At 42.1% G+C, this 144,179-nt stretch overlaps 1 protein-coding gene and 1 pseudogene across 2 annotated transcripts; one reads left to right on the top strand and one right to left on the bottom strand.

Annotated features, from left to right (window-relative positions):
- Window positions 1–30,993: 30,993 nt before the first annotated feature.
- LOC121146755 lies at window positions 30,994–36,175 on the bottom strand (annotated as a pseudogene).
- On the top strand, window positions 36,172–125,996 carry RAB28 (RAB28, member RAS oncogene family). Of its 2 annotated transcripts, none has more exons than XM_040966507.1 (7): window positions 36,172–36,427; window positions 40,327–40,423; window positions 45,718–45,806; window positions 57,951–58,080; window positions 110,869–110,972; window positions 116,240–116,317; window positions 125,204–125,996. In XM_040966507.1, the coding sequence occupies exons 1-7, from the start codon at window positions 36,353–36,355 to the stop codon at window positions 125,294–125,296; spliced, it is 666 nt and encodes a 221-aa protein (XP_040822441.1). In that variant the 5' UTR covers window positions 36,172–36,352; the 3' UTR covers window positions 125,297–125,996. The 2 variants fall into 2 exon arrangements, with proteins under 2 accessions (XP_040822441.1, XP_040822442.1); XM_040966508.1 differs by lacking the exon at window positions 125,204–125,996 and adding an exon at window positions 123,874–124,228.
- The last annotated feature ends 18,183 nt before the right edge of the window (window positions 125,997–144,179 follow it).

Here is a 144,179-nt window from a genome sequence, read left to right as displayed (position 1 = left end):
AAGGAAGGAAGGAAGGAAGGAAGGAAGGAAGGAAGGAAGGAAGGAAGGAAGGAAGGAAGGAAGGAAAAAAAGTAAAGAAAAGAAAAACCACAAGAGCTTCTTGCCTGTGGTCCACCAGAAAGCCGCGTGGGCGGCGCTGTAAACAGAGCGCCAGAAAAGCCGCTCATTTTAATAAGCTTATTAACATTTTTGAATGGCTTCCCTTGTGCGGGCCAAGACCGCCCGGGAGTCGTGGAGTGTGCGGCTGCGATTCCCGCTCCCCGCCCCGCCCCGCACCCACGACGCCCAGGAGCGCAAGCTTGCCGGAGGCTTTCCGCTCTCTGAGGGCCTGGAGCTGCGGGGTCTACCTGCTTTTTGAGTTTTGGAGAAGGGAGTACATGCATGATCCAATTTAGGAATTTAAAAAGCAAATAGCAAATGCCTCCCCTCCTGCGTACACGATATTCCTCGCACCAAAAGTCAGGTGGCGATTGGGCTTCGCCAGAGTGCTTTCCAGGCCTGATGCAAAAGCTGTTGCCGAGGTGATGGAACTGGGGGAATTTCTTCCCTGTAAGACGTCCATCATTCTGCTCTTGTTTTGTCCCTGCCTCCCAGATGCGATGTGCTGGACCGAGGACAGGGAGCTGAAAGGAGGGACTTCAGTCGGCCCTTCTGGGGCGCTTCATGCCCCTATTGAACAGCCCCACAGTCCCGGCTCTTACCATGAGACTCAGAGATCAGTGATACGGGTGCGGTATTTGCAATCGCCGGGTCTGGCATCTGTGGGAAGACACAGCTAGGAACGCACACCCCAGCTGTGTCTCCGGTACTAGTCCCTGCCTTTCTCGGCCATCCTGTAGGTATCGGGAATAAGGGCAAGGGTTCTTGACCCCTGTGGGTGCCTGTTCATATCACATCCCTTCCCATCTGGGGCTCCCAACGCCCTCCACCCCCCAAGCTGCACCTAAATCGGATTCTTGCTTCTTCTTATGGGCAATGGTTCCAGGGCAAACGGTGAGCGAACCAGGCTCATTTTGCAATCAAGTTCTTGGGCCTCAGAACTCCTTCCTGGCATCTCCACAGCAGGCAAACTCCACAAAATATCCCACCATCATACTTGACCTATTAAAATGTACATTAATCTCTGACTAGCTAAGGGCTGGAAAAAAAAAAAAAAAACAGCTAAAGCCCTGGAAAAACATTCTCCGTTTCAGGCTCCTACAGCGAAACGGTCCAATTTCAAAATTGGATGGAGGCTGTGCTGTGGAGAGAGCCAGTTGGCGGGCAGTACAGGGGACCTGGGCCCCATGGGTAGAGTGCGTAGTGGTGGCATTCTTGGATGGAGAGGGACTGTGGCTGGGGTTGGGGGATGGGGTTGGGGGATGCGATTGAACGGAGGTGGGGTGGGGGCTCGGCTTCCATGGCCCCAAAAAGCCAATAGCCTGAGCTGAGATGCCTGGAGCAGTGTCTGCAGCTCCTGCCCCAGGGCTGGCCCACTAGACTACATCAAAGTAGCCTAGTAGTGCCTCTTGCTGGGATAGCTGCTTCCCAGCCACAGCTCTCCTTACTCAGCCATTCTAACTTTTTGCACAAAGACCCTTCTGGGAAGCAGCCTGCATTTCAACAAGGGATGTCTTATGCCACGTTCAGGGTGTTGGAAAAGCAGGTAACTTGTCCTAGATGGGTTAACTGCAACAGCCAAACCCCATCAACATCTGCTTACTAATCCGAGAGGAAGAGCATGGTGTCCGCCTGAATCCCCACGGAAAGAATGAGAATGCAGAGCCTGGATTTTGTGGAAACTACCCTGCTGGAAAAAAAACAGAAAAATTGTTTTCAGCAAAGGTGGGGTAGCGAAAATATTGCAGTCAGATCTGTTGAATGCTCTTGCTCGGATAAGTTTTTGCAGTCACACATGCACCATTCGAAGACAAATTCTCTGCAGAGGCGGCAAAGGGAAGGGAATGCTGAGTGATTAACAACCAAAAACAGTAAGAGCAGTCAGTCCCCACTGGAAACCTCGGAACCAACAGCATCCTTTGCAATTGCAATTGTGGTTTCAAAATAAATTCAGTAAATAGCTGTGTAACACTTAGGAAAGAAATACATGAAGGGGCCCATTCACACTCTAGTGCATTCTTTCAATTTCAAAGAATCTGTGGGAGAATGCCTTCAAAACAGGTCTTTCCTAAGATGTCTACCATTTATTTGGTTTATGATGGTGCTCCGTGCCATGCTGTCTCTGTGGAGGTACTTCCCGGCCAGCCACACAGCTTCTCCTGGGGAAGCTCTGCCTGCAGGATTCACTCCCAAGGAGACTGCAACACCAACCAGTGCTGGGAAGGCAGCCACAGGCTGCAGGACCAACAGGGAGCAGAAATCTGTTTCTCCAGTTGCTCAGCTAGAGGAAACTCTTCGGAGAGCCCAAAGGGAAACCTAAAACCAGAGGGTCTTTTGTTGTTGTTGTTGTTGTCTTTTTTTTGTTTTTGGTTTTTTTGGAGAAATTTTTTTGTTATAGAATGGCTATTCCTTTTTCCCTCTTCCTTTCTTTCTTTGTCCATCCACTTTTTTCTCCACCAGAGAAACAGAGGGGAGAGTCCCAACTCCCTCTTCAGCTTGTGGGGACAGGGATAGGAGAGCCAAAAGAAAATTAAAGCCCTTGCAGGTCAGTGTGTATGAGCATGGAGGACTGTTTCCAAATTGGTCAAGGTCATTGGAATGCATAGCTCTGTCTCAGGCAGGCAAGATCTCTATGCTGGGCTGTCTCTGAGTTCCTGAGGTCTTTCATTTGAGTCCTTCTCCACCCACTGTGTATTTGTGTGAGGGAGGGAAGGAAAGAGGGAGGGAGAGAGAGAGAGAGAGAGAGAGAGAGAGATGGGGTCCAGGCCCCAAGCTCCTGTATGACCTCGGGTTTTCATTTCTTGGAAGCTCGGGGAGCATCTAGGAGGTGCTGGAAGGACCACAGCCCCAGAACCCAGATGCCCTTGAGGCAACCCCAGGACCCGGTGCCCTTGAAGCCAGGCTCTGGGGTCTGAGTCACTGCAACTCATCAGGCTAAACAATGCTGAGATGCTGCAACTCAACAGGCTAAACAATGCTGAGATGCCTCCGGAAGAGCTTGGGAGCAACTCCTTGTGCCAGTCACACCCCTGGGAAGCAGTGTTTCATTTGGCATTTGATCTGCTGCCTGCCTGCAGAAGCTCTTACCTAGATGATCTGGTTCATTCCTCCCAGCAGCTTGAGTCGTACTGTTGTGGACTCAGCTTTATGCTGCAGCTAGTTCTGGCTGAGCTGGGGTTCAGATCTAGAGTCTGTGACTCCAGCCGACCCAGTGCTGCCCACATGTGCTTTAGGTTCCCTGTAGTCTAGCGGAGCAATGATTCAAGGACATTGTAAGTGACAAGCATTGATCCCCAGTGTTGGGCGAGGTGCTGAGCTGCATGCTCCATGTCCCTCAGTTCATTTTGTGCCCATGGGCTTTCTGAGAGGCAAGATTTGCAGGCAGAAAGAAACTGCAGAGGACAGAGAGAGCTGACTGGCTTTGGCATTGTAGGTCTAAAAGGCGTGTGGTATGGGAACCAGCATTTGGGTGAGGTCAGGTCTGGCTCTTTGCACCATTGCAGCTTCAGGCCTGTCACCTTGGGTTCTCAGCCTCTCCATAAGAACAAGGAGGCAATAGGAGCTGGAGTTGGTGCTTCGCACTGGGCAAGCCCTCAGAAGGCCATTAGTGTGTCCACGAGGAACTGGCCTTTCCAGACTCCTGCGAAGGGGCTCCTTTGCTGTCTGCAGAGAGGGAAACATCTCCCGAATATGCCTGGCTAGGGAGAACGCAGGGATGTCAGGAGGAGGTATGAGGAGTGCTGAAAGGGAAGGCTTCCAAGACCCAGGTTCCCTTCGATAAGCATTGCTCCTTGGTGACATCAGGGTTTCCGTGAACTGATGGCCAGGCTAGGCCCTTGGAGGAAGCCAGGTGAAGGGGTCAGTGTTCTTTCCTACTTGGAGCGAGTGACAGGGAAGCAGGGTCAAGGCCTGGCAAGGTAGGTCAGGTGCTTGGGATGCTCCCAAGGCTGCCTTTGTCAGGGCCTATTTGACAAACAGCTCACCTGCAGCCTCAGTTTCCCCCCAGCAAGGGCAAAGGCGTGGCCAGGGACCTGGGCCTCCGCAGATCTGCCTAAACCAAGGCTGATGTCATTGATCCCCAAGGAACCCTTGAAAGGGGCAGCCCAGAGATTCAAGCTCGGGGTGAGAGGTAGGAGGGGAGGGCCACAGGACTCCAGCAGGGTCACACAGCCTGGAAGTGATGAATTCAAGGGTGGGGTGGGGCTGGCGGTGAGGGCTCTGTCGTTTGCTTCACTGGTGGAGCCCTGCGATGGGGACAGGCCTGGAGGAGCAGCCCTTGGGGCAGGGGCAGGGCGCTAACTCTCTGGGCAGTGTCCGGGCAAGCAAACATCGACTCCGGCCACCTTCTCCCCTGGGCTGCTCCTGGCCTCCTGAAGGCGAGCCCTGTATATTTGTAGTTTGATTCCGCCCGTCAAGGCTAATTTCTCCCTACAACTTAATGGACTCAGCTTGACGGGTGTAATGATTCCTAATCACGAACATTATTTTTGCTAGCGCAGAGACATGTTCCAGTTGTTGTGACAGATCGCGTTTCAGCCATAATGACGGAAAATTACCATTTCTAATTCTCCGGTTTTTGACACCTAAATCCACAGACCATATGTGGCAGCGGGAACTCTGGCCCAGCAGTCCTCCCTCCGCGATGCCACCGCCTCAACACTGCGGGGTAGGGGCTCCAGCCCCCAGACGTGCCCCCAGAGGGATGGGCCCTCCGTCTCTAGTAGGTGCCGCTTTCAGCCACAGCAGAAAACAGAACTTGGAAAGGCTCAGGGACCCATTTTACAGATGACAGTATGGAAACAGAGATACTCTGGTGGATGCAGACCCCAGGCAAGTGCAGGGTCATTCCCCAGCGGTGACACCACCATAGGAGAGGGCCACTTAATTGATTCCCTGGCCACTGCATGGCTGGCAGGGGCTCTGGCAACTTGCGTGCGTGCGTGCACTCTGAGGCGCAGAGAGCTTGAATGAGTCGCTTAAGATCCGAGCGGGAGACGCATTGGCTCTGCACCTGTGATCCCAACCGCTTTCTAGACCATCTCTCGCTTTCTTCGCTGCTTCGGTGGGTAGAAACTGACTTGTCCCAGGAAAGCCAAAACCAAGACCTGCAGGTCTGAGCCTGGTCCCCTGGCCCCCCTTAAAACTCCTGGGAATCAATCCAGCGACCCTCACCATCTGTCAACATTACCCAGCTGGTTTCTCTGCACTTCCTCTATCACCCAGGCTTGAACCCAGTTCACTTGCTACAGGTGCTGCAGCATCCATACCTTTGCAGACACACTCAGCATGCCGCTGATCCTCAAAGTCTGTCTCCAGCAGAGTAAGAATGCCCACCTTCGGAAATAGTTGCCAGGTTCATGGATCCCCCTATCCAGACACCCTAGGGCATGGACTTTCATGGACTCCACCCACGTCTTAGGTGGGCGAAGGCTGGCGTGGCTGCTAAAGGGGTTGGCCACAGGCGTTCGGCTCCAGCCAGGAATCAGGGACCCGAACTTCTAAGAGAGTGCCTTGAATTTTCAGTGGCGGGTGTCCACGCTGGCCCCAGCTCTGAGCCCAGGGGGCGTGAGCACGCAGAGGCTGCAGGAGAGCAACCCTGGCTACGCCACCGCCTTGCCTTTACGGATGCTGTGTGGTGCTTAATGTGACTTGGGAGTTGACAGGGTCTGTGAGGTTAGGCACCTGCGGGAAAGCTGAGAGATGAAGAGAAATCAAAGGCCTAGGGCTGAAACGGCAGTCGCTGTCTCCGCAGCTTCCCATCCTGTTCTTTAGCGCCTGTAGCAGCGCCCAGGCGCGCTGCAATTCCCTCCCGCACCTGCACCGCCTCACCACCCACTTCCGCTATTGACTTTGAGCTGGGAGCCCCTTCCTTTTCCCCAAGACTGCTGGAGCCCACAGTCAACAAACTCTCCCTTAAGTTCACGGACAGACACCTAGAGAAAGGGTAGGGACTGAAAGTAGCCGAGGTGCGCCAGCCGCTGTAAATAGGGGGCGTCTGGCTTCTCTATAACACCTACCCGCTTCAAAAGAAATGTTAAAGGAATCCATTCCCAGACAAGAAGAAGTTGGTGGTTTCCAATCAGGGCGTCTGAAGACATTTAAGTATCAGGACTCAATAGTAGAGGGTCTGAAACAGAAAGGAATCTTATCACTGCAATTTTTGAGTTACAGGGTTTCCAGTCGCCGGCCGGAAAGGCTTTGTGAGGAGCAAAGACTATGCAGAGAACCCTGTGGCTGTAGCTGAGGCACTAGTGCTTCTAAGATCTTGCACAGAAGCAGCAGCCATGTGCCCTGGCCTTGCCGGTCCAGGTTGCTAGCATCAAGCCAGCAGGAGTTGCTGTTCATGTGACCGTTTGGAGCTGTGAGGCTCAGCCTGGTGGAGACCGTCCTTGGTAGGAAAGCTCCTTCCTACAGGAGGCAACGTGGTGCAGAGAGCAAGGGCGCCTTGGCATTCTCATTTCTGGTGCTGCCACCTGCACTCCCACAGCCTGCAGCAGCAACCTCATCTTGCTTTTACTGCCTATGTGGTTGTGGGTTTCAGGTTGCTCATCTGTAAGTTGAGAGTAGCAACGGAGAGCCCATCTCATGGTTTTGCTGTACATTCAATGAGTTAAAAGTTGTCATTGGATGGGAGTAGAACCAGACTTGTATGTAGCAAGCACTCAAATACTGGTATGTGGCCTTTGGCAAGCACTCAATATATTTGATTTTTTTTTTTAAGAGACACCACAGGTCACCCGGGAAGGGCTCTCAGGTCTGTTTCCTGGGTTTAGAGACCTATGGGGGCTACCACAGACCTCCGGGGAACTGCCGAGAAGGTCTCCACGTGCTGCTGGGAAAGGCAGTTTGGAGGGCAGACTCTGCGGTCACATTTGGTGCTGCTGACTTCACCTCTGTCATGGCCCAGCCAAGTAGCCTGGAACTAATGTCTCCTTCATTTCTTTGTGCTCCCACTTATTTTTAATTAAAAAAAAATTATGTGGCATGCAGAGTTACATAGAGAAGAGGAGAAACTGAAAGAGAGAGAGGGAGAGAGAGAGAGAGAGAGAGGATCTTCCATTCACTGGTTCACTCCCCAAATGACTGCAATGGCTGGGGCTGCAATCTGAAGCCAGGAGCCTAGGGCTTCTTCCAGGTCTCACATATGGGTGAGGGGGGCCCAGGGCTTAGGTCATCTGCTGCTTCCCTGGGCACATTACAAGGGAGCTGGATTGGAAGTGGAATGGCCAAGACCCATGTGGGATGCCAGCATCCCAGCCCATGGGTTAGCCAGCTATGCCACAATGCTGGGCCAGGTGATCCTATTCTGCCTGCTCCAAGAGGGAAGCAATAACATGCCTGTGTCCCCAGACTTACGAAGATGAAATAAGCACACACATAGCAGAAAATCAGCATCTGCCACACACTGAGTGGAATCTGCTTTAAAAGGAGGCACCTCCCTCCGTGCCGGGCATTCAGAGCTCAGAATTGTTGGTCTTCATTCGTCTTACCATTTAAACTGCTTTTGGCATACACTAAGCAGGAGAACGCTGCTGATAAATGCTGGTCTGAGTTCAGAATTGCTAAGATGCCCGGGTGCTGGGGCAGGACCGGTGGCCTTGGACCAGCCCACAGTCATGCTGAGCAGCTGGCATCCGTCCATGGAGAGAGTTCCAGAATGGCCCCATGGGAAGGGCTGCATCGGACAGGGGCTCTGAGCCAGAAAGCATGCTCTTCCACAGCATCGTGCGAGGGACTGCAGGACACGCTTCTGCCTCTGCTGCCCAATGCTGCCCAGACACTCAGAAGGGTCTGGTCTCCCTCTTGCTGCTGGAGTGGAGCAGAACCCACCTGCTGTTCAGTCTGATATGGTGGGGGAAGGGGGACTCAGTACTTAGTCCTTTGTAAGGTGCCAGTAGAGGGGCAGAATTCACTTCAGCTACACAAACCTTTCTGGGAAAGCGGACTTGGCTGTTTACTGCCTCTCAAAAGCCACAACCTACTGTGTGCCTGCCAGGCTGGGCACCTGTTCTGTAGATGTAGACTCAGATCGTGTAAAACGGTGGGCAGTATTCCTGGCATGCAGTAGTGGAAAAGCTAAGCCCTTATTAAGTCCTAACGCAGTCCAAGCAGAACCTTTAGCGGTTGCGCTCCCAAGAAGGCTTCCAGTGTCCTTTTACACCCCCCCCTCCAAAGCTTCAGAGCCCCTGCGGAGCACCTCCTGGCCATTTCGCGGAAGGACAGTCTGACACCGAGAGACCTTTCCTGCCAGAATTTCCATCTGGGGCGACCTTAGGAGCTGAATTCCGAAAGCGCGGCAAGAGGCCTTTGCCCTCTGCGCTGGTGTTCGGGAGAGCGGGCTAGAAGCTGGCGGCACCTGCCAGCTCGCTGTGTCCCTCTGTCCGCCTTGTGGTCAGTTCCGGGCATTTGGGGCTGCTACGCTGGTTACGGAGAACGCTGCGCCAGCGCAGCCACCGCCGGAATTCCGGAGCGCGAGGAGGGGCTAAGGACGCACCCGCCGAGCATCCAGCCCACCTGCTCCTCAGTCCCTCACCTCCGCAGCAATTCCCTTTTAGCGCAAGGTGGTTGACCAGACGGGAAGGCGGAGGCAGAGGCGGGGACATTGCACGCGGGCTGAAACAGCGCGTTTCAGCTAACGCCAGTCCAAAAGATAAGATCTCATATCCATGAGAGTACAAATGATTGACTCTCTCTGTGGTCCTTCAGCTCTGAACTTGAACTTGGTCTGGCTTGAGAGTCCGTGGCTCTGTTCAACCCTGTGTCCTGCTCGAGGGGGCCTAGGAGGTTCTTGCCTCCACTGTAGAAGTCCCTGCGTATTCGTGGCATCAGGAAGGTATTGTTACCCCAGTGTGGCCGACAGGGTAGCTGAGCTACTGCTGCAGCGCCGGGCCAAGGTGTGTGAAGCGGCAGTGCAGGGGTGCCGGGCGGCCTCGGCAGGAGCTGCGGGCGCAGGTGGAGTGTAACGCGGCCTGGGGCTGGAAGATCCACTAGAACCGAGTAGGGGCTGCCTGCGTGGAGGGTTTTGGGGTGGAGGAGCTCCGCGGGGTCTCCAGCGGAGGCCACCTGGTGCCATAACTCAGCTAGGAGCCAGGCCACGAACCCCAGCCCCGACCCCTGTTGGCAGGAGCCTCCGGAGTGGGCACAAGTTGCAAGTGGCCTCTGCGTTTCCTGGAAGCCTGCGTCCAGGGACCGAGGGTGGGGCGTGGGGCTGGCAGGTCTAGGACTGTGGCGAATCCCCCAATCCGCCCGATCTTTTAGCCCCAGTGGCTCAGAGCCACTCTCCATGTAGGGCTTTGGGTCGCGGATCCCTCTCTACGCCGGAGCCGGTTATTGTCCCGCTCCGGAGGGACAAAAATGCTTCCAAAAGAGACCGCTCCGGGTCCTTCAAGGCCTAGCAAGCCTCGAACGCCAACTCCCTGAAGAAGATTCAGAGGGCGTGATTGGGCGAGGGTGGGGTCCCGGGTCTGCCTCGTTTCGCCCTCCATCTGGTCCTGCTGCAGATCCTTCGTAGACCCCCTCACTGAGCCCCTGACTCTGCCGAGGAGGGTGAGAGGGGTCTTGTCTCGTTGAATCAGCAAATCCTGGAGGCTACCGGCCCAGGGAATGGAGTCCGGACTCTGAATTTGAGCCACAGAGCGGTGCGTGCGCCACAAGGTGCCCTCTCGGCCCGGGCTCCCCCCACGTCTCCGAGGGGCCTCGGTGAGATCGTGGCTCCCGGTGCTGTACGGCATCCTGGCGCCCTCCAGGCCTGTCGCAGGAGAGTGGAGTGCCGGGCCCGCAGTTTTGCCGAGGCTTTGAGCACTTGGGAGATGTTCTTGGAAGCCATTAACGGGGCGCAGCTCCGGAGGGCCCTGGAAAGTGAGTGCTTGTGTGTTGGGTGCCGGGCGCCGTGTTTTGCGCCCTTCGGCCGCGTGTACGAGCCCAGCTGCAGCGACAGCTGAGTTAACTTTTCTCCCCACGGAGAATAGGGGCGTCGATTGCTGTCCGGGACGGGGGTCACGTCAGGCTCCCCAGCCCGGGAGTTACAGCGGTCAGACGTGCTATCAAGAAGCACCTGCGGAGGCCTCCGGGGCTGAGCCGGAGGCACAGCTGGAACGGCCCCTCCTGCAGCTACTTCTCAAAGCAGCTCCTTGCCCGGGGAGACGGAGCGGGAGGTAGAGCCCCTCCTCTGGGCAGGAGGTATTGAGTTGTCAGGGACTCACAAGCGCACAGTGTTTGCTGGCATTTACCTATCCAGGTGAATTATTTGCGGTGACTTCTAATTTCCTTCCCCAAAGAAAACCATGTCCTTCCATTTTTCCATCTCCTCTCCTTCAGCCCCTTCCCTTTAGCTTGAATGCGAATGAAAAATTGACGGAAAAACATCTTCAGTGGCCTTTGGCTTCTCCTGGAAAAACAACCCAAACCCACTAGTAATAGTGAAAACTTTAAAATTTGACTCTCTGTCCGAGGCTTCCCTAGTTTTCAAACTGACAAACATGTTTGCACTACCAAATGTCAGAAGCATGACTGGCGATGTAAAATGTGACTGTCGGATTGGAGCTCGCGGGTCTTTTTGCTCAGTCATCTCTTGGCTTTGTGTCAGTACATCGGCAATTTCCAGGTGGGCACAAATACTGGGGATATTGAGTTCATCAAATTCAGTAAGAATACCTTAGACTTCTCCTGATTTGATGTCCCCCCCGTCTTGGTTTCTTTTACATGAAATTCCATATAAAATATAAACTATTTATATAAAAGTTTGCAGGCTGTTACACTAACCAAGGAATACAGAGAATGAAACAATTAGGGAACACATATTAGGCATATTAATTAGCCCACCTCGCACATTGAACTGCTTGTTCTGCATGGCATTTCTCATTACTACATGAGCTGTTAAATGTATAAAGTAGGTACATTTGTGGGCACATTAACACACTATGAGAACTTGAACTTGTTCATTTCCTGGCTTTTATGGGCCTGAGTGAGCTGTATGGGCCTGCTTTACAGAGGCACAAGTGCCCTGAACTCCGGTTGACTCCTGGAGCCCCACCTCCACTGATGGGTCGGGGCAGGGAGAAGAATGGCCCCATCAAGGGTGAGCTGGCCAAATCTGTGCTGTCTGCGAGTGAGTGCCTGCTCTCCAGTGCATCCCACAGCTGCCCTGGCCCCAGGTCAGAAGGGAGCTCTCCGATGCTCATGACATTGGGCAAGATGGTTTCTGCAATGAGAAGGCTTTTCCTAGGTCACCCAGCATGCTCGTGGCTGCACTGCACAGCTGTTCTTGCCATTGGCTTGCCTGGGCTGTCCTCCCACCTTTGTCACAACTGTGAAGTCTGCTCTTTTCCTTAGTGCAAACGAGTTTGAAATAATGCTCACCTCTCCACATACAATGAGCCACTGTGGCCTTCACCCGGGATTTCCATATGCCTTTATTTTCAACCACAAAGCAGAAAATAATTTAATAGTATAATTAGATCTGCAGAAATAGATAACCTGAGAGACATTAAACAGGTGGCTGGGTCCCGAAGGGTGTTACAATGCAATGGAATTGATTTTTATTACCTGCATTTAGAAAAAACAAAACAAAACAAAACTGTGCATTTGCCTAACTTCCATATTCGAGTTCTCTCTAAGAGGAATCTTGGAAAACATGGTTAATTTCATTTTAAATTAGAATATAGATCAAGGCTTTAGAATTGTCTTCAACAGTCAGTTATGTATGACAAAGTTAGAGTCAGCTCAGAAGGAGTCCCGAAATAAATGGTAAAAAAGCTCTGGTTCCCATGCAAATGCTGTCAGAAGAATTCTGAATTTTAACAAGTCAAAGGAATCTGAACAAAATTGAAAAATGGCCATTTTAATGTCTTGTTTAGGGATCAGATATTCAGATATTTTGGAGAGAAAAGTTTGGCTTGTATGTGTGTGAAAGCTCTTTATGAAAAGCTTTTTAAGTTTTTAAGTATTTTTTTATTATTATTTTTTATTGGAAAGGCAGATATACAGAGAGGAGAGACAGAGAGGAAGATCTTCCATCCGATGATTCACTCCCCAAGTGAGCGCAACGGCCGATGCTATGCCCATCCAAAGCCAGGAGCCTCTTCCGGGTCTCCCACACAGGTGCAGGGTCCCAAAGCTTTGGGCTGTCCTCGACTGCTTTCCCAGGCCACAGGCAGGGAGCTGGATGGGAAGCGGGGCCGCCGGGATTAGAACCGGCGCCCATATGGGATCCCGGGTGTACAAGGCGAGGACCTTAACCACTTGCGCCACCTCACCGGGCCCAAGTTTTTTTTTTTTTTTTAAGTTATTTTTATTTAACAGGCAGATTCACAGAGAGGAGAGCTAGAGAGAGATTTTCCCCAAACATCCCCAATGGCCTTAGCTAAGCGGATCTGAAGCCAGGATGCAGGAGCTTCTTCCAGGTCTCCCATGTGGGTGCAGGAGCCAAAGGACCCAAGCCCTTCTCTTGCTTTTCCAGGGCAGCTGGCTAGGAAATAGAGCAGCCAGGACATGAACTGGTGCCCACACAGGATGCTGCTGCCACAAGATGGGGGATTGGCCTGTAGAGCCACTGGTTTCAAGTTTTATCTGGTGAGTGTGGGAGCATGATGGGTCAGTTTACATCTGAAGAGAATATTGATAGTTTTTGAAAACATCAGTGGTTATTTTGGTCTAAAACTACTGCAATTAATTAAAAAATTATCATATAGAGCAAACAAATAAAAACCATCATTATTAAGGTTCCAGGCATTCAATACAGTTTCATGCTTTCCTTATGAAAGCATCTGATACTATCCCCACCTAATAGGGGAAGAAATCAAGCCTTAGGAAGAAATCAAGCTTGCTGTTACATAGAAGGCAAATTGTAAAGCTGGCATTGATTGGCTTTCAGACCTAAATTTCAGCTGCATCCTTCCATGAATCTGAGTAGCCCTGCTTCATGGAACAGAAGCATGAATTCACACAACTTTGTATTTTTTTTTTAAGTTTGCTAAATTAAAATGATTCAAGTTGAAATGGTAGACTTGGCGATGCACTTGGACTTTGAGAAAAATGAGCTGGCTTTCAAGAAGGTGGTCCTATTGGCTAGGCCTCACATGCTTTACTTTACTGTTCTGTTTTGAAATGTTATTTTTTGGAACAAAACCAGTGGTATGGTTAGAAGTGAAAATGCCAATAGAAAGGCCGAAAGGCTGGAACTCTTTCAGGCTGTAAACTGGAGGGAGCTCGGTTGGGGGACCTCGTGTGTGCCTCGCTTCTCTGAGAATCCATACGTTGCACAGGTTTGTGCAGCATCTGTGTTTGTGGAAGCTATATTTTTCAAACATTTGTTTGCTAAAAAGTGAAATTTCATGGGCCGAATTCCCTGGCCTGTGTACTGAAGGCATTCAGCATTTTGAGTGTTAGGAAGAGCGGTGAATTAATCCCTGAGAAAAATTCCTTCCACCTCCAAGCCTGCCAGGGCAGGACTTGCAGAAAGCAGAGCTGACCAAGGACATTAATTTGGTGCTTACTGTGCTGATGCTTAGGAGCAGGCGCCTCCTTCCAAGCAAAGCCATGAGCACAAGGATTTTTTTTTTTCTTCACTTACAAATATGTTTTCCTCTTGGTGTTGGTATCTAAGTTTCCTAAGAAAGGATTTCTTTCGTCTTTGTTGTTGGGTGGCTCTGATCATTTACAACCAGGGAATAACATGATGCAATCTTCAGTTCTCCACCACTGGAAAATAAAAAGGCAAACTGGAGCTAACATACATGCCACTGAAGGTTGGCTTTTAAATTTTGGCTAAACGATTCCAATATTAAGAAATTGCAGAATTATTTCACGGCTAAAGGTTCTTTCCCTAAGGGTATTTCTCGGAGGTGCTGAATGTTGGTGGAGCAGGTTAGCACGCTGTCTTTTTCCTAGGGAGCTGGCTGCTGCTGCTGGCGTGCTTTCCATAGGCACACACTTGGAGTTGTTTTTCAGTTCTGTGAGAACTAATGAAGGCCAATTTAAAGCAATTTTCTCAAAGACTGCCGCTCAGCCCTGTCTGACTTGTAATTTCAATGCTTAATGCCAGGCAGGAGGGAGTAGCAAGATTATATTAATATTGATGTTATTTTAGTTACTTAGGGTTTGGTTATCTTGAAGGCAACCAGTCAGATTAATAGAGACTGAGATATTCATTGCATACATTACAGTAATAAACCCAGCTCTGGGGCACACAGTGCAGCTGAGTGTTTGAGGGAGAAAGGCGGAGCTGAAAATGCTGAGCTTGAGCTGGTTGTGAGCCGGGAAGGGCAGAGGTCCTCTCTCTCAAACTGCGACCTGTGGCCGTGAGTCACTGGCATTTGCTAACAGCGGATGAATCACTTTTATTAACAGGAGAATGAAGTACTTCCAGTTGGACACGTGAACATAACGTCGGCCTGCACAGTGGATCTCTCCATTCCTGACGGGGGAAGCAGGCTCATTTTACACTTTCTCCCGTTATTCTGCAGCCTCCGGACCATTTTGAGGTTTTACTTTTCATTCTAAAAACAAAATTTCAGAGGCTTTTTTTCCCCCCTCCACATCATTTAATCTCCCTTGGCAACTAAAAATTAAAACTGAGGCCAAAAATTACTTTTGAAAACTGAAAGACATCTGTATATCTAAACTTATTAAATAGAACTTAATTGGGTATAATATATTTTATACCTTCTCTTTCCTTGAAACTAAATGGAAAAAATTTAGGGGCAAAAGATGAAAAAATGATTTCAAAGGCAATGACAGAAAGATAATTATATAAAACAGGGTGTGTGTGTATATATGTATATATGTATATATGTATATATATGTAGTTTCCTTTTAATTATGTCATTTTGTCTAACAGAGGATAAAAAAAATCCACGAGGAAAATTTAAATATATCTAATTTGCTTTCTTTGTTCCTTTTAAATGATAAGATGGAGATTATCAAATTCACCAAAGACATTCTGTGAGACTTAACATATCAGAAAATGAATGATAGATGCTTTATGAATTTGGTATTTAAAGAACATTACTTAAACTCTTAGAGTTTCAATTCACATCAACAATTGTGATTGGCCCTTTTGTGGCTATACTGAATCGTGGAGCTAATATAAATACATTTTTTATTGAAGCAGTTTAAATAGTACAGGCTGAATCAGTAATATATGTGCTGTGCAATAACTTAACTCTTCATATTAAAGTCATGGCAAGGTATAGCAGGTCAAATTATCTACTTGGGCTCATTTTTATTTCCCAGTTTGTCTTTTGGCAAAACAAACACATTAAATACTTACAACCTTGAGATTGGTATTCAAAGCTTTGAATATTAAGAAAAATTAGATATTCTACAAGTATGGTAAACTTTTTTCTGATGCTTTGGAAAAATATGAATAAACATTGATTGCAAGCAATATTAAGAGATTTTATTAAAGGCAGCCCTTATAAATGTGTGAGAACACATCCTCTCTATTAGCATTTCTTTTTGTCCTCCCATTTATGTGGAGAATAAGGAAGTGTGTATAATTTATTACTGGTAAGGAGCTGTACGAATGGGCTTTCTCATATTTCCCCCTTGGAAGCCATTAGATAATCTGTTTTTGTAATACTGAGTCAAACATTTAGTTTAATATTCTTTTTCAGAACAGACCACATAATCATAGGATTATTAGACATCTCATAATTTTTAGAGGTGTCTTAAATGCATGCACGTTTATTTCTGTGCTGAGTTTCCTAAAGTTACGATCTTTAATTCTTGTTCTCAAAAGCAAACAAACAAAAAAAATGTTACCCAAGATACACATAAAACATGCATTAAAGGAGTTCCTACTCTATGCTTTTTTTTATTATCCCTCTACCTTACCACCCACCAGTGTTGTGGATTTAAGAGAGGCGACATAATTGAGTAAGTAAATTACCAAAACCCAAGGCAGCTGCTGCAGACACCTAGCAACAGGCTGTAGCTTGGTTCTAATGTTCTCGTATTAGCACATGAAAACAGGCAGAGAGCGGGCTCTTCGTGACGCCTTGCTTTATGGGGGCACAATAAATTCCTTTTGTTGACCTTGCTGCAAACTCAATGGTGTTTTTGTGCAGTGTTGAATTAAGAGATATCAAAAGTCATGGATTGAAGGGTTATCCGGAGTATTTAAGGGACGTGTAAGTAGGTAGTAATGAACCCCCAGCACGGCCAACTCTGCTCCTCTGGATGCAAAAGTACCAGTTATCCAACATTTCAAACTGACAGCTTGTAAATGTAAATTTTATTAAATGCACAGCAATAAAAATTTGTAGGTTTCTGTCACTTTGAATTTTAGTGGCTCACAACGAGGCCTCCAGCCTTTTAAATCGCAGCAGGTAAAGGCAGAGCTCTCACACTGAGCATTGCTAACGGGGACCCTTAGGTTTCACTATGTGCATTGACTCGCATAATACTCTTTGCAGGACTAAAGAATGGATGTGTTATGTCACTAACAGGCCTGCATTTTCCATTGCTTTTACATTGCAGTTCACAAAATGTTTCTCGCACAACCTTAGGGAGAAACAGAGTGCAGGGGGCAGGGGAGAGAGATTGCAAAGAAAGTGAAGAGATGAAGAAATTCAGAGGGCAGCAAGAAATGGTAGCATACGGCATTTCACAATATAAATCAATTTGTACGTTAAAAAAATTAGTCAAGCTCTTTTTCATGCAGATCGTGGAAACTCGGAACACTCATAATAATAATAACACAAAATAAGCATAGTGAAAAAATATTAGGGGTGGGGGAGGAATAACAGTGATTAAGCATACCATAAAATATTTTTAACTATAAAAAAATCTAAATGTGCATATATAAAGTCTCAGTTTATTGGCTAGATGCTAATTGTTTTTCGTTAAAGGAAAGTTCAATGCTAAACTTACAGAGCAAGCATTTCAGATGTTCTAACCTGGCTCAGAACAGAAGCGTTTCATTTCTGTATTTACCTTTTAGAGAAGGAGTTTCAATGGATACCTGACAAATGTCCCAGTTGAGACATAGCAATTGAATATGTAGCTTGTCCAGTCCTATTACTTTACCTTGTTGAATATTATGGCTCTAAGTGACTTTTCTGATGAGACCTATGAGAAAGCATTTGGCCACCTGCACTTGTTAAATACCCTTCTGGCACTTTTTCTGAAGAGGTGAAGTATTACCCTGTGTTTTGGCCACATTCCAGTTCGGGCTAATGGCATTCGTCCTCTCCAAGTTGCCCTTACAGTTTTAATTGGATTTGACCCTTTTATTCACTTATAGGAGCCTTCTCCCTAAAACAGTCCCATTTCTGGCCACAAGAGAGAGAGGACGACCCTCCTTTCTTCGGTCACATTGCTGGAGGAGATTGCAATGTCCTGAGCATTACGGCGGGCCTGGCAGCACCGTGCAAGTTGTCACAGGACTTCAGACAGCATTGGATCATTACGGACAGTATTTGGTATGTTGCTTAGGATCTTCCTTTCTAAGACTTTGCATTTAGGGAACTTAGGGGATGGCATGAGACAACTATTCCAACTGCACACTTAACAGCTTGCTTTTAAAATGATGGAAATCAAAGCTGCCTTAGAGTAATTTATACATGGTTAAGGATTACAGCTACCAGGATGATAATCACAGTGAGGGGTACAACTTCCTCTCCACATTAAAGTCGCAGTCCTGGCTCAGAGACCTGGGAGGGCCACCTGACGTCTCTTTGGCGCTTTCTGTGATTGCTACATCTACTGAACTGAAACTCGAGCTAAGTGTGGAAGATGTATTTGTCAAACAGTTATTACATTTTACTCCATGGACGTGTTTAAGTGTGAGAGGCAGCCATTTTTGAGGCTATTTCTATTCCTGGTTACTTGCCTGTCACTTCAGGTTGAATCTGCTCCAAGATCACTTCCTGTCTTGTCATAGTTGCTGTGATCACCTGCCCCCTCCTTCCACAGGTGCTGTGTTTCAGACTCAACCAACCTGGCATCAGAAATAGTGAGAGGAGGGGTGGCAGGTGGCACAGGAAGTTGAGCTATCACTTGTGATGCTGGAATCCCATATTGTAGGGCCAGGTTCTCTGATTTCGATCCAGTTTCCTGATAATGCACCTCGGAAGGCAGCAGAAAATGAACCAAGTACTTGGGTCTTAACATCCACGTGCAAGAACAGCATGGAGTCTGGAGCCACTGGAGGAGCCACTGCAACGCCAAAGCGCCTTACACAATGGGCCAATCTAGACCTTGTAGAAATAGCGGAGGTCTCGTTAATAAAGCCTCTGAAAAGATCCTTGGGCTCAGTCTGTTTTCAGAGCAGGGGTAGGATACAACTCTTCCTTATTCAGGTTCCTAGCTAGGGCCTCCATAGCAGGAGTGAGATTAACAAGAGGAAATAATTAGAAATCTATTCAAGTGTATATCTCATACATACATGGTATACATTCATAGAGGAGAGGTGGCTAGAATTTGGGCTTAAATGTCCTCTTTAGGACAGACAAAGGGAAAAGAAGATGGAGGGCTAGGTTGCAGGACCTACCAGCATGAGCTGGAACTGGGCACAGACCAGGCCAAGCCAGGCCAGGCTACAGCACTCGCTGGCGAATGCTGAAGTGAGATGGACCATGCCAGATTGGGCCACAGCACCCACCAGCACAAGCAAGAACCTGGGTGGGGGTTGTAAGCCTAGTGGGGGAGTACTGGAGACTCCCCTGCTGGGCCATTGCTCTGCTGGTGACCATGAGGGCTGGGATTAGGGGCAGATCAAGTTGAACAGGGCTACAACACCTGTTGGCCTGCAAATGAACTGGGTTATGGGGAGAGCCAGGCTGGGCTAGCTGACTGTATCCATGGTACAGACATGAGTCAGAGTACGGGCAAGCTGGTTGGGCTTTGCTGCTGCAACAGCAGCTGGCAAGTACTGGGACTGGGGTAAGTCCTGCCAAGCTGGTCTGCAGAGCCACCTGGAGAGTGCAAGATCTAGAGCAGGGAGTGGGTCCAGTGGGGAGGCAGTGGGCACCTCTCTGATATGTTGCAACTCCCACTGGTGAGCTTGAGAACCAAGACCAGGGGTGGGCCTGGCTGGACAGGCAGTGGCACCTGCAGGCATGAATGTGGGCTGCAGGGTGGAGTAAGTTGGGTTGAGTTAAGCTTCAAAGCCCAATGATGTATACGAGATCTGAATGGGATGTGGGACAGACTGGACCAGTCTACTGTACATGCTGGCAGGCACAGGAAGCAGAGCTGGGGGCCAGTCCAATGGGAAGCACTGTGACTGTTCTGCAGCTCCCCCTGCTGTATGTGAGGGCTGAGCGTATGTGGGCAGGGCTGGGCTGGGTCGCAGCACCCATGGATTTGCATAGGAAGGAGAGCAAAACAAATTGATCAACTACCCCAGCGAAGCTTGACAGCAAACTTCTGGGTGAATAAGACTCTGAGGTGGACTATGTTGGCTAATTGACCTTGGAAGGATTTGCTCCTTGTAGCAGCAGTATCAAGAGCATCTCAGAAAGATCGAAACCACTTGACCAAGTCCTCAGAACATGTTCCACAATGGGAACCCTGGACTGACACTGGGTGGCTGCTCCCCATTCCTCTTGTAGCCCCCTTCCCCCACCCCCGGCCTCAGATACAGGAAGAAGAAAAAGAAAATGTGCAAACAATGGTCTCACCCACTTCCCCCCAATCCTCGACACTTCCCACCCTGATCAACTATGTAAACATCACCAAAAATAAAACTAAAAAGAAACAAACAAATGAACAGTAGAAGAAATTCCAAGTGTTTGGGTCTCTGCCACCTATGTGGGAGATCTGGCTCCTGGCTTCAGCCTGGTCCAGCCCTGGCAGCTGCCGCCATCTGGGGAACGGACCAGTGGATGGAAGATCTCTCTCCTTGTCCCTCTTCGTCTCTTCCTGTAACTCTTTTGACATAAAGAAATGTTAAAAATAAAAGCAAAAACAAAACAACAAGAAGAGACTATTGCTTATTTGTTCACTCATATATGTGTGGAATATCAACAGTCTTCTTAAAATGTGCTTATATATTTGTTTATTTAGTGGAGGGAGAGAGTTGTCCCCTACTTGCTAGCTCACTCCCTGGATGGCCACAGCCTCCTGGCTGGTTCAGGCTGAAGCCAGAAGCCAGGGCTTCACCCAGACTGCCCTGGGGGAGGCAGGCTTGAGACACCACCTGCTGTCTACCCGGGTATTGTACATCCGCAGGAAGCTGGACCTGGAGGATGAGCTGGGACTTAAGCCAGGTTCTGTGGCATCTGAGTGCTAAGCCAACATTTGCCCCTGTGTGAGTTTTTGGTAGTTCCTTGTGCACATGTAATACATTTATATACATTTATAGGCCCTGCAAATATCCTTTCCCATTTGTATTATCTTTCCACTCTCTTTAAGGTCTGTTTTGACAAACAGATATTCTTGGTATAATGCAGTTTCTTTTATCACATTACTTATTCACTTACAGTTCATGTTTTTTATATTCAGTTTATGAGATATTTAATTCTCCTGAGGTTGTGAAAATTTTTTTTTCTATATTAGGTCTTAAATTTTTATAGTTTTGCTATTCATGTTGAAGTCTTTATCTCATAGTTGATAATATATGGTGTGAGGCAGAAGCAGAATCCCCCTTTTTTGGTTGGAATTGCCAGGTGATTTTTTTGTCCCCCAAATCTAGTTTTCATCCTAGCGATTAACAATGTTTCCTTAGTGATTAGATTTCGATATATAAAAGAACTATATCAGACTTCTACGAGTTGTTCCACTGGATACTTTTCAACTATTTATCAATAAAACATCAACTTCCCCCTCTTAATAATATCTATTTGTTTTATCTTTAAAAAAAAATGTTTGCTTATTTTCAATCTACTTGAAAGGCACACATTCAGAGGTCATCTGTTTGTGGGTTTACTCCCCACGTGTCTGCAACAGCCAGAAGCCGGAACTCCACGGGGTCCGCTGCACAGGCGGCAGGGATCCAAGTATTTAGACCAATATCAATGGCCTCCCAGAGATCAAGCTAGAAGGAAGCTGGATTAGAAGCCAGGCACTCCAGGCAGCGGCTTCACCTGCAGCGCCTCAGTGCCAGCTCAGACTGCTTTCTTATTATTGTTTTAATTGGAAAGGCAGGTCTATAGAGAGAAGACAATATACAGAGAAAGATCTTCCATTTGCTGATCTACTCCCCAAGTGGCTGAGGTGGCTGGAGGTGAGCTCATCTAAAGCCAGGAGCCAGGAGTCCACACAGGTGCAGGGTCCCAAGGCTTTTGGGCCATCCTTGACTGTTTTCCCAGGCCACGAGTAGGGAACTGGAAGGGAAGTGGAGCAGTGAGGATATGACTGCTGCCCATATGGGATCCCAGTGGATGCAAGATGAGGATTTAGCCAGCAGGCTACCGTGATGGGCTCGCCTGCTCCGATTTTTATAGTGGAAAACAGTGACAGGTGCCGGCATGGGTTTCAGTTAGTGTCCCATTTGGTCCACTTGTGTTCCAGCTCCTTGTTGATGACCTGGGAAAAACCATGAAAGATAATGGCCCAAACACCTGGGTCCACACAGGAGCCCCAGATGAAGCTCTTGGCTGCTGCCTGACTCAGCCCTGGTCCTTACATCATTTGGAGAATGAACCTTCACATGCAAAATTTCACATTTCTCTCTCTTTCTTTTTAGCTCTGGTTTTCAAGTAAAGAAATAAACTGTGTATAAAAAAAATAGAGATGATTGTAAACAATCTTTTTTTTTAAAGATTTATTTGTTTTTATTGGAAAGTCATTTACATAGAGAAGGAGAGACAGAGAGAAAGAACTTCCATCTGTTGGTTCACTCCCCAAATGGCCACAAACATCTTGAGCTGAGCTGATCCGAAGCCAGGAGCCAGGAGCTTCTTCCAGGTCTCCCATGTGGGTGCAGGGCTCCAAGGGTTTTGGGCTGTCCTCCCAGGCCTCAAGCAGGGAGCAGGATTGGAAGTGGAGCAGCTGGAACACAAACCAGTGCCGATATGGGATTCTGGCACATGCAAGGTGAGAACTTCAGCCACCATGCTACCACGCTGGGCCCTGTAAACAGTCTTGCTGGTTTCTCCCTAATTTAGGAATGCTTGAGGTTTCAGTGTGGTGTTTACTGAGTTCTTTGAGAGGTGTCTTTTTTTTTTTTAATAGAACCAGATTAAGGAAGTTTCTTCCTCGATTCCTAAGAATTTTGTGTTTTTCTTCCTTCCTTAAATGTGAAATTTTGTTGAACGTAATTTTAGTCTCTATATCTCTTATTTTAATGACCAGGCTGATATTATTTCAGCAACAATTGATATAACATACTGTATGAATAACAGTAATGGGAAAGATCTTTAGTAAAAATGTTTGATCAAATTTACTTGTTGCCACCGCCCAGCAGCAGTGACACTAAAAGGACGAGGCTCGCTCTTGAGGGTCCGGGAAAAGCCAGAACCAGACCCCTCACTGCCAAAAGTGGCTGTGTTTCTCCGCTGCTCCTGTCCCCATTGGTCTAAGCTTTCCTTCCCCGCTTCTCCAGCCCTGTTTCCGCCACCCTCCTACCCGTTCTTCCTCCCGTACTTTATGCTGCACTTCTCCGTTCTTGTCCCTGTACTGCTCTTACTGCTTCTAGACCGCTTTTGTATCCCTCTGCCCGCTCTTGTCCATTCTCGTACGCCTTAGCTTTTCCACCCGAAGAGCTAAACCCTTCTTCCCTGCTCTGCTGCCCCGTTCTTCCCGTACTTTCTCATAGCTGTCGTTGTTTTTCGCCTAGCTTTTACTGGCTAGTTTTATGGCATTCTCCACCAATCACTTCTCCCCGTGGGTCCACTTGGTGCCATCTGATAGGCCAGTAGCAATGACATAATCACAGCGGGGGCATTCACCTATCCCCATGACTTCCTGTTTACCTGCTGGCGAGACCAACCCTGCCTCCTGGCCCTGGGCCAGCCGCCATCTTGCAACAGCCCTTCCCAATCCCAGGAGCGGCTTTAGCACCCCACTTATTTGATAAAATTTAGCATTTATTTAGAACTAGGAGGACTTTTTAATGTGTGTGTTTGTGTATTTTAAGGTACAATTATTTCCTTAAGGATGAGATAAAAGATATAATCTTTTCTAAATAGTCTGTACCTTAACTTCAATCTGACAAATAATTTTGCACTTACAATTACTTCCCTGAGGATGGTCTTATCTGCAAAATCTCTAATAATGTGGCTTCACTACTGACCTGCGACTGTTCACTAGCTAAGAGATTGGGGTAAGCCTGTTGTTGTCTCATAGAGGGTGAAGCCTCCATCGTGCCGCTGACAGCACATCTGAGTTTATCCCAGATGCTCCACTTCTGATCACTCCAGCTTCCTGCTAATGGCTTAGGAAAAACATTGGAAAATGGCCCAAGTCCTTAGGCCTCTGCCACCTGTATGAGGCCTGGATGAAGTTCTTGGCTCCTGGCTTAGTCTGAGGCATTATGGCCATTTGTGGAGTAAACCCATAGACAGAAGATTCTGCCTGTAGTTCTTTCAAACCAAGTAGTTAATTTTTATTTTGTTTTGTTCTAGAAAATTAAGTGGGTGCCCGTGGACGGTGACAGAGCAGGTGAATCTGCTGCCTGCATTGCCTTTGTCCCTCTGAGTGCCAGTCGAGTCCCTGCTGTTCATCTTCTGATGCAGCTCCCTGCTAAAGGTTGAGAAAGCAGTGAGAACAGGTCTTGGGTCCCCACTACCCATGTGGGAGACCTGAAGAAATGAAGCTCCTGGCTCCATGGCCATTTGTGGAGTGAACCTTCGTCTCTACCTTCCTCTCTGTGCTGCTGACTTCCAAATAAAGAAAGGAAACTAGGTGTATTGTGCAACAAATAGAATATAATTTTTGAGATTTCTAGACTGGGTTTTCAATTGCCTTCGCCCCCTGAGAGCATGAGTCCTCAGCAAGGCGTCTTCACACGCCCACACGGCCTCACGCACCCCTGGCATTTACTAACAAGAGCACTGAGCGTGGAGGGCTGGCCCTGGCCGGGAGAGGTCCCTTAGCTTAGCACGCCCTGCAGTGGAGCTCAGAGATGGCTGTTTTCCCTCAAGTCCTTCAGCTGTGACCTGAACTACTGGAGTTCAGTTTCAACATAATTGCTGCCCGGCAAGGAGTCCCTTCTGGAAACCAGCTGCTTGATCAGGGATCCATTTATCAGGGGCTTATGACTCCACACATTTTTCTAGACTGTTGTGGCCATTTAAAGAGGAGAGAAAGAGGAGTCTGGGGAACTAATTAGGAAGGAGTGGCTCCCCTCTGAGCCTTGACCTTCACCCCTTCTGTGGAGGTATGGATTGACTTTACTTAAGTAAGGAAAGAACATAAAGAGTTGGCAAAAATGCTTTGTGGTATGACTCTTAGCAAGTAATGAATTGGCCAGAGAGAGAGAGAGAGAAAGGGGAGAAACACACACAAGAAAAACACCAAATACTATAAAAATAGCAAATAACTGTATCATTACTACATATGTTCTTATTTTGTACTTTTCTGTTTGTGGTAAAAAATTTGCTTTGATTATACTCAGAAGTAACAAAATGTAAGGTGAAAAAATGTGTTTTAGTTTTTGGGAGGCTAGATGTTTTCACAATGAATGTAAACATCATTTTCTATTATTTTGCGTGGCATAGTGTGTGTGTGATCTGTATAACATCTTTTATTCTAGAAAATCCCAGGACGTCATTCTTTGGAGTATTGCCTCTCCTCTCTCCTGGTTTTGCCATCTCCAGCCATGTTACTCCTTCTATCCTAGTCTCCAGGTTTCCGAATTCCTCTTCTATTTTTTTAAAACATCCTGATTGTTTGGTTACATTTTATTAAGTAAACTCAGGGGAAAATACAACGGAAGTTCAAATGAACAAAAACAAGAAACGCTTGCAAATCCTTCTGTAGTTTAAAGAGTTTCTCTAAGTTGATCTTAGTATTCTCTTTTTAAAGAAAGATTTCTTTGTTTGTAAGGCAGAGTTACGAAGAGAGGGTAGGAGAGGTAGAAAGAGTCATTTTTCTATCTGCTGCAATTTCTACCGCAGCCAGGGCTGGTCATGCTGAAGCCAGGAGCCAGGAGCTTCTTCCAGGTCTCCTGTGTGGGTTCTGGGGCCCAAGCATGTGGGCCATCTCGGCTGCTCTCCCAAGTGCATTAGCAGCTGCGTGAACAGGGCACCCATATGGGATGCTAGCATCATGGGGGTGGCTTAACTCATTATGCCCAGATGCTGGCCTCAATGTTCTTGTGAGGTGCTTGCTCTTACTTCCGCTTTATGGGTAATATTACCAATGTCCACCCAAAAGGCATATAACTTACTATATAAGTAGATCAGAATTTAAATGTACATTTATGACTGTTATTATATTCATATGTTACTCTCACACACCTTTAAATAAATTTTTGTGAGCATGCCCTGAGGTGATTAAAATGAATGTGTTTTGTTCCACTTAACAGACATTGAATTTGGAAAAAAAATTTAATTAAGGCTCAGCCATTGATAATTTGTTGTAGTTCCTGAGTAGACAACAATGGGTATTCCAAAAAAAATTGCTTACTCAGTTTCATTTGCTTGAAAGACAGAGTCATAGAAAGAGAGAAACAAACAAACAATTAGGGACCATCCATCTGCTGGTTCACTTCCTGCACAGCCACAGCAGCTTGAAAGGGCTGGACCAGGCTGAAGCCAGGAGCCAGCAGCGGAGGCGGGGACCCAAGGAACTAGAAAAACACTTTATTTGTAAAAGAAGTGTATGTATTCATCAAATGAAACCATAATTCATCTCTCATGCCCTACACCACGAACCAGTAAGAATCTTTAGAGAAATAAAATCAGTGGGGTGTGCATTTGTGCTCACAGGCCCGTGAGTGTGTGCAAAGAAAGCCAGATTGAGTTTAAAGAAGGGGTCACGTGATGAGGGGTGCTGCCGGGTCGGGCACTTCAGGGCACTTCTACATCCTTGAGGAGGAATTTTTTCTTCTTCAGGTAATCTCAGTTTAAAAAAATTAACAATCACAACACATGCAGAATGAATCCTCAGCTTGGTGTAGACAGGGCTAGCATCAATGTTTTTGTTATACTTCTTTAATTTGTTTTTTTTAAAAAAAGATTCACTAACCTTACATTTATATATGTCTTATTAGGAAGTTTACTCTCTCTCCTTTCACAAAAGGTATGTGAAAAATATTGGCCCCCCCTGAGTTCACCACGTGGCTTGTCCCTGTGTTAACGTTTCACAGACAAGCTTATCCGGATGCATTCTACTGCGCTTAATGGAAAATCAATATGGATTTTGTGTTGCAGTAAGCAATATCTGTATTGTTAACCAGCTCTATTATAGAGACATGGAAATAAAATCCAGGGGATGTGTGACTCTTTTCAGGTCACACATAAACCTGGAGAGGAAGCAGAAGGCAGAGCTGTCCGCGGTGAGGCTGCTGCTCGAGCCACCAGGTTAGAGGAGTTTTCTTCTCGTGTTATTTCAGTAATTCTAATGATAGCATTGAGAAAGCTTCCCTTACCGGAATCCAAGCAGGTGGCAGTGAAGAGTCTGACCTCCACACAGACACGAAGAAATGGAGGCCTTTTGCATTCAAGCCATCCTGTAATCATGATTTATATTTGAAAATCAGTTTCTTAATGCCATCTTGAGACTTTTTCCGCTCTTGAATTTTTAAACTTATTAAAATATTTTTATTGCAAAGTCAGATATACAGAGAAGAGAAGAAACAGAGAGAAAGATCTTCCATCTGTTGATGCATTCCTCAAGTGGCTCCAACAGCTGGAGCTGCGCCGATCCAAAGCCAGGAGCCAGGAGCCAGGAGCCTCTTCTGGGTCTCCCATGTGGTTGCAGGAACCCAAGCACTTGGGCCATCCTCGGCTGCTTTCGCAGGCCGCAAGCAGGGAGCTGGATGGGAAACAGGGCTGCTGGGATTAAAACTGGTGCCCATATGAGTTCCCAGTGCAGTCACTAAACCATCATGTGGGGACCTTAAGTTTTAAAGAAATGTTTTGGAAATCGTATTTTATGTAACATCAGTTCTATAGGATATTAGTGTAAAGGGTTCTTGGTTTGAAAAATTCCAAACTTACTTCATTAAAAAAAAAATCCTCTTTTCTGAAATCGGTGAAGCTATGTCTGTTTTTGCATTTCGCATGAAAAGCAGTTCATGGATCCCAACACAATCATTGTTGAAAAATACCATACCAAGGTTAGGAGAAAATTTTGTTTAGTGTCTTATTTCTCTAATGTCTGAAATCCAAATTTAATCTGATAGACAAACTGCAAACCCAGAAGCTGCTGCTCTGCATCTTCACAGATACACGAGTTGGCAACACAGGAGAGCTGTCCAAAGTGTCCCAAGGGATCAAATCAAGGAGACCAACTTGGAATCTGGAAAGGCGGAGTTTGCCTAAGATCACCACATTCTCTTTGCTGGGTCTCCGACATTTGGAGGTAATTCACTCTCTAAAAGCTCCCGCTATTAAGCTTCTAATAATATTTTGCATCGGATCCACACCTCCTGCTTTCCCCAGCTCTTGCCCGCGTGTGCCTGGAGCTGCCCACGGCCGCCTCGCGGGCGCGCCGCACTAGCTCTGGTTTGCACAGCTGTAGGGGCGATGTGTGTGTGCACTCTCCCGCTCCACCATTTTTGGTTTTGTCTGGAGCAATGCTTTCGGAGTCAATGGAGCACATCCCCAGGCAATGAGGCACAACTGCCGACAGCTGGGAAACTGCGGCCCACAAACCAGCCTGGGTTCTGTTACAGGCAAGGGTGGTTTTTTTTTTTTTTCCTTTTCAAACAAAGGCTTTCAGATGATTAGAAGGTTAACAGGTTTTCTATGTATTAGCGAGCTATAGCAATCACCTGGCAAAGTTCTCCTCCGCTCACCGTGAAAAGGACTGTTGGTAAGTATTTGTCTTTTGTGATGGCTCACTTACTTCCCACCCTAGTTGTCTAATTTCAAATCAAATTTATGCTCTCTGTAAAAGAAGGTATGCAATATCAAGATGTGTAACATGGAAAGGGATCATTCTTTGTAATCTCATTGCTACTAATAGCTACCTACGCTCAATTCATATTTTCTCCTAGATTTAATATTGCAGTGCATTTCTTCAACATCTGTGTACATATGCATGACTCAAATATAAGTAAGACACTCTTAGAGAAAATTGCATATATTTGAACTCGGTGCTTTAGTGAATTTAAGATGGTAAATACATCTGTAGGAGCGCCACCCAAGTCAAAACCCAGGACGTGTCCAGACCTCCAGAAATAACAACTCTGTTGACCTCCAATAAATACAGCTGGCATTATGGCACACCCTGTTCAGCTACTGCTTGCAATGCCAGTGTCCCATATGGTCATTGGTTCAAGTCCCAGGTGCTTCCCTTGCAATTCAGTTCCCTGATGTTGAACCTGGAAAGGCAGCAGCAAAGGGCTCAGGTGCTTGGGCCCCTGATATTCATGTGGGGACCGAGCTGGAGTTCCTGGTTCCTGACAAATCGGGACGTGAACCAGTGGATGGAGATTCTTCTTCTGTCACTCCTCCCCATTCTCCACATCTGACTCTGCCTTACTAATAAATCAACCTCAGCAAAACGTCAGACAAATCGATTCATAAAGGATGCTTTCCTTCGTATGCAGCTTCTTTCATTCAACTTGATGAAATTCTTTTATATTGTGACATAACAATGAGTTCATTTTCTTTGTTGTATAATATTTCATTGTGTGGATATGCTACAACTCAACAATGACAGACATTAGGATAATCCTGCTGCGAACATTCTTGGGCATATCTTTGGATGTACTTCAGCTAGCTAGGTATTAAGAAATGAAATTCCTGGATTATATGATTATACAATATATACATTAAGCTTTGCAAGGTTATAACAAAAGTTTTCCAAAGTGATCACCGCAATTTATTTTCTTATCTTTAGCACAGTAGATGTTTAATAGCTCTACAGCTTCTCTCGCACGTGGCAGTGATGGCCTCTGTGATTTTAGCCATTCTAAGTGGGCGTGTAGTGATATCTCATTGTAGTTTTCATTTTATCTGATTAGTAATTAACTTACAAAACTTTTCATGTTACTGACTGTTTTACAAAGTGACAATTTAAGCTTCATGCCCAACAGTCTACTAGCTTATCTGTGCCAATTCCTTTTTTTTTTTTTTAAAGAATAATTTATTTTTATTTGAAAGGCAGAATTTCAGAAACAGAGAGACCTTCCATCCAGTGTTCATTCTTCAATGGCCACAAAGGCCTGGGCTAGACCAGTCTGAAGCCATGAGCCTGGCGCTTTTCCTGGGCTTCCCACATCAGTACAGGATATCAAGGACTTGACTCAAGCCCTCTGCTTTTCTAGGCCAACAGCGGGCTGGCAAGCAGAACCAGAAGTAGAGCAAGTGGGCCTCAAGCAAGTGGCTGCATGGGATAGCAGTGCTGAAGGCACTCTGCACGTCATGGAACCAGTCCCTTCGTCAGTTTCTAATGGAGACAGATGAACTTTCCAATTCCAGGTTCAAGTCCCTTGTAAAATACATGCACTGAAAAAACCTTTTTCCATTCTGAGGTGTTCATTGTTATTCATAGGTGTATTTTGATAAACAGAATTAGAATTTTTCTTTTCTTTTAAATATGTATTTATTGTGGCTGGCATGGTGGTATAGCAAGCGAATTCTCTAACTGTGGTGCTGGCATCTCATATGGATGCCAATTTGTGTCCCAAACGTTCCATTTCTGATCCAGCTTCCTGTTTTCTGGCTTGGGAAAGTTGTGCAGGATGGTCCAAGGCTTTGGGCCTCTGCACCCATGTGGGAGAAACCCTCCCCCCTCCCCAAAAAAGCCCACCACTTTTGGCTCCTGCCTTAGGATGGGCTCAGCTTTGGCAGATTGGAGCCATTTGGGGAGTAAATCAGTAGATTGAAAATCTCTCTTTTTCTCTCCCTCCCATTCTAACTCCAATTTTCAAGTAAAATAAGTAAATCTTTTTTCTTTTAAACCTGCTTATTGGGCCCAGTATGATTATGCTATCGGTTAATCCTCCGCTCCCAAGTGCTGTGATTCTGTACAGTGCCACTTCACGTCCAAGGTACTCCACTTCCCTTCCAGCTCCTTGCTTACGGCCTGGGAAAGCAGTGGAAGATGGCCCAAAGTCCTAGGATTCCGCATTCACACGGTAGACCTGGAAGAAACTCCTGGCTCCTGACTTGGAATCAGCTCAGCTCTGGTTGTTGCAGCCATTTGGGGAGTGACACAGTGGATGGAAGATCTTTTTCTTTGCCTCTCCTTTTGCCTGTAAATCTGCCTGAATCTTTTTAAAACATCTTTTTATCTTGAAAGGCAGAGCAATAGAGGTGGTGGAAGATGAGAGAGCGGGTAGGACCATGACACAGAGAGAGAGAAGTTGAAAAGGAGAGAGAGATCTTCCATCTGCTGCTTCACTTTCCAAATGGCTGCAGTGGGTGGGACCGGGCTAGGCTGAAGCCAGGAGCTTCTTTGCAGGCTCCTGCATGGGTGCTGGGCCCCACGGACTTGGGCCATCTGTCACTGCTTTCTCAAGTGCATTATCAGGGAGAAAGATCAGCACTCCACAATGCACACATGGTGCCAGTGCTGCATCTCTTGGCCTCACCCACTGTGCTGCCACAGCTGGTTCAGTGTTGGCTGTTGCATGTGCATCTCCTAGCTGATGGCTATGTCTCCTAAGGGATTGTTTCCTAACTTTATGCAATCTTTCAATGGAATCATTTTAGTGTAATCTTCTTGATATTCTCGTTTATGCTGAACCTTTGTGTCTATACCAAAATCAGGGAAGTGTCTCTTTAAAATACTTGTTTTCCTAGTTTTAAGTGATTAATTCAACTGGAATGAATGTTGTTTATGATGAAATATAGAATTCTGATTTCTTTTTCTTTTTTTTTTTTTGTTTGTCAGATGATCTTTCATTAAAATATTTTCTCTTCTTAGCTAGCTGGGCATTCCACTGCACTACTGTTGGTGTTGTGAGGGTGGCAGCCACCCACGTTGCAGCCCACTGACTGGGCAGTCCCCAGAATCTCTTTGATGGCTCCAGAAAGTTCTCTGGCTAAGGATTGGTGGCGCATCTGCCGGGCAATGTTGACAGTTTCATCAAATGTGATGTTCCCACTGTGTTTGATGTTCTTCTGCTTCTTGCGGTCCCTGGGCAGCTCCTTGAGGGCCTTGATGATCAGGGCAGAGGCCGACGGCAACACCTTGACCTGTGCCTGTCAGTTCTGGATAGTCAGTTTCACCGTGATCCACAGGCCCTTCCAGTCCCCTGTGACACTGGCAATGTGACCTCCCCCCTTCTTTGGAGACAGACCCAGGGGGCCAATCTGGGGGGCCAGGAGGACGTGGCACCTACCTCGCCGCCGGTGCACTGCAGGCACACGACTTTAATCTCATTGGGGTTGAACTTGGGTACATGGTGGAGGCTCCTGCTGTCAGGTGAACCTAGATTTGGGACAACTGAAGAAAGTTGCACTGTGGCCTCCTCTGAGTCAAAAACCAATAGCAGAATTCTAATTTCATTTCTTTTCTCCACATAGTTTTCAGTTATCACTCTTACTATACACATCATCATGTGTCAAAATTCCACCTATGGAAAAGGTTAGTTTTTGGTTTTCTATGTTGTTACAGTGGCCAATATGTCCATCTCTGTATCAATACTGTGTCGTGTTTTTTCTCTCAAAAATTTACTAATTTTACTGTGAAATCCAGAGTTATAAAGAGAGACACACAGGGGGAAGTATCTTCAATCTTCTGGTTTACTCCCCAAATGGTCACACTGGTCAGAGCTAGTTATCTCCGGAGCTGGGAGCCAGGAGCTTCTTTCACGTCTCCCATGGGGTGCAGGGGCCCAGTGCTCTCCCAGGCTGTCAGTAAAAAGCTGGTTCGGAAGTAGAGCAATTGGGACTCGAACCAGTACCCATACAGTACCGGCCTTACGTGTTATCTTGGCATAGTTCTTGACATTTGGTAGTATTAATTCCTTAACCTTATTCAAGAATACTTTGGTTATTCTTGGATCTTTGCTTCTCATATGTACCATTTCAAATCCTATAAAAAATCTTGTCAGATTTGCATTATCTCTAAGTTATCTGATAAAACTGACATATTTGCATCCTTTTCCTAGTCAAAGACAAGGTGCAACTTTTCATTTCCTAGATGTCTCTCCAGGTGTTTATTTCAATAATACTCTAATGTTTCCTCATGAAATACACCTATTTATTTTGAGTTGACATCTTAGGGATTGTGTGCTGTATTTGTGATCATAAAAAGTATATTTTAGAAATATTTTGTCTACCAGTGGTCCCTTCAATGCTGGTTTCCTCTCTGCTTTGCCTGGCTCTTCTTCATGGGGAAGCTTAGCATCATTCGGGAGGTTTTGGCCAAAAGTGAGCTTAACATATTTGGGCAGAAATGTCATTTTTCATAATGTTGAACAAAATAATATGTGAACAACTGAGATTTCAGTCAGGGCCACTACATGTAATAGTGAGACACTAGTAGTAAAATCAGAGCAGGAAGATGTTTAAAGGGGAACAGGTGACTGCCGGCTCACCCATCTGAAGGCTACACATTGCATATGAAAGATTTTTTTTGAGAGGTCAGTGTTATTAATGAAAAGATTTTATTTACTTTTATTGGAAAGGCAGATTCATAGAGAGGAGTGACAGAAAGATCTTCCATACACTGATTCAATCCCTTAAGTGGCTACAATGATTAGAGCTGAGCTGATCCCAAGCCAAGAGCCAGGAGCTTCTTCTGGGTATCCCACATGGGTGAAGGGTCCTAAAGTGCTTTGGACCATCCTCTGCTCCTTTCCCAGGCCATAAAGAGGGAGCTGGAAGTTGAACAGCCGGTATACAAAGGGGTACCCACAAGGGATCCTGGTGCATGCAAGGCGAAGACTTCAGTCACCAAGCTGTCACACCAGGCTCGGCAGTGCTATTTGTAAAGACGTTTCCTTGAGAGGAGTGGTGGAGAGTTCTAGCAAGCATTATTTGTAATGCTTCCAAACTAGAAACACCTGTGTGCATGTTAATGAATCAGTGTCAATGTCTTTCCTTAGAATGGAGAGCTCTTGCTTTACTCGAGAAGACATGACTAAAACCACTAGCTGTAATGTATAGTGACAAACTTGGACTTATTATCACTAGATTTAAAAAAAAATATGTCTACGAAAGGCAGAGTTAGAGCAAGTGATGTGCCAATCTTCCTGGGCTGCTTTGCTCCCCAAATGGCTGCGATGGGCTATCCTGGGCCAGGCATGTGCCTAGGCTGCCTGTCGGTCTCCCCTGTGGGTGGGAAGGGTCCAGGGCCAGGGTTCTCTTCTGCTGCCCTCCCAGGTGCATTAGCAGGGAACTAGTGGGAAGCAGGGATGCTAGCCTTAAAGGCAACATCACGACCCGCTGTGTCACAGTGCTGGCCCTGTTGATCATCCTGACAGATACATATGTCCTTACACAGTCCGTGAAAGTTTCAACTCGAATGTGGGTTATTCGAATCATTCAAATGCAGTTATAGGACCGCCACATAGGAATGCTGGGAAAGATTTTAATTTCTTGAAATGGTTTTCTTTCTTCTCTGAACTTTGGGGTCATTATTTTGAAGGCGACTGGAAGCCATTGCTTGAGTTAGTGACTGCGTTATCGGCACTGTGACTGAGATCTCCCAGACGCTCCTCTTGATCAGCTCTGTTCCTCTTCACAGAGTCAGAGTTCCGCACTGGGCGCACTCAAGGCCGACACTGTCCACACAGAGGAAGAGATTTTTCCATGCAGTTGACAAAACTGGCTCTAAAATCTCCAGATTCTGATTTTCAGACAGACACTTGCCGCAGATGGGTCACTAAAATAATGTAACTAGGTTTTTTGGTAAATGTTTTATATAGTAACATTGTCCTAAGGTTATACGCAAATTAAGAATCAATGCTTCCGTCATAGTGCTCATCTCAGAAACTGATGATGGTAATGACACTTTCCCCTCTAGATTTCCCTTCATCTTAAACCACACACAAAGTCAGCCCTGTGATTTTAACTAAATTTAGCATTTGGCCAAAGTTGTTACACTCAGTTGGGATGCTTTTTGTTTGCAAGTAAAGGAATAATATCAGTAAAGTGGCTTAGCATTTCTCCCGACAAGAAAAAACCTACAAATGGGCTGAAGTTGACCCTGGCAATTCGAAATACCCTTTTCTTGCCCAGTTACAACAACGGAAGGCCACCTTTGGCATCTCTCCCCCAACTCCCTTTTCTCTTTTAATTGAGGACATTTTTTCCCCAAATATTTTCCAAAGAACATCATCTTTTGTGTCACTGGTCATCTGGGCCACAGCATCAAAGTAGCAAAAAGGTATTAACTCCTCTCATTGACAAGAAGGATAAAATTTGTCTTCAAACTAACCATTATAAAGGTCTTTACAGAACAAATCCAGTGATGCAGAAAGATGTCAGTGGTGGTGGGAACGAGGAACAATTTGGGGACTTTGTTCCTTAAGCACAGGGGAGCAAAGGGAGGCTCCACATAAGAAAGCAGTTGGGGCCAGGTGTTTGGCACAGAGGTTGAGACATTGTTCAGGGAGCTTCATGCCGCGCCGAGCCCTGCCCCAGTCTGGATTCCTGTGTTCTGCAGATGGGCACCCTGGAAAGCTGGGTCCCTGCCAGCCATTTGGGAGACCCTGATGGAGTGTTCAGGGCTTTTGGCTTTGCCCACTCAGCTCGTGCCATCTGGGGAATGAACCACTAGGTGTGTGATCTATTTGTCTGCTAAGTAACTTAAAAATAAATAGGCATAAAAAAGCAAGCTGGAAACGTGGCTAGAAAGCAGTAACATTTCCCGGGTGGACGACCCTCTAATGACAATGATCACGCTGGTCGAGGTGACATGCCAGGCACTGTGCTATGTATTTACACGTCAGATTATTTCACAGCCCACCCAGGAAGCCGCGGGTCTGTTTTTAGAACGGCAGTGCTGCAGTGACGGGCACTGCTCCCTGAACTCTTATCCCGTTCCAATTCCCAGTGTTTCCAGGCCTACTACCTCCCAGCTAAGTGCTTGGAGAGTTGAGCTGCTTCATCTGTGAAAGGCAGCACTCCACTTCCGCGAGGTGCTAATGCCAGGGAGACGATGCGCAGGGACAAACAGCAGGTCTGCATTTTCGCCGTGGAGTTTCTCTCACCACATTGTACTTTTCAGTCACCTGTCTTCGCTCCGAGAATAAGATTCTCCAAAGCAGTCGTTCTCAAAGCTTTTTTGTTGTTGTTTTTGGCTCCAGGATCCCTTTTTTCAAAAGTTACGTGGGCTCTGAGTTTATTTGTATGCAGTTTATGTATGTAAGTATGTATGTAGCGAAGCTAAAACTGAGAAACGCTTGAAACAGCAACAAGCACTCGCCCTCTAAGCTGTGGCGTTGTCAAACGCCTGTATCCCCCCGGAAAAATGTACCCTGGTGAGGACACGAACGTGGACAAGGCAAACGGGCCACGAGCACCCAGGACTGACCTCCTCGGGACCCCCACTTGGAGGGTGCTGCCGTGGGGCACAGCTCCTGCCCCGGGAGCCGGCGCTCAGCGCGGGGACAGGCTGGAGGGGCGAGGGCGCAGAGCCGGACCACACGGCTGAGCGGCCGGGCGTCCCGAGCCCACCGAGCCCCGAGAGCGTCCAGGCCGCCTCTCCACCGACTCTCGGCTTCCATGGCAACCGGGCGCGCGTCCTGACGTCACCCTGACGTCGCCCGGCCACCCTTTCGGACCAACCCATCGGCTCAGGGAGCTTCTGGAGCGGGGGAATCGAGGGACCGTGAAATGAAAAGGCCGCCGAGCTCCTTAGATTCCCTTTTAGCTACTTATTTTGAAGGACACACTTCCTTTTTCCTTTTAGCAAAGGGCCCCTGCGGGGGCGTCTCGTCGTCCTCGCTCCGACGCCCCCGCGTCTCCCCGTCTCCCCCTCTGTCCCGGGATGGTCCGGCCCGCCGGGGGGGCGGGGGGAAGCTGCCGTCCCGGCCGGCTGGCGCGGGCACGCGGGCGCGCGCCCGACGTGACGCGCGGGGGGCGTGGCCCGGGCCGAGGGGCGGGGAGGCGGGCAACATGGCGCCCGGGGAGTGACTGCCCTGATCCCTCCGGCGGCTTCCTGGACGGCCGGGCCGGGAGTCCAGCCCCCGCGCTGTCCTTACCTCCCCTTCTCCGCCCCTGGGGGCCTCCTCCTTCCCTTCCTCGTCGCACCTCGGGGGACGGGGGGAGGGGGCGGGCCTGGTTCCTGGGACGCCATGTCCGACTCTGAGGAGGAGAGCCAGGACCGGCAACTGAAACTCGTCGTGCTGGGGGACGGCACCTCCGGGAAGGTCAGTCCTCGAGCGGGCCCGCGGGCCCGGCGCCCCGCAGCCTGCTCCCTGCCGCCCGCCCGGCGGGGCCCCGAGTGCTGCGAGCCCCGGGGCCGCTGGGCCTGGTGGTGGCCTGAGGCCGGACTCCCCAGTGCGCGCTGTCCAGCTCCTCACACCCCGGAAAAGAAAATAAAATTAAAAAAAAAAAAAAAAAAAGAAATGGAAAAGGCAGTTCCCAGCGTCCAGCCCGGATCGCGGCCTCGCTTCCTCTGGACTGGATGGCGACCTCGCCTCCTCCTGGGAGCCGTCCAGCCCCTGTCCTCGGGGGACCTGCCGGCTAGTGCCAGGGCATCCTACCTCCTCCTCCTGCACTTTGCTGCTCCCCTCCCTCTCCCGCGACGGACGGCCCTCCTGCGGCCCCGTTGCCCCGGGACGCATCCCCGAGCTGGGCTCTGCAACCGGGTTCCCTGCGGGCGAGCACCGAGGGCTCCCGGCACTTAGCGCGCGGGTCAGCGGAGGGCAGATGGCTCAGCTATTTGTGCGTCATCTGGGAGATGAGTATTGATAGGGGTCACCGCCAAGGGCGAAATGTGAAAATACACATTCAGGGTGGAAATACACACAGAGCTTTTAGAACTCAGGAACACCCGAGTTGCTGATTTAGTGTCATACCTGTTCATCATCTCTGACCACCCCCGTCCCCGTCCTCCCCAGCACACACACAGCACCTGGCAGGCCAGCGTTGAAGGCAGTGGGCTGGGTGTTGCGGGGCAGAGCTGCCAACTTCTCCTCGTGGGGGATGAATGGATGAATGCGTGTGCAACGCCTGCAATGCCATGACCATGGCCCAAGACCTCCCCTGGCTCTCACAGGGGCCTGGGGCGCCTGCACACCTGTCGCTCGGTCGGAGGCGCCAGCCCTGCCGGTCTTCTGTTCCCGCGTGGGCTGGTGTCTGTGCTTACAGCTTCAAATTCCCGAGAAAGCTGCCACTCCTGTGGGAGTATGCTGTTAGCCTCTGGCCTCCTGGGTACAGCCTACCCTGCCGCGTGCTTTTGAACGTGCTTGCAAGGCGAGAACTTGAGGTCACCGAGTTTTTGTGCACAAAAAACGTTTTGGAAGAGCAGATTATTACGTGATATTTAATATCTTCAATGAAAGTCATGACCCTAAGTCATCACTTAGGGTCTTTTGAGGACCACCTAAATCTGATTGTGGCATTTGGTAACTGGCTTGTTTCTAATTTAAAAATGGTAACGGTTCATATCACATTGATGTGTTTAAGAAAGCCCAACAGTTGCCCATTATCCCCCATGTTTCTGTAGTTCTTTACACGATTGTTCATTTTTCTCCCAGTATTTATCTGCTGCAGATGCATTAGTTGAGCTTTGTGAATTATTTTGCATCCAGGCTTTTGTCTACACGATCATGCATGTTTTTCTCCTTGTTGCTAATTTAGTATTGAATAATCGTGATTTTTATCTCTGCGATTCTAATTTTTTTTTTTTGTATTGCAAAGAATACTTGTTCTGTTTTTGTGGTACTCTGACTTCATCTTAATTAAATACGCTTCTTCGGAAGCGTCCCAGCTTTTTCTGTCAGGAACTTTCCATGTGAGTATCTGGAACTTAGCTGTGCTTTTTCCCCACCTCCTGTTCAGCCTGCTAATTATTGGCAGCTGCCAACATTGCTTTGCTGTCTGCTGTCCTTTTCTGTTAGGAACTCAGTCTCTCTCATCGCTGTTTGTATTCTGAGCTGACGCTGGCTCAGTTGTTTTAGCGTTAGTTTTTCCTGCTGTCTCTCTGGGCATCTTCACACACTGAGAGAAGCAGCAGTGTGCAGGTTGAGATAACCGCTAATAGTTTCTCCAAGAGCAATTTAGCTCCTCCCTCTAGTAGCATCTTGCTATTTCATCTGTGAATCATACTATTGATTTTTATTACATATTTTCTTAAATTTTTGAAGCAAATATTTTAGGTGTGTTTTTTCATGTTATTAAGGGTACTATGATTAAAAGTGTTACCATGCCTCTAAGCAAAAAGCGTATAATCAGATAAAAATGTTTTAGATGTGGTAGCTGATTGTGCGCTTCATAAATCTTTAGGAAGGTTATTTATACAATGATGTGTGAGGAATTAACTGAACCTGAGAGGGAATGAAGTCTAGATAATTGCAGAGGAAGTGCTTCCCACGGATTAAATTGATTCTCTGTTTAATTTTTGCAGGGAGATGTCAGGAGGTGATACAATGTAAAAACCTGTCTGACTGCTTTGTGTGTTCCCACTGACTTACGTTTTTGACAACTTATACGCTCTTCCAGTTGAAAATCCTAGCTTGCTTTCTCAGCAGAGTGAAGGCAGGGCTTTCAGAACCTGGAAGTCTCAAGTCCGAGAAAGGAAACTTAAATTTTCTCAATATTTGAGAATCATAAAGAGAAAATTGCCTGAAATTACATTATTCTGATGTTACTTGTGCCAATTTGTCTTCAGGTGTTTCATTTATCCATGAGTGTATTGAACATTCGGAAATATTTGAATTGTGTGTGTGTGTGGAACTTTGAGCCTTTTCTTAATTTGTGATGTAAGCTAAATGACTTCAGTGACGTCGTTAAGGCTAAATGAAAACCAAACGCCTTTCAGGAAAGGAGTGTTTCCCCTTTTGATCTCTCAGTTTTGATATTGTTACTTCAATGTGGATATAATAGGTGAAGCGAGTTTTCCCCAAGTGTCTAGTAGTGCATCTTTCATATTTATTCCTCAATAAATGTTTGACCAACTGTCTGAAACTCTTGCTGGCACTAGTATTCAGGCATTACATTTGGTGTTAGCATGTGCAAACTGCCATTTGTGTGAAAGATCTCGGTTGTGGAAAATGAATCTTAAATCATCTTGTTCAAGGAAGTTGGAGTTTGGCAAAGTTTTCTTGTGCACTTCTCTGCTCACATCATAATTAACTATAATAAGCTATTTTGGAAATTTTATCTTTTCATTATTTTAATAGTTGACAGCTAATACTGATTTTGCAAATAAAAATGAGCTGTTTTCCTCTAACTGTAGTAGAAGTCTTTACTGAAGACAAAGTTCAGTGAAGCTGTCTTTCTTTAATCTTGGGGGATGTTTACAAATAAGAATAGTGCATTGAAAATGTTCAAGATGTCTGAGTTACTTACATTTTTTGCCAGAATGATTTATTCTTTTACTTGGATAAGAAGTAGTATTCTAAAAGTTCCAGAGTTTTTGAATAAAACTTTTTAGTTTTTGTTCAAAAAAGTAGATGTATATCTGTTCTGGTTATTAAATCTTGTGACTTTTTTTACAGTTCTTAGGTGAAGAATGTTTATTTTGCCTGTTTTATACTAATTTAAAAATACCTTTTAAAAACTTAAGCTTATATATTATTAGATTAATTCTGTAGTATTCTCTTCATGTAACATTTTTAGAGTATATGATGCTTAAGATGCTTTTCTTATTAGAAAAACAAAAGCAGACATTTTATCAGCAGGCTTTCCTGCCCAGTGGACACTGCTCAGTGTTAGAGCAGGGCCTGGCTACCTACGACCGAGACGTCAGTTCTCTGAAATCTACATTGGACTGATGCAAGATTCAGATCTTTAGTCACTTCTTTTTTCCATTGATGGCTCTCAAGATCTAATTTCCAGCGAGAAGTATCTTCATAATCAGAGGATTTAAAAAGATCTAACGATAGGATTAGTCCGCTGTCTCCACTAAAAGCTGCTGGCAAGTGCAGTTTACCTGGTGATGCGACTCGCTGCCTCTGCTTGTTAATGATGAGGACTGCTTAAAATCACTTGTTGGATTAAATGGAGTATAAATGTTAAGATCAGTCAGGATTTAGTAGTGATCTTGTGTTTGCATTTCTTAAACAGGGGAACTAACTTTAATATTCTCTGTATAATTTTTTAGACCTCCTTAGCTACTTGTTTCGCTCAAGAAATTTTTGGGAAACAGTACAAACAAACTATAGGATTGGATTTCTTTTTGAGAAGGATAACATTGCCAGGTAAGAGACTAGAAATTCTTAATATTGAAGGTTGTACCAATGGTATCGTAAGAGGCGTAATCATAAATGCATCACCTACATTTCGAGGCTGTTGTCAAGTGACGCTGTGTATTTTAAGGAGGTTACCGTTTCTCCGCGATCACCCTGAAGGCCTGTTGTCCGTGGGCGTGAGAAAAAGTGCGCATGTGCCCGCTTCGTTCCTGCTGCTGGCCAGTTTACATTTTTTGAGAGTAAATAATAGTTGCTTATAATAGTCAAAGAGTTAAAAAAATTAAATGTTATCCATCTGCCAGCAAACGTTAGCTAAATATGAAAAGATTGGGAAGGATTATTTTAAAAAATATGCTTTTGGTTAGCCCCTGCTTCGGTGTTTTGTTTGAGTGTTGGAATAGAAACCTAATGTAGCCGTGGAACTCTGCTCCGACATGTGAATGCTGTTCTATGCAGGGCAGCGTGAAATTGCTGGCGTTTAATAGACCACTAACATTTAGGGTCCCTAGGCACTCGTAAAAATACAGTTTGAGCATTCAAGATGTTTCAGTTCACCATGCAAAGAAACTATTTAGATGCCAGTTGCAGCACATTTTGTGGGAAATACGGGGAAATAATAACAAAAAAAGAGTAGCTTATGTTTTAAGCCACCTTTGGAACAATGAGGCTTTAAAATACTCTGTCCATTCACTTTTAGCAGTTATACTAATGTTTAAAGTATTTTGTTAAAAGCAGTTTATCTTGGTTGACTTTAAAAATCGTCTGTCCCTTCCTCTGTGTGGAAACACATTTGAATAAATCGGTTGCAAGTATCATGTAAGACTCCTTCAGTGGAATATTACGGATGCAGTTGGAAGTGGTTTGGTCAATTCTGGGACAGCCTGTTAGTTCCGCGTGAAAGTCTGTGATCATCTGACACGGAAACTCGTGCTTATGGGGGGTGTTCTTCATTCTCTTATCGACAGACCTGTATTTTGAAATGGTTTGTATTTGGTTAATAAACTGTAGGTTAGAAGGTACTGCCTGAAGAGAATTCCAATCTCTGCATTACTGGTTTATGGTTTAGAGAAAGGTTTAGTGAGAAACATGCATTTTGTTTCATTTGTATTTTCTCTTAACATATTCAAAACTGAAAATTTCACTTTTATTATTCTGCTATGGGTAGGATAATGTTACATTCAGGATATTTGCAGCAGTTACTAGCAGAATTCATGTAATAACACATCATACATATGCTCAAAACTTTTGCAACAATTATTTTATAGATGGTAGTTACAGAAAGAACTTCAATATAGTGTTTAGTTATTAGCTATGTTTTCCTGAAGCTAATAGCAAAAGCACCAAATTTTGGTCTTAAGTTTTCTAATTTTCTAGTTAAAAGGTTTAAACAAAGAAGCAACCCCCTATTTAAATATTGAAAATGTAGAATCATTTTGGCCAGTCTGCATTTTTATATATGTGATATTTATAATGATTTTTGATCTGTTGCACAGTAACATTGATTTAAAAATTTTATTACTTTGTTAACCTACTTGTTATTCTTGAGGCTCAGATTTACAGTGTAGCATTGAGACTTAGAAACTACTTAGCTTAAAAAATGACATTAAAAATGAGATTTCTTAATCTGTATTATTTTTCTTGATTAGGCTTTTCTTTTGATGGGCAGAATTCCAGAATTTTTTTTTATAGTTTAAAAGGATTTTATGCTCCCTAATGAGCTTAAAATTATGATAGGAATTTCAGTATTAAAATGTTGTTTTAGTTTATCTTGATTTTATATCATTAATAGGTATATTAAGAAATGAAGTGAATAAATTGTAAATCATAGTATATTCTTTATGTATCTTAACCCTAATTTTAATTCATTATAATTGTCAAATGTAGGAAAACTAATATTTGTATCACTTGCTAAAAAGAATAGAGCAGCATCATTCAGTTTGCAGTAAGCATAGAAGGTCAGTGCAGTGTTTGTTATTCCTCTAGGAAGCCTTCTGAGCAGACACATTGTTAGGGCTGCACAGCTCCTGTTCTTGTATGCACATTCTCATGCGAGCTTTCAAGGCCGTTCCTCTGCAGGTACTCATCCATGTTAGTATACTTCATGATCCGGTGTGCTGTATAGTCTGGACGCAGCCACTGTGCAGGTTTCCCTGCTCCAAACAGGGGATCTGTCAGTCAGAGATTCTGCTGATAGAGCCTCTTAAGAGCGCTAGTCAAATACACTCAGGAAGCTGTGGGACAGCCCGTACACAGCGCTCCACTGTGAAAAGCATTTCTGAGTCTTCAGGAAGAGAAGTGGGCAGACGTGTGCTTTCACTCCATCTGCACTCTGCAGTGCTTTAAGTAAGGTTAGCCAAGGCACCAAGTGTGCTTTTACAAGGTTCAGTCCTCCTGCTGGCTTTGATTCATACCAAAAGCAACTTACCTGTATTATGTCACTTCATTTGTTTTGTTTTTTCTCCTAGTTACATGTCGTTTCTTAGAGAGGAATAGGAATTCAGTAGTGATTTGCATTTGGGATTATATTGCTGACAGTTTCCTTAAAGTTCTTCATTAGATTTATATTAGATGGAGTCTAGATTTTTTTAAAGGTTTATTTTATTTCTATTGCAAAGTCAGATATACAGGGAGGAAGACAGAGCAGAAAATCTTCCCTCTGATGATTTACTCCCCTAGTGGCCGCAATGGTCAGAGCTGTGCCAACCTGAAGCCAGGAGCCCGGAGCCTCTTCTGGGCCTCCCACGCGGGTGCAAGGTCCCAAGGCTTTGGGCTATCCTTGACTGCTTTCCAGGCTATAAACAGGAAGTTAGATGGGAAGGGGGGCTGCCAGGATTAGAACCAGTGCCCATATGGGATCTTGGGCGTGCAAGGCAAGGACTTTAGCCGCTAGGGTACTGTACTGGCCCCGAGTCTAGATTAAAAAAAAATGGGAGTATTGGTTACCTGAATATGCTAAAACTTTACAAATCTGTCGTCATGGAAACACATTGTAACCTTGGTGTGTTTACACCTGCAGAAATAAAAATGAGTGTGGATTTGAAACGTATGTGTGTGATTTCATTGCTCAAATAGGGCATTACCATTTTAGTTTTAGTTTCATGTATTCATAAGCCTGCAATTCATGTGTAGGAGTTAAAATATACTTGTAGACATATGAAATAATTATGAAATTAGTATTTGTTGAAGCCATATTAATAGCTTGTTTTTGACTAGCATTCTGTATTAGTAGATTGTCAGTGATGTGTACTTTTTATTTTTGAGACCCTAGAATCTATGAATTAAAAATACAGGCTACCAGCAAAAAGGCGTCGATTTTTTAAAGCACTCTTGAGGCATCAATGTAAGCCTCTCCTATGGGAGATAATAGAGTGGATGCTTTAGAGACTTAAAATTGTTATAGTCAGGATTGCAAGCAATAAGATTATGTTCTCAAAGTTATGCAGTGTTCACAATACCCAATTCAGATAGGATCAGAATATCAGAATTGAAAAGGAAAAAGAAAGGAAAGCTTTGTATTTCTGAATGTGATGTTAAGTGATAAGGGACTATTATTGGCTTTGGGAAGTAGGATTAAAAATATTTTAATAATTATTAAATGTTGCCTAAAATCTTACTCTCTAAAAGTTGATATTGTTGAGCACTTTGTTTTGAAAAAAATAAATGACTAGGGAATTTTGCAAGTTAGATGAATACCCAGGGGCTTTTGAAACTGGATTATGTATCTGTTGGGATGACTAGCTGTTTCTTACCTGCTTAATCTGAGATGACATTATAGGAGAATGATTTCAGCTTTGCATATCAAGAAATAGAGGTTTGGTGAAATTTGGTCTACACAGTTGTGGGATAAATCACAGACAGTGACCGTCGCTGTTGGTGTTCACCGGGATCTAGGGACGGTAAGTGGTCGTTGCTGTCTGAGCCCAGGAAGTGTGAGGCGGGGAAGGATGGACTTCAGCAGCTTGCTAATGCTGACAGCAGCTCTTCCCGAGGAAGTGCTCTGCGCAGTGGCAGAGCGAGCAGGCACCCAGACAGTGGCAAGGTTGTGATACCAACCACCGAACTGGGAGTTGAGAGGAAAGCTGGCTGATTTACTACGTTATTGTGTTTTCCAGTTGCATAAATAGCGTGACTAACATTCTCTGTCTTTGGTGTTTCATGTTGGTGATAAAATTCATGTTACTATAATGCTACTTTGTCTTTGAAATGAGATCATTTTTTCAGTTTCTAAGTTTTTATTTTGACTTTTCCTGATTTGTAGATCATTCATAAGGTGCTAATTGATATTTTGTAGAGAACTGTGTAATTTTGCGAGCAGAGATAGTTGGAAATATTAAACTAAAGTATTGAGTTTTATAACTTCATTGTTACTTGGGATGATAAAAGAGAAAATGGCTTATGTCATAAGTTTTTCTATGAAACATTTTGTAAAATTCACAAACAAGTTTTAAAGCTGGCTTTTTTTTGTGCTAAATTGCTGTTCGAGTGTGGGAGATGATTTTGCTGCCTGTGAAGGCTTTAGAGTGCGTCCGGTTTGTTTCAGCACGTCTGATTTAATCATGTATGAGTGCATTGCAATCGTTGCTGATAACCTGGGCGTGTATCCTTTGTGTTTAGAGTAGAGATATCATATTTGTGTATATTTTGTGGGTTAAACTTGATATAAGATTCATTTTTTTACATTATTTTTTTGCTTTAGTATTTGTTACAAAGGTGAGGAGGTTGCACAGACTCGTGTGGGCCTCTGGTTAAAAAGGAGAGGGTGAGAGTTGGGGAGAAGATAAGTGAGAAAAATAGAAACATTTGATTTTTTATTATATTTAGTATTACATGTCATAAGTAACTTTCAAGCTAAAAAAGACATCTTCCTTGAGTTAAAATCATGAGTGCAGTTTTGTGGAGCTTTGGAACCCTGAGGGTTTAGAATCCATGGCAATGCTCAGATTGATTGGCTAAGTTAAATACAGCTTCATGTTTAAAGTTTATTTGTCACACACACCATTTGTTTTGTTCTGCCCATGGAGAAAAGAACTTTCTAGACTAAAGTTTGTAAATCAGAGTTCCTTTATTTTCTTTTGAAGGTGATTATAGTGGTACTAGAGAAATGGGTTAAAGAATAAATATATATTTCCCACTGTCTTTTGTTATGACAATATTGCTTTTGCAATTACAAATATCTGGCCATATCAGCTTGTAGAATAAAAACAATATTCGGTTCACAGTTATCGTTGTGACTTAGTATCCTATGAAAAGTGTTCATTTATTATATTGTTTTTTAATATTATTTTGTATTCTTAATGTTCTAGGAAACCTGAATGTTACCCTGCAGATTTGGGATGTAGGAGGGCAGACGATAGGAGGCAAGATGCTGGATAAATACATCTACGGAGCCCAGGTAGGACCCACATCCACCGACGTGTGGGTGTGCACACCAGCTCAGTCTGAGTGGGACCCACATCCACCGGCGTGTGGGTGTGCACACCAGCTCAGTCTGAGTGGGACCCACATCCACCGGCGTGTGGGTGTGCACACCAGCTCAGTCTGAGTGGGACCCACATCCACCGGCGTGTGGGTGTGCACATCAGCTCAGTCTGAATAGGTTTGTTGTGAGTCTGTTGTGAGTTACGTAGAGTCTGTTTTAGATTTATGTTGATATTTGGCTTCTCTCTCCTTAGAGAGCTTGTGTGGTGGAACTGAAAAGCTCTCCACAGCTTTGCTGTGTCTTAGGCTATTGATTACAGTTGTCAGCAGTTGGACACATGCAGGGATAAATGGTATTTTGATATTTACTAGCTGACTTGGTTGCAGTGATTAATTTCTTGTAAACCGGTTGAAGGGGTGAATGTTGTACAGGGGGTGAAGCCACGACTTGGGCTCCCTGCCTCTCAAGCCCCACCTCTCCATCCCTGAAGACAGCAGGTGCTAGCTCCAGTATTTGGGTCCCTGTCACCCAGATGGGTCCGCTGGGTGCACTTCTGGGCTCCGGCCGGTTGGGGGAAGAACCAGCACATGTAAGATCTGTCCCTACCCCAGCTGTCTCTCTGCCTTTCAGAAAAGTACAAAATAAACACTCTGGAAATGAACTTACTAAAAATATCCAAGGGGAAGATACTGTTTTTATGTGCAAGAATGAAAACTGGAGCAGGAGCTGTGTCTCAGTGGATTAAACTGCCACCGAAGGGCAGGCCTGATTGGTACACTTCTGATCCAGTGTCCTGCTGCTGTGCTTGGGAAGGATGTGGAGGATGGCACAAGTATTTGAGATCCTGCCACCTGCATCAGGAACCCACATGGGGCTTCTGGCTCCTGGCACAGCCATTGTTTTTGCAGCCACTGGGCTGTGAGCCACTAGATTGCAGATTTCTTTTTCTGTCTGTCTCTGTCTCCCTCTTACTCTGCCTTTCAAGTCAATTTTCTAAAGCATTTTTTTAAAAATTATTTTTATTGGAAAGGCAGAGTTACAGCAAGGAGAATCAGAGCAAGATCCTCTACCTGCTGGTTCACTCTCCAGGTGGCTGCAATGGCCGGTGCTAATCTAATCTGAAGCCAGTAGCCAGGAGCTTCTTCTGGGTCTCCCACGTGGGTGCAGGGTCCCAAGGCTTTGGGCCATACTCTGCTGCTTTCCCAGGTCACAAGCAGGGAGCTGGATGGGAAGTGGAGCATCCAGGATACAATCTGGCATCCATATTGGATCTTTGTGTATTCAAGGTGAGGACTTTAGCCACTAAGCTACCATGCTGGATCCTTTTTAAGTGTATTTAAAAAATTTAAATGAGAAAAGCCACAAGCTAGCTGTATGTATATCAGATTTCATGTCATATTTGATCTCATGACTATATGAGACATATCTAATAGTATATTTTCAAAAGAAAATATACATTGCCAGAAATACAATTGCATAAAAATTCCTGTGTAACATAAGCTTATGTTAACATGATTTATATATTTAAAAATGAAATTACTATATAGTTAGAGAAGATGCATGCTAGTAATGTGCTTTAAACATTACCGTTATATATCTGAACACATGTAGTGAAAAATAAGAATTTCCTTTTTAATGCTTTGGCAGATTGCTTTTGGTTAATATAGATTTTGGAAATACAGCGATGCCGGTGAATGTAGTCGCCTGATGCGAGAGTTCTGTGTGATGCCGCTCATCATATGATGACATCGTATGATGTGAATTGTGCCCTGTAGGTGAAGCTGATTGAGGGGCCTTTCCCTTGTATTGGATTTTGCTTCTACTTTTGGTTACAGAGTATCTGCCACAAGGTCATGAAACATTATGAAGATAGGATTACAAGTGTTCACTTACTTAGTCTTTTAGTTTTGTGTTTTTGCTGTGGAGCCGTGTCTCTCCTGAAGAGGAATCTGCAGCGCTGAGTTAGGGAATGTAAGCATCCCACTGTACAAAGTTTGGTTCTTGTGAAATACCTTTCTCTTAGTTTGGGAATGAAACTAAGTTCTGACATACTTTATAAAATAGAAAAGGAGGGTAAATAAGGCCAGTGTGGTCTGGGTCATGTAGAGAGGTTCCAGAAGTTTGCTTTTTTGTATTAGTGCTACTTGTATTTGTTTCTCAAAACTGTTCATTATTTTCTGTTTTATTCTTTATCTCCTCTACATATTTCTCTTCATTTCTTCCATTTGTGATCAAATGACAATTAATCTCATATTTGTGTGTCTGGCTTTTGTTGTGCAATTTTAGCCAGTTTAAAGTGTATACTAAGTTATTTTGATGGTCAGAGATTTGTAGGAAATTCCAGTCCTTGTTTTACTTGTGTATTGGATTAAATGAGATTTAAAAATAACACTGTCTTCTCCATAGAGCCTGTCTTCAGGCCAGATACAGGAGTTAAATTAGGTTCATGTCTAGTGATGTTCGGCTTTGCATATGGCTGACAGGTGCGGGAGTTAGTGAAGAACAAGGGGACTTTATGTATTTCATCGTGAGTAGTAAGATCAAATGCAAGGAGGGGAATATAATGTTCATTAATTGGATTTTCTGAATTGTACCTCATTGCATATTGTTAAAGATTTATTATTTAATTCATTTAAATTATTTGAAGTGTATTACTGTTAAATAAAAATGAATATTAATGTGGAAATCACATAATAAAATTATTTCTGTGATTGCTATAAAAATATAGTTTTATTAAATAATAGCAAAGTGCAGTTTTTTTTTGGATAGGATATTTCTGAGAATTTTTGGAATGTGCTCATGAATTTGTCCTGATAAACTGGGAATTTTGAGATGATAAAATGAAATGTAATAAATTGACGCTGCTGGAATAACTTTGCTTTTCAGAGAGTCCCGGTCAAGTGATCATAGAGCACATTTACCAGCAGTTGTTTTGTGTAAATTTTATATCGAGGCAAAAGAAGCTCTAATTTATTATTGACTACCATAAATTGGGAGATGTGTTAACTTCTTGAAAACCTAACCCTGCTTTCATATACTTAATGACTTGAGATTCCCAAATCCTCGTTACCCCAGTACCCTGGGCGGTATTGTGTCTGCAGTCGTGGGTGCTTTGTTTCACTCCTTTCACAAACACTTTGGATTTGAGTATACATGCTACAGAGCAGAGATCTTCTACAGATCATGTTTTGATGAGCTATTTCAGCAAATCAGTTTAATGTGTTATTTAGGGTCTTGTTTTAGGTTCTCACACTTATTTTCTATAGAAATAATTATGTAACAATTATATAATATAATCATATAATAATTATGAAACTTATGCATTTCTTAACATTCAGGAAGAAATGCATTTGTCAGCTGAGAGTTAACTTAAATGCAAATAAAACTGATCATTTTATCCTCTTCACCCCCCTCCCCCCACAAGGTAGCATTAAGCTGTAGCAATAGGCTATTGAATAGCTTTGGTTGAAACCAAGTTTAATTGACACCCAAAGAAAGAATTAGTGAAGTATTTTAACAAGGAGTAGTTCCAAGAATTGAAAATATGTTCTAGTTAAATTCCAAGATTTTAAATTAACTTTAAAATTTCCAGGAGTCTTCAGAAAGATGTTATAGGCTATTTTTCATAGTGGTTAGGAGCAAACACACAGTGCATAGTGTTTAGTGCCCTGTAACCTGCGGCTAACAGAGGCTAATACCAAACCTCAGAGAGGGGCTGGATGTTTCATTTTGTAGCTCTTTCCGTCCTGGAATCTAAGTGGTTTGCAAACACTGCCCCACTGAGCATAAACTCAATGAAATGTAGTCATTTGTGAGGTAGAACACAACTAGTATTATGGGCCGGTAGCCCACACAGATGAGCCCGTCTGTTAACCACCAGTTAGAGTCTGATGCCTTATGATGGGGCAGAGAGCAGATTTCAAAACTGGATGCTCTTACTGTAAATATCTTTACTATGAATATTTTAGTTGCATCTTTGCAAACTTAGAATCATTTATATTACAGGCCTCATTACATTAGTATTTCTTATGTTAAACAGCAAAGAGTAAGTCCTAACTATTGTATAATCTGATTTAATTTCCCTCAATGTGACTGAGAGCTAAATTAGATTATTTTGTAAGTCAGAGAAAAAAAAAACCCTCATATTTTTTTAAGTAAGTGAACCCTGTAATTTTTGAGGTTAAATATTGTGTGTGTGTGTGTGTATGTACTTCGTGTGTGCTGTTTAACTTCTGTTAAATTGTGGGAATAAATTTGCTCGCAATCTTAAAGACTGTTGAGTATTGTCAGCAGTGCTCCTAGGGAGTCCTTTGAAATTATATCCTTTGGGTTTGGTGACAAGTGGTGCTTATTGGATATGCTGAAAGGTGAAATAGGAACAAAACTACTGTAAAAGTAACTTTATGTAATACTGAAAAATTTGAAGTTTGTAAAGGGAAGTTGTGGTAGTATTCTGGATCTTAGAAATATTAAGTTCAGGCATTAAAAATGGAGAAAAATTTTGAGGAAGAATTTGAAGATAGAAAAAGGACTCATTAAATTTGAAACCTGAGTGCCAAAGGCCTTGTAAAACTGTCTGGAAGAAAAGGAAGAGTTTGAGGGCAGATTGGGAAGTGGAAGCCCAGGGTGGTGGAGACATGAGGGAGAGATAGGTGGCCGATAGATGAATGTTGACGGAAGTTATCCAGGACTTGAGACGTAGTAATGGGTTTCCGTGTCTCAAGATTGCCAAGATGGTGAGATCCAGTAATCTTCAACTAGACTTTCTGATGGAGTTGTACTTTCTGTGATTGGGAAGAGTCCTTTTCTAGCATGAATCAAAAGAGGTTGGGTTGGAACCTCTTGGTGCAGTGAGTGTAAGATGGAAGATCTGTTTCACCTGTTTTTATAACTCTGCCTTTCAAATAAACAAATCTTAAACAAGTAGGAATTACATGTAGTTTTATTGATGTGATGAAGGACTCAGATTCCCCAAAAGGCGACTGCTTAGAGGTCTGTCTAGGCTTTTCTGTGTCAAGGTGGGTTAGGTGCAGGCTCTGGCAGTCATAGTTGTAGTAATGTATGCCTTTGAAATAGTAGGTTCATTTTGTCTATACTTCCACGTTCAGGGCTATGAAGTTATTCATATTAATTTCAAACTTTAGTGATGACTTATCGTGTGTTTCTGATATTAGTGTCTCCCTTCAATTTTATTGATTCTTTTGAGAAATTAGCTTTTAGTTTTGTTGGTTTTCTGTATTTCCTTTTCAATTGCATTGATTTCTGTTCTGAGTTTTATTATTCTGCTTGCTAAAGGCTGAATTTGTTCTTCCTCTAGTTTCCTGCAATGCCTAGATAATTGAGCTTTCTTTTCTAGTGTGTATTCCATGCTAAACGTTTTTCTCTAAGCACTGCTTTTCCTGTATTCTGCAAGTTTTGATTGGTTATATTCAGAATGTTTTATAATTCTTTCTGAGACTACTTCTTTGACCATCATGTGTTATTCAGAATTTTTTCAGCTGTCTCTGTTGTTGTTTCTAGTTTGATTCCATTGTAGTTTTAAAAATGTATGATTTCTGTTACAGAATGTTTTATAGCCTAGAATGTTTTATCTTTATGAATAAATAGCTTGAGAAGAGTATTATTCTAATGTTGCTGAATGAAATGTTTTATGTTGCTGAATGAAATGTTTATCAATGTCAGTTTTATGAACTTGATTTTTAGTGCTATTCAGGTTAATCTGCTTTATGTGTCAATTAATGGCAAAGGGTACTAAAATCTTTCACTGGAGTAGTAGATCAGTGGACTTGGAACTCACTGCGTTTCTTTAAGATTTTGCCTCATGTATCCCAATTTTATTTTGAGAGCTTTATGGTTTTAGGTCTTATGTTTAAATTTGTATTCCATCTTGAGTTGATTTTTGACAATGATGTGAGGAATGGCTCTTCAATTATATCCTTTTGCCAACAGATATGTAGTTTTTCCAGTACCACCTGCTGAAGAGTGTCATTTTGTATTCGTGTATTTGTCAACAGTCAGTTTGACATACTTGTACGTGTTTGATTCGTTTAGAGTATTCTCTTGGTCAGTATGTCTTTTTTTTTTTTTAAAGATTTATTTTTATTATTTTTTTCATTGGAAAGGCGGATATACAGAGAGGAGAGACAGAGAGGAAGATCTTCCGTCCAATGATTCACTCCCCAAGTGAGCGCAACGGGCCGATACTATGCTGGTCCAAAGCCAGGAGCCTCTTCCGGGTCTCCCACGTGGGTGCAGGGTCCCAAAGCTTTGGGCCGTCCTCGACTGCTTTCCCAGGCCACAGGCAGGGAGCTGGAAGGGAAGTGGGGCTGCTGGGATTAGAACCGGCGCCCATATGGGATCCCGGGCGTGCAAGGCGAGGACCTTTAACCACTTGCACCACCGCGCCTGGCCCTCAGTATATCTTTTTTTTGGAGGAGTATCATGCTGTTTTAATTATGGTAGCTTTTTAGTATGATTCGGAATCAGACAATATTGATGCCTCAGACTTTGTAGTTTGTGCTCATGATAGCTTTGGGTGTTTGGGATTTAGTTCTCTTGAATGTCAAACTTCATTTTTGGTGCATTTTATTTACTTTCTCTCTGAAGAACCTAATGACTCCAGAGCAGGTTTCCTAATGATTACTCAGTTTCTGTTTTTCTGAGATGAATTACCTTAGTGTTTATTTTTCCGAGAAAGTCTTTTTTTCTCCTTCAGAAAGTGTTTTTTTTTTCTGGATATACTATTTTAGAGTGATTGTTTTCTTTCTGATAATACTTTAACTATTTCATTCAGTTCTCTTATTTACATAGTGTCCGTGAAGAATTCTTGGTAGTTATTTTTGTTCTGTTATAGAGAGGTGTTTTTTCTTTTCCTGTGGCATCTTTAAAGATTTTCTCTTTGTCTACTCTTTGGTGCAGTTTTACTATATGATATGCTTTTGGGTGGAGTCGTCAGTAATTGTTTTAGTAGATGTTTTCTGATATATCTAGCTAGTGGCGTCTGTAATGAATTTTGGCATCTTCTTCTCTATGATTACTTCAGATGTTTCTTAAAATTTTTAAATTTCAGTGTTCTAGTATATATATGATGTACAGTTTGAAATTGTTCTACTGTTCTTTGATGATGTGATCTGTTGTATTCATTTTTTTGTATTTTTGACAATAAATAGTTAACACTGAGCTGTGTTCAAGTCCTCTGACTACTTTGTAGTCTGTGTATATTCTAATAATGTTCTAAGAAGTGGTGTTCTTCATTTCTGTTACAGTGTTTTTCATGTTCATGATTCTTTTATATTATTTCTTAGAATTTCCATTTATTTGTTTACATCATCCATCTGTTCACACATGCTAACCTTTTCCATTGGTATAATCTGCATATTATTCAGTTTTTGAAATTTTTCCTGGTTAATAATTGTAAAATCTGTGGCCTGTGTGAATCTGACTCCAATAATTGCTTTTTCTCTTCAAACTGCCTTTTGGAATGCTTTGTAGTTTTCTCTTGAAAGTTGGGCAACGATGTATTGTGCATTAATCATGCAGATGGACCTTTAGTTGAAGTTTCATATTGTTTGTTGTGGCTGTAGGTGCCAGAGGCATCACATTTCCCTCATGTGTTTGTGTTTTTTCCTCTGCTTTTGTATGGCTAAAAGAACGCTTCTTTAGTTGAAGTTTGTGTCTTGCTGTACTCCATACAGTTCTCTTGATGTGGTGGAAGAGTGTGGAAAGGGGAAGAGTCTGTAATGTTACAGTAAAGACTCAGTCCTGCGGGGACCTGTGCTGTTGTGTGGTGACCTTGCCAAGTGTTCACTGGCTCCTCATTCACAAAAGAGATAGATGGTTAGAGAGGGCTTGAGTTGGGAAGGTTCCTTCTCCTGTAGGAGCTCATAGAGTGAAGAGTATCTTCTTCAGACGTTGGTTTTGGAGCTTTGTTTTATTTTACGATTCTTATTTTAAAGATTTATTTTTATTATTTTTTCATTGGAAAGGTGGATATACAGAGAGGAGAGACAGAGAGGAAGATCTTCCGTCCGATGATTCACTCCCCAAGTGAGCGCAACGGGCCGATACTATGCCTATCCAAAGCCAGGAGCCTCTTCCGGGTCTCCCACGCGGGTGCAGGTTCCCAAAGCTTTGGGCCGTCCTCGACTGCTTTCCCAGGCCACAGGCAGGGAGCTGGAAGGGAAGCGGGGCTGCCGGGATTAGAACCGGCGCCCATATGGGATCCTGGGCGTGCAAGGCGAGGATCTTTAACCACTTGCGCCACCGCGCCGGGCCCACGATTCTTATTTTAATTTGGAAGGAAGAGAGAAGAGAAAGAGAGAGAGAGAGAGAGAGATCTTCTGTTCTCTGATTCCCTCCTCAAATGGCTGCTAGGGCTAGCTCTGGGCCTGGCCCAAACCAGGAGTCCGAGGTTTTTGCAGTTCTCAGATGTGGGTGGCAGGGGTTCTAAGGAATGGGACTATCTTCTGCTTCTTTCCTAGACACTTAAGCCGGGAGCTGGATTGGAAGTGGAGCAGCTGGCAGTTGCAGTGGAAGCCATATAAGATGCCAGCACTGATAGGGGATGCCAGCACTGGAGGCACCAGTTTAACCTAGTGTGCCCTAGTGCCAGATGCTGCAGATTTATTCTTAATGAGAAAAGTAAAGTATGGTCATTATTTCTGATAATTTGATGTTGGGTGTCACTTAAAACATCTTGGAAGATGGAGACATGGGTGTACTTTAAGTTTATGGAAAATGTGCATTGCCTTAAACTCCTTCCTATGCTCTTCTTCAAGTAGCCTGCAGATGTCTAATTTACTGAAGTGAATCAGACAAGCAGTTTTGCATACAAATTACATGATATTTTAAAAAATTTTTTGATGGTTTTTACATAGTGGATTAGGTGATAAGAGTCAAGAGCTATAGGAAGGTGGGTGAGATCACCATTTTCACATTCTCTCTCTCTTTTTTTTTCCCTTCCGGTGTTTGGGAGAAGGGGGAGACGAGGAGAGAAGCCACACCAGCCTCCCAAACACCTCTGTGCCCTTGGTTCAGCTACCCAACACCACCCCAGGGTCCCTGATGTGGGGCATGCTCTGAGAGTCCTGCTCAAGAGGTTTTGATAGTTCCACAGTTCTGAATTGCTGCTGATCTTGCCACTCCAAGCACAGTGAAATCTCTCCATAATCCACTGGTTGACATAGTCCAACTTAGAGTCTCTGTTTGGCCAGTTATTCACTGCCAACAGGTGACTGGGGTAGTTGATCAACTTGTTCTGTCCTCCATCCTCTGTTGCGGTATCAGGTGTCCTACAGACTCCAATGTCCTGCAGTATCCTCCATGTGCACCTGGATATGCTCTTCCCTGCTCCATCTAAGCCACTGAGGGAGTCCAGCTCTGACACATGCACTCCACAATCAGACCTTAGAACCTGCAATTCTTTCCATGGTTGGGTTCTGAGTCCAGTGATGCAGTTGGGGGTGATCTCCAAAAAAACTTCATCTGAAGTGATCCCAGACCTGATTCTTGTGTGTGCTTGCCAATACAGGGTCCGACACAGTTTGTAGCCCCATTCAACGTACGCACATGCTCGTTGCAATTGCTGAGTCAGTTCTGCCTCAAGCCCTGTCTTTTACACAAACTGATGGGTGTTGCAGTCCAGTGTGATCCTGCCCATCACACACTTGGCCTTCACATACACTAATGGGAGCTGCAGCCTAGTCTGAGTGACCCACAAAAACCCCGACAAGGCCTGTCCCCTGCCCTGGTTCCCATTTCTACAGCAGGCAGCAGACTTGTCCAGTCTGTCCCACATCCCATTCAGCTCTCATACATCTCAATGCACATTGAAACCTAATTCAACCCAACCAGCCCCACTATCCAGCCCACACATGTGCCGGTGGGCGCCACTCTGTCTAGCCATGCCTGCCCCAGTCCTGGTTCTCGTGCTCACCATTGAGTGTGGCAACCCAAGAGGGAGGTACCCACTATTTCCCTGCTGGATCTCGCACACTTCAGGTGGTTCTGTAGGTGAACTTGACAGAATTTGCCACCTGTGCCAGCATCTGTCAGCTGATGCTGCAACAAAGCCCAATCAACCCACACCTGTCTGGCTAATGCATGCAGCAGTAGAAACAGTCAACCCAGCCTGACTTTCCCCTGATCCAGCCCATGTGAGGCCAGCAGGTATTGTAGCCCTGCCTAGCCTGGTCTACTCCCATCCTAACTCTCGCGCTCCAATGGAAGTGGTTGTCTAGCAGGGGAGCCCCTCACAGCCCCCCTGCCAGCTTTGCCCCATCCCTCATTGGTCTCACATGTACTGGTTGGGTGCTGTGGCCCTAAAATTGAAAAGAATTTTAGACACCTACCCAAAGATTTAACTTTATTGACAGAGAACTTGAGACCCAGAGAAGCCCAGTGACTTGGAGCCACTGTGGTTTAATAGTACTAGAAAATCATTAGTGTGCTGGATCTGCTTGTTCTAGCTTCACTAAGTAAATGTTAAATATTTAATAATTTGTGTGAGCTGGTTATTGAGTATATTCATGATTAAAACTATATATAGACTTATAAATTGCTTATGAAGCAAACATGTGGGCTCATAATGCATCTGTGGATATTTTATTGTATGTTTTTGTTGTCTGTACTCTTGAGGTTGTTTATGTCTTGTATACCTTCTGAAATGCTATGTAAGGGCATTTTAGCCAAGTCTGTGCTTGGTATTGTCACATATCTCAAAATGACGATAGTGGAGTATTTACACTGTGGAAATTGGCAAACATTATTAATAATACTTCCAACCATATTCCTGTTGTGCTTGGAATCCCACGCCAGTTGATGAGTGTTTGTCAGTGTGTCACTGAGCTTGACTTTTGTGTGGTATACTCTTGTCCTAGGGCTTTGGTTTTGCTTCAGTGGGTACCTTGAGCGTTAGAGCCCAACATCCCTAGCATGCTGCACATCTGTTGTTTGTGGTTGGCAGACAAATGAATTTAGTCATCTGTGCCTTGATACTTATCTTGGCTCCATCACTTGACCTAACAGTGTTACCTTGGTTACTTTAACCTCTATTTATTAGTAAATGAGAATAACACTATTGATTTCTTGTTTATTGAGAGGAGTAATGAGTAGAAAGTATCAAATAGTAGGTGCAAAAAATGTTAGATTTTATTACTCTATCAAGCTGGCACAAATACCATTAAGATCCAGACTTACTATGTATGCAGAGTTTTGTATTAAGTATTTGACCACAAACTGGATGAGAATCAAGAATGCGAGGCTGTTATTTTTGTGTGTATATATATGTCTCTTTCTTTACACACGAAATAATGGGATAAATTAAAAGGAATATGATACATAAGAGGCAGGAAGCAGTCTTTCTGTTATATTTGGCTTTTCTTGGACTCTTATTACAGTACTGTGCCCAATTTTACATTGCTCATTTTAAAAATGATGTCAGGAAACTGTATGTAGGGTGTCCTGGGAAGAATCAGCAACTGTGATTAAAGGGATAGAAAATAGGCCCTTTGAGGCAGGTTTAAGGAACTGAGTTTATTTACTCTGGAAATGGGATGGTAAAGGAGTTCCTTAACTATCTTCAAGTGTATGAAGGGCTAGTATAAGAATACTCTAAGTTGTATCCAAATGCACAGAGGACTAAAAGAGGAAATTCACATTTCATTTAAAGAAAATTACGTTAAACACTGAAATTGACTATCAAGGGATGTCATGGAATCTTCATTTCTGAAAATACTAGAAAAGAGGGGCAGCAAGTATTTATTTATAGAAATGTTCATGAAGGTGAGGGGACTTGGAGCTTTCAGCTTTGTATACTTCTGTGGCTTGATGTTCTTGTATTTACCAGACTTGGTAAGCATATATCAGATAGTTTATTGTGAAGCCACTTATAATTTTGATGTAATTAAACCTTAACTTGGATTGCAACTTAATTGCCTGATTTATCTCAGACAAACATTCAGTATCTATGTCTGCTAACTAATTTAAATTGAAGTCAGTTAGTGTATAAAATATACTCCCTATATGTACTCTCGACATGTTTGAGACATTAGCCAAAACTACTAATTGCTAGTTTTTAAGTAATGTATTAACACATATTTTGTAATTCTCTTGTGATAGGGAATCTTGCTGGTGTACGATATTACAAATTATCAAAGTTTTGAGAATTTAGAAGATTGGTATGCTGTGGTGAAGAAAGTGAATGAAGAGTCAGAAACTCAACCACTGGTTGCTTTGGTAGGCAATAAAAGTAAGTTACTATTACTTATTCAATTTTGCTTGCTGTTATAGATGAAAATTTATGTTTATTCCTTTGTCCCTCAAGTCACAGCCCCTACTCAAGCAGTGCAGTACTATCCCCCATGTTACAGCATTTGGAAGTGGAGCTTTTGGGAGATGCTTAATGTTAGTGGGGTCTTCATGAATGGCATTGATGCCTTGTATGACATGAGAAAGGTGACCTCTGCCTGTCAGGAGAGCATGCAGCAGGGTAGACATGCACCAGTAGGGAAGGAGGCCCTCAGCGGACACTGAATAGGTCAGCACATTCGTCTTGGACTTCTAATCTTCAGAATTGTGAAAAGTATGTTTGTTGTTTAGGCCAACAGTCTGTGTTATTTTGTTTTAACAGCCTTACCTAGAGCTTAGTAGTACCATTAATGTATCCTGTAGTTTATATTCCTGGAAAAATATAAGGATTTGATATTCAGGAATAAGTTTTCTGGGTTGAATAATTGCTTGAGTAGAGAGTTCCTAAGGGTGTGTCAAGCTTTGCAATAACTGTTTTGATGTCTGGTCTGTCATTATGTGCTCCGCTGCTCTGGCCAGTTCCTGAGACGGTGGGTGAGATGGGTCCGAAGGTGTGTTTTGGCTTCCTGTGGTCTAAGGAAGCAGCGTGAACTAGTAAGAACAGCAACACAGCTGCAGATTTGATGATGCTGTGTTGCAGCTTCGGCTCTCTCCCAGAGGTTTTGAGAGATACATCCGATTAAATGACTCCTTATTCTAAGGAAGGAAGCAGTATCTGGTTGGGATTTTATAGGCATTATTTCTTGTCTCTATCACTTGTCAAATTTATAACTGAATTTTTAAAAGTAAAATAGAGTTACCATCTTTGAGAAAAGAATGTATTATAATTGGGAAGAAGATCACTTCTAGGGTAGAGATAATGGATATGGAATCATGACATCTGTTGGGCTCTGACACATATAAAAATCATGAAACAACTCAATATAGGAATATTTGGTTGTCTATTATATGGACAACAGTAACAGGAGACATTAATAAAGTTTTAATACATGAGATATTATGATATGATTTGATTGTCTCTGATTTACTTGACATCAGGAAAAGAGAAAATGGATCCAAAGTATACCATGGGGGATTCAGGCCAGGTCCTGTTTCCTGACAGCCAGCATTGTTCACTCAATGCCCACATTCACTACTCAGAGACTCCTCTGCTCCAAAGGTCTTTACAAAAATACAATATGTATTTTTTGGTCTGTGATTATTTAGGAAATAGTGCTTCCCGAAAAACCTTACCAGGATTGCAGCATCCTGTGGTTTTGTACACTGAGATGAGTATTTAAGAAATCCAGGCCTTAACTTAAAACAGTTTTGTCACAAGTGTGAATGTCATTTTTCTAAAGATTAAAAATATAAACATTTTTCCACTCTCCAGAAAACAGCATTACGTTTCACAAAATGGCATGGCCTGAGGAGAAATTGTAGTTTTTTTCTTTCTTTTTTTAAAGCTTCAGTTTAATTTTACTTATGTATGTAGTTTTTCAGAATTGAATCAAATACTTTAAAGTTATTTGAAATACACTTTAATGAGTTGTAAGTTTTGAGGAACTTAGCTCCTATTTCTGGGCACAGCTTTTTATTTTAAAAAAATGTTTAGTCCATTTTCATGTTACCAAAGCACTGGCTTATATAATGGTTCAATTTGTGCTTAATTGGAGGTTTCCTATCACCTATGGAAAATTATAGAGTAGTGGAGGGAAGGGGTTGGGATTTGTTTTCATTTCTTTCTGGATATGCAAGCACCATCTGAGATAATGGTGTAGGGTACATAATTATATACATTCTGTTGTGTGTTTATCTTATCCTGTGAGGCATCCACCATTGGTCACTGTCAAAGACAGGATATCAGAGGAGATGGGCTTATTGGACTGGGCTGGTGGTGCCATGCCCAGATTGCAAAAACAAATATTTATGTAAGTTACTTGAATTTGTATAGAAAATTAATGCAGTGTTATGTTTGAGATTTAGTAGCATAAAATTAAGAGATTTTTTTCACGTTGGCAAAGCTACAACTTTCTTGTGTAAATTTGTAATGCTTTCTTTCAGAATGAGATCATATAACAGTGTGTAGTCACATTCAATCTTATATATGTAAAAAGAAGAGATTATAGATGAATATTTTCCTGGATATTATTTACTACATAATCTGTCCCTGGCCCAGTTTCATATGGTCATGAAATAAAGATCCTTTTGCAGTTAAGCCTATTAGGAATTTAACTCTTGAGTCTCCTGGATATTTTGCTTTCTGTTTTCAAGTTATTGATGTGTTAGTATGGTAATATGTACTCATTTTATTTTGGAGGAATGTAAATCAGCAGCAGTAAAATTTCTGAAGACTTTTAGACATTAGTTTAGGGCAAAGCAAGAGAGACTGAATCGGAAGGACACGTGAAACTGCTTTATAGTATTCCTGTTGAAATAGTCATCTTCTACAATATACTGTGTTCTTACTGAATTGTATCTTATATTTTACAGTTTAAACAGAAAGCATATATTGAAATCTACGTGGTCTGTGAAAACAGTAGCAGCCAGAGTAACTTTTATTCAAAGTTAGTGGGAGAGCATATGTGAATTTCACTGCTAATAAAAGGTTAAATTAGTAAGTTGTATGATTATTTGCTTTTTGTTGAACTATGGTAAACTCTTAGAAATCTGGCATGAGGATAATTTGATGTAGTTATGATATGAATTACCACTTTAATTTTATGTTGTATTCAAATATAGAAAGTAACTAGAGAACATTAGTGGTGAAATTAGTAGTGGAAGGCACTTGAAATTAGTACATGAGTTGTCATAATATGTGGTGCTGAAATGTATATGATAATTAGAATCAACGCGTGACAGGCTCATTGGCTCACCTGTCATTTTGGCAGCTCATTCGGGCTCCAGTTCGAGTCCCAGCTGCTTCATTTCCAGTCACTCTCCATGCGAATAGGTTAGGGAACTGCAGAGGAGGGCTCAAGCCCTTGGGCACTTGCTTCCACTTGCAAGACCAGAAGAAGCTTCTGGCTCTTGATTTCAGGTCTGCTCAGCTCCAGTCTCTGAGGCCATTTGGTGAGTAAACCAAAGTATGGAAGATCTTTCTCTGTCTCTTCTTCTTTCTATAAATCTGTGTTTCAAATGAAAATAAATAAATCTTTAAAAGAACAAGTAAATTCATTTTATTGTGAGTTCTCTTCTAAAAGGCGATCAGATACCAGTGTTATTTCTTTTTACAATTTAAGATGTCGGTGAGGTACTAAGTAGTAATTAAGATCATAGGGATTTGGCACAATAAATTTTGTCTACAAGACCAACTTTATGTAATAGCAGGGTGACACTAGATAAGTTAGTTTATATATATATTTTTAAGATTTATTTTTATTTTAAAGGCAGTTACAGAAAGAAGAGAGAGATTTTCCATCTGCAGGTTCGCTCCCCAAATTGCTGCAACAGCTGAAGATCTTCCAGTTGAAAGCCAGGAGCCAGAAACTTCTTCCAGGTCTCCATTGTGGGTACAGGGACCCAGGCACTTGAACCATCCTCTGATATTTTTCCAAACCACAAACCAAGAGCTGGTGCTGCAGGCATAGGCTTAGCTTGCTGTGCTGATTGCCAGCCCTAGTTTACGTTGTTAAACTTCAACTTTCCTCATTGAGAAAGATTAAAGAAGAAATGGACTGAAAAGCACATGGTCGTATGTACAGTAAGTGCTTAATAACTGTTGATTGTTTCTATGAAATGTAATAACTCTTTACAAGTAACATAGCTTTAATATGAATGATCACAAGTTAAAAATTAACAGAGCTGAAATAGTTGCTTTTTGAAGCTGACCTTAGTAAGATGATTCTTAGAGATTTCCCTATCACCATTTTTTCTTTCCTGATTGATTGCATGTTATATATTGGGTCAGGCCTTTCGTAACAATGGTTTTGAGAGTCAGCTTTCTGTATGGAGCTGAGCTCACCACTGGAAAGTTGGTGCAGGATTGTGCCAAACAGACAGAGTCCCAAAGGAGAGATTGGGACCTACAAAAGTAGGTCTTTTTTTTTTTCTTTTTTAAGATTTTTTTTAAAGATGGAGAGAGAGGGGGAGATGTTCTGTTTGCGTGTTCATTCCCCAGTGGTCTCGCCTGGCCAAATCCGGTAGCTAGAAACTTCATCCTGGGCTTCCACATAGGCGGCAGGGCAAAAAGCTGCTGCCTTCCCAGGAGTATTAGCAGGAAATTGGGCTGTAAATGGAGCATCTGGGAATCCAGTGTGGGGTTCCAGTGTCTCAAGCAGCAGCTGAATTTGCTGTGCCACAACACCAGCTTTTATTTATTTCTTTTTTCTATGCAGTTGTTAAGTTTTCTGAGAAGTTTACTGGTTGCTTTTGCTTTTCGGGTGCTAAGGCTAGTAATTGCAGTTGTGTCCAAATCTTTATACATGGCCATATTTTTACTTAGTGAAGTAAAAAATAATTCCTAGTAGGTAAACTTTTGAAAAGAGGGTGAGTAAATATTAACCTGTGTTTATTTTAGAATCCCAACTGAAATTTAGTATCTCTGCAGCCCCAAGTGGAATTGTGGTATCTGAAAGGCCACTAAACCTAGCAACCTAAGCACCTGGAAACCATTATGTTGCCATATAAAGTAATTTCTGCAAGGCAGAGAGCCAAACCCACCAGCTCCAGTACCTGTTTCCCTAGCTGTAACTTCTTGCACTTCCAGCATTGGGGGACCCTCATTTGATCATGGCCTGCACTGCAGTACCTAAGGATTGTAAAATTTATGTCCACCTAAGGCCATGATCTAACATATTGCCATCACTTGTCTTATAAACTTCACTGGCCACCTGACTGGTCTTCCTCCTCCTCATGGTCCAGTTCCCCAATAGCATATAGAATTGCGTGATTCTTAGGCGGAAGATCTTTGGTATTTTCTCATCATCCTGAGAATGAAATTTAGGCTCCTTATCCAGGCCTGTCAGGTCTGTGTACTCTGGTCTTTGCATACTCTCAGATCTCATTGTATATCTTGCACACACAATATGTTTTCCTGTTCCAAAAGTGTCCCAAGTTCATTTGTACTGAAGGTTTTATTCTGCTTGGAATGCTTTTCCTTCTGGTCTTGCCTTTGATTAGCTTCATTTTTGTTATTTATTGGTCATATAAATGTTGTCTCTTCTTGACTACTCGGTCTAGAGGAACCACTTGACCATTTTTTACCAGGTTGTGTTTAGTTATATGTGAAGTCTCACTGCCCTCTGATACTGTTGCTTACCTGTTTTCACTTGTTGAAATCTAAGATCTGTGTAAACTGAGGTCCTCATAATTCAGAACATTGCCTGAATAAGTGAATACCAAGTGAATGAATACAAACTTTTCCATGAACACTTTTGAAACTAGAAATGTTTATGACCCAGGATCTGTTATTTAGGGAAAATAATTTTCTTAATGAAGAAAGCAGTGCATGTGTGGTTAAGGGGACTCTATGAAGTCATCTTCAGGTCTACTGAAATCCACTGTGGTGAATGTCAGGTGGAGTTTCTTAGGAAATGTGTTCCTTTGTGAATGCTGGATTATCTTGGAAATGAAATGTCACAGATTTTCTTAATGTTAAGTTAAATAAATGTAAAAGATTTAGGAAGTTTGCTTATTTTTCCTGACTTGTAACTTATATATAAGATGAAAAACCCACACCTTTGCCTTTCTATTTATGATATCTTGATTTTTGTATTTGTTTAAATCATAATTGCACTGAAGTGCAGTTTAAAATTTTCTTTCAGTGTTTCAGGCAAGGACATAATTAAAATGAAGATGAAGGAATATTCTTTTAATGTCCAGTTCAATCCATGTTTTATAACCACATAGCATTTTAATTTGTCATTTTGTTATTGTCTCTGTTTAATCTGTTATACTTTTCTACTATCTGATCCATCAGCTAGTCTCTCTCCTGACTAGCTAACCTTCGCAGTTGGATAGATTGTAAACAGAATTCACAGGGGTTGCATAGGAGCTGCCCTCTTGCTGATTTATAGCTTCTTGGTTAGTGGAGGGTGGTGGTTATCAGTAACTTGTATTGGGGGTGGGAATTATCACGCTCCAGTAAAGAGTGGATGGATGAATGATTTCTACTCTTAAAGATATTAACCAGATCCTTTCCCAAATAAAGACTAATAACTCAGATTTTAAACAATCTTCATGACAGATGAGGGCATAGAGAAGAGTGCATCAACGCTAATTAACAATGTTGAGTGTATATTCTTCTTAACAGTGATTGATGGTTCTTGGAGGACTATCTCTGTGCAGGAAGTGATGTTTTACGTTGGGAAGTTTAAAGGTTACATTTTAATGTACCCTTTAAGTTGTGTTCCCTGAACTCTGTAGAAATGTATTAGTGAAACAAGTAAGTTTTAAGTTGAAAATTTTACTGATGCTCTCAATAAAATTATCACAAGGCTTTTAAAAGAATATTTTTTCTCTCCAGATCTCCTCAAGTAATAGATGAGTGTAAGAAACAATTATGCATCTAGTCTGAAAAATTACAAGGGAATTTACCTGAAAGAGCTTGCCTTTGCTGTGACTTGTTTGAGTCTTTAAAAATTCTCACTTTATCTGGAGTAGAGGAATGTGAAGCGATTTAGTAGTTGACACTTTGTTGGATTCTTATTTTGAAGGTTTCTTACTAATTGTATGAAATTTATGCTTCCATATTATTGGTTCAAAGTGAAAAAGTGGTTACTACTAGTTTGTTTAATCGCGTTGAAGCAGGTATTTAGTTTAGCTGTTTAGACACCTGCATCCCACTTTGAACTGTCTTGGTTTGATCCTTGATTCTGGTTCCTGACCCCAGCTTCCTACAAATGCAGATCCCGGGAGGCAGACACAGTAGCTCAAGTCATTGGCTCCTTCCACACGTGGGTGACCCGGGCTGCATTGCAGGCATCAGCTTTAGCCCAGATTTGGCCATCATAGGCATTTGGGGAGAGAGACATTGCTTTACATAGTTTTGCCTTGGAGCCTCTAAAATTAATAACAGAGAGAACCATATGTACATTTCTCCCTTTTCTTTTTACTTTTGATGTTTTGACGTGTAAAATGGTCAGAGCTAAGATTATTTCATTACTCATTTTTCCCCAAAATATCCATATTTATTTATTTTTATTTGAAAGGCAGATTTACAGAGAAAAGGAAAGACATAGATTTTCTATTTGTTGATTCACTCCCCAAGTGACCACAATAGCTGGAGCGGAGCTGATCCAAAGCCAGGAGCCAGACGCATCCTCCAGGTCTCCCATGTGGGTGCTGGGGCCCAAAGATTTGAGCCATCCTCTACTTCCTTCTCAGGCCGTAAACAGGGAGCTCGTCTGAAGATGGAGCAGCCAGGACATGAAATGACACCCATGTGATTCCAGTGCTGCCATCACACCAGACCCAAGCTTATTTTATTTTATTGGAAGATCCTGACAACATTTCTAGGTACTTGATGAGAAATTATTTTAATATATACATTTACAACTGTTCCCTTAGATGATATTTCCTACTCTTATTGTACCTTCAGGATATACTGATGGCATTACAAATGTAACTGGTTGAGTAGTATCTCCAAAGCAAAAGCATACGCTTGACCTCGATTGTATCGCAGTGGACAACTTTTGGATAAGCAAAGGTCAAGGGCTGGCATTGTTGCAAGGGGTGAAATTGCCAACCATGATACCAGCATCTCATATCAAGCAGCATTTGTATTCCTGGCTGCCCAGCTTCTGATCCAGCTCCCTACTAATGTATGTATGAAGGCAGTGGAGGCTAGCAAGGATTACTTACTTACAAGGGTGACCCACACGGGAGACATGGATGAAGTTCTCGGCTCCTGGCTTCTTCCTGGCCTGCTTGTGGCCACTGGGAAAATGAACCAGTCAAAAGAGGAATCACTTGCTCTCGCCCCTATCCCTTCCTCTACCCTCTTTCTTTTTAACTTTGACTTTCAAATAATAACAAACCAAGCTTAAAAAAGGAGTGCCAGAAATATTTTTGACTGAAGTTGTTATGATATTATTTTTTTAGATATTCTACCTCAAACAATTTTGTACTATAGTTTAATTAGCCTAAGAAATATTGTGGTTTCATGGGATGGAAGAAGCCCATACCCTGCCTTGCAGGATCCAAGGTCGTCAGAACGACAACCAGGAGCACTGAGCGGTCCGCAGAAACAAAACAGTAAACTTCCTTCGGGACTAGGGAGAGGAGCTTTCTCTGGTTCTTGCCTGGTTCTGACTTTGGGTCCCCACTCTCTCTCATAATGACCATCAGGATTGCTCCAGAAACCCCTCAAAACAAACTAACAAATAAACAAACAAAAAAACCTAGAATAGATGGAGAACAGCAAGGAAAGCTTAGAAACAGGAAATGGGCAGTGGGGATGCACTTATAACTCACTGGGTGGGACACGAAGATTAGTTACTCCTCACTAAAGATTTCTCTGCACACCCCTCCTAAAACCGTTCACCTAAACTGTTGACATATGTCTTGTTAGAGTTATAGAGTTAGACTACCCAAAAAACAGCCAGGTTCTGCAAAATCATGCTTCAACGCTATGAACTGCTAAATACTAAAATTAAAATAGACATGAGACAGCTGAATAGTAATCTATAGCCATTTTAAGGTGTATAGAACCCAGCTGTATATAAACTAATAATTGTAATGTTAATGTAGAAGTCATAGGATGTGTTTCAGAACTTGCACTCTTTTTTTGTTTGTTTGTTTTTTCTCTCTCTCTTTGAACATGCTGGTTACACAATACCATGTCAACTAATTCCATTACGTTATAAATTGTTACTGATGTAATGTCGGGGCTTTTAATTGATTGGGATGATACTCTTTCGGCTGTACCTTCAGACCAGAGACTGTCTCCCCATGAAACTGTTGAACTTATCTGGACAATAAGATGCTGGACTCTATGCTTTGTAGATGCTTGCAAGGAAAGCAATCTCAACTGAATTTGACCTGTGGAAGAATCCACCATGGGTCGGGGGAGTGGGCTTTGGGGAGGGGAGTGGGGAATCACAGTGCCTGTATAGCTGTGTCACATGATGCAATGTAATAAAAAAAAAAGAAATATTGTGGTTTTTGTGACTTTGTTTTCTTGTTGTTTTGGGGGAATTATGTATGCATTTCAATTATTAGAATCTGTTCATCCGATTTCTGTCCTTTTCTTAGAAAAAGGTTATTAAATACTAAGTAAGGATAATCTACTTTTAATGATAAGCACCTGATTTTAAATTTTGGAAGAAATTGTTTGATATTAAGCTGATATTTAATAAAAGAATAGAGCTGCAAAAACAGATTTCTTTGTAAAAAGGAGGTTTGGGCCTGGCGCGGTGGCGCAAGTGGTTAAGGTCCTCACCTTGCACGCCCCGGAATCCCATATGGTCGCCGGTTCTAATCCCGGCAGCCCCGCTTCCCTTCCAGCTCCCTGCCTGTGGCCTGGGAAAGCAGTCGAGGACGGCCCAAAGCTTTGGGAACCTGCACCCGCGTGGGAGACCCAGAAGAGGCTCCTGGCTTTGGATCGGCATGGTATCGGCCATTGCGCTCACTTGGGGAGTGAATCATCGGATGGAAGATCTTCCTCTCTGTCTCTCCTCTCTGTATATCTGCCTTTCCAATAAAAAATAATAAAAATAAATCTTTAAAAAAAAAAAGGAGGTTTGAAATTCTCAAGCCCCTTTGATAATGAATTTTAATTTATATTTGTAGTAGTTTTAATATAATTTTTTGATTTTTTTCTTTTTATTTTATTATGCTGCTCCGTTATTGGAGGGAAAGTGTGCTCTTTTAAAAGCCTTGTGATAATTTTTTGAGAGAACATACAGAGATCCTGCGCCTGCAGGTTCACTCCGTAAATGCCTGTAGCAGCCAGGACTGGGGCGGGCTGAAGGCAGGAGCATCTCATGTCTGGATGTGTTGGTTTGAGTGCTGACCACTTGTCCAGTGCTGGCTTCCTGCTAGTGCACGTTGTTGGTGGGGGGAGATGGTGGCTTGCGTAGTCAGTAGATTCAGACTCACTATCTGAAATAAACTAAAAGCATAAACATTTGAAATTTGAATGTGCTAAGTTTGAAGTGCTTATTAGACATTTGTGTGGAGATGTTTAACTGACAGATAAATTAGTGTGGGATTCAGAATCAAGATATGGTCTGTAGGGATGAGCATTGTGGTCTAGCAAATTAAACTGTTACCTTTGATACCAGCATCCTATGTGGGCACCAGTTCAAGTCCTGGTTGCTCTACTTCCAGTTCAGCTACATGCTATTACACCCAGGAAAGCAGTGGGATGGCCCAAGTCCCTGTATCCATGTGTGAGACATGGATGGAGTTCCTGGCCTCTGGCTTTAGCCTGGCCCAGCCCTAACTGTTGTGGCCATTGTGGGATGGATCAGCATATGGAAGAGCTTTCTCTGTGTGTGTGTGTTTCTGTCTGTCTGTCTTTCTCCTCCTCTGTAAATCTGCCTTTCCAATAAATTAAAAAAAAAAAATAGGGCCTGGTATGATAGATAGTGTAATGGCTAAAGTCCTCACCTTGAATGCACCAGGATCCCGTATGGGTACCATTCTAATCCCCGCGGCCCCACTTCCCATCCGGCTCCCTGCATGTGGCTTGGGAAAGCAGTCGAGGACGAACCAAAGCTTTGAGACCATGTACCTGTGTGGGAGACCTGGAGGAGGCTCCTGGCTCCTGGCTTCGCATTGGCTCAGTTCCAGCCATTGCAGCTGCTCGGGGAGTGCATCATTGGATATAAGATCTTCATCTTTGTCTCTTTTCTCTATATATCTGACTTTCCAGTAAAAATAAATAAATCTTTAAAAACTGTATATGAAATCTGTAGATAAAAGTTGGATATTCAGCAGCATGCTGGTAGGGAATGGGTAAATTTCATCAGCAGAGTGCATATTTAAAGAAGGAATCCCAAGATTAACCCTATGATTACTTTCATGTTTTATGGAGAAGTGAAGAGAAATTAACAAAAGCAGCTGAATTTTCAAGGAAAAATCAGGGTAGTGAAATGTCTGGAAACCAAATGGGAGAGTGTTTTAGAAGAGAGTGATCCAGGATGGGTACTGAGCGTGGTCACTAGGTAGGCATTGCCGGGGTGAGAGAGAGTGATATTGGCATGCACCATAGATAGTGGCTTGTCACACTGTGCCACAAGATCAGCTCGGGTCTGGTGTCAGTCGGAAAAATAAAACTGGGATGGAATACTAGATATTTTCTCACCCCTTTAAAGTAACTCTTCATTAGGTTGTTGCTTTTTAAACTTTGTTCTTCTGAACAAGTCATCTTTTATAAAGCAGAGTTGAAGTTATATGGGTATTTTGTAATTTAAGCTCCATGAAGAGAGATACTGTCTGCTTTGTTCATTGCTGTGGTTCTAGTACCTAGCTCAGTCACTGGGACCGGGAACATGCTTAATAAATATTTGTTACATGAAGTATTAGAAAATTAATTTTCTACTTCAACAAAAATAAATCTAGGGAACTTCTAAGATGATAAAGTGAAAATAATACTGTTGTTTTTCTAGCTTTTGCATAATTCTCAGGCAGGTTTTTCATCTCCATAAGGGAATGTATTAACATTGTATGTCAAAGTTAATTTGACCATAAAGGCATGAATTTCTTTCTAGATGCCCTGTCCTGTTCTGTTGGCAGAGGTGTCTGTTTCTGTGCCTGTACAGGGTAAACTTCCATATTGTGAAAATCTAAAATTCTTCAAATTCTGAAACATCTTGAGTGACATTGCTCCAAATAGAATTTCAGAGGGAATTTTATTTCATATGTAGTGTTATTAAAATGATTTTATGGGTCCGGCGAGGTGGCGCAAGTGGTTAAGGTCCTCACCTTGCACGCCCCGGGATCCCATATGGGCACTGGTTCTATCCCAGCAGCCCTGCTTCCCTTCCAGCTCCCTGCCTGTGGTCTGGGAAAGCAGTCAAGGACGGCCCAAAGCTTTGGGAACCTGCACCCGCGTGGGAGACCCGGAAGAGGCTCCTGGCTTCGGATCGGCATAGCATCGACTGTTGCGCTCACTTGGGGAGTGAATCATTGGACGGAAGATCTTCCTCTCTGTCTCTCCTCTCTGTATATCTGCCTTTCCAATAAAAATAAAATAAATCTTTAAAAAAATGATTTTATGAAGTTACCTTTAAGCTATGTATGTGAGCTATGTGAAATATAAATTGGTTTTATTTTTAGACTTAGGTTCCATCTCCAATATCTCATGAATCTGCAGATATTCTCAAAATTCCCTGAAGGTTGAAATCAGAAAGACTCCTAGAGACTTACTTATTTGACTGATAGAGTAATGAAGCAGGGCAGGGAAGAAAGCGAAAGAAAGAAAGGAAGGAAGGAAGGAAGGAAGGGAGAAGAAGGGAGAACGGGAGGTGGGGGAATGCCATTTTCCTGCTGATTCCCTCTCAGGATAAGTACCACAGCTGGTCCTGGGCCAGGCCGAAGCCGGAAGTCAGGAACTCTGTCCATGTCTCCCAGGTGGATGGCGAGGACTTAAGTACTTAGACCATCCTCTCTGCTTTCTCAGGTGCAACAGGAAGTAGATTTTGAAATAAAATAGCGGATACCTGAACTGGTACTCTGACATGGGCTACCTGTGTCATAACACCTGCTTAACCTGCTAGGCTACTGTACCAGGCCCAGTGTCACTTCTGTTGACTTGCATCTGGTGAACTATGTTTGTATTCCAGGGGTAAATTCCAGTTTGTGGCATTGTAGGGTCCTTTTAGTGTGCTATTAAATTTAATTTGTCAGTAATTTGTTGAGGATTTTTCTATTTGTTCATTAGGGGTGGGGCATGGGTGTTATTTTAATTATCTTTTTTTTTTTTAATTGATTTTTGTTGGAAAGGCAGATATACAGAGAGGAGGAGAGACAGAGAGGAAGATCTTCTGTCTGATGGTTCACTCCCCAAGCAGCCGCAATAGCTGGAGCTGTGTCAGGAGAAGCCAGGAAGCCGGGAGCCTCTTTTGGGTCTCTTATGTGGGTGTAGGGTCCCTAAACTTTGGGTTGTCCTTGACTGCTTTCCTAGGCCACAAGCAGGGAGCTGGATGGGAAGTGGAGCTGCTGGGATTAGAACCGGCGCCCATATGGGATCCCGGTGTGTGCAAGGTGAGGACTTTAGCTACTAGGCTATCATGCCAGGCCCAGGCCCAATTATCTTTTCTTATAACACATTTTGTTTATTTTCATTGTTAGTATAATTCTGTCCTTACAAAGTGAGTTTGGAATATTCTTTGTTCAGTGTTTGAGAAGAGTTTTAGAAGGGTTGGAACTAATTCCTTAATGTTTTGTTAGTGATTCCGTCAAGTCCTTGCTATTTCTTTGATGGAATATTTTTCTTTACTGATTCAGTCTTTTTACTTTTGATATGTTCAGGTGTTCTTTTTTATTTATGATTGATTTCTGGTAAGTTTATAGATGTTTATTTATAGATGCTTTGTTCTAGGTTATCCAATTTGTTGAAAATAATTTTTCATATTAAGTTTTTATGATTCTTGTGTTTTTTCCCAAGGTTTATTGTATTTTATTTGAAAGGCAGAGTGACAGAAAGAAAGGGAGGAGCAAGGTTGTTGGCCCACTGACTCACTCCTCAAGTGGTGGCAGTGAGTGGCGTGGGCCGGCCCAGGCCAGGAGCCTGCACTGTCCAGGTTCCCCTGATGGATGGCCATCTGCTGCTGCCCTGGTGCCGCGTGGTACATAAGTTTGCCAGTGTTATACACAGCGCTGAAAGACACACGAAAACACGTACTGAGTGAATCTAAAATGTTAACCTCAGAAGGGACAGACGGGATCAGTGGGTCCAGCGTTCCAGTTAAAGAGGAGGTCTATTGCACAACATGGTAGCTGTGGCTACTGGCATCTCAGACTGTCAGCCCTCCCTGGCTGCGGGGTCTGCACTGGGGAGTCAAAATGGGGACCCAACAATGGTGGGTCAAAAATATTTTAAGATATTACATCTATATTGAGAACATACATACTTTCTTGTAATACCTGTTTATACAGCATTTGCATCCTATAGATATTTATACGAAATCTAGTAAATAGAACATGCATAAGTCATCTGCAGATACTATGGAATTTCATGAGCCTTGTGGTTACTGTGGATTTCTGTACTTGAAAATTACTAAAAGATCTTATAATCTTTTAGACAAAAGGAAGCATGTGAGGTGATGGATGTGTTACTTTACAGGTTTACACACAGCAGACATTATGTATACAACAAATACATATGTGATTTTAATTGTCAGTTATGCCTTTATAAAACTGGAGAACGGGGCCCGGCGTGGTGGCGCAAGTGGTTAAGGTCCTCGCCTTGCACGCCCCGGGATCCCATATGGGCGCCGGTTCTATCCCGGCAGTCCCGCTTCCCTTTCAGCTCCCCGCCTGTGGCCTGGGAAAACAGTCGAGGACGGCCCAAAGCTTTGGGAACCTGCACCCGTGTGGGAGACCCGGAAGAGGCTCCTGGCTTCGGATAGGCATAGCATCGACTGTTGCGCTCACTTGGGGAGTGAATCATCGGACGGAAGATCTTCCTCTCTGTCTCTGCTCTCTGTATATCTGCCTTTCCAATTAAAAAAAGATAATAATAATAAAAAAAATCTTTAAAAAAAACCCTGGAGAACAGTGAATCTTATTTGACGTTTTTTAGTACCATGTAAGACCATTGAAAAGGCATATTCCGTTACACACAAAGTTTTTTGGTACATAAATTCATAGGCTATACAATTAATCTCAATTTTAATTCAGAGTTCCAATTTTGTATATATGTATTTTTTTACTTTCAAATCATTTATTTGGATAAGGAACTTAGATCATATAAACAACTGTTAACCCAATTTTTAAAATTGTTATAGATTTGAAGTACATTTCTCCAAAGATAATGTATGAATATCCAGTAGTCATTTGAAAAGAAGCTTTTATCAGTCCCAAGAGAAATGCTTATCAAATGCACAAGTAAGATGCTGTTTTATCCCTACCACATCAGCATAGTCAGAGGCATGGAAAGTACAAATGGTGAGAAACGCATGAAGTCCCAGTTACTTTACTTCCAATCCAGCTTCTGGCCAGTCTTCTGGGGACACACCATGGTCCTAGCATGCAGCAGAACGCTGGCCCCTGCCGCCCACATGGGACGCCAGGATAGAGTGCTTGGCACCGACTTTGGCCTCACCTAGACCTGGCTGTTGTGGCACTGGGGGCATGAGTCAGAAGGAAGCAGATTTTGTGTGTTCTCTCCTTTTCAAATATAAAAATCCTGAAAAAGAGTGTAGTTGTCCTTTGAAATCCTGAAGATAGAGTATATGTACCCAGAGAAGTGGAAACACATGTCCACACAAAAACTTATACACGAATGTTCATGACAACCCTAGGCATACTAGACAAAAGAAGTAGAAACCAGTCAAGTGTCCATCAGCAAGCGAATGGATAAACAAGGCTTACTGTGCACACACACAGGACAAGAACCATCTAGAAACAACGGCATACTGATGGATTCACAACGTGAGTGAACCTTTACAGCAGCATCTGTAAGCATCCTTTGGAAGAGGCATATTCTTTTAACTTTTCTTTACTGTGGAAGAATTTGATTTCATTTTCAAAGACAGAGGAAAGCTTTGCTGGGTACGTTATCCTGGGCAGACAACTTTTTGCTTTTAAATCTGGAATATGTGGCTCCATTCTCTTCTGAGCTGTAGATTGTCCTGTGAGGTCTTCTGTGAATTTAATTGGCATTCATTTATATGTCAATTGGTTTTTTTCCCTATACTTTATTGAAGAGAGCTTGATGAGCCCATGTGTCATGGTGAAGATCACTTTTGGTCAAGCCTGTTGGGAGTTCTGTGCCCCTACTGGATGTTGTTTCCCAATTCTTTCTCCAGATTAGGCAATTTATCCTTATTATTTCATTAAATACATTTTTAAACCCATCTTCTCTTTCTGCACCTTTTGCAACTTCCGTAACTCTTATATTTGGCCTTGTAATAGAATCTTTCCATTCTTGAATCCTTTTTTTAGATTGGTCCAGCTCTGCTTCTTTTTGTTTGTTTCCCACTGGTGACAGGAAATATCTTTCAATTCTGATTTTCTTTCTTCTGCCTTCTTCATTCTGTTTTGGAGACTCTGCACTGTACTTTAAATTTGCTGCACTGTACTCTTCGTTTCTGATATATCAGCTTTCATTTGATTCATTTCCACTGTGACATATTCCTTGAACTCCTTGAACGCCTGTGTTACGTGCTTCTCGTTGTTGATAAGAAGTTTATAACAAGTGCTTTGAATTCTGTATGCCCCATTTGCTTGATGTCTTCCTCAGTGAACTCTGAGGTTGGCAATGCTTTTGCTCCTTTGCAGGGGAGTCTTCAGTAACATTCATTGTGCCTTTGTCTCTTCTTTTGCTCTTGGTCATTGTACTTCTGGTTAGCAGAGTCTTCTCCTTGGGGGCAGGTTTCTAAGCTCTGTCACCCACTGGTCTGCAGTTCAATTTTACTTATTGCCGTTGGTACATGGCTCTGTGCAGTCACTTGTGTCACTCCCTCCAGCGAGTTCCAGGTCTGGGTTCTTATGTTAGATTTCCACCGTGGTCTCTGTAGCCGGAGCTCATGGCTCACCACTCTCTACCTCCTGTGAGACCATGCTGAGGCTGCACCTTTGTCTGTAGAACCTTTGTCCCACTTCCAGTTGAAGTATGTCTCAGGATTAGGGAGACACCAGGAGTCCTATATAGCTAGGTTGTTGGTGGTGCTGATCTTGCTGGAACCTGTTGGCCATTTGGTCTGGGTGGCCCATGGACCTATTTTGAGCCGTACAATGCTGAGGTCGGTATTGTTTTTCCTGTGGGACCAGTGCAATGCACTGAACTCAGTGATTTCTCACCAAGCTCAGCACATGTGCAGTTCACTGTTGTCTCTGAAGTCTTAAATTCTTTGTCATACTGTAAGAAATGGCATCTGATGTGCCACTACTAGAGTTCTTGATCTGCAGGCCATCAGGTCTGAGGGCTACCCAGACCTATCTTGGGTCAAGCCTGCAAGATACCATGTTGTTGTAGTTTTTTGAGCTAGAAATGAGTTCACTCCCAGCTCAGTGCTTGCTCAGTCCTGTTCCGTAGCCTTTGCCTCCCTATACAAAGTGGTGCCAGATATGGCTCTTGGTGGCAGATTGGGCTGTGAAATCCACCCTGTTCCCGCACTGCCTGTCTGGGACCTGCTGCTCTGTCTCTGTTCCTGGTCAAATCAAACAGACTAGCAGAATGAGCAGTTCTTTGTGAATTCACCTCCTGAGCTCCCTGTGAATGTCCCTTCTCATTGTTGCCGGTGGAGTTGTGGCTGCTGGTGCAGTTCAGACAGCTACTTAGTTTTGTATTTTTTCTTAAAGATATATGTTTTATACTATGTTCTTTTGCTTTCATGTTCTTAATAGGAGGAGAGAATATGGAGTAGTAGTTAAATATATAGGCTCATATTAAGACCACTTAGACTCAGAGACCTAATTGTAGGAGAATACTTCCTGCTTTCATAACTCAATTTTCTCATTTGTACAATGGAATAATAATAGCACTGCCCCTAAATAGATTTAGTTAAATGTGTGTCTAGACCTTGCCTTTAGATACTGTTGTAGATGTTATTTTTACCTTTCCCATTCTGTCTTTAAATCATGTCTTCTACTTACAACTAATGGGTGGGGGTCCTGTGGACTTGCTAAATACATTTTCCAATATAAGTGTTTAAAAATAAAACCTTCAAAAATTTTGTGAAGTATCTTTGAAATATGTAAATAATGATTAAAGCTTTGGTTGTAGTTGATGGTTGGAAATCAAACCTTCTTTTAAGTAATAATATACAAGTATTTTCTTGCAAGATTGTTTAACTTGAGTTAATGGAGGTGATATAATTTTGACATTCAATCTGAATGGTGAAAGCTGTTGTACGCTTGCCATAAATTTTATCTCATTTGTTTTGCCATGGAGACATATGTCTAATAAAAAAAAAAGATGCTACAGAAACCATCATTTGACTGTGAATGTGCTTCTGTTTTTGGTTGAGGTATAAATGTTATTTCTGGCTGTGTCCTTCATCCTAACTCTTCTTACAACAAATGGAAAGTCCTTAATTTTACCTAGGGGAATAGTTAATCCACAGTGGACATATGGTGGACAAAAGCTGGGTCTAGTAAATGAAATAAAATTCTAAATGGTAAACATGTGAATGCTTACAGAATCTGGCAGCTGTGAAAGATAGAGTATTTAAGATTTGTAAATTTTGTGTGCAGGATAATTCTTTTTTGGCATGTTTGTGTGATATGTGTATACACGTGCATATACATAAACTTGATTAAAAGATAGGTCTCAAGTCATATGTAAATTGTATTTATCTTTTTTACTGTTCATTAAGCTTTGTGTTGTGACTTGATGTCAACAATAGAGGGTGATGATCTCTCATTTGTAGAAAGTTACTGTTCTTTTGGCTGGGGGCAGTTAATTAGCGTTAACCCAGAACAGCTCTTGGTCTTTATGGATTTGAGCGTTATATGTGGTTGCACTGCCCCAGCAAAAGGTTAAGTATTAATGGAAAATGGTCACAGCCCTTTTACTTAAAGAAAACATGTTACTTGCAAGTTTTCGTTTGATTTTACTTTTACAGTTACATTGAATGTCTTCATTCATCTAGCCATCCATAAAGCAAATATTGTTGCACATGAGATGGATAATAAGTCTTTTTTAGGACTACTTGTGTGGTGTGTCACAGATCATTAACTGCAAGTAACCACCTGACTTGAGGGAAGCCTGGAAGCAGATTATAGTAAAAGAAGCTCTTATTTATGTATCACTGCAATGCATTGATTTATAGAAATGTTGCTAATTGCCACTATGAAAATATGTCCCCATTATCATTCAAGGAGCAGTAGGGATTAGCTGCCATGGACTATAGATATATTGTTAACAATGTAAAAATAAGAATAAGCATTGTGATCAATATTTTATCTAATAATAATGTTAACATTGTAGCTGATTACATTAAATGTGGTGATTTAGACTGCTTTCTGTATGTTGTAATTATATATACATATATTTAAATTAATAGCATGTTCTGAATTCTCCTTAACTTGAAATACTCTTTAATTTAAGTGACTTGGAAGAATCACAGCAAAGTTTTTTTTTCCTAATTTTTGTTTTTCATGATATGGTAATAAAGGCTCAGGAATTTCCCGTCCCATCCTCCTGTTACTGCCCTCCCACCCCACCACGCTCATTTCCCCTATATTGTTACAGCAGAGTCATGCTTCAGCAACAGCCACAAATCCATCGTGCCGTTGTAGGTGTGGACGGTGGCAGAGTCCTGCATCCTATTATCAAGGTGTTGTATAGTTAACAGTTTCATTGGGAGTTCTCCTTTTTGTTTGAGAGCCGAGAGGCACAGGTCACTGTGTCCTCACTTCTTGGTGTGATAATTTCTATTACATAGTACCTCAAAAGAATGTATGTATATACATGTTTACTTAAATATCAGTTGATCTTGTATGTAATAACAAACTTTGATGCAATTATTTAACAAAGCACTCAGTTCTCTTTGTAAGTATGTGAGTGGTTTCTAACCAGTTCCCTTACACATCTGACCTTCAACAAACTTAGGTGGTGTTCCTTACGTATGCTCACCTCATACAACTAATTTTAGTCTGCAAAAGAACAACAGCGCCAAATCTAGCCTGTTGCATCACAGTGAAGGAAAAATTGTCAGGTAAAGATGAAGAATATAAAACTCAAAGTTGGGAGTCCCAGTAATACTTGTAAAGTTTTGAAAGGACTGAATTTCAGGGAAAATATTGCATGTTAAAATAAGCTCTAATTAGAACTAGACAGAGATATTGAATTTTGCTTAAGCATTTGATCCATGCAGATATTTTCTGTTTTTAAATAGCTGTACCATAAGCTGTTGTGTTAATTTTTATTTCCTTTGGATTTTATTGTTCTAGATTGCGTTTGTTCGTTCCTCAGTTAATAGCCTCGTCTTCGCTCTTTGGCGGTTGTGCGAATGCTGCATTGAGCATCCTGTACGGGTGTTTGTGTAGACTTAGGTTTTCATCTCTCTGTGGAAGCTACCCATGAGTCAAACTGTCGAGGGCGTGTGACAGTTTTTTTTGATGTTTTGAGAAGCTTCCCAGTGTCATTTCTTGAGGAATTGCCAAACTGTTTTCTAGAAGACCTGCATCATTTTATATTTCTACCAGCAGTGTGTGAAGGTTGCAATTTTTCTATGTCCTTGCCAGTGCTTGCTATTTTACATATTTTTTTTAAAAGAAAATGATTTATTTGGTCTGATGTTGGGATGTAGTGGGTAAAAAAGCCTCCACCTGCAAAGCTGGCATCCCATGTGGGTGCAGGTTGGTGTCCTGGCTGTTTCACTTCTGTTCCAGTTATCTGCCAGCATGCCTGGGAAAGCCTGAGAGGATAGCCCAGTCCTTGGCTATCTATGGTGGACCTTGATGAAGCTTCTGGCTCCCAGGTTCCGCCTGACTCCAGCCCTGGCCAAGCATTCAGTTAGGGAGCTGGGGAGAAGGTGGGCAGCTGGGACTGAATCCTGTACGCTTATGGGATGTGCGTGCTGCAAGCAGGCCTGGCCCTTTGGATGTCTTACTGTTGTTGAGTTTTAAGTTTTTTAATAGACACATGAGTATGATTTGTAAATACTAACCCTCAATATAGGGTTTCTTCCTATTTTTGATAATTCCCTTGAAACACAAATGTTTAATATTGATGAAATCTTTTTTGTTGTTCTTGTTGATTACACCTTTGTCATTATTTTTCTGAAACTTGCCACATGTAAGATCATTATGATTTACATCTGTAGTTTTATAGTATTGGGTCTTAAGTTTAAATCCCATTTATTTTAAGTATTTTTTTTTAATATAATGTAAGAATCCAAATTTGTTTTTTCTGCATGTTGGCCTATCACCATATATTGAAAAAGACTACCCTTTCTCTTGTGAATGGTTTATTTATTTGAAAGGCTGAGTTACAGAGAGAGGTGGGGCAGAGAGAGAGACAACAGGTTTCCATCTAATGGTTCATTCTCCAAATGGCTGTAGTGGGCAGAGCTGGGTTAGCTCAGAGCCCCCTGGAGCTTCTTTTAGGGTTTCCCATGTGGATAACGGGACCCAAGCACTGGGCTGTTCTCTGCTGCTCTCCCAGACGTATTAACAGGAAGCTAGATTGGAAACGGAGCAACTGGGACTTTAGCATCCATGTGGGATACCTCAGCATTGGCCCCCTGTCGAGATTGCTGCAATTTACTGTAGATTATCGTGGCAAGTTTTGAAGCAAGTAGATTACAGTAGTATACTTTAAATCAGAAAGTATGATTATTTCTGTTAAAGTTGTTTGTTACATTTCCATATGAATTTCAAGACCAATGGTTATTTTTTATGAAGAAATTAGCCATTCCAGCTAGAACTTGGAGTAGAATCTTAACTTGCTTGTAGATTTTTCTATGAAATATTTTTCTGCATTACTGAGAAGACCAATTGTTTTTTTATTTCAGTTTGAGTATGATGTGGCTAAGTATAGAACTCTGAGTTTATCTTATTTGAAATTTATTAAGTTGCTTAGATGTGTGAGTTAGTGTTTTTCCATCAAATTTGAATGTACTGGCCATGATTTATTCAAATAATCATTCTGCCTTTATTCCACACCCGCTTCTAAAGAAGAATACTTGGTGACATCCTGCGGTTCTCTGACACGTTGTTCATTTTCTTTATTACAGTTTCTTTTTGTCCTTATGATGGATAATCTCAAATGATCTGTCTCCAAATGCATTAATTGACTAACTGCTGACCGCCTGTAGTAAGCTTTCCATTTTAGAGTACTTAATTGTTAATTCTGTGGATTTTGTCATATCTGTGTTTGTGTCTCTGATTTTTAGCCTGATTATTGCTCCTATTTTGTTTTTTTATATTTGTAATGCTCTTTTATTGAGTCTTGGACATTTTACATTCTTGACGTCTGGATTTTTAACATTTGTTTTTGGACTTTGGCAGGCACTTAAAATTCTTTGTGGTTTGACAAGGCTTGTTTTTATGCTTTGTTGAAGTGGCTATCCTCTGGGGCCAGGTTAGCCCCATTCCAGAGGTGCTAATCTTCTCTATTCTCCGCGGAGTGCCTGGATAGTCAATGAGTTCCTTCTCTTTCAGCGGAGTTTATCCCAGATCTGTTTGCTTTCTGGGAATTTTTCTGATTGCAGCCTTCTGAGTTTTTTTTTTGCCCAGCCTCATGAAATTTGGTTTTGTACATGCACAGCTTCGTAGTCAAGAACAGAGTCAAAGAAACTGTTGTAAAGATTTTATGACACGGGCAGGTGTGGTGCAGGGGCCTAAGCTGCTGCTTGAAGGTCTGCATCACCCTTAGAACGCTGGTTTGAGTTCAGGATCCTCAGTGTTTCTGACCCAGCATCCTGGTACTGTGTTTTGGAGACAGCACACGCGAGCCCAGGTACTTGAATTGTACCCACCCACGAGGGAGACTCAGGTGGAGTCCGTAGATTCGGGCTTCAGCCTAGCCTGCCTTGATGTTGTGGGCATTTGAAGAGTGCACTTGCGCATGAAAAGCTGTCTCTTCATCTCTGCCTGTCATTCTGTTTTCCAAGTAGATATTTAAAAAGTGTTAGGACTCTTCTGCTTCTAGATCTTTCTGGTAACTGGCACCACAAAATCACAGGTATTTCTTCGGGTTTACACTACATACTGTTTTTGTCATGGTAGAAGATCACTCCAGCCTGCCTGCCAATGCATTTTTTTTCTTTGTTATGACCTAGAAAGTACCTCTAGGTAGGAAATTGGAGTGATCAGGCAGCTTACCTTGTGTGTTTCTATCAGGGATTCATACCTTTGTCCTGCCTGCTGTTCAGTTTCTGGAAACAATTTTATATATATTTTGTCCAATTTTCTAGCTTTTAATGGCAGGAGGAAAGTCTTGTTCTGTATCTGTCTCTGTTTATCAAATAAATAAACAAAATTTAAAAGCACTCCTGAAAGTTGTAGTTTAAGATTTTGAAGTCTTTAAATATTTGTATCTTCAATGTTTTATTTGCTTTAAATTTAAATAAAATAGGTATCTATCTGTTTTATGGTTAACCTTTCATAAAAAGAATTTCAAACTTAGAGATAATTGGAAAAACTCAATAGTAGATCAGTTTATTTTGGAGTATCAGATTCATAGGAAATTTTGTACTTGTGGATAATGTGGTTGAATCATTTCTTATACAATGTATATCCTACTTTTATGCAATGAAAGCAGGAAAAGGAAATAATATTTTTAAAGATTTATTTATTTTTAGTGAAAAGTCAGATATACAGAGAGGAGGAGAGACAAGAGGAGGTTTTTCATCTGATGGCTCACTCCTCACGTGACCGTGGAGCTGAGCTATGTGAAACAAATATTAATCACTTTAAAAGGAGAAGTAGACTCGAATGCAATAATAGTGGGGGACCTTAACACTGCATTAACATTAATAGATTAGTGAGACAAATTCAGCAAGGAAACAATAGAGCTCACCTATATACTAGAACAAATGAACTTAATTGATAGCTATGGAACTTTTCATCCTACAAAGAATATACTTTTTTCTTTTTAAGATTTACTTATTGTTACTGAAAAGTGAGTTATATGGAGAAGAGAAAAAACGAAGAGGAAGATGTTCCTTCCAATGATTCACTCCGCAAGTGGCTATGACAGCTGGTGCTGAGTGGATCCAAAGCTAGGAGGCAGGAGCTTCTTCTGGATCTCCAGTGTGGGTGCACAGTCCCAAGGCTTTTGGCCGTACTCAACTGCTTTCCCAGGCCACAGGCAGTGGAAGTGAGGCTGATGGGACATGAACTAGCACTCATATGGCATCCTGGCAATTGCAAGGAAGCTTGTCTAGGACTGACTGTATTATTGGCCACAAAACAAGCCTCAGCAAATTTTTAAAAATCAGAATTATACCATGCATCTTCTTAGACCATCATGGAGTGAAACTGCATACCAAGAAGTCAAAATACCCCAGAAGATATGCAAGTATCTGGAGACGGAATAATGTGCCTCTGAACGAACAATGGGCTATAGAGGAAATCAAAGGGGAAATTAAAAAGTTGCTTGAAACAAATAAAGGCATTAACTCAATACATCAAAACTTATGGGACATGTTCAAGTCAGTGTTAAGAGGCAAGTACATTCTAGTCAGTGCTTATGTCAAGAAATTATAAAAACACCAAGTAAATGAATTAATCATACATTTGAAGGAGCTGTAAAAACAACAGCAAAACAATCGTAAGGTTAGCAAGAAAAAAAAATAACCAAAGTAAAGGAGGAAGTAAACCAAATAGAGAACAAAGGAATGAAACAAAATCAATAAATCAAAAACTGGTTATTTGAGAAAATCAACAAAATAGATTTCCCAGTTGCCCTATTAATCAGAAAAAAAAGAAGATACGAATCAGTAGGATCAGAGATGAAAAAGGAAATATAACAACAGATACCTCTGACGTACTACTTAGAATTATTAGGAATTATTACAGGCAACTATGTGTGCCAAAAAAAGCACAAGACCTAGAAGAAAAGGATAGATTTTTGGTCACATACAATCTACCAAAATTGAATCATGAGATAATTAATAATGGAAAAAGACCCATAACAAGGAATGAGATTGAATCAGTAATTAAATCCCTCCCATCCAGGAAAGGCCATAGACCATATGGCTTCACTGCAGAATTCTACCACATGTTTCTAGAAGAACTTACCCTAACACTCTGAAAGCTATTGCAAGCAATAGAAAAGGAGACCATCTATCCAGACTCTTTCTGTGACGCCAGTATCACCTTAATGTTCAAGCCAGAGAGACACAACAGAAAAAGAGGACTATAGATCAATATCCCTGATGAATATAGATGCAGGGAATCTGCAGAATACTAACCAACAAGACCCAACAGTACATCAGGCAGATCATTCACCATTACCAGGTTGGACTTTTCCCTGGCATGCAGGGATAGTTTAACATTCGCAAATCAATAAATGCGATATACCACATCAGCAAATTCAGAAATAAAAATCATATGATCATCTCAGTAGATGCTTAGGAGGCATTTGATAAAAACACTACTTCATACTGGAATGTTAAGCAAGTTAGGTCTAGAAGGAACAGTCTGTAACACAACCAAAACAATATATGAAAAGCCCAATGCCAGCATCATACTAAATGGGGTAAGATTAGAAGCTTTTCTACTAAGATCTGAAACTAGACAAAGATGTCCGCTCTCACCACTACTACTCAGTATGGTATTAGAAGTCCTTGCCACAGTTATTACTCAAGAAAAACAAGTTAAAGGAATTCAAATTGGAAATCAGGGATTAAAATTATCCCAGTTTGCAGATGACATGATTCTCTACGTAGGAGAAGTGAAAGAATGAAGAGATTGTCATCTTGTACAAAAATCAGCTCTAAAGGATCAAGGACCTAACTGTGCCCCAAGAAACCCTCAGACTATTAGAGGAAGACATAGAAAACACTCTCCAAGATATACACATTGGTAAAAGCTTCTTAGAAATGTCACCAAAAGCACAGGTAGTCAAAGACAAAATAAACAAATGGGACTATGTCGAACTAAGAAGCTTGGTATAGGAAAGGAAGCAGTCAACACGGTGAAGAAGCATCCAAAAGATCAGGTCATCTTATTACTCTATGCGACTAATACCTATGATTTACGAAGGGATTCAGAAGTTCAACAGAGCAGCGAATAACCCTGTAACATTTTTCAAAAGAACAGACTCAAAAGGCTAATAGAGGCTGTACTAGCCTGCACTCCCACCAGCAGTGAAGGACGGTACCTTTCTCCCTACATCCATGCCAGCAGGTGTTGTTAGTTGAGTTCTGAATGTTGACCAATCTCACAGGACTTAGGTGGTACCTCGATGTACAAACGCTATAGAAATCATTATGGAGAGTGCTCAGAGAATTGCAAATAAACCTGCCGTATAACCCAGTTATCTCACTTTTAGGAATATACTCAAAGGAAATGATAACTGCATATGAAAAGGGGATCTTTAATCCTGTATTTACAGCAGCACCATCTACAACAGCAAAGACATGGAAATAATCCAGATGCCCATCCAAACAGGAGTGGTTAAAGAAACTATGGTAAATCTGCTCAATGGAATGTTACTCAGCCATGAAAAAGAATGAAATTATTCCATTTGCAACTGAATGGTCTCAAATAGAAACCATTATGCTCAGTGAAATAAGTCAATCCCCCAAAAACAAATACCATATGTTCTTTCTCATATAAGGAAACCTTTATGCAAATTGGAATTTGTAGTGATGGAGTAATGGAGATTACCATATCCAGATGTGAAAACACAGTGTGACATACATCCCTACTTCCAAATTAAAGATGGACTCTCAATGAAAGTGTTGGACAGTAGGATGCCGGACTGTGACATTGTACCGATAATGTCGGGGCACACTTAAATAGCAGACTGATGGAATTGTAACTCCTTATGAAGGAATGTACTGTTGTGACAATATGGGGAAAATCAGTTGGGGGGTATGAATTGAGGGAAGGATAATCCCAGACTATACAGAATTGTAACATAAAATTCAAAATTTAAAATAAAAATAAAACAAGTGCCTAACGAACATATGAGAGATGCTAGGCTCCTTAGCCATCAGGGAGATACAAAGGAAAACCACACTGAGGTTCCACCTGACTCCAGTGAGATTGACCTGCGTTCATAACTCTTCTAACTTCTGCTGGCGTGGATGTTGGGAGAAAGGTACTCACCTTCATTGCTGGTGCAAGTGTAAGCTAGTATAACCACTATGGAAATCACTGTGAAGAGTGCTAAGACAACTGAAAATTGACTTGCCATATGACCCAGCTCTCCCACTTCTGGGAATATATCCAAAGGAAATGAAATCTTCATATGAGAAAGGAATCTATAATCCTATATTTACAGCAGCACAGTACACAACAGCAAAGACATGGAAACAACCCATGATAAAGGAGTGGATAAAGAAATTGTGATACATCTACTCCATGGAGTACTATTCAGTCATTAAAACTACAGTGCTTGGGCCCGGCGCAGTGGCACAAGTGGTTAAGGTCCTCGCCTTGTACGCCCGGGATCCCATATGGGCGCCGGTTCTATCCCAGCAGCCCCGCTTCCCTTTCAGCTCCCTGCCTGTGGTCCGGGAAAGCAGTCGAGGACGGCCCAAAGATTTGGGACCCTGCACCCGTGTGCGAGACCCGAAGAGCTCCTGGCTTTGGATGGGCATAGTATCGGCCATTGCGCTCACTTGGGGAGTGAATCATTGGACGGAAGATCTTCCTCTCTGTCTCTGCTCTCTGTATATCTGCCTTTCCAATAAAAAAATAATAAAAATAAATCTTTATTAAAAAAAAAACTACAGTGCTTGAGGTCTCTGCACCAGGGCCAGGAGCAGGTCCCCAGGACGGGTCAGGAGGCTCTTGGCAGAGCACTTTGGGTTGCTGGTGCTGTGAGTTTACGCACCTGCTCTCGGCTTGTGGTTGTGTAACTGTTGCTTGCTCTCCTCCTGGGGGGGGGGGGGTGAACCTGCTTAGGAGAAGTAGTGTGCCTTGGGCCGCATCCAGAGGGCCACAGCCCCTGTGCAGCTGCACTGTCTGCGGATCCTTCCTGCCTGAGTTCCACGCAGCACCAGCAGTCATATCTTTAGAGTAACTGAATCTAAAAAAAGGACGCAACGGAAGAATGGGAAAGGCTGCCTCCGTTGATCCTCTGATGTGCTGGCAGCATGGTCCCTTGGGGTTGGTGGCAGATAGGGGAGAAGGCTCTCAGGTTCCTGGGTAGTTTAAACTCAGTCCAAGAGGAGTGGCCCCTGCAGAGTCCCCCGCGTCAGCCCTGTGCGCTGGCCTTCCATCTGTTGTTCACAGCTTTGGAGTGTTTGTGGAACCCTTTTCCTTCCTGTTCCAGCCCTGAGCTCCCAGGACCACACCTGCTCCTTGTCTGCCGATGAGTCTCCACTCCCTAGTGGCTCAGGTGCTGTGGAACCTCTTATCTGTGCATTCCATCTTCAAAGCTGTGTCAGGTCCTTCTCTGATGGGATGGGTTGAGGGAGGGCCAACATGATAAAAAAACAAGAATGAAATTCCACCATTTGTGACTTAGGCTCAGTGGAAAAAATATCAATCTCCAAAGGACAGATACCCTCTGTTCTCTCCGATATAATCCAGTCAACATGCAAACTATGTAGGTGATCATGCATGTGCATATAGTCATCCAGAGGGACAATATGATAGATTATCATAGCAAGATGTGAAGATGCAATGTGGTATGCATCTGCACTTCCATATCAAAGATGCACTGCCAATGAAACTGTTAAATATGTTTTACCAATAGGTTTGCTCTGCCATTGTCCATGCTACAATGTCAAGATACACTAAAATAGCAGAATGGTGAACTTAATGATTGTTTTTGAAGGACTGTATTATTGTATAAAATAGGGGAAATCAGTGAGGGTGTAGAGAGGGGAAATCCCGGAGACCTGGAATTGTGTCATAAATGAATCAGTGTAAGTAAACCTCATCTAAATAGATGTGGTAGGTTTTTATTTTTTTTAAAGATTTATTTATTTTTATTACAAAGTCAGATATACAGAAAGGAGGAGAGAGAGGGGAAGATCTTCCATCCGATGATTTATCCCCCAAGTGAGCACAATGGCCGATGATGTGCTGATCCGGAGCCAAGAGGCAGGAACGTCCTCCAGGTCTTCCGCGTGGGTGCAGGGTCCCAAAGCATTGGGCTGTTGTCGACTGCTTTCCCAGGCCACAAGCAGGGAGCTGGTGGGAAGTGGGGCCGCTAGGATTAGAACTGGGTGGGGACCATATGGGATCCCGGACATTCATGTTGAGGACTTTAGCCGCTAGGTCATGCCGCCAGACCCGTTTTTTTTTTTCCCCTTTTTTAGGCACTTTAATTCTTTTCACCATCAAGACACATTTTGAGGCTGGTTTTGTGGTGAGTAAGGTTGCCTGCTGCAACACTGAACCAAATAGGCACCAGTTAAAACCCTTCCCCTTTCCTTCCCCTCTCCTTCCACTCTGGCTTTCTGAGGATGGCCTGGGAAAGCAAGGAATTATGGCCCAAACTACCCTGTGGCAGGCCTAAATGGAACTCCTAGCTCCTCGCTTCAGACTGGCCCAGACCTGGCTGTTTAGGATGCCTGGAAAGTGAACCAGGAGCAAAAAGCTTCCTGTAACTATTTCAGATAAATAGATAAATCTTTAAACAACAACAACAACAAAAAAAGAGACAGAGAGGTTCTCATTTAGTAAAACTGAGGCAGAGATGACAAAGGAAGCCACAATGTTTTGCGTTTAAATAGCTTAGAGTGAGATGCAAGTTTCATCTTAAGTTGGTATTGAAAGGCATTATTTCAGAGGCAGAAGGGGGAGGTGCTGTCTGTGGACTTCATTTCGTAAATGACTGGGTGTGGCTCAGGCGAAAACCATGAGGTGGGACCTCTGGAGTTCTTGCCTGAACTTAATAGGGACTCTATGGAGTTCTTGCCTGTGGTTAATAGGAACTCAATTATTCAAGCTCTCACTGCATTCGCAGAAACTGTGATCAATGGTCAAAGCTGGAAAGTGAGTACAGGTGTGCTGGTATTGGATGCAGTAGTCTTAAGGGGAGTCTGGACTCCTAGGACAAATGCTAACTCCAGTAAGAGGTGTCTCGCATGTTATGTTATAGACTTGTAATAGGAAGTGACCAATTTTAAAATCTAAGTTTTCTGATAACTTTTAGTTTGAACACTTGTTTTGGAGACATGTGATTTTTCATTGGAATTGATTTCAATACCTTTTGTCTACAGCTGAATTTTTTTTTCTTTTATAGACTCATTCTGATCTATTGGAAATAGGTGGGTTTGTTTGTAGTGAAACAAGTTAATTCATGCTAACTTTGGCCCTTCACGGGTTTTTACTATAATACTTTGCTTTATTCCAAAGACTAGACCTGGGGTGAAGGCACTGCTTGGGATGCCACCTCCCACATCAAAGTACCTGCTCCAGGTCCAGCTTCTGCTGCTGAGTCCATCCTTGGGTCAGCCTCTGCTGCTGAGTCCATCCTTGCTTTGCATACCTCGTGAGCAGCGGGTGCTAGTTCCTTGCCGCCCTGTGAGGGAGACCTAGATTGATTTCTGGGCACCTGGTTTGGACCCTTCCCAACCCTGGTCATTGGCATTTGGGGAGTTAACCAGCAAAAGAGAAATCTGTCTCTTTGCTGTTTAAGAAAAGAAAGTTTAAAAAATTTTTAAAATATTAAATGACAATGTAATGAATAATTGTTGTACAAATTAATCCCCAAGGTAGAACTCTGAAAGTTTTAAAATCAATTTCAATTATATAATTAATAATTATATAAATAAATCATATTTACTAAAATACAAAATTTTAATGAAGATACTGTTAAATATTAGTGGATAACTTAATAACTTTAAGAGTATATTATTAAATACTTGTCTTAAAATAATTATGTTTCCATGTGTTTATATCTTACAGTGATGTGTTAGTATTACAGATTACTTAAAATACATCACTTGTGTAATAACTTCTAAGGCATTCATGAATGTAACTTGTCCGTAGCACAGTCTATGCTCTTCAAACAGTGGATATTATGAACAATGAGCCTGAGTTCACTCTTTCTTCCTTCATTGCTCTCCAGGAATACAACATTCGTCAAGTTTATAAATATTATCTATATTTCTGACATGTCAGGGAAAAGGAGCTAGTTGACTTTCTTGATTTATAAATTTTTTTCCTGTAGTCATCATTAAGAGGAGTCTGCTAGGTGACAGTCCCCACACCAGATGTTAACATAGCAACAGTACCAACCCAAAGAGCTGTCGTTTTTGCATGTGGATTTTCTGTAATCTCTTTTATCTTTTAAAAGTTTTCATTTACTTTTTTCAGGTATAAGCTCATATTGATTATTGTAGCTTCGTAGAATAAGTTATACCAATGATACACACACCGTGTTGGGGTTTACTTTGAAGAGGTACCATCTACTGTATTTGGCTGTTTTCCGAGTTCCGTGTATCATATGGTAATACTCTGCAGTGAAGGAAGGTTGTGAGGTGAAGTTATATATTCTTGGTTTGGGATTTGGGCTCTGTATATTTGTCTCCTCTGAGTTAGAGAATTTTCAGTATTCCTAGTGTTAGCCAAATAGAGATACAAACTTTCTTTTGGTGCCAGAGATACATTTAAAAAAATTTATATTTTCATTTTATTTGAGACAGATGTCCCATTTGCTGATTCACTCTCCCCAGTGCCGGTTATAGTCAGGTCAGGGCTTGAGTGAGACTGGAAGCCAGGACCTGGATCTGAGTCATGCACCTGAATCCCAGGACCAGAGTACTGCTGATTCTGTGGTGCCATGAAGCTGAGTGGCTTGACTTTCGTATTGGCACTCAGAGGGTGTGGGGCACAGGCGTCCCAAGCCGTGCTGTCATTGCTACACCACAGGCCACCCCCGGGCAGAGATGTTCCTGAGAAAAATGCCAGGGTTTTTACAAGTGAATAGCAGAATGTGACATAGTAAATTTTTTCAACAGTGAATCTTGAATTCTGCTTTAGAATTTTCTTAAGATTATCAAAAAATATACAATGTCAGTTCAGCCTTAACAGGAACAAAATAGAATGGCAAGCATCTGAAAGAAACAGAAACGGGCTGTCGGTGGAAAAGTTATCAGCTGCATCTGTCCATTTTGGTTTCTGTACGAGTACTTAAATGGACACCAAAGTTGGTTGGTGTACTTTTGTTTCCTTCCTCACTCTCATTTCTTTCTTACCACTGCCATTTATAGCCGTAGGCTTATAATTTGATATGCTAATGCTGTGGTTTGAAGATGGAGTTCTTTCCAGTGGAAGTGTTTTAAGTTTGAAGTTACTTTTCTGGTTTATTGAAGATCTTTTCTTGTTGAAGCACTAATGGTTACTGATTACTTTTCTATATTTTGATAAAAATTGGTGAAAATTAATTAAATTTTGTATTTAGTCTTAGGACCAGGAATACATTTTTTCTTTTTCACAAGAAATTTTTCTGTTACAATTACCTATACCTTTTCCTTAAGTGGTTTCATTGTTTTTTTTTTTTTTTAGTTTGTTTTGTTTTTGTTCTTTTTTTCCATTTTAAAATTTTCTTTTTTAGTTACCATCTTCTAAAAGTTTGTTATATTACAATTTAATATTTAATATTAAAATCTAAGGAATATTGCAGGGGAATGTTGTAAAGGGTGGTAAATGGTAGTTAAGAGTGAATGAAGCTGCAAAAGTTAGGAAGCAGTGGTAGACGTAGGGAGAAACGGCCATATTTTGCCTTAGCTGGAGGGAAAGGTTTTGGGGCAGGAAGAGCTGAGAAAGACACAATTTAAAAAGTGACTTATTTGGAAGGTGCAGTTACATACCTAGACATGCGACACAGAAGACAGATGGGAGACAGAGGGAGAGAGATCTTCTTTTTTTTTTTTTAAAGATTTATTTTTATTATTTTTTTTTATTGGAAAGGCGGATATACAGAGAGGAGAGACAGAGAGGAAGATCTTCCGTCCAATGATTCACTCCCCAAGTGAGCGCAACGGCTGATGCTATGCCCATCCAAAGCCAGGAGACTCTTCCGGGTCTCCCACACAGGTGCAGGGTCCCAAAGCTTTGGGCCGTCCTCGACTGCTTTCCTGGGCCACGGGCAGGGAGCTGGCAGGGAAGCAGGGCTGCCGGGATAGAACCTGCGCCCATATGGGATCCCGGGCATGCAAGGTGAGGACCTTAACCACTTGCGCCACCGCGCGATCTTCTTAAAAAGAAGTTTGGATGTTATGCTCAGAACTGCAGAAAGCCACTGAAAGTTTTTCAGCAGAGGAGTGATTTCGGCCGTAGAGCAGAATTCAGCAAACTGCAGCTTACATTGTCTTTCTGTAGCATTTTAAGTGTTTAGGACAAAGCTAAAATAGGGCTGGACAATTTCAGTGTACTTGAAAAAAATGAAAATAAAATGTTAGGGTCCATATTTATTTATTTATTTATTTGAATGGCAGATTTACATAGAGAGAAAGGATAGATCTTCCATCTGCTGGTTTATTCCCCAAATGGCCACGGTGGCTGGAGCTGAGCCAGTCTGAAGCCGGGTCAGGGGTTTCGGTCAGGTCTTTCGTGTGGGTGTAGGAGCTCAGGGGCTTGGGTTATTTGTCCTTGCTTTCCTGGGCACAGTAGTAGGGACATAGGCTAAAAGTGAAATAGACATGACTCCAGTGTAACTTTGATTTTCAAATAAATTGAATAAATCTAAAAAATGAAATAGATAAATCCCTAAAAACACACAGAAAATAAAGATGGTCACATTAGGTAGAAAATCAAACCCAATTAGGTGCTGTCTGTAAGAAACTCAGTCTAAATTGAAAGATAAGTAAAGAATAAAGTGATGGGCAAATTCTTATCCTACAAACAATAGCCAGAAGAAACTTGGAGTAACTGAATGTTAAGAACAAGAAAATTTTTATATAAGATTTATTTATTTATTTTGGAAAGTCAGATATAGAGAGGAGAAGAGACAGAGAGGAAGGTCTTCCGTCCGCTGATTCACTCCTTAAGTGACCACAATGGCGGGAGCTGGGCCGCAGTGGCCAGGAGCCTCTTCCAGGTCACCCAGGGGGTGCAGAGGCCCAAGGCTTTGGGCCATCCCTGACTACTTTCCCAGGCCACAGGCAGAGAACTGGATGGGAAGTGTGGCTGATGGGACACAAACTGGTGCCCATATGGGATCCTGGTGTATGCAATCCTAGGACTTTTAACCACTAGGCTACCGTGCAGGCCCAGAAACAAAAACTTTTATAGAATAGATAAGGGCATTGGGTCAGTTTATGAAAAAAGTATACTTGTAAGTTGAGACTCACCAACATAATTTTAGTGTACACAAAGCAAAACCTGATAGAACACAAAGGAGAAACAGACAGAACTGTTGTAGTAGGTGACTTTTCAGTATGCTCCCATTTACTGGCAGAACATGTAGCCAGAGAATTAGTGAGGATATGGAAGGCATGAATCGTATGGACAAGCTAAACTCCATGGATGCTACAGGACCTGTCTGCCAACAGGAGAATGTGTGTCATTTTCTGAGTATCCAGTAGGACACTTACCATGAGTGAACATAGGCTCAACTCCAATCAGAGAATCAGCAAATTTAAGAGACTTGAGAAAGTTTTCTGATAATAATAAAATTCAAGTGGAAGTGACTAAGTTTGTAGTATCTCCAAATAATTTGAAATTGAGCAGTTCATTCCTAAATGGCTTGTGAGTTGGTGAGGAAATCATAAAGCATGAATGCTATCTTGAACTTAATGGAAATGAAAACGCTACCTATGAAAATCTATGAAATGCTGCTGAAGCATTGTTCAGAGGGATTTGTGTAAATCAGTTTGAAAAGGTATTATTTGAAAAGGAGAAATTTCTCAAAAATCAATGATCTAAGCTTATTCCTTAGGAAAATAAAAGATGAAAGGCAAATTAAGGCCAAAACAATTTGAAGATGAAAAAGTAAAGGTCAAGTACAACATTTAAAAACCAGCAAAATCAATGCAGTTAAATAATGGTCTTTTGGAGAGATCAATGAAGTCAATAAACTTTTATACAACCTGAAAAAATAGAAAACAGGAAAGATAAAAATTACACTATCAGGCCTGAAAGAGGAAGTTAGCATAAATCCATCAGGTATTAATAACAATAAGGAAATATTATAAAAGTTTTGAGATTTATTTATTTTTATTGGAAAGGTAGATATACAGAGAGGAGAGATAGAAAAATCTTCCATCTGCTGTGTCACTCACCAAGTGGCCACAATGGCCAGAGCTGAGCTGATCTGAAGCCAGGAGCCAGGAACCTCTTCTGGGTCTCCCACGCAGGTACAGGGTCCCAAGGCTTTGGGCCATACTTGACTGCTTTCCCAGGGCACAAGCAGGGAGCTGAATGGGAAGCGGAGCAGCTGGGATACAAACTGGCATCCAGATGGGATCCTGTTGTGTACAAGGTGAGGACTTTAGCCACTAGGTTACCATACTGGGCTCAAAGTAAACTTTGTATGAATTAATCATCAGGTGTTTTAATTGTAGTAGTGCAAAGCCAGGTCAGGCCTGTGATGGATGCCTGTTGATTTCCTAGGAAAACACTCCCAGATTGCCCTTGTTTGATGGGAGGAAGGAGTAGGCACTCTGTGGTAGGAAAGGACTCAGTTGTGTGTTCCTGGGTATTTTTCTGTTAAGCTTTATGTAATTTTTCCAAAACACTCTCATAATACACTTATGTTATCATTTTTTGCCCATCTAGAACAAATACCAGCAAAATACCTTGAGCATGCTCCACACCTGTATCGTGGCCTTTGCTCTGTCTGCCACTTCCGGCCCTTGGCTGCCCTGCTTTGAGTGTGCCTTGTCTTTGGGGCCATGCTGGTAAAGCCGTGCTTCATCTCACAGCTCTTCAAAGCAACGCTTCAGGGTCTTGAACACATTTGTTGAAAATTGTCCTTGACAGCTCTGCTACTGTGTGCAGCTAATGTTGGCACACAGGCTTGGCACTCGTTAGACAGGAGGTTTGTTCAACTTTAAATATTTAGTCAGAATTGCATAAGCGGAGCCAGTTGAGCTGCTGGTGGTGTCTTCTCTCTGCTCTTTATCATGGGGCGTCTTTAATCGGGACAGTTGCTGCGGATGGTCTCCTGTGGGGTTCATCCCTTCTTCATATGACGTATCCAGCTGTACATGCGCCCTTTGCTGGGACACTGTCCTTAGTCATTTCACGAGTGGCTTCATTGTTCTACCTAAGCTCCACCATGCTTTTGATCTTTGTTTTTGCTCTAGTTTTAACAAATTCATGTTGCTGTAATAGTGAAGTAGCTCCATTCAAATCGATATCTTAGTATCTCTGGCTCATGTACCAAAAATATTTAGGGCAAAAAACCAAGCAACCAACAACTTTTAGGGAGCTGGTATTATGGCACAGTGGGTGACAATGGCATCCTGATTTAGATCGTAAGTTGGTCTTGGTTGCTCTGCTTTGATCTGGCTGGGAGGGCAGCAGAGGATGAGCCAGGTGCTTGGGCCCAGCCCCGTGTGGGAGACTCTGCGGGAATTCCTGCTTGGTTCCGGAACCAAGTTCTGTGACCGTGTGGGAGTGAACCAGCAACTTGAGCCACTCAGTCAGACACACAGTATCTCTGTCATCTGCCTTTTAAATAAATAAGCAAATCTTTACAATTCTGAAATCCATTCATAGTTTTCTGTCATACACAAACTAAACTTTCTGAAGATTCTGCTGATAAATTGGTTAAAAGAATATGATTTGATGATTAAAGAGTTAATTGAGGTCCTTTGGAAAAGTAATGAATGAAAACTGTAAAATTTATCATCATATGAAAAATTACAGAATAAGTGTCACTAATTTGAGTTAGAATTTTATTATGAGAAGCATTTAGAAAAGTATGTGAAAACATATTTATGGTTTAGAGAGTAGCTGTTTTGAGATTGGACACTGGGTCATTGCCAGCTTCCCTGGGGCCCACTAGGTGTCTGTTTCTATCCCTTGTCCACACTCAGTGGTAATGAGCTTTGCCTTGCTTACTGTTGAAGTTTCATTATCTCTGTGTGCTTTATCAAGTAACATTCAGTTTTGCTATTTAAAAGTTGATGTAACTGTGTCATTTATGTGTGTGTATTTGTGATTCTTGCTGTTGCATGAAACTCTGCTTCATTGTTTTTCAGTCCTGTGTAATGATCCCTGTAAAACGAAGGACTACAAAATATTTCAGGCATTATTAACATTTTATACTTATTTTATGAGCCTAAATATCCTTCTTCATTCAGCAGATGCTTTGTGAATGGCTTGTAGATTATGTGCTTTTTGTTCATTTTTGTTTTGGTTAGTAAGTGCATGTAATAAATGAATAAAATAAGTGCAGCTTACAAAGCAAGAATGAGTATTTAATATAAAAAAAATGTTACTTTGTGGGATTCAAAAGCTTCATTAGATACTTTAAGGAAAATCTAACCTGAGGAGAATATTTGGAACATGTATGCCAAGGGTTTAATTACAGAACACACTTTAAGCAAATTGATATTATAAATACTTAAAATCCAATAAAAAGGGAAAAGTAGGATGAAGAGACGTGTTGCAAAGAAATATTAAATCTAATAAGTGATAGACTGCATTGAGTTCTTCACCTTCATACTAGAAATTAGGTGTTTTTTATTTTTGGTTTTTTTTTTTTTTTTGCGGGGGGATGCCCTTTTCTCTTTATCTATTTGTGGATCCTCGTGATTTTCAAGCAGTTAGAGTTTGTAAGAAAGTTGGCTTAAGAATCTGGAGCCAAGTTTGGATAATTTTTTATTTTCCTGCATTAGCTATTCTTTTAATACGGCATGATTTATTATGTCATCCTAGAAAGACAACATTAGAGAGTGTACATGGCAGGGTAAAATTAAACACATGCTCACAATCAAATTAATGTATTTCATCTGTCTTCAAGTAATAACAGTCTGTCATGTTATCTATCTGAGTAGGGGCATAAACAGTTTATTTTGTGTTTGGAGTAACTTCCTGGAGGTAGTTAATGTGACAAGTAGTTTGTTTGAATTGAGTATAACCAGATCAACACTCTAGATGTTTCCTTGATAACCTAAAAATTACTGTGAAAATCTGTACAAGTGCTATATTTATATTTTGCTTTTCTTTCTTTTAAGTTAGGCAGTGACTTGTTTGTAACAATCATTTCACTGGGAGTATTCTGTTCCTGCCATTATTTATGAACTGAACAGCAGAAATGGTTTATATTTTTAATGTTCTCTTTTCATTGACAGGGAGTAGACATTAATAATGTAACTAATTAGCATCATATAATACTTTCCCTTTTAAAAAAAGTATGAAGAAACATTTTGGTTTGAATAGAGAAGTCGAGTTTATTCTTATAGCATCACTGAAACGTTTATATAACTTTAACATTATTGAAGCATTCCTACAACATCTTATTAAAAAATAAGTATTTGGGAAAAGAGAAATATTTTCAAGTGTCAGGCCAATACACACACACACACACACACACACACACACACACACACACTGCTGTGAAATGTTTCAGAATTTTAAAACTTCACTTAGAATTTAATATCATATACATCAGTAGGTCTGATTATAATATCTTTTGCTGTATCTTTTAATAATTATTTATCATACTTAGTACTGGTTTTGAAGATTACTCTGTCAATTAACAGCAATCTTATAGGCAGAGGCAGTAAAAATTTTGAATAAGGAATTCTGAATTCCAGTAAATTAAATAGGACTTACAATGAGAAATTTGATATATTTGACTTACTAGCTTTAGTGTGTTTCAGAAGTCAAAGAATATACATAATTTTAATCTCATGTAAATAGAAATTTAATAAATTATTAAGGGAACTCTGCTTGTTATGTCTAGGCTAATCATGGTGAATATATATATTTTTTTGATTTTATGGTACAATTCCATAGGGTCTGGGATTTCTCTACCCATTCCCCAAATTCCCACCCCATGATGGATCGTTTTTAAACATAAAATTGCAAGTAAAGAAGTTTGGATAATCAGGGCCCGACAGCGTGGCCCGTATAGTGCTGGTTTGTGTCCCAGATGCTCCACTTTCCATGCAGCTCCCTGCCTGTGGCCTGGGAAAGCAGTTGAGGATGGCCCAAGGCCTTGGGACCCTGCACCCACATGGGAGACCTGGAGGAGGTTCCTGGCTCCTGGCTCTGGATTGGCGCAGCACTGGCCGTTGTGCTCACTTGGGGAGTGAATCACCGGACAAAAGATCTTCCTCTCTATCTGTCTTCCTCTATGTATATCTGACTTTCCAATAAAAATAAATCTTTAAAAAAAAGTTTGAATAATCAAGTGCTAAGGCAAAACATGTCTTATACTTTTCTCTAGCTCTTATGGGCATTTATGATTTATTATTAATTAGCATTCTTCAAATAATAACAAGCAACTAGCCAACTGTATAATCATTTACATTTAAATAATAGTAACAAAGGTCTAATTATTTTTTAAAGATTTATTTATTTTTATTGGAAAGTCAGATTTACAGAGAGGAGTAGAGACAGAGAGGAAGATCTGTCTATTGATTCACTCCCCAAGTGACCGCAATGGCTGGAGCTGAGCCAGGAGCCAGGAGCCAAGAGACTGTTCCCCGTCTCCCATGCAGGTGCAGGGTCCCAAGGCTTTGGGCTGTCGTCCTTGACTGCTTTCCCAGGCCACAAGCAGGGAGCTGGATGGGAAGTAGTGCCACTGGGATTATAACTGATGCCCACAGGGGGCCCAGTGCATGCAAGGCGAGGACTTTTAGCCTCTAGGTTACCTTCTTCCTCTTCTTCTTCTTTTTTTTTTTTTTTTTAAGATTTACTTATTTTTATTGGAAAGGCAGATTTGCAGGGAGAAGGAGAGATTATCCTCAACTGCTTTCCCAGGGCACAACAGGGAGCTAGGTGGGAAATGGAATAACCAGGACCTGAACTGGCGCCTCACACCTTATTTAGTTTCCATGCTACCTCATTGTGATTTCTCATTTTAAATAATTTCAGCTTAGTTGTTTCTTTTTCCAGTTATTGAACATGATCAGAAAAACTCACCTCTACTTAAATGCAAGTCTTTTTCTGCCCTTTAGCCTTACCTATGGAGCTGAATGTGGCTGGAGCAATATGTCCAACACATTGCATTGTATTATGATTTTTTTGCCCTTTGTACAACACTTTTCTATTCATCATGGCCAACAATGTTTGTCATTAGGTGCTTAGAATGTACTCATAACTGAAAGCTGGTCCCATTTGACTAACATATTGTTTCTTTACCCTCTGCTTTCAGCTCCTGTCAACCATTGTTTACTCTGTTCTCGAAGTTTAACTTCTTAAATACATCTCATTCTAAACGCATTTGAATCCAGGCTAGTTATCTTCAAGTGATCAAGTGATTTCTCTGCACTGTTTCACATATTATATAAGATTGTTGTCATATCCTATTCTTCTTCCTTTAAAACTTTATTTTTACAGTTTATTTTTTTTTTGAAAACACACACACACACACACACACACGCTCTTCATGCACTCCATAAATGCTTGCAGCAGCTGTGGCTGGGCCACTCTGAATCCAGAAACCATTACGTTCATACTGGTCTTCCACTTGTGTGACCATGCACAAGTTCTTGAGCATTCATCTGATGCCTTGCAGGGTGCCCATAACTGGAAGCTGTGTTGAAAACAGAAGTGGGAGTGGATCTCTGGAATGCAGGTGTCCTAAGTGGTGCCTGCCACCCAATCTTTATTTTTACATTAAAATATGTGAGGTATATGGATCAAAAATATAGCTTCCATGTTCCAGTTGTTTTAGGGAAATGTTTTCACTTGTCAACTGAAATTTATTTTATTTATAATTCATACATAACTGTACATGTTTATGGTGTACAGGGCAGTGTTTCTATACTTGTTTATATTTTATGGTCAAATCTATGTAAATAGTGTATTCATCACCTCAAACACTTATCATTCCTTTGTCATGAGAACATTCAAGTCCTCTTTCTGTCTTGAAATACACAGTGTTATCAGCTGTAGTCACTTACTATGAAATAGAACCCTGGGATTTACTCTTCTGTCTAACTTTGTACCCTTTGAGCAACTCTTCGTTCTCCCGCTGCTTCCCAGCCGTCCTCACTCTCTGATAACAACTACGGTTACGCTCTCTCCTCCCATGGCATCAGCTCCTTTACATTCACCTCATTTACATCGTGTGGTGTTGATCCCATGCCCAACTGGTTTCATTTAACAACTTGCAGATTCATCCAGATGCCATAAATTATAAATTGATATTTTTTATTACTGAAATGTACCATTGTGTGTGTGTGTGTGTGTGTGTGTGTGCATGTGTATGTGTAATCAATCAGTTGATAGGTATTTAGATGGATTCCATCTCTTGGCTATTGTGAGTATTGCTGTAGAAAGCATTGGAGCAAACCTATGTCTTGACAGACTGATTCAATTTCTTTTGGCTATATGCTTAGTTGTGGGATTGCTGGGTCACTATGGTCTTTAATTTTTTTGGGAACTTCTATACCATTTTCCTTAATTTATATTCTCACCTATATTCTATAGGAATTCTTGAAATATCCTTATATTCTTAAGATATATCTTTGAACTGCATGAAATCTGTTCTCTTTATTTTAATAAATAAATTTTAAAAGCATGGTTCTTTCTCCACATGCTTGCCAGCAATTGCTGTTTTTATCTTCGGTAGTACTCATTCTGCCTAGGGGAGGCATTCCCTGATGATTAATAATACTGAAAATCCACTTTTAAATTTTTTTCCTCTCTTTTTTTAAAAGTTTTTGGTACAATTCCATAGGTTCTTGGATTCACCTACTGCCTCTCCATATTCCCTCCCCTCGACTTATTTGCCCATATTATTACAACAGTGTAGTCCTTCATAAGCAGTCATAAGTCCATCAGTCTGTTATTCAAGTGTGTTCTGACATTGCCGGTACAGACAATGGCAGACTGTCCAGCATCCTATTGTCAGGATGTATCCGACAGTTTCATTGAGGAAGTAGAGATACAGGCTGCATTGTATCTTCACATCTATTACGCACTTACTGTATATTCCCTTAAATGAGAAGCCATGAAACAAAGTCAACAACAGGATAAAGATAAAACAAAAGGTTTCCAGCACCAGGGAGTTAAGTAACATGCTACAGAACAACAAATGTGTCGATGAGGAAATGAAAAAGAAAACACAAATCTTGGAGAAAATGATGCTACTGTGTGATCTACGAGTCAGTGAAGAATTTAATAGGAGAAAAGAAACTGATTTGAAGAATTGAAAATCTGATATCAAAACCCATGGTTTGCAGCAAAAACAGTATTGAAAGGATTATTGATCCTATAGTTTGCATTAAGGTTGCCTTATATTGGAAAGAACATATGGTATTTGTCCTTTTAAAGATTCTACTAACTTCTCAGCTCTCTAGTGCTAATTTGGAGTACCATCTGTTTTTTTTTTCTACATCTTTACCATAGCCGTTTCACTGAAATCTGCTTTATATTTGGTAATTTTTGGTTAATTTTGAAAAATGTAGTGAGAACTTTTTTTTCTTTCCCTCCCTCTACTGAGGAGTAGTATCTGGTTGTGGCTTTTTTTTCTTTTTTCTTCACTTTTTTTTTTTTAATTAATTACGTTGCATTATGTGACAGTTTCATAGGCTCTGGGATTCCCCCAACTCCTCCCCAAACCCTCCCTTCATGGTGGATTCCTCCACCTTGTTGCTGTATTACAGTTCAAATTCAGTCAAGATTTTTTCATTGCAAACATATACCAAGCATAGAGTCCATCATCTTATTGTCCAGATAAATTCAACGGTTTCTTGGGGGGACCATCTCTGGTCTGAAGGTAGAGCTGGCAGAATGTCATCCCGATCAATTAAAAGCCCCATCATAACATCAGCAACAATTTACAACATTATGGAATTAATTGACAAGGTATTGAGTAACCAACATGTTAATAAATGTAAGTTCTTAACCACATCCTTGGTCACTTTTTAAAAATCATCATTCTGTGATATATTTCCATAGGCCTTGGGATTTTCCCTGCCCCCCCATTCTCCCTCCTCCCCAACAAATTCCCTTATCTCACTACTATAGCATAGTTCTTCACAGTCACATGCCAGTCATTGCGGGCACAGATAACGGCAGAGAGTCCAGCATCCTATTGTCAAGATATAGCTAATAGTTTCATTAGTAGTCTATCTGGCTGTTGTGCATTGATGGGATAATTCTGAAAAATGTATTGAATATTTATTATCTGTGCTTCAACAATGTGGGTACTGAGGGATAAAAATCTTAAATAGCCCAGAATTGCACAGCTGTTCTCTGCCTTATTGCACTTAATATATTATTCTTCAGTTCCAACCATTGTGCTGCAAATGACAGCATTTCATTTTTAATAGCTAAAGTATATTCCCCTGAATGTATGTGCACCAAATTTTCTCTATCTGTTCATCTGATGGTTAGTATGTTATTTGATTTTTTTTTGCATTTTTACATTATATTTTGACAATCTTGACATAGTTAAGTTGGGTAAAAAAGGTTCAAGGGCTATAGGAAAGTGGGTAAGACTATTATTTCCATATTGTTTCCTTCATGTTTAAAGGGGGTTATTAAGGGTGTTATTTGATTTTATATGTTAGCTTAGCAATAAGCATGGCAGAACAGATATCAGTTAACCATAATAGTTTTCTGTATTTTCTATATATTCCCAGCAGTGGGATTACTGGATGTATTTCTAATTTTTTAAGGAATTTTCATATTGTTTCCCGTGGTGGCTTTACTAAGGCACATCCCTACCAACTGTGTCTGAGGACAATCCTCTTTCCTCCACCATCTTCAGCAGCACTTGCTGCTCCTTTTGCCTTTCTGAGAACAGCCATTCCCGCAGGATTTAGATGGCATCTCATTGTGGCTTGATTTACACTCCTCTAATTGACTAGTGACACTGAGTGTGCATTCATCCGTCCTTTTTTCTTTTGTTGAGTCCTTTGCTCATTTCTTAACTGGATTTGTAGTTGTTGAGTTTTCAGTTTCTGATAGGTTCAGGAAATCAGTTCTTCATTGTATAGGTACCTTGCCAGTATTTTCTGTCTGTTGGCTATCTCTGTTGTTTTCTTTTTCTGTGCAGGGGTTTCTGAGTTGGATGTATAGTCTCTTTTGTCTAGTTTTGCTTCTGTTGCCTGTGCTTTTGGGATCATGTCCACACAATCACTACCTACATTAGTGTCTGAAAGTTTCCCCTGTTTTTCAGGTCTTGCATTTCAGTCTTGTTAATTTTTGCATTTAGTGAGAGGTGGGGATTTTTTGAATCTTTCTTCATATGAGTTCAAGGTTTGTCACCACCACTTATTGAAAAGACTATCCTTTCTCCAATGTGTATTTCTGACAGTTTTGTCAAAGAACAATCGTCTTTATGTATGTGAAATTCTTTTTGAGCTGTATTCTGTTCCACTGATTTTTGTTTAAGTCAATACATTTTTTTTAAGATTTATTTTTATTATTTTTTCATTGGAAAGGCGGATATACAGATAGGAGAGACAGAGAGGAAGATCTTCCATCCGATGATTCACTCCCCAAGTGAGCGCAATGGCCGATACTATGCCCATCCAAAGCCAGGAGCCTCTTCTGGGTCTCCCACACGGGTGCAGGGTCCCAAAGCTTTGGGCCGTCCTCGACTGCTTTCCCGGACCACAGGCAGGGAGCTGGAAGGGAAGCGGGGCTGCCGGGATTAGAACCGGCGCCCATATGGGATCCCGGGTGTGCAAGGCGAGGACCTTTAACCACTGTGCCACTGCGCCAGGCCCAAGTCAATACATTTTTAAGGCAATACAATGATGTTTAAGTGATTACAGTTTTTTGGTTATTTCCCATCATGCAGTTTTATAGGTATAGGGATTCTTCCCTCCCCCTGCTTGTCCTTCCTCCTCATTTTCCCCTGAATGCTCACAATGGTAGAGTCTCTTAGTAACAGTTACAAATTTAACTTTTTGCTATTTAAATGTGTCATGGCATGGTAGATATAGGCAAAAGAAGAAAATTTAGTATCGTATTGTAAAGGTATATTGGAATATTTGGTTGAGAGTTCTACTTTTGTCTGCGAGTAGAGACTGTAACTGCTGTGGTGTCGTGTGTGGTGCTGTGATGTGCGTGGAAGGCAGATACTGCGAAGCATCCTGTTTGATTTTCCCTGTGCATTGCGCAGAGCCCCGCTGCCTGTTCTTTGTCTTTTGTGCTTCTGTAGGAGCTCAAAAGATGTTTCTTCCCAGCTTAGCGAAGAATGTAATCAGCATTTTGATAAGGATTACATGGAATCTGTAGGTTGTTGCAGGTACCGTGGAAGTTTAGTGGTATTGATTTTTCCAGTGCATGACCAAGGAACATCTTTCCATCTTGTTGTGTCCTCCTTTGATTTCTTTCATCGGGATCTTTAAAATTTAACTGTAGGGGTTTAACTTCTTTGGTTAAGTTTATTTTTAATTTTTTTGTAGCTGTTGTGAATAGGATGTTTTCCTTGATTATCTTTCTGCAACATCATTATTCAAGGTATAAAAATGCTATCTGTTCTGTATGTTAATTTTGTATTCTGTGACTTAGTAGAGTCACAGTAGAATTGGTTATCAGTTTTGACAGTAGAGTGTTTACATTTTTTCATGTATGAAATCATGTCATGCAAAAACATGAGTATTTTGACTTTTTTCTCTAACAAAAATTCTGATGTTTTTGATTTTTATGTCTTCTAATTGTACTTGCTGATAACTTCTCATACTACATTGACTCAGAGTGGCGAAGGTGGGCATCCTTGTGTTGTTCCAGACCCAAGGGAAAATGCTTTGATTGATTTTCCTCATCCAATATGATACTGGCTATTGCTTTGTCACATATACCTTTGTAATTTTTAGTTATATTCCTCCTATATCTAATTTTTGAATATTTTATCATAAAAGAATGTTGAATCTTATCAAATTGCATCTATTGAAGTGATCAGATTTTTTTCCTTAATTATGTTACTGTGACTTATGATAGCTATTGATTTGCAAAGGTTCAATCGTTCTCACATTCCTAAGATCCATCCCACCTAATCATGTTGTGTGATCTTTTTGATGTAGTGTTTGATTTGGTTAGTTTTCTGAGATCGGATCCTGGGCTGCCTTTGCTGGGAGACTGCTAATTACCGCGTGCAAGTCAGGATGGCGATGCCTTAGCTCTTTTTTCTTTTTTCTCCTTTGCTCAGGATCACTTGGTCTAATTTGGATCCGAAAAGATCCAAATTAGATTGTTTTTTCTATCTTGGTAAACGATGTCATTGGCATTTTGTGGGGGTCTACATTGATTCTAGATTGCTTTAGATAACTTGAGATTTATCCACTGTCAACTCTTTCAGTCCTTCAATCTAGATTATATTCACATTCTTTTGTGAGTCCTCTATGCTTCATCAGTGTTTTGTAATTTTCATTTGGAAGTCTTTGCATTCTTCTTTTTTGTTTTGTTTGACAGTGCTGATTTTTAAAAAGTTTAAATTTTAATGATGTTTACATTGTTGATCATGGTGAGAAGGATCGTGGATTAGGAGAAAGGGGATGTGATCATCGTTTCCACTTGTTCCCCCAACCCAAGGGTGAGGGAGCCCTTCCAGTGTCCATTGGCTGACACATCAACCTTAGAGTGTCCGTTCGCCCATTTGGTAGATGTAGATTTGCTCTGTTTTCCATCTTCCACCATGGCAGAAGGTACTCTGCAAGCTCCAATGGACTATCATCTCCTCCATGTGTATCAGCCTGCCATCCATACTCTGTCTTCTCTACTGAGGAGGTCAAGCCCTCACAGGTGGGCCTCAGGACTCAAACCAGGCGACTCAGGCCCTGATGGACCCACTCCACCGGCCCCCGGGGCTCATGGACCCTGCACCCACCTTGCAGGCAGGCCTAAGGACCCAGACCAGGCAAGTCAGGCCCCTCTGGACACCTTCCCGCCCCCCGTTCCTGGGCCTCATGGACCTGGCACCACTGCCCAGGTGGGACTCAAAGGACTTGGGCTAGGTAACCTGGACTGTCCTGGAGTCCTCTCCCCAGGGCTCATAGACCTGGTAGAATTTTTGCCTTCTTATGGCTTAGGGAAAGGTTTCATTTTAGTAGGTGCCATTGTGAATAGGATTGCTTTGTTGACTTTCCTTTTAGCAAGACTGTTGGTGTATAAAAGTGTTGCTGCTTTTTGCTGGATTATTTTGTGTCCTGTACTGAATTGGTTTATCCATTTCTAATAGATTGTGGGAGTGTTGTTGGTTTTTCATGTATAAAATAATGTCATTGTGTGACTGAGGTGTAGATGTCAAATTTCAGACTGTGAAGAGAAGCTACATTACAGTTAGCATCTCTACCCCTAAATAAAAAAGGACGCCCAACGAAACAGCTAAAATATACCTGACAATATGGTATTAGATTTTCTACTGTTGTCTGTACCTGCAATGATATACAGTTAAATAGAATGTTAAGCTTGTAGCTGTTACTACTGGAGTGTACTACTGTAATAATATGGGAGAAGGAAGGAGCAGGAGCAAGGCGCATTCCCAAACCTATAAACATGAGTCATGGACAGTAGTAAGTATTCCACATTCTCCGAAGAAATGTCATCTAAAAACATGTCTATTTTGTCTTCCTCCTTTCTAATTTGGATGCTGTTTCATTTTCTCATTCTTAATTGTATTGATCTTTCTAGTATTACATTGAAAAAGAGTAATGGAAGTGGACATAGCTGTCTTATTCCAGATCTTAGGAGAAATACTTTTAGCTTTTCCCCAGTTAGTATATTAGCTGTGGATGTGTTGTGTGTCTGTGTGTATAATTTTGAAGTATGTTTCTTCCATACCTAATTTGTTGAGAGTTGTATCACGAAAAGTTGTTGAATCTTTCAAATGTTTTTCTGCATTTGTTGAGGTAGTCATATAATGTAGTTATTTTTTAAAAAAATATTTATTTTTATTGGTAAGTCAGATTTACAGAGAAGGAGAGGTGGAGAGAAATGTTTTCCATTTGCTGGGTCACTCCCCAATTGGCGGTAATGACTGGAGTTGAGCCAATCTGAAGCCAGGAGCCAAGAGCTTCTTCTGGGTCTCCCACATAGGTGCAGGTTGTCAGAGCTTTGTGCTGTCATCCACTGCTTTCCTAGACCACAAGCAGGGAGCTGGACGCGAAGTGGAGCTGTCAGTATGCAGGATCCCAGCACATGGAAGCAAGGACTTTAGCCACTAGGGTAACACGCTGGGCCCACGATGTAGTTCTTCATACTGCTAATATGAAGTTTGTTGATTTGTGAGCCACTATTGAATCCCTCAGAAAAATCTCACTTGATCTTGATTTGTGATCTTTTGCTTTACTTTGAATTCAATTTGCTAATGCTTTTTTTTTTTTTTAAGAATTTTGTATTTGTGTTCATCAATGTTACAGGTCTGCAGTTGTCTTTTTCAGTTGTATCTTTTTTGGTTTTAGTGTTCAGTATAATGCTTCCCTCATTATGAGAGTATGAAAAAGTTTCATATTTTTTAAATACTTTGGAATAATTTGAGAAATATTGGAATGAATTTTTTTGAAAAAGTTTTATAGAATTCAATTTTAAGGCTGACAGATCCTAAACTTTCCTTTGATGGGAGGCTTAACTACTGCTTCAAAATTGTCATTCATTATTGATCTGTTTAGGTTTTCTATATTTTCATGATTTACTTTTGTAAATTGTATGTGCCTAGGATTGGTACCAATGTTCATTTTATTATAATTTATTTTAGAGTCAGAAAGAGAATGAATCTCCTTTGTGTGACGATGCACTGCTCAGGTGGCTGGGCAAGGCTGAGGCCAACATCAGGGCTCAGCCCGGCTCCCACATGGGCTGGCCCTGTGTCTCCAGCGGCGCCCCGAGCACGGCCCAGCCACTCTCACTGGGGATGCTGGAAGCTTTACCTTCCATGCAAAAAAATTGCTCTGTGTCTAGAACACTTATTTATTACTACAGAATTCTGAATTTTAACTTTCTTGCTGAAGACTTGTCTGTTTTAGCTTTTTAGAAAACTAGCTTTGCATTACGTTAAACTGTTTTTATGGTGCATTTATGTAGGTTTCTATTTCATTTCTGGTCTGATTTGTTATTTCTTATATACTAGTAATTTTGGGTTTGATTTATTTCTTTCTAAGTCCTTGAGTTGTGTAATTAAATTTTATATTTGAAATCTACTTATCAAAATATGTACAATTGCCTGTGTGTATCAGCATTGCTGTAAATAGCATTTGGTAAAACTTTGTTTTATACCTTGTATGACCATTGGTTAAGAATGTTACATTACTATACATTAATTATCTGTGATTACTTTAAAATTTCCTCTATATGGGTCAAATAGTCATTTTCCATTCAGTTATTTTTTCAACTGGATATCTTTATTCCCATTAAACGTTTAACCTGTTAAACTTCTTATTTGGTGAAGTATTAAGCCTTTTTACTGTAGTTTAAATTTAAAAGTTATTATCTCAAAAACTAAAGAAAAACAAAAACAGAGGAAGGAAAAAAGGTGGGAAGCAGAAGAGGGGAGAGAGTGAGGGAGAGAAAAAACCATGTCATTCTACCGGAATTGTTCCTGCAATGTGTAGTAAAGCTGTTAAAATTAATTAAAAATTAAAGTGAAAACATTTAAAATAAAACACACACGTACATACTGTTGTAACTTCCCTCTTTTTTAATTTTTTAAAAAGATTTATTTTTATTATTTTTTTATTGGAAAGGCAGATATAGAGAGGAGAGACAGAGAGAAAGATCTTCCGTCCAATGATTCACTCCCCAAGTGAGCGCAATGGCTGATGCTATGCCCATCCAAAGCCAGGAGCCTCTTCCGGGTCTCCCACGCAGGTGCAGGGTCCCAAGGCCTTTGGCTGTCCTCGACTGCTTTCCTGGGCCACAGGCAGGGAGCTGGAAGGGAAGCGGGGCTGCCAGGATAGAACTGGCGCCCATATGGGATCCCGGGCGTGCTAGGCGAGGACTTTAACCACTGTGCCACCGCGTAACTTCCCTCTTGATACTGCTTTTGCCCTATCCCACATATTTTAGTTGTTGTGTTTTCATTTTCATGTTTCAAGAAATCTTTGACTTTCTTTTTAATTTCTTCAATGGGCTTGGTGACTTAGAAGTGTATTTTTTAATTTCAGTGTGTTTTACAACTTTTCCATTGTTAATTTTAGTTTTATTTCAATTTGGTCTCAAGAGACACATAGTACATTTTTACTTTTACAATTTTTGGCTGTGGCCTGGTTGAAGGTCTGCACTGGGAGTTTACCGTGAGACTCTGTGGTCTGCAGCTGTTGCATGAGATGCTCTGCCTGCCTCTGCTAGGTGCGTTTACTGTAATGTGTGGTCGGCTCTGATTTGTCTGTTGGTTTTGTTAGAATGATCTGTCCGTTGAGTACTATGGAGTGTTGAATCTCCAAATTGTATTGTGTTAGAATTAATCTCTCCTTTTAGGTTTCATAATAATTGCTTTATGCATTTTGATGGTTATTTTTGTATATTTGCAGTTGTTAACTATTCTTTCTGAGTTGATCCTCTTATCAATGTATACTGACTTGTCTTTGCTTACATTTACAATTTAAAATATGTTTCAAATATAAGAATATGTATTCTTGCATGCTTCTGATTTCCATTTGGAGTTCAGATCTGCAATACCACCCCGTTGTATTCGCTGCTTTCCTGTGTCTGGCAGTCTCCAGGTGCCCCTCTGCTGTTCTGCTCTTTCCTATTTCCTGGAATGTGTCACACTGGCTAATATTTCTCTGTCTGTTCAAACGTCTCCTTACCCTATTCTTCCATCTTGAGTCTCCCTGTATTATGTTTTGATTTTCTTTTGTGTTCCTGCTCTGTTGGTACGTGATAATTTCTTTTCCTGATGGCTACTGTTAACTTTTGTTTTAGGAATCCTTAAGAACTTCTTGCAGGACAGAGCTAATGGTGATGAATTTCCCCAGGTTTTGCTTGTCTGAGGAATACTTTATTTTTCTTTCACTTTCACAGGATAGTTCTCCTGGGTATAATACTTTTGGTTGGAAGGTTCTTTCTTTCAGGACCTTGAGGTGGCATCCCATTCTCTCTTGACTTCTGAACTGTCTGCTGAAACATCTTGTTAGTGTAATGGGTTTTCTTTTTTGTTTAACTTGCTGCTCTTTTTCTCACTGCCATTTAGGATTCTCTAGTTTGTTTTTTTTTTTTTTTGAGTCAGTTGAGCTATCACACTGGCCCTGTGTTATCAGTTTCCTCTTACAGAGCTGAGAGAACTTCCATAAAAGGCATCTCTTTTTGCTTTTTCTTTCTGTTTTTTTTTTTTTTTTAAGATTTGTTTTATTTTTATTGGAAAGTCAGATATACAGGGAGGAGAGACAGAATGGAAGATCTTCCATCTGTTGATTCACTCCCCAAGTGGCTGCAGTGGCCAGAGCTGCACTGATCTGAAGCCAGGAACTTCTTCTGGGTCTCCCATGTGGGTGCAGGGTCCCAAGGCTTTGGGCTGTCATTCTTGACTGCTTTTCCAGGCCACAAGCAGGGAGTTGGATGGGAAGCAGGGCTTCCGGGATTAGAACTGGCGCCATATGGGTTTCTGGCATGTGAAAGGCAAGGACTTTAGCTGCTAGGCTACTGTGCCAGGCCCTCTAGTTGTCATTTAACTTTTTACAGTTTGAATGTAAAAGGCCTTGGAGAAGTTCTTTTTAATTTAGTGTATTAGATCTGTTGAGCCTCGTGGATCTCTTTCTAGACTCTTCCTCAGTTATCTGCATAATGTAAATGTTTTCTTGATGGTACTGCTTTTGCTTGCTTTATTCTTTTATGTTGTTGTTTGTTTATTTCTGCTGATGGAGTTATTTCAGGTGTCTTGTCTTTAAGATTAGAAATTCTTTCTTCTTCCTGGTCTTTTCTGTTGTTGAAGCTCTCTATTTTCATTTTAATTTTATTGATCTGAATTTTCAGCCTCAAGATTTCACATGAATTCTTTCAATGTTAGTGACTCTGTGATTTTTTATTTCTTAATAATCACTTTAATCTAACTGAGTTTGTTTAGGATCATTATTTTTTTTAAAAAGATTTATTTTTATTATTTTTTTTTATTGGAAAGGCGGATATACAGATAGGAGAGACAGAGAGGAAGATCTTCCATCCGATGATGATTCACTCCCCAAGTGAGCGCAATGGCCGATACTATGCCCATCCAAAGCCAGGAGCCTCTTCCGGGTCTCCTGTGCAGGTGCAGGGTCCCAAAGCTTTGGGCCGTCCTCGACTGCTTTCCCGGACCACAGGCAGGGAGCTGGAAGGGAAGCGGGGCTGCCGGGATTAGAACTGGCGCCCATATGGGATCCCGGGCGTGCAAGGCGAGGACCTTAACCACTGTGCCACCGCGCCGGGCCCAGGATCATTACTTTTAATTCTTTTCAGACATTGAATAAATTTCTTCCAAATCAGAATCTATTTCTGAAAGATTATTGTTTCCCCTTGAAAGTGTCGTGTTTCCTTTCTTAGTGTTTCCTGTGTCACTTTATTGATGTCCTTCCATCTGATTTAGAAGTCTCTCTTTCTTTATAAGTATATTTTTAAAACTTCTGTTTGGGTGGAATGTGTGGTATCAGTTGGGTAGTTGCTTTGACTTTGGTTCTGGGCACATCTAGAAGTGTAGCTTCCATAGGAGTTTTTTTTCCCAGTTGTTTTAAACATCAGCAATGTGTTTTCTTAGTGTCACATGGTAGTAATTTGTGTAGTTTGTGGTGTGATGTAGGAGTGGACAGGACTTGTGAAGGCAAGTTAAACATTAGTCAGAGTGGGATAGAATGGCAGTAGGACAAAGTGGGGACCACCTGCAGATCCTGGGCAGTGACCATCAGTGATGCTAAAGCCCGTAGCATTGGCAGTTGTAGCCCTGCAGCTGTGGGGTGCGGATAGGGTCTTTCCCAGTTCTGGGGGGTGGGCGTGGGTGATGTTGTCAGAAGTGTCTCAGATGATTCTAATGTATAACTTTTCCCCTCTCTTTAACACCTTTTAGTTGATTTGGAGCATATGCGAACAGTAAAATCTGAAAAGCACTTGCGGTTTTGCCAGGAAAATGGTTTTAGTAGCCACTTTGTCTCAGCCAAGACAGGAGACTCTGTAAGTAAAATACTGAATAATGCATATCATAACTACATTTTCATATTTATTTACATCCATAGGAATATACTTGAATTATTTTGAAGCAAATTTATTTCTAGTGAAGTCATAAGAAGCTTAGATATTATAAGTTAATTTTGGTTACATTACTTTTCTAAGTGATTTAACATAATGGGAACCCAAAAGTACAGAGAATTGGAAAGTGCAGAGAATTAAAAAAGAATGAAAATCATGAAAACTCTAGCATACAGAGATGATGGTTCATGATATTATATAATTTATTTCTTTTAAAATAACTGACTCAAAGATTTACTTCTTTTATTTGAAAGGCATAATTACACAGAGAAATAAGGAGAAAGAGATCTGCTACCCACTGGTTCACTCCCCAAATGGTCACGAGGGCTGGAGCTGAGCCAGCTTGGAGCTGGACCTGCTCGGAGCTCAGAGCCTGGAGTCGCTTCCAGGTCTCCCACGTGGGTTCAGAGGCTTAGATCCCTGGGCATTCCTCCACTGCCTTTTCGGTCACACCATCAGGGAACTGAATGAGAAGTGGAGCAGCTGAGACTCAACCTGTCACCCACATAGGGTGCTGGCGCTGCAATTAGAGGTTTACCTTGCTCTGCCATGGCACTGGCCCTATATAACTTCTTTTAATTATCTTTTTTGTAATACTCATAATTTCCTAGCAGGTTATGTTTACTGAGTACCTGCTTTGTGGCAGGCCTTGCACTGCCCCGTTGTTGATATTTTCAGGTGCCTGTTAGGGAGGTCAGGCAACGGAGTCCAGACTGCAAAGCCAGTAAATGGAGGAAGCTGGATTTGTGAACTTCTCTAGTGTCCTTGGGGTTTCTATCTTAGCTACAGTAAGTGTTTATTTAGAACAATTAAGATCCTAATACTTTTCATTTTTAAGATTTATTTATTAGGAAGGCAGAATGACTGAGTGGAGGTGAGATGGGTGTGAGGAGAGGGAGGTCAGGATTGCATCTCCAGATGTCTGCAGCTGTGAGACTGGGTTAGTCAGGAGTTTCATCCAGGTATCTCACATTGGTGGCAGGGGCCCAGGGTACTTCAGCCGTCACCTGCCATCTGCTGCCTTCTTGGGTGCATTGCCAGGGAGCTAGATCCATAGTGGGAAAGCTTGGACCTGAACCAGCACTGTAATAGGAGCTGCTGGAGCACTCAGCGTGCTGTGCCACAACACTGCCCCACGGTGATCATGTTTAAGTTGCTGAATATTTTGCTCAGATATTTTTATTTGTAGAAAAATCTCCTATGGGATTTGTGTTAATAACTAGGTTCAGTAACCTACTTATAAATATGCAAAATATACTTAACCACGTTCCTATTGCTGCACATATAGGTTACTTCCTATTTTTGAGTATAATATTCTAATATAAAATTTATTCCAGAAGCTTTATAGGTTTTGATTATTTGTAGCAGGTAGGTTCCTTGAGAGAGGTCTGAAATCCACTGTCAAATTACACAGAGGCTAAACCAGTTTAAATCCTTACCAGTGCTATACATTACTACCATTTTAATAGTCAATATTTATTTATTTTTAAATCTTTGTCTTTTTGATAGGCAAAAAAAAGGGTAATTCACTGTTTCACTTTGTAATGTTTTTAGTGTAATTGTGGCTGACATTAGAAAAATTTTTATTAGGTATTCACTTTCTGCTTATGACTGGTTTACAATTTCTCATTGCTTTTTCAACAATTTTATGGACATTTTTATATTAGGGATAACAGCCATTTTTTAAGATTTATTTTTACTGCAAGGTCAGATATATATAGACAGAGAGAGAGAGAGAGGGAGAGAGAGGAGAGACAGAGAAGAAGATCTTCCGTCCAATAGTTCACTCCTCAAGTGACCGCAATGGCTGGAGCTATGTTGATCTGAAGTCAGGAGCCAGGAGTTCTTCTGGGTCTCGTGTGTGGGTGCAGGGTCCCAAGATCTAGGCTGTCCTTGATTGCTTTTCCAGGCCACAAACAGGGAGCTGGATGGGAAGCAGGGCTGCTGGGATTAGAACCAGCACCCATATGGGATCCCGGGTGTTCAAGGTGAGGACTTTAGCCACTAGGCCACGGCACTGGGCCTCATAACAGCCATTTTTTTTTTTTTACAGTTTTTATAACTATTCTCCACTGCCCAATGCTTTGCTGACAGTTTATTTTCTTGTCATTTTTTCAGCCAAAAGAAGTTTGAGATCTTTCTGTGGTTTCATATTTTGATGTTTTTTTCCCTCATAACTTTAATAGTTGTTATCCCTTGGATAAGCATTAAGTAATAAGGAAAGGGGCTTAATCCTTTTGGAGATCAGACACCCTTAAGAATTTGGGCTTTCTGAACTCTTGCACCCATGCTAATGTGAGCATAACCACATAGCATTCTAAAGGGTGTCATCTCAGTAGTTGGGCATCCACCCTCACTGCTTTTCCTACTTGTCTTTTGCCATTTTTGCGTTACTCTGCCTTCCAGTGTATGTGTTTACTGGTGTTCCCGTGTTGAAGCACTATTAAAAAGCTTCATTGTTTTCGTTTTAAATACTGCTTTGAAATGAAATCATTTTAATACTGTGCCTGACCAAGAAGGTCGCTCTGTAAAGTCTGTCTTCCTCTCTCATCTTCCCCCCTCCCACATGTTGGATTATTTTATCAGCATGTAAAATATTATGATTTATCTTAAAAGAAAACAAAAAAGCTCTTGATCTCACATCTGAGTTGTTGCTTTATTTCTTCTGCTTTCCATCAGAATCTCAAAGAGTTTTGTCTAGTTCCTCTCCTTCCAGTTTTTCTTCAACAGTTCAAGTGAACTTTTATCCCACCATTTCAGTTGGCGCACTGTTACCAGTGACTTCCTTTTGCTGAATCCAGTGGTCACTTAGTTCTCATCTTACTTGAGACAGAAGCAGCCTGTAAAGTAGTTGGTTACTGTCTCCTTTTTGAAATACTTGGTTCGCCTAGTATCTAGGATCCTGTGCCTGCTGGCTTTTCTCCTTGTTGCACCAACTGCCCTTAAAATCCTTTCTGCTAATTCCCTCTTATTGCTCCACCTTCTAAATATTGGAATGTTGTAGGATTCAGTCATCATATAGTTCTCAACTTCCTTGGTGGCCTCATTTGGTTCCATTGCTTTGCCCAGACCTTGTGCTGGTTCTTCAGGTGCTCAGACCCAACTCCTTGCTTGGCATCTCCACTGAGATATCTGACAACCTGCCAGATTAATATATCTGGAACTTGAGCTCTTGATATTCCCTTCTCAAATTTCTTCCAGTCTTCCCCGCTCTGATTAGTAACAGGTACAGTGCATTAGAGCTGCTCAGCAGGAAATTTTGAAATAATTCTTGTATCTTTCTCTTCCATCCTACATCTGTGTCTCACCGATTTCTTTTGGATATGCTTTCAGAATATATACAATATTTGGTGACTTTTTAAAAGAGAAACATAGTTAGTTTTTATTAGAAACAACCGGATATTGTCTGAACTTGTAAATGCTTAGGGAGATTGCTACCCTTATCCTTAATATGCATTCACTGTCACTCAAATCAAACAAGAATTTTAAAATTAGCTGCAGGAGTTGTATCCTTAGCCTTAGTGCTCCTCCTTGAGATCCTGGCTGCTAAGACGAAGTTCAAATGGTTATCAGAGCCAAAGACTGCCATGCCAGAGTGACTTTAGAATTAATGAGCAATAGGTACAAAATTTCCTGATTTTGGGGTAATAAATTATTCTATCTTTCTCAGTTAACCATCTTGGACCTATTGGATTATTGGATTATTATGCAGAATTTAGAACACTTGTGTAGGAAGATCTCAGAAGGATGACTTAGGTCTATAAGTTGATTCATGTCTTGCATGCCACTCCTCTCCCTGGAGAGGAAGAAGGATCTCCCACCCAGCAGTTCATAACCCAAATGCCTGCCTGGATCTGGCTGAAGGTCAGAGCCTGGAGCTTAACCCAGGCCTTCCAGGTGCTTGGCAGGAGCCCAGCTGTGTTATCATCACTGCCTCAGCAGGAAGCTCAGATGGTGCCCTGCTGACCAGGCCAGGTGCCAGCCAAACTCCTACGAAGTATCATCTAAACCCAAGTCAAAGAACTACTTTCATCCTATGACCTTTCCCCTTCATGTCTGTGGTTAACACTGGCAGAGCAACTGTGTCTTCTCATCTCCACTGCTTCCACTTTGGTTTCATCCTTCATAACATCTTATGTTAGTCTCTTTACTCATTTTTCTTTTTATACACTGGATGAATACTGAATGGAACAACCACATTGGTCCTGTTAAAGTGGTAGTCATACCTCCTTTAACTTTCACTCTGTTCAGAATAGATGCCAAAGTCTTCCCAGTCGTCCACCGGGTCCTGCATATTTGTACCCACTTCTCTGTGCTCAGTTTCTTCTCGAATTCTTTCTCTCCAGTTCCTTGAATGTTGACTGTAAGCAAACTGAATATATACTTGGGCTGTTTGAGGCTGAAGTGGCATCCATTCAGGGGTTTTCATCTCTTGATTCAAAATAAAAGTTGAATTATTAATGCTGTGATGGATATTCAGTAAGTATTTAGGAGATGAATAAGGGCAGGAGAATGCTGGGATATGTATGAGGGAAAAGTAATTTATGCTACAGTAAATGCCAGGATTGGCGCTCTTAGGAACCCCAGTGCACTAACTCTTCTCAAATGTGAAAGGCTGTTTATCTACAGAACTATTTGTGGATTTTTGATAAGCTATGATGAAATGTATAGCTCCTTTACTCTGAACTGATAAAGTATAGTTAAGGATCACAAGTTGTTTTACTCAGGAGATACGGAGGATTTATTGAAATTGGTAGGAACCACAAAGAAAACCTTTTAAAGATAGACTAAAGATAGCTCAAAAGATCGGTGTAGAATTGTCAGTATAAAATCAGAGATTAGTTTATTGTCATTTTCTTCAAGAATCATAGGATTTTTTTAATGCTAGCAAATGTGTTGTTTTGGATACACTAGTAGCTTTAATTTTTATACCAAATCCTTTTAAAATGTATCTTTTAGGGACAAATGTATGTTTAGGCCACATTACCTCACTTTCAAATTATAGTTTAATCATTAAAACATTTTTATTACATTTAAAATGCTGCTACATTTTATAAATAAAGCTATTTTTGGACTCACATGAATCATATTTTTATAATTTTTGCTGTTTATCACTTTTTGGGAAGTTCAGTTCAGTTAAGCTAGCTTATACATGCCTGTTTGAATCATTTAAACCTGTTTTTATTATGTAGGTCTTCCTGTGTTTTCAAAAAGTGGCTGCTGAAATCCTTGGAATCAAATTAAACAAAGCAGAAATAGAACAGTCACAGGTGATCATTTGAATTTCATATTTTAAGAATTAATGATTTCGTATGATTTTGTTATACATTATCATTTCCCATTTCTGCTATCTGCTGTCTGTCCATAGATGTAGATATGCTAAAAACTCTTGGGATTTGATGACAAGTCAGTGTTTCCTGCAGAATGTGGAGGCTGTTACTCTCCTTGTAGCTTCATTTTGTTCCTTCAGCAGTGGCTAATTAATGGGTTACGGTGCTGATTGCGTTGTCTTGTCCTGTGCTTCTTTATTTAAGTTCTTCCCTTTTTTTTTTAAAGATTTATTTTATTTTTATTTGAAAGGCCGAGTTACAGAGAGGGGAGGAGAGACAAAGAGGTCTTTTATCCACTGGTTCACTCCTCACAGGAATACAATGGCTGAAGTTGGACCAATCTGAAACCAGAGGCCAGGAACTTTTTCTGTGTGTCTGTCATGTAGGTACAGCGGCCCAAGCACTTGAGGCATCTTCCACTGCTTTCCCAGGCCACAAGCAGGGAGCTGGATCAGAAGTGGAGCAGCTGGGGCACAAAGCGACAGCCATATGTGATGCTGATGGCACTGGTACAGGCTTAGCTTGCTACTCCATGGTGCCAGCTCCATCATATCAGTTCTGGATATTATTTTGTAAATTTAATAGTACTAATTATTGAGGACTTCTGTATGTTTCACTATTCTTGAGCAGCTTAGTCTGAGATATATACATGAATACCAATAGTCAAGAACTTAAAAATATCAGAATTGCAATCTTAATATATATATTTGACAGAATGAGTGGTCAGAGCCAGAGATTATAAAGGAAGCTTAGAAGTTGTGTGATTAGAAGCAGAACCAAATTATATTTCTAGAGGGGCCCGGTACAGTGGCTCAGTTGGTTAATCCTTGCCCTGCAAGCACTGGATTCCCATATGGGTGCAAGTTAGCATTCCAGCCACTCCCCTTCCCATCCAGCTCCCTGCTTGTAACCTGGGAAAACACTTGAGGACAGCCCAAAGCCTTGGCACCCTGTGCCCATGTGGGAAACCCTGGTGAAGCTCCTGGTTTCTGGCTTCGGATCAGTGCAGTTCTGGCCATTGTGACCACTTGGGGAAGGACTCAATAGATGGAAAATCCCTCTGTCTCTCCTTTTTCTTGTGAATTTGTCTCTTCAATAAAAATGAATAAATATTAAAAAATAACTTGGAATATCATTGTAATTATAATTAATGTATGTGTTTGCCAGGGAGATCAGATTAAGAAATTATATAGTTTAAAATAAGCTGCAGAAGTTGTGTGTGAGAAGCAAAACCTAATTACATATTCTCTGTATTTTCTCGGCCTCATTCATTTTATGCAACAAAAAAGATATAATGATTTTTTTCCATCCCTAATTTTTCCTTAATTCTGTAAGTTAATGTAGTGTCTGCGTATGTGTGTGTATGTGTGCATGTGTGTGTATGTGTTAAAAAGAGAGAAATTATGTTCAATACTAATTGAAAATTGTTATACTGATGTAAATGTTACTATGACATTAAAATATTTGAAACTCTGAAAATTTGCTATTTTTAATTCTCTGAGAGATTTATTTCTCTGATTTCTATGGCTAGGTATAGTGATAAGATATTTTGTTCTGTGGTAAGAGCTTCCAGACACATTCAAAAGTGGTGATTTGGCTTTTGCTTAGGGAAGAATATAGGAAAGAGAAGTCACAGAGGCCTCAGGCAGAGCTCCAGGGTGTACAGGCCTCTGCTTGTTAGTGTTTCCTCTTTCCTTCCTTCCTTTTTTCTTTTCCTTCCTTCCTTCCTTCCTTGCTTGCTTGCTTTCAGATTTATTTATTTATTTTAATTGAAAGGCAAAGAGATAGGAGAGACACACACAGAGAGAGATCTTCCATCCACAGTTTCATTCCCCAATATGGCCACAATCCCAGAGTTGAGTTGATTCAAAGCTAGGATTTGGAGCCAGGACCTAGGAGCCTCTTCTAAGTTTCCCATATGGCTTCAGAGGTCCAAGGACTTGAACCATTCTCTGGTGCTCTCCCTGGTGACCAGCAAAGAGCTAGTTGGGAAGGTGAGCAGCCGTCATGAAGCAGCACCCATATAGAATGCCACCACCTCAGGTGGAGGCCTAGCCTGCTGTGGCTTTGGTCCTTAGTGTCTCTTTCTAAATGACGTTTGTTTCTGGTTAATGGAGGAGAATCCATGAGTGATTATCAAGCAGTCATAAATGTCTTATTGGTTATACCCTATAACACTATAGTAGTGTTTTTATAAAAAGATTAAAAAATGTTTAAAATGTAGCCCTAACTTCAATGAATAATATTAATGTGGTATCTGTCAGCCTTCGTTATCTCATTTAATCCCCACAATAACTTCTAGGACAGGTGAGAGTTCATCATTCTGTAGTCAGAACACAGACCTGCGGAGAGGCTGGCTCACTTGACCACTGACCCATGGCTAAGAAATGGGAGTCCAGAATTTGAATCATTTGGCTGTTGATAGTATCTCTATTTTTGCCACTCTACTGACTTGTGGAAGGAATAAAATGGTTGATAAAAGGAACTGATTTGAAAATATACCTGGGTAAAAAGCTTATGTTGTATTTGGAAACAGAAGAATAGTTTGGATAAAGCAAATGCCTGTTTGCACCAGACTTCAATGGGGTTTGGGAACAGTTACAGGGATTGAAGAAGGCCAGATTAATGCACTTTAATGTATATGGTGGGGCTAATTTTTAGGGGGAGAAATAAGTGCAAGCAGTCTTCAGGCAGTGTTAATCTAATGGGATATTTTATGTGTTACGGAATAGGAAGGAAATTAAGCAAGGAATCTGTTGCAGCTACCATGTGGTAAGAACCAGTGTGAAGGTGAAAGGGAAAGGATGGATGGAAGTAGGCAGTGTTTCAAAGTGAGTGTGTGGAGTGATTGCATAAAGAGCACAAGAAGTCCAGAGGAATGCAGAGTTCTTGTCTGGAGAAATGGAGAACTAGCTCTCCCCAGAAGGCAAGGCCTACTGGTGTGTCACACAGGAAGAACTGTCTCCCTGAGCTGTGAGATGCTCAGATGCAGGAAGACCTTGAGAGGGAAGGAGGACCTGGGATGCTTATGAAAGGCAAAAATTTGGGGAATTTTTATGAGTATTCTCATTCCTTTTTGTTGCAACACCAACAAAATGACTATCTTGAATTCAGATACGAGTTTAACATTCAGGCATATTTGCTCGAGGTGTAAGGTGTATTACCTGCAGGTTCTATATGACTGAATCTCCCAATACACCCCATCACAGGATTTTTTTAATGATATTTCAAAGATTTTTGAGGGAATTTGAAGTCATGCTTGCCAGTACTTTGTATTGTGTTATAGACAAGAAGTTAAATTGCATATTCACCAGTCATATAGAACTTGGTGCTATAATTTAGTTCATAGTGTAAATATTTGTAATGAGGTTTCAGTTTTAGTTCCATTCATGGCTTATGAAAAAGACACTACTGTTTTAGTTCTAACCTGAATCATGCCTATTTGCGAGTCTTATAATGTTATCAGAACATTCTAAAGTTTTGCAGGGAAGAGAAAGAATAATAATAGTTTATTAACATAGCAAGCATATTTTCAGGGTCTACTTTAGACCAATAACCAAACTAGAATCTGAGCTACAGAGTTGAACAAGGTCAAATTTTGTCCTCATGGAACTTTCAGGATAAATGGGACAGATGCACATCTAAACAATAGGTTTAATAGAGACACTGTTGTGGAGTGTGAGAGATCTCACTGGACCCAACTGTAGGATGTTAGGAGGGGTCTTTATTGCCTAAGCTTGGTGACAGCAGCTCCTGCTACACTCCAGGACCACTGCACCATGTAGCAGAAGTCAGGGATTTTGAAGCTCTCAATCTCCAATCAGAGTGAGAGCCATCCAGAACAGTTTCCATGTGCAGGAGGCAGGAAGGGAGCTGCTGGATCCCAGAGTTTGCCAGTAGTTAGTTAACCTAACCTAGCACAATAGGCGGCAGGAGGGGCCAGGTGCTTGGACCTCCAGAGCCATTTCTGCGCTTCAGTTAACTTGAATGGTGCCAGAGAAGGTGGGAAGGGTCGGGTGCGGACACTGTATCTGTGCACCAGTTAAGCTAACAGGTGGGTGCTAGCCATCAGCTGGCTGCACCCCATCACCAACACAGTTTTAACAAGTCTTAATTTAGTTAATAGTTGCATCTGTGTAGGAAAAAAATAAATTTACAGCTGCTTTTACCTAGGAAAGTTTGCATTCTGCCCCTTAATAATACTAAATAATCTCTGAACAAATAATGCAAACTCTTATATTGCCTTTCAATGTAAATGACAAGGACATTTTCTATGCATGCTCGGTATTGAGTTCTTATTTTTTAATTAGGTGTTTTTACTTGTTTGTTAAACTATGGATTTCCCTTTGGTTTGAATGTGGTATGCATTTTTCTATTATTTATTATTTGAGAGAGACAGAGATGGAGAGGAGAGCTTCCATTTGCTGATAGTGTGTGTAAATGCCTGTGGTGACGGAGAGTAGACCCCGTGTTAGAGCCAGGAGCCCAGAATGCAGTCCAGTTCTTCTCTTGGACGGGAACCTGACTACTTGAATCCTCAGCACTCCTGCCTCTTGTTGTCTGCCTTAGTGGGAAGCTGGAGTCGGGAGCCAGAGCCACCCTGATGAGGGACATGGGTGTCTTATCTGCTAGGCCGACTGCATTGCCCTGCCTACATTCACCTCTCAGAGTCCGTCATTTCTGTCATGTCTGATACATCCACTGAACTTACCACAGGCAGCTGTTATGTGCACACTGCTTATGGAAGTGCCAGCATAGGTTCTGGCATGTACTAGGCACACTTTAGATTTTAGCAGATTTTAATTAGCATGTAACTGTATAACACAAGTGCTTGTTTAATCCCTGGTGCCTGATCGTAAGGCTCTCCTTGCTTTTCAGCTTTATCTCAGTATTAACTTTCTTTAAGGAGTTCGTAAGGGACTTAGATTGTTTTTTCCTGATACTGATTTTTAAGGTTCTTTTTTGCCGGTGTGTTTTTGAGGGCATACTGAGATGTTTTCTTTGTTCTAACTGCTGCTTGACTTCCTTGGCCCACTGGTTTACTAATTTTGTGCTTATTCTTTGAGGCCTGAGACATTGCAGCACTGCTTAATGGATTTCTGTATCGTATTTCATCTTTGATTTTTTTCTGTTTGCCTTTTAAGCTTATTTTGTTCATACAGTTTTAAAGCCAGAAAAGATGTTGGAAACAATGTAGATAAATCTTTTATTTTATAGACTAAGAGGTCATGGAGAGTGAAGTAACTTGCCCAAAGTTTTGAATGCTCCTGGCCACCTAGTTAATGGCCTGTTACACAGAGGAAAAGGAATACCTTTTTCCCCCCTTTTTAACCTATTGCTTTTGTGGGAGTTACTGTGCTTTTAACATGCTTTATTCAAACTTTAAATCATAAACTTACTGTTTGCTTGCACTCTGGTTTTATACCAATGAGAAATTGTTTGGTGATTTTTCCATGCCACAGTTTTCCGTCGTACAATATTTATCTAAAACATATAAATACTGATGAACTTTAAATTAATGATAGTGCCAAATGTTTTGGCTTCAAGATGAACTGATTCCACATCCTGAACATGACAAGCTACGGCTTCTGCAGTGGTAAACATGTTACTACTCTCAGGGTTAAGATGCAGCTGCACACTGGCCAAATTCTATCTTCCGTGCTTTCCTCTGAGCCTGTCAGCACTCCTTGGACGTTTTACTCCTTTTGTGCTTGACTCTACGTGCCTGCCATTGCTAACTCCAGGTCGCTTGCCAGCACTCTCTGACAGCATGGGAGTTAAGGACTATTAGACCATTAGAGGAAAACTATTGAGTGTCTGTTTGTGTCTGCAAAAGTAGAGGCTGGTGTTTTCTAAGTAATATTGTCCTAGAAAAGATCAATAAATGGCTTAGAAGCAATGTAATTACTGAGAAGCCACCTACTGTGATGTTTATGACACAGAAAGCATATTTTTCTGCTTGTAGAAAACAAAATTTTGAATCTTCAAAGGCCTTAATTGTATCTTCAAGTTTAGAAATATTGTATTAACTTTATTTCAAGTAGTTGAGACCATCAAGAAAGATTCTGCCCTGTTAATTAGATATTAGTTGATACATTGATCAAAAATGCCTCCAGCATAGTTCAGTACCCTGGTTGTGCTTAAAGAATGAAGTTTGAACCAGCATTGTGTTGGGTAAATGAGCTCCACTGATGATGAAAACCTCCTCCTTTCCACCGTATCCTAGTTCAGCATGAGCAGGGGAGTGTGGGGAGGTCAGTTACGCTGTGCATCTCACTGGCGTACCTCTCACAGCTCCTTGGCGGTTGCTGATGCTTTTGTTGATAACAGCACAGGGAGGGCCCAGGAAGTCCTATCTTTTCCTCAAGTTGATACTGCTGGTTAGAGAGATTAAGCAGGATCCACCCAATATATTTATAAAATCGGCATCTTTGTTCATTTACTCTCATTTATTTACTGAATCTGTTTGTGAATGCCATCAGAAATAGCAGCCAATAGGAAATTTTCATTATGCTAATAGGTGCTGTTATGTAAGACAAGTTTTCTGAAATAAGCTATCTATGATTCTTTACAAAGCAAGGGTAGTTTCCAGTCTGAAAAAGTATGGGAAGCATGTTACTTCTGCTATGCTTCTGTCTCACGTGGCCTTTTCATTCCAAGAATTGTAGCAATTAAGACATACTAATATATTTTTGTTCTTTATTTAGCAGAACTCTAGATAATTGAAAGCAGTAGCTGTTTTGCTTAGATGTTATATTTTATGAGTTTTTGCACTTGTTTATTTTATGTGGAATATGGAAAGTAGAGTGGAGAGGAATGACAGAGTGAACGGCACAAGTCTTTGACTCAGTAATAAATGTTATTAAATATAAAAATTACAAATGGCAAAAGGCTTCTTCTGATTCCTTCTTTCTCTCCACCTTTTAAGATGATTGATCGCTTGTTCCTCTGTGTTTGCACAACATTTGTACACTAGTGAAACAACTAGCTTGTGTATGTGCTGCATTGTGTGTGTGTGTCTTTGTGTGCTTCCCGTTAGGTCTGCAGCAATTTGTGCGTACATACGTAATTCGCTGTCGTCCCATTTATGGTGGCTAGTACATATTTAATCATCGGGATTGTCAGAAGAAATGAAATCAGTGTTTTTGCTGTGCTTTAGCAGAGAGACTCCCTGTAATTGTTCACAGTCCTCTAAGTACATGTTACGTGTAATTGTGACATTACAGATACAACTCAATTTGGAAGAGTCAGTAGACATTTTATTTCAGAATTTAAATTGAATTGTAAAGAATAATGGTTCTTGAGTCTGTTCTTTTGCCTTCCTTTTGTATGTATGCATTCTGCTATTTGTGATGTTTAATTTGTGTATTAATTTTCTTTTTCTATTTTGATGTTCCCTTGTATTTTCAGTCATTGAACAAAACTTCCATTGTCTTTCCTTCTGCTTTTTTTAATCCTTTCTTCTTCATCTTGTTTATGTTGTATGGAATTGGCAGCGTATTGTCAGGGCAGAAATAGTGAAGTACCCGGAAGAAGATGCCCGGCATCTGGCCTCTGCTCAGAGTAGGATCTGTGCAGTGCAGTAGCTCAGGTATTGATGGGAAGGGGGGGAGAACTAGGGAGTGCTGTCTTGGTCTTCAAACCCTATGAATAGGGAAATTCATGCTTGTACAGCTTTGGAAATTAATATTGCATAATTCCTGTTTAACAACTTTGAAATTGGTGCTTTGCTAGGAGATGTATGACGTATACAAGAAATCGAGAACAAACTAAAACTACATTTTAGTCATTTTGAGACCCATTTGTCTTTATGCTTGTGTTTATTACATGTACAATGAAGTGCATAATTAAGGCAGTTATTTCATTATCTGTCGCCTTCCATTTTCCCTGAAGTAGCCAGGTAATTGAAAAAATACATTTAAAATTTGCCTTGAATTACCCTTTTCTAGCTGCTTATATGTGCAAATCTGGGAAGAGAGTTCAAAAACAAATGAAAGATTTGTTTTGACGTGTTGCTAAGTGTGAGTATTAGGGTATATTGCTAAATTCGTTGTTTCTGATACTCCTTTAAGTATGAATTGGAAGGAAGGGAAAAAGAGCTAAAAGTGTCTTTTGGCTTAAGTTATTTTATAAATGAGTATTAAATATTTCTGAATTTTTTACTACACCATATTTTGTTGGAGTTGCTATTCATAGCATTATAATGAGTGAGCTCGTTGGAAAGAAGTTAGGGATTTATCAGTAAGGTTTTAAAATCTAGGGGAATTTTTAAAATGCAGTTGCCCTCTGCTTTGTATTTTCAGTCCTCCTAAACATGTCTTTTACTAATTCATACTCTGCTGTAAACATTCTAATAAAAGTTATGGCTGAGTATAATGGCCGGCGGGAATACTGGTAAAATGACAGTTTTACTTTGAAATGATGAGGTCTTGGCTATGAGCTAAAATATGTGTGAATGATTTATTCTAATTCTTTGCTTTAAATTACAACAAGGGTTTAATTTTTCATGTTTTGTTCATCAATTTTTCTTTTATAGAACTGGTAGTAACCTCAAGTTAATATCACAAAACCAGGGAAGACTCAATAACCAAGTTGCTATTGTATCTTTAAAAGAAACCAAAACCAAAACCAAAACCAAGATCAGGAAAAAAAAATCCCAACACTCGCGAGTTTGTTTTGGTTGATTCTTGTAGTATCAGCTCCAGCTTCATTTATGATGTCTGTCATCAGGAGTTCACCAAAGTTCAGACAATCAAAATATACTTAAAGGAGCTCTTTGTGAATGTTCTGATGTCTTGATAACAACTGTGTTTTCTTTTATGACAGAGAGTGGTGAAGGCAGATATTGTAAACTACAACCAGGAACCCATGTCCAGGACTGTTCACACGCCTAAGAGCTCTATGTGTGCAGTTCAGTGAGCGCGTTTTTCTTCCGTGCTGAGAGCTCCGGCTGCCCTTCACCCCGAGTGGGCCAGGACTTCAGGGGACTTGTTTTATCAGTGCCCATCTCTGTGCTTCACACTCGCCCCCCAGCTCGCTTCATCGGCAGGCGCTGCCCACAGCCTCAGGCCGCTCTTGGACTGCGAAGAATTGCGCTTCAGGACCACACACTTTGAACACAAGATGGAAAGCCACGTTCTCTGGAATTTAGACTGTCATTGAAAAGGAATGATGTTGGTTCTCTTTACAGCTTCATCTTCTCCCTGCTAGAAAACATGTTTTTTAAACCAAGTATGAGAAGTGTCCAAGTCACGCCCGAGTCTCGCCACAGCACGGGGCTACTCGGAACTTGTGTGTAAAAATATATAAAACTATACCTAATAGAAAATGCTTAAAATGAGGCTGTAATAGAAATATTTTTTCAGTATAAAAGAGCCTAAATTGTTTATATTGTAGTTTGTAATTCACCAAGCACTGAGTATTTGATATTGTATTTTATTACTGCATCGCGGTCAGGTTAGACGGCTTGATGAACTTTGGTCAGCGTTCAGGTCCTGCAGCCGTGGCTCTGTCCTCCAGGGGACGAGGAACACTGAATGACAACACACGGTTGCATCATGTTGAATCAGACTGTACCTGATGTTCACATGTCTTTCTCTTGCAAATAAATCTATTTAAAATAATTTGGGGAGGAATTTTCTTTGAGTCATCTTTGTTTTGGTACCGGAAAACCAAGTGGATTCACATGCATCATTTACCCCCTGAAGTGAACACGTGGATGAGACTTGTTGCTTTGCTGGGCCAGACTCGCAGCCCGCCATCTCAGGCTCTGCACGGAAGCGCTAGCCTGCCTTGCCATCTTCTCGCTTGCCATGTTGACCTGGTGCAGGCAGAGCCTGGAGCTGCTCCTGTGTGCTTCGAGATCTGCCTTCTTGTGCTTGCTCTATAAATCCTCCCATCCCGCCATGTCTGTCTGCTGCTGCCAACCCTAGGCACCACGAGGCAGGGTCTGACTTTCTCGGTCACTGCCGCACACTGCTTGACCTGGTGGTTGCTCTGTCTTTGCTATCTTGAAGCAGGAACAAATGCCACCCTATACAAAGTGTGTCCTTGTCTGCACAGCTGACGGTCTCACGTCAGTTGCCTCCTTTGTGGCCGCCTCCCCTCAGTGCTGTGCATTACAGCTTGTGTGTCCCTGCCTTTTTGGTTAACAAACCGTGAACTCAGTTAAGGGCAATTCTTTTTTTATCTATATCTTCTAGCATACCTCATACCTAACAGGATGCCTTCTTCTTGGGAGTTTTGCCACAAATGTGTGCGGGAATTTTGAATACTGAATTTTGTAGCTGTAACAGATTTTGGAAAGCTTGTTATTTCCCATTCTTTACATGCCCAACTTAAGTGTAGGGTCCCGGCGCTGTGGCCTGGCAGCTAAAAAGTCCTCTCCTTGAACGTGCCAGATCCCACATGTGTGCTGGTGCTAATCCCGGAAGCCCTGCTTCCCATCCAGCTCCCTGCTTGTGGCCTGGGAAAGCAGTCAAAGATGACAGCCCAAAGCCTTGGGACCCTGCACCCGCGTGGGAGACTTGGAGGAGGATCCTGGCTCCTGGCTTCAGATTGGCGCAGCTCTGGCCAGTGCGAACACTTAAGGAGTGAATCAGCGGACGCAAGTTCTTCCTCTCTGTCTCTGCTTCTCTCTGTATATCTGACTTTGCAATATAAATAAAATAAATCTTTTTAAAAAAAGAAGAAGAAAAGGCAACTCTAGAGACCATGGGACCCTACGTAAGATCTGGTGGACCCCCTTTGGTCTCCTGGCCACAAAATTTTTTTTTTAATTTAGAAAAAAGATTTCAGAGATTATGACTGTTCTTACTAGGTTGTGGACCCAACCCTCTCCCCTCACTGATTGCCATACTTTTCATTCTAAAACCATTTAGGACCCTTTGAGCCCTTCAGGGTGATAAGCCCTTCACACTAGTTCAGTTTAGCCTTCCTTTCAGCATCTTCCTGAAATGTGCAGGCCAGTGGGCTAGACCATTAGGGGAGTATGAAGTTTTGTAAATGAAGTCCCGACCCTCAAGGACATTGTAGTCAGGGAGCAAAGGTGTTTCCGCTGTTATTTTGAAAGTTGTGACTGAAGTTCACTATTAAATTTCCCTAAAGATTTATATTCAGTAAAGGTCAAACTGTGCTCTTTTTGTGTGGTTTTCTTAGAAAAACCTGAGGATTTTCAAACGTTTCTAATACAGTTTGTGTAGTGTGGTATACTATGATCTACATCCTTGAGAGTACAAACAGGAGGCAGAGAAGCTGAGGAGGGTCTGTGAGGACTCGGCAGGGGGCAGAGAGAAGGGAGGCCTCTTAGACGCTTGTGGTTCTCAGCGTTTACACATGACCTGTCGTATTTCTGCACCAGTCTGAGGAATAATGCCTGTGCTCGTTCATAGAGGAGAACAGAGCTAGTGATTACAGACCTTCCTGCAAGGCAGGAAGTTACTGATGTGGCACAGCCAGGAGTGAAACACAATGTCGAATTAGAGTGGTTGAGGCCGCCAGGGGTTTAGGATGCCATCCTTCCGTTGTGACGGTTAGCACGGGTGATGTCCTTCCTGGAGTTGAACAGGTCTGTGTTTAAGTGCTTTTTTAAAAAAAATGTATTTTTATTTTGAAGGCAGATTGACAGAAAATACAGAGAGAGAGAGAGAATTTTCTTTCTATTGGTTCACTCCAAGAAGCAAGCGACCACAGTGGCCCTAGCTGACTGAGCTAAAGCCAGGCGCTTCCTCTGGGTGTCCCATGTGGATGCAGGCGCCCAAAGATGAGCTCTCCTCTTGTTTTCCAGGTAGAGAGCTGGATTGGAAGTGGAGCAGCTGGGACACGAGTCCATCTGGGATGCCAACACCGCAGGGGAGGATTGGTCCGCATGGTGCCGGCCCCTGAGGTTGTTTTGAAAATGATATGCCTTTGCTGGCCTGTCTGTCCTCACAGTAAACACCTTGAAGAGAGGCACGCACCCAGAAGAGTTGCTGCGGTTGTAAGTTGGGGCTGAGACAGGAACGAGAATTGAGCTAAAGACAGGAATGACCCCCTTCTCCTGCAGCTTGATGAGAGCAGGCCCTGTGGATATGCTGTGTAGCATATGGCCAAAGTAGATTTATGAATTCCGTATTACAATTTTCTCTATTCTCCGGGTTTTATTTTTGAAATGACAACGTAGGATTCATGCTTATTTTGCTTTGAGTATTACCTCTCCTATCTACAGTTTTTAATTTAAAAAATTATAAGTCTTTCCATCTAGTTTTGGGCACTTTGTCTCCTGAAGACACATGCTATAAAGTTTCAAACACATTGTGGTCACTTCTGTTGCTTATTGAGTTTTTGAAAAACACAAAAGTCTTCAACCAGAACTGGTCATTGGGTGCTGCCTTTCAAGTGCACCCTCTATTATGTGTGGCAAACCGCTCTGGAGTGGTTTGTGGAGTGGCCCAAATGACTCGAGTGACTGCTTTATTATTCCGGGAGGAGGTGAGCCAGGGCTCTGAGACAATGTGCTGGAGCAGAATAATCGGTGTGGCTTTTCAAAATGGAGTCCCCTGGCCTGGACCCCTGCCGCTGTTTGCTGTGATTCTGGGAGATCCTTAGCGACAGTTGCCACCTTGCACGCTCTGGAATGAAGAGCTGCTAGCTTTGTGCTGCAGGTCTGTGTCCCCACTCCTTCTGGAGTCAGTTTCCTCACTGCCCGATGGACCACCCCATTTCCAGCCACGATTTGCTCTGGAACTGGACCTTCACTGTTTTAGATTCATTAATACTCTTTTGCTTTGGTGGTTAGCTCAGAAATTGACTCATGACTCCACGAATGCTAGTGGAATTTTCCAAGATTTCTGAAAAAAAAAAAAAATAGAAGCCTCCATTCCTGGAGTTTTTCAGAAAGCTGTTTGTCGACTGGATTGGAATGCGAAAGGATAGGCCTCTGGGTGACCCAGTCATCCCGAGGCTGTGATGGGGGCTCAGGGATTGGTTAATGTCATAGGGGTAGAAGCAGTAAGTTAAGGAAGGCCGAGTTGCTGTCACTGTGCCTGAGCTTTGAGGTCAAGCCTTGCCTTGAGCTGTTCAGCATCATGACCCAATTTCTCTATCACTTAGGCAGGTGTCATTTTTAAAAATTATTTCTTGTATAAGCAGCTATTCTATGCCAGGGCCTTTGCTTGCCACAAAAGACAAAGATGAAGATGCTCTGAGTTTTAACACTCAGCCTCGCCATGCATAACTAAGAATGTAATCACTTTTAAGTGCTTCAGTAGGACTATAACACATCATAAAAAGATGTGGTTTAGCATCAAGCATGAGGGAGAAAACAGATTTCAGATAAGAGAAAATAAGATCAATGGTATAATGTAATTATCCTCGAAAGTAACATAAGCTTAGATTACATCGACACAGAGTATGACTCCCCCCATTAGATGTGTACACATGAATTCCTAATGGAATATTGACTCAGGAAGTCTAGGGTGAGTTTGAAACTCTGTTTTTATATCAACACCAGATGATGGTGCTGGCTTTTGAATTGCAATCCATGAGGCCATGTCTACAGTATTCTGCCCCCACCCCCATGCCCAGTGATGAAGATGATGATAAGGGGTTTCAGTGGTACCTGAAACCTCTGAGGGATGACGCTATGGCTTCAATGGATGAGCAAAGATTGTGTGGAGACTTCAACTGAAGACAGGTACAAAAGCGAGCCTAGAACACGATGACGTTTGTACTACAAAAGCAACAGTGCTCCAAGAATCAGAGCTGTAAGCCGAAGCTCGGGGAAGGGGTTTTGATTCAGCCCCGGAATGAACCAGGATGGGTAGATTTTATTCAAAGAAGATTTTGACCTAGTCTGAGGAAAAGCATGACAAATGCTTCCTTCCCCCCAGGTGGAAGGGATTGCTTTATAAGTTGTATGTCATGGTGCAGAGTGCAAACCCACGTGTCTTCAGAGCTAGGTCGGCGAATAAACGAAGGAAAGGCAGTTCAGAATGTGAAAGAATCGGGAGTCACCACTTGATCGATGACTTGGAGAGCATCAATCCTGTCTAAAGACATTCCAGTCCTTAAAGCGACAGTGGCCAGCTGAAACCCGTGAAGGTTTTTATATCATAGCCAGCTCTGAAGCAAGTCTTCCACCCGCAGCCAAAGCTTCCAAAGATTGCAGTTCCACCTCTTGCTGCAGCTTCATGGAAGATGTCAGATAAGAATCGCCTAGTGGATCTGCCCCCAAGTGCCCAGCCCACAGAAACTACAAAAGATAGCAAATCGTGATTGCTGGTTTAACCCCCAAGTCTTGGGCGATTTGTTTCAAATCAATAGATAAGTAATATAATGGGTTTACATATTATATGATGAATGAGGAAATTGACATTCTGGCATGGCTTAGTCCACCCAAGCTTATGATACTAGTGAGGGATGGGATAGGGCTACGAGTCGAGGCCATGTGGCCCAGAATCATGACTTCTTGCCCACGATGCCTTCCCTTCCTGCCACCTTCACTCCTTGGGGCCTTGAGGCCTGATTCAGAGGAGCTATTGGTTAAATCGTTTCTTTCTTTTAAAAAAGATTTATTTATTTTTATTGGAAAGGCAGATTATACTTACAGAGAGGAGAGACAGATCTTCCATCCACTGGTTCATTCCCCAAGTGGCTGCAGCAGCCAGAGCTGAGGTGATCTGAAGTAAGGAACTAGCAGTTTTTGCAGGTCTGCCACAGGGGGCAGCGTCCCAAGGCTTTGGGCCGTCTTCTAACTGCTTTCCCAGGCCACAGGCAGGGAGCTGCATGGAAAGTGGAGCAACTGGGAAACAAACCAGTGCTCTTATGGGATCCTTGTGTGTGCAAGGTGAGGGTTTGGTCAGTTGAGCCATTGTGCTGGCCCCAGTTAAGCAGTATCAAATGAATGAGCAAACGTTTCATGATTGAATATGATAGAAAAATGCATTTGTAAGGGAAGCCATAAATATGAAGAATGAATGTTTACAATCTGCACATCAGGTTGGAGTTCCTTATTGCCTGTGCCTGATTTCTCCACAATTTTTTAACCTCCAAATGAAAGCAACCTTGTGATTTTTTTTTTAATTTATATGAGGACACTTTTGTAAGTTCATGGGAAAATAGGGTTAAAAATAAGTTTATTTGGGAACAAAAATTTTGAAAGCTATGCATAGTTTTTTCCCATAATATACATTTTCATTAACGTTTTAAATAGCCTTTGTGTATTTATTATAAAATAGTACAGAGAAAAATAAGCCCAAATCAGATTTTGGTGACAAATCACGTTCCAGATATCTCAATAAAAAAATAAAAAAGCTGCAAACGTATGAGTTACATTATATTAAAGGACCGATTCCAGGCTTTTTTTTTCCTTAGAGTTGTTTGTTTTTTTACTTGAAAGGCAGATTTACAGAAAGAAGGAGAGGCAGAGAGAAAGAGAGAAGTCTTCCATCCACTGGTTTGTTCCCCAGATGACTGCAGTGGCCAGAGCTGAGCCAATCCAAAGCCTTGAACTGGGGCTCCTGTGGGATACGTGTGCTCCTGAGTGGAGGTGTAGCCTGTTGCACCACAGCTCTGGTCCCTAATCCCAACCTTTGCTTTCTTACTCAGTCATATGGCAATTTTCTAATATCTTAAGCATAACTGCACATCCTCAGTATTGACCTCATGATTGCAGATGTAAAGTTGCCTGGTGGTCATGTCATTGTGCTGGCTTCTCCACGCTTGCATCCCCCCATGAGTTTTCACTATTGTTAACTGTGATATGTTGAGCACGGAACATCCTCTGCCCATCGTTCTATATTTCCTTGCCTTTTCTATTTATCTCTAGGCGAAATTCTTAGAAGTAGAATGATTGGTTCCAAGGATTATTTTGAAAACACTTTGCCATACTGTACTTGAGAAATATGGCCCTAACTTATCTTGCTTATCGCAAATGAAAGTGTCCACCTGCCCATGACCTGGTCAACACCAGACATAGTAAATTTCTCTTGTGCATTTAATGGGTGTGGTTGATATCTGAGATACACAGCACTGATGCGGGCTGACTTCCATCAACAATCCTGAGTTAACACAGATGACACTTGTCGGTAAGCAGGTCTGTGCCTACAGGAAGTTTTCCCTGTGCGTCTATTTTGGTCTTTACATATTTTAGTAATGTCACACTGTTTCTCACACACACGTAAGTATCCCCAGAAACCTTTCAGACAACCTTGAGCTGTCCAAATTTGTAGCACACAAGAGGTTTATTAAAGCAAGAAAAAGGCTTTATTTTTTCTCATTTTTCTTTCCTTTGCTTTGCAGCCTGCTGAACAGAGGTGAGCCCTGCTGTGTCCCTGCCTGGTGCCGCACGCCGCTCCCTCTCACAGCACCCTCCAGTGCCACCCTGCAGCCATGGGAAGCTGCTGCTTGCGCTCTTGCTGGGACCCTGAATTCTCGAAGGTCTAGAGCCTGCTGCAGTGTGAGAGACTGTATGCTGAGGGCCTAACTTTGTCTCAGCCACTAACCACCTGGGAGACTGTCTTTGCCTGCTGGGAGACTATTGGGTACCACAGGTGGTTCTCAGACTTTGACCACCAGAATCATCTGAGAATCTTGAAGTTTACCAGTTCTGCGGCCCTGGCCCTGGTGTAGGGCAGACCTCTGTCATGACCTGTCCTTAATCTGACAAGAATGTATTGATAGCTGTCAGCCTCGGTGAGTTTATCTGAAAGACCGGAGTGACAACCAGGACGATGGCCTTGAGAACATCACGGGGAAGAAGGGCCTGAAAAATGTCAACCCCGGAATGGTTGGGAACTAGTGATCTTTCCTCTCTGCTTTTCTCAGTATGACTAATAGTGTGGTCTTGGCTAACTAGTCCTTGAGAGAGTAATGGATGTCACTTTGATTATGGGTAGGGAATCCCTGTCCGTTGCTCCACCCACTAGCAGCCTCTGCATCCCCTTGAAATCCTCTCATTTGTTCCAATCCACTATAATCTGTGCATACCTGCTTATTTCTTTCCAGCGTCCCAAGAGCCTTGTCCTTGAAGTCAACTTAACCCTTTCTTATTACCCCAGTGCACCCCTGATTCTGTCACTTAGACTCCAATCCCCTGACTTTCTTCCCAAATTTGTCTTGCAAGTTGGCAAGGGGCCGGCTAACAGATTGGCTAGCTGCCTTGTATTGGGTCAGGGAGAGAGAGGAATGTTGTGAAAAGCTGCCAGAGAGCTGAGCAAACCAAGATGTGGGTACTGTCTTGTTACTCCTTCCACACGCACGCAGTCTTGGAGGGGGAACCCTGATCAGTTTGCTTTTGGTGCATCCCTTGCACGCCCAGTCTGGAAGGCATTTGAGGGTGATGAACAGATGGGGGGAAAGGGAAGGCAAAGGTTTGCTGATATAGCTACTCTACTCAGGTACCATGGTGAGCTCTGTCACAGCCAACCTTCGAGAGCACTGACTGTATCATGACATTTATATAGTCTGTCTGACGTAAGTCACATTCCAGGCCTGCAGGGAAATTGTCATTCTCATAGACTAATCATGAACTTGGAGGAATGAGGTGTCTTGCTCAAGATCACACATCAGCAAGGGACAGAAACATTATCTGAACCCTACCTTACTGCCTCGAACCTGTCCTGTCTGCCAGGATGGTGCTTATTCAAGCTCCATATTTAGCATTCAGATTTCCAGGGAAATACTTGAACTTGGAATAGGACTTCTTTTAGGTTTTTGGAGCCAAAATTATTTTTAATTTTATGGTTAGAAAAAAATGTAAACTTACACTTGCGGCAGACTAGAGATGATAAAGCAAGCATCTGTCAAATGAAATTCTCCACTATGTTATAGTAAGTCGTTCCTCGGCCTTGCAAAAACCTAGGCCTCACTCGAACTGTCTTCACGTCAGCCTCTGCTAATACTTTTGTTATCTCTATCAGGGGTTACAGTGATGAATGCCTTTCATTCATGTTGTTAAGCACTTCCGTCAAGGTGTGTGCACACAGAGCTCCGAAACATCATGGAATAGAAACAACCTGGTCTCCTGGAAAGAAGAAGTGTCTTGAGAGCCTGACGGATGGAGCTCTCAGCATGCTGCCTCTGCCATTCTCAAGCTCGGTTACGCTTGTCACATTCCTTGGCCTTTCTGACTCTTAGCTTCTTCGTGTGAGATATGGACGCTAATACCTACCCCACCAGGCAATTTTAAGGACGGAATGACATGGCACACTTGGCTTTGCTCAGTTCCTGGTACCAAGTGAGTGGATCATAAACCCCACAGTGGTTATTGGAATAACTCTCAATGGAACCAGATGTTTAATGGCAGTGTGCAAGGCTCACTATGCTGAAAGGCCATTGGAGAGCGGGATTGGCTCGAGACCTCACTTCTCGCGGGCCTAGCAGCTGATCTGTGCGGACACACAGCTCAGGCAGTCAGTGCACAATAGAAGTTCATGAGTGGGAATACATGAGCTTGTCACAAAGTTATTTTTTACGGTTTTATTTTTATTTTTGAGGATGATTGTATGGTTGATCAGGGTGGGAAGAATTGAGGGTTAGGGAAAATTGAGTGTGATCATGGTTTCCAAATTCTCTATTTCTTCTTGTCTCTGGGAGTAGGGAAGAGATACAGGGAGGCCACACTCGGCCTCCAAAATGTCCTAGCACCAAGGAGAGGGGAACTACCCCCGACATCAACCCAGGGGGCGACGTGTGCGCACCCCGAGGATTCTGACCAGGTGGCATAGATAGTGCTCTTTTTTCTTTATATTATTATCATTTTAAGATAAAATTCCATAGGCCCTGGGGTTTTCCTTATTCCCTTCCCAACTCCCTGCTCCCTCCCTGAGTTTCCCTATATGATTACTATAGTATAGTTCTTCATACACAGTCATATGTCCATCCTTGCAGGCATGGACAATGGCAGAGAGTCCAGCATCCTATTGTCAAGATAGAGTAAGCAGTTTCTTTGGGAGTCCATCTTTGTCTGGAAGTAGAGATGCATACTGCATTGTATCCTCACATCTGGATATGATAGTCTCCATTACACAGTTACTGTACATCCCCTTAAATGAAAAACCACAATACAAAATCAGTAACAAGAAGAAAAAAAAGGAATTTACAATGCCATGAAATTAAATAACATGCTGCTAAATGTGATAGTCTCCATTACACAGCTACTATACATCCCCTTAAATGAAAAGCCACAAAAACATGGTCAGTGACGGGAAGAAAAAAAAGAAATTAACAACACCATGAAGTTAAATAACATGCTATTGAATGACTCATGTGTCCCTGAAGAAATGAAAAAAAATCAAGAACCTTCTTGAAGAAAATGATGTTACTGTATGATCTATGAGTCATTCAAGAATTTAATCAGAGGAAAGTGTTTTGAAGAGATGAAACTAAGAAAAAAAATCTATTAGATACAGTTTCCACTAATCTTTGTTGGTGAAATGTGTCTCCTGTAGGCAACAAATAGATGGGTTTTGTCTTTTTAATCCAGTCTACTAATCTATGACATTTGATTGATGAGTTTAAGCATTTACATTCATGGTTAATATGTACGGATGATAATTTGGTTCTGTCATTTTAGCAATGGGTTGTCATTGATTTAGTCTTCTGCTGTCAGTTTACTGGGATGTTCTTCCCATTTGCCTTTGGTTTGGTGGGCGCTATTCCTTTTCTCTGTCAAGAGAAGATCTCTATCATTTGTAGGGCAGGTTTGGAAGAAGCAAATTCTTTTAACTTTTATGTGGAAGAATTTTATTTCATTTTCAAAGACAAAGTTTTGCTTGGTATGTTATGCTGGACCAACAAGTTTTTGCTTTTAGAATCTGGAATGTCGCTCCATTCTCTTCTGGCCTGTAGAGTTTCCTGTGAAAGGTCTGCTGTGAGTTTAATTGGCATTCCTTGATTTTTTTTCATGTGCACCTATAAGGATCTTTTCCTGATGTTCAATTGAAGAGAGTTTCATTATTATGTGTCATGGTGAAGATTGCTTTTGGTCAAGCCTGTTGGGAGTTCTGTGCCCCTCCTAAATGCTGTTTCCCAATTCTTTCTCTAGATCAGGGAAATTTATCCTTATTATTTCATTAAATACATTTTAAATCCATCTTTCTGCAACTTCTGGGAGTCCCATAACTCATATTTGGTTCTAATAGTGTCTTTCAATTTTTGAATAATTTTTGTGTCCTTATCTAACTTTGCTTCCACCTTTTTGTTTGTTTCCCACTGTTGACAGGAAATATCTTCCAATTTTGATTTTCTTTCTTCTGCCTGCTTCCATTTTTGGGGACTCTCTACTGTACTTTTAATTTGCTGCACTGTACTCTTCATTTCTGGTATATCCGCTTTCATTTAATTCATTTCCAGTGTGACCTACTCCTTCAATTCCTTGAATGCCTGCTTTATGTGCTTCTCATTGTTAAGAAGTTTTGAATTCTGTATCCCCCATGTTCTCAATGTCTTCCTCAGTGAACTCTGAGGTTGGCAAAGGGTTTTGCTCCTTTGCAGGGGAGTCTTCAGCAATATTCATTGTGCCTTTGTCTCTTTTTTTTGCTCTTGGTCATTGTACTTCTGGTTAGCAGAGTCTTCTCCTTGGGGCAGGTTTCTAAGCTCTGTCACCCACTGGTCTGCAGTTCAGTTTTACTTATTGCCGTTGGTACATGGCTCTTTGCAGTCAGTTGTGTCACTCCCTCCAGCGAGTTCCAGGTCTGGGATCTTCTGTTAGATTTCCACCATGGTCTCTGTAGCCGGAGCTCATGGCTCATCACTCTCCACCTCCTGCGAGACCATGCTGAGGCTGCACCTTTCTCCCACTTCCAGTTGAAGTATGTCTCAGGATTAGGGAGACACCAGGAGTCCTATATAGCTAGGTTGTTGGTGGTGCTGATCTTGCTGGAACTTGTTGGTTGTAAGGTCTGAGGGCCACACGGACCTATTTTGACCTGTACAATGCCATAGTCAGTGTTATTTTCCTGTGGGACCAGTGCAATGCACTGAGCTCAGGGAGTTCTCATCAAGCTCAGCATATGTGCAGCTCACTGTCATTCCTGCAGTCTTAAATTCTTTGTCACACTGTAAGAAATGGTGTCTGATGTGCCACTACTAGAGTTCTTGATCTGCTCGCGATCAGGTCTGAGGGCTACTGGGACCTGACTTGGGTGGAACCTGTAGGATGCCACGTTGTGGCAGTCAGAAGTGAGCTCATTCCCAGCTCAGTGCATGTGCAGTCCTGTCCAATAGCCCTTGTCTCCTTAAACAAAATGGCGCCAGATACAACTCTTGGTGGCAGATTGGGCTGTGAAATCTATGCTGTTCTCGCACTGCCTGTCTGGGACTTGCTGCTCTGTCTCTGCTCCTGGTCAAATCAAACAGACCATCAGAACGAGCAGTGTTTTTGTCTGGGTTAACCTCCGGATCTTCTGGTTAACTCCCTTCTCACCTTGTTTCTGGTGGAGTTTAGATCGACACTCGCTGAATGCCACTGGTTTATCAATCACTGCAACACCACACCATTGTTTTCGCTGGTTTCCTTTGTCTGCCAGTCTTCATGTACCCTTCTGCTGTGTTTTGTTCTCTTATATTTTCTGGAATGTGCCCTCTTTGCTTCACACTGTCTAATATTTCTCCATCTGTTTAAACGTGTCCTTACCTTATTCTTCCATCTTGATTCTTTGGATAGTTCTGAAGTGCTGTCGATTTTGCCCATCCAAGGGTAAAGCAACTTTCCCAATGTGCATTGACTGACATAGTTGACCTCATATCTCCATTTACCCATATTTTTGCTGTCATTGTTTGCTGGGATAGTTGTTCAATTTCACTTGCAGGCAGACCCCAGAACCCAGACCAGATGACCCAAAACCTGCTAGATTTCCCCACCCCTGAGTCTGATGAACCCAGTAGGTTCCAGCAGGTGGGCCCCAGGAACCAGGTCAGGTGACCTGAGCCACACCGTATCTTCCACCCCCAGGACTCACGCAGACCATGAGAACAGGGCCAGGTGATCTGAGCTCTGCTGGATTTCACCCCCTCCTGGGGGCACATGAACCCAGCACCCACCTCTTAGGTGGCCCCAGGACCCAGGAGAGGCGACCTGAGTACTACCAGATCCCCTCCTATCAGGGTTCATGAATCCAGCACCCACTGCACAGGTAGGCCTCAGGACCCAAGCCAGGTGACACAACCTCCTCCAGATCCCCCACCCCCGGCGTTCACAAACCCAGCACCCACTAATCCCAGGCTGGCATGGCTCACCTCACCTCAGCATCCACTGTCACATTGTATGGCTTGGCTCAGTTTAGCTTGTCCCTAGTTCAAGCTCCTGCTAGTGTGTGCTGCAGCCTAGCCCATTCCAGCCAGAACCCTGTCCCAGCCCCAGTGTGGCCTGGCCAATGTTGTGGCCTGACTGGCCTCTCCTGTGCTCTGTTCTCATTCTCAGATATGCCAGTGGATTTTGTGAACTGGTCAAGCCTGGTCTGTCCCCAGACGTGACTCACATGTAAGCTAGCAGGTAGTGTAATCTGGCATGGTCAGGGCTGTCCTTGACTTGGTTCTTGTACTCACCTGCATAGGCCACATCCCTATGAAGGAATTTCCCGACTCCACTGTCTGTTCTCCTCCAAGTGGGAGATCTTGCACACACTAGTGAGTCCTTAGCCCAGCTTGACTTTGTCCCCCTCTTGTCCTGGCAGGCACAGTGGCCTTGCTCAACTGACCCACACCCATTTTGGTTCTTGTTGTTGGGTGTTGCAACCCAGCCACACCTGATCCTCACCCAGACACAGCTTTCACATGGTTCGGCAGGAATCAAGACCAAGTCCAGCCCTTTCTAAACCCACCCTGGCTCTCACAAGCTCCAGTGGGTGCTGGAGTGTAGCCCAGTCTGTTGCTCCCCAGACCCAGTCCACACCTGCAACAAGGGAGGCCATAGCCATGTCTAGCCCAGCCTACTGCCCTCAATCCAGCTCTTGTGCTCAACAGTGGGAATCCCAACCCTGCTGGGGCATCCCCTTAGTTCCCCAGCCAGACCTGTTCCCATCCACAGTTCTTGGGCATGGCAACAGAAATTACAGTTCCACAGGGGTGAGTCCACATCTCCCACACAGATTCAAGGCAAGCTTTATTTTGGAGCAAAGAGTTTGCAAAAAACATTTTAGAATTTATTTTGAATTTTACAAAAAAAAATTGTGAGGTAGTAACAAGAGTTACCATATAACCATCGCTGTTTTTCTAGTAATGCATCAGTATCTTCAAGCATCTGAACCATCCTCAAGTGTATTTTCAGGAATGTTAGCTAGGGGGATGTATTGAAAGTTAGGCAGCCAAAACAAGAACAGTCACCCATATGAGATACCAGCATTTCCTGCTACTCCACAATGCTGGCCCCTCAGATTACAGTTGTTGTTGTTGTTGTTTTTATTTTTAATATATAACTCCCTTGTAGAAAGAAAACTTAGAGAGTTTGTCTTCCTGTGTTGGACTTATTTCACTCAGTGTGCTGTTCTTCACGTCCATCTGTTTAGTTCAAATGACAAGATACTATTTTTTACAAAATTTTGTCTTATTTTTATTGGAATGGCAGAATTAGAGAGGAGAGACATAGAGACTTGGAATGACTGGTTCACGTCCCAAGTGAGTGCAACGGTAGGACTGGGCCAGACTGACGCCAGGAACCTGTAGTTGCTTCTGGGTTTCCCATGCGGGTGTAGGAGACCAAGGACTTGAGTCATTCTCTGCTGCTTTCCCACATCATAAGCAGGGCGCTGGCTTGGAAGTGAAGCAGCTGGGATTTGAACTGGTGGCTGTGTGGGATACCAGTGACGCGAGCAAGGATTAATGTGCTATGCCCTGGGGTTTGTTTATAATGGATGGATAGCGTTCCACTATATGTCTAAGTGTATCTCATGTTCTTTGTCCATCCGGCGCTGGATGTGGTGGATTCCCTGTTTCAGCTGTTGAGAACAGTGCTGGTACAGACATGGCGTTACAGGTATCTGATACACTGAGTTCATGTCTTTGGGATTGCTGGATCATACACCTGCCTTATTTCTAGTTTTCTAAGAGAGCTCCATCCTGTCGGTACCATGGCTGCACTAATTTACATTCCCACCGATAGAGTATGAGAGATCCCACATCATCAGCAGCACTCGCTGCAGCCTTTTGGGATACAGCTGTTGGGAGGGCTGAAGGGATTCTTCATTGCACTTTTACTTTAAATTTTCCATGCTGACTAGCGATGTGGAACTCTTTCCTGTTCATCCATTGGCCCTTTGTGTTTTCTTTTGAGAACTACTCTCTTCCTTGGCCTATTTTCTCAGCTGGATTGGATTTTTGTTGTTGTTGTTGTTATTGATTTTTTGAGTTGTTTATGTAGTCTGGCTATTTATACTTTGCAGCCTAAGTAGTTTCCATATGTTTTGTCTCATCTGTTTCTTCACTGTATTGATTGTTTCCTTTGCTGGGTGGAATCTTTTGAGTGTGATGTAACTCCACTTACCGAGTTTTGCTTTTGTTGCCCGCACTCATAGTGTTATCCAAGAAGTCATCACCTACACTACTGTCTTGTAGTGTTTCCCTGATGTTTTCTTCCAGCAGTTTCCTGTCTTACGTTTAGGACTTTGGTCCAGTTTGAGCTGAGTTTTGTACATGGGAAGAGGGATCTACATTTGTTTTTCTGTGTGAGCATCCAGTTTTGTCAGCCCCCATTTATTAAAAAGATTGTTCTTTCTTTAACGTATGTTCTTGTCACTTTTGTCAAGAGCCAGCTGACCTCATGTACATGAATTATTTTTGGGCTGTATTCTGAGATTAGCTTCTATTCTTCATTGATATTGGTAAGCATGCCAGTTTTTATGTCAGTACTCTGATGTCTTAGTCCCTACAGCTTCATAGTGTCATTTAAAAAATTATTTATCTTTATTGGAAAGGCAGATTTACAGAGAAAAGAAGAGACAGAGAGAAAGGTATTCCATTTGCTTGTTTACTGCCCAAATGGCCGTAATGGCAAGAGCTGAGCCAATCTGAAGCCAGGATTCAAGAGATTCTTCCAGGTCTCCCATGTGGGTGCAGGGTCCCAAGGCTTTGGGCCATCTTCTGCTGCTTTCCCAGGTCACAAGCAGGGAGCTGGATGGAAAATGGAGCATCTGGGACACAAACCAGCACTATATGGGATGCCGTCACTGGGAGATGGAGGATTAACCAGTTGAGCGAGTCAACCAACACCTCTTTGAAATCAAGTACTGGGCTGTCTCCACCTTAGTCTCCTCCTCTCCTGTCCTTTGGCTTTCCGTGTCTTTTGTGGTTCTAATTCTGTGAAGAATGCCATTGGTATGTTGCTAGGAATGGCATCACGTCTATAGATTACTTTGGGTAATACAGATATTCAAGAGATGCTGATTTTTCTAATACATGAACAGGGATTTTTTTTCCGTTTTTGTGTACTTGATTTCTTTCATCAATGTTTTATAATTTTCATTGAAGAAATATTTTACTTCTTTAGGCATACTTGTTTTTGAAGTATATTTTCTGTCTATTGAAATACTTTTGCTCCAAATAAAAAAATATCCAACTTAATATGCCTTAATGTTCCAGGGTATGGAACCCCTCTGGCCAGGTTTTTGAGGTAAGGTGAATCTCAGGTTGTTTAATTAAGTTGTGTAAGTCCCCAGATACCTTCTTTTCTTCTCTGTGACTGTTAGATTGCTCCCTCACAGTCCCCAAATGGCAGCAGTAACTTCAAGTATCACATCATTAACATTATAATATTCAAAGGCAATGAAGAGTAAAGAAGGCTCATTGTATTCTCATCTCTCTTTCAAAGAAAGAGGAGCCAAGAGGAAGGGGTGGCAGGTGCCACGTCCATCTGTGAAGGTGGCAAAAAAAAAGCTCCTGAAACAGGCAAGACACAGTCCAAAGATGAGGATGCTAAGGCGAGCTGAAGGCTCCAAGGAAAGGCCTTGGCTAGAGGTGGAAATAAGAAACCCGGCAAAAAGTCAGCTCCTTCTTGAGCCTGAAGTGATAACACCTGAACTTTAGCCATAGCATCTTTTGCCATGCGAGGTTAGAATGAACTGTTACCTTGGAACTTGCTGTACATTTGCAAATAAACTTCTATTAAAAAAAAAAAAGAGCAGGATCTGGCTTGGCAGCACAGAGGGTTCAGTCACCGCCTGCATTGCTGGTGTGCCATCTGAGTGTTGATTGGAGTCCTGGCTGCTCTATTTCTGATCCCTGGTGATGTGCCTATGAAGGCAGGGGCTAACTGTCCAAGCACCTCGATCCCTACCACCCCCAGGGGAGGTGTGGATGGAGTTCCATGTTCCTGGCTTCAGCCTGGCCTGCCCCTGGCCAGTGCAAGCATTTGGGAATTGAACCAGGAGATTGAAGAGCTTTCTCCCTCTCTTTTTTTCTGTCTCTCCCACTCTCCCTATAACTCTGCCTTTAAAATATATATAAATGAAGAAATAAATCTTGAGAGATAAAGAAGTTTTCTTCAAAGCCCAATCTCATTGAACACTTCTCATGACTTATCTTGGAAATTTTATCCAGCGTTCAGATCAGTGACAAGGGAAATGGTTAAGACTAATGATTGTCAATTCTGGCTGAGAACATATTCGGAAACCATGAAGATACATGTAGATGTACAGGTTCTGCCCTCAGAATGGATATAATTGGGCTCACTTGGGCCACTGTTGTGCGGGCATGTGTTTTGCATGTGCATGTGTGCACACACTCCGCCCCCCCCCCAGCAAAGTTGGTTGAGAATCATTGACTTAAATATACAAGGTTTGAGGCCAGTGTGACAGCTCTACTAGCTAATGTGTACCACTTACAGGCATCAGTATCCCATACAGGCACTTATTCTAGTCCTGGCTGCTTCACTTCTGATCCAGCTCCCTGCTTCTGGTCTGGGAAGGGCCCAAAACTTTGGGACATGGTAAGAGACACGGAAGAAGCTCCTGGCTCTGGATTAGCTCAGCTCTGGCTGTTGCAGTCATCTGGAAAGTGAGTCAGCAGATGGGAGATCTTTCTGTTTCTCCTTCTGTCTGGATATGCCTCTCCAGGTAAAAAAAAAAATGAATAAGTAAAAATCTCTTTTGAAAGTCCAAGATACACTCCTGGCAGGGGGTAGCAGTTTATACTTTACTGAAGAATGTAGCCAAAGGGTATGTGAGCTAAACGGAGGTTCTAGAAAGAAGAGCATGGCTATCGGGTAGACATCCCAAAGAATCTGCTAACACAGGTATAGTTGCAGGAGGCTAGGAGGCTCTGCAGTTTAAAAGGCAGACAGAAGTGGGTCACGCCTTCTCTTGAAGCTTGCACCCTTGGAGGGAGAGAGGTATGCTTACATTTCTGGGATGCCTTCTGGTCATCCAGCATGAGCCTCAGTGCCGTTGCCCCTGATTGCCTGTGCAGCTTCCTGGCCTGACCTGTACGTCCAGTCTCTGCGAATTCACACATTTTAAACAAGTTTCCTAGTTGATGTTCATACTCTGTGGTTATTAAACATAGCTGCATAGTGGGTTTTACTGTCAGCCCCACCTTCCACAAGAATTCTGAAAACAGAAACACCTCTTTTTCCTAACCCCTTTCCTGGAAGATCTAGGAAACACTGTATTGTGAGATCACGTGAGTGTGATGATTTGTATGTCCCCTCCTAAACTCTGTTCACATTTATTTTCTGTTGCTACAGTATTATCGCATGGGACCTCTAAGAGGTGATTAGACCTTGAGAATCTGCCCTTAGGGACCCAATATGTTGCAGCACATTGGGTTATGATGCCTCCTGCGGCAGCAACATCCCATGCAGGTGCCTGTTCATTTATTGGCTGCTCCACTTCTC

Source organism: Ochotona curzoniae, unplaced genomic scaffold, assembly GCF_017591425.1.
Source record: "Ochotona curzoniae isolate NIBS_2020 unplaced genomic scaffold, NIBS_Ocur_1.0 scaffold_4505, whole genome shotgun sequence".
NCBI lineage: Eukaryota > Metazoa > Chordata > Mammalia > Lagomorpha > Ochotonidae > Ochotona > Ochotona curzoniae.
The sequence above is the reverse complement of the archived record's forward strand: the minus strand, read 5'-3'. Positions and strand labels throughout refer to the sequence as shown.

Excerpts from the sequence above, each read along its gene's own strand:
- RAB28 (XM_040966507.1), top strand. The coding sequence starts at position 36,353 with ATGTCCGACTCTGAGGAGGAGAGCCAGGACCGGCAACTGAAACTCGTC. Across the intron at positions 36,428-40,326 it reads GGGACGGCACCTCCGGGAAG|ACCTCCTTAGCTACTTGTTT; the intron begins GTCAGTCCTCGA and ends ATAATTTTTTAG. Across the intron at positions 116,318-125,203 it reads CAGAAATAGAACAGTCACAG|AGAGTGGTGAAGGCAGATAT; the intron begins GTGATCATTTGA and ends CTTTTATGACAG.